Source organism: Watersipora subatra, chromosome 6, assembly GCF_963576615.1.
Source record: "Watersipora subatra chromosome 6, tzWatSuba1.1, whole genome shotgun sequence".
Taxonomy (NCBI): domain Eukaryota; kingdom Metazoa; phylum Bryozoa; class Gymnolaemata; order Cheilostomatida; family Watersiporidae; genus Watersipora; species Watersipora subatra.
This window is the reverse complement of record NC_088713.1, coordinates 56,591,066-56,735,244: the sequence shown is the minus strand read 5'-3', so window position 1 is coordinate 56,735,244 and position 144,179 is coordinate 56,591,066. Positions and strand designations below refer to the sequence as shown.

General features: G+C 36.0%; 2 protein-coding genes and 1 long non-coding RNA gene across 3 annotated transcripts; 2 read left to right on the top strand and 1 right to left on the bottom strand.

Annotated features, from left to right (window-relative positions):
* The first annotated feature begins 44,175 nt into the window (after positions 1-44,175).
* LOC137398385 (serine/threonine-protein phosphatase 6 regulatory ankyrin repeat subunit B-like) lies at positions 44,176-122,369 on the top strand. The gene is made up of 8 exons (XM_068084492.1): positions 44,176-44,232; positions 44,925-45,612; positions 46,636-46,698; positions 47,225-47,329; positions 47,508-47,582; positions 121,711-121,785; positions 121,922-121,996; positions 122,266-122,369. The coding sequence occupies exons 1-8, from the start codon at positions 44,176-44,178 to the stop codon at positions 122,367-122,369; spliced, it is 1,242 nt and encodes a 413-aa protein (XP_067940593.1).
* LOC137398855 (uncharacterized) lies at positions 73,706-82,582 on the bottom strand. The gene is made up of 5 exons (XR_010979025.1): positions 82,476-82,582; positions 76,929-77,003; positions 76,279-76,353; positions 74,500-74,625; positions 73,706-73,795 (listed from the first exon to the last, which is right to left on the bottom strand). It is a non-coding gene; the product is annotated as an uncharacterized lncRNA (long non-coding RNA).
* Positions 97,506-121,626, top strand: LOC137398815 (serine/threonine-protein phosphatase 6 regulatory ankyrin repeat subunit B-like). Its single transcript, XM_068084992.1, has 12 exons — positions 97,506-98,100; positions 99,183-99,245; positions 99,565-99,648; positions 100,009-100,113; positions 100,971-101,088; positions 106,370-106,495; positions 118,272-118,371; positions 119,063-119,750; positions 120,882-120,947; positions 121,092-121,157; positions 121,268-121,351; positions 121,553-121,626. Exons 1-12 carry the CDS (start codon positions 97,506-97,508, stop codon positions 121,624-121,626), a joined length of 2,169 nt encoding a protein of 722 aa, XP_067941093.1.
* Positions 122,370-144,179: the final 21,810 nt, after the last annotated feature.

Here is a 144,179-nt window from a genome sequence, read left to right as displayed (position 1 = left end):
CTCGGTTATTGTTGTAACCTTTGGATCTCACCATGTCCACCGTACCGGTACCACCAGCAACGTTAGCTCTTATTACAGGTTGTGCTTCCTTAGCAGCTTCAAATCGCCTACATATTTCTACAGCAGCAGCTAGAGTTAAGTCTGCTTCCGACTGGAGCTTTTCACTCAGTAGGTCATCACTAACTCCTACGACTAACCTGTCTCTTAATAGTTCTTCTCTCAATGCTCCATACGCACAATTCTCTGCCTGTCTATAAAGTTTATGTATATAACTGTCCATTCCATCTTGACCTTGAGTTAGTTTATTAAATTTAGCACGTTCTACTATGGTATTATTTATGACGCCAAAGTAGTCGTTGAAGGCCGTGATCACGTTATCATGTGCGTCTTCATTTATATTCCTGGCTAGTATAATATCTTCTGCTTGCTCTCCTAAAGTATATACTAATGTATTGATTTGTTCGATTTCTGGCTGTTCGGATAGCCTGCTGGCATCCCTATATCGTAACCACCTTGCCCTCCATCTAGTCCATTGAGCCGGATCTGTGAAATCGAATCTATCTGGAGATGTCAATCTTGGTGCATGAAACTTAGGAATAACAGCCGCTTGAGGGTTCTCCTCTTCTCCCATGATGAACAACTGGTCAGGAAGAGGAGTTTCGCTGCCACCATATAGTATTATCGCTTGTTACATGTTGGATGTCGTTGGATATTCGTAGAGACTAATTAAGTAACAACCGTGAGCATTGAGTAGTGTGCCGGAAGAGAGGGTGAAGTGTATTTGTTCCGAATGCAATCAGCAACATACGAGTAAACAAATAGCATGTGAACCAAAGTAATATGATAATGCTACATATACTCAAGGTGGTACTCCCTGGGAACCGAAAAAACATTCGTAATTTAATATAAAACTGAGTCTTAATGCTTGACCTAAACTTTATACTCAGTCTCGATAAGCTATTAGGGCACATGAACTATATTTCTCTTTTTAAATACTAGGATTAAGTTTGATGTTGCTCAGAATTTCTTTCATTGTCAACAAAAATACATAAACATGTTCATTGAGAACAATTGTCCTTAAACCATAACTGTCACGAACAACTTTTATCGTATTTACTAAGTAAATCGGACACGCTAATTCCGATTTTGTACTCAAAATAAAGATTAGTCCACTAACCTTCAAAGTCATTTAGGCTTTTTTAAAGCGTTTCAATATTCGTTTCGAAAACAACACAGTCGGCATTACAAGCTCCGCCCATGAATATGTGACGAAACCTAGCTTTTTCAGGAACGGAAGTTAAGAATGTTTAGTCCGATTTAGAATAATAGAGATGGGTGTCTTAAAACCAATTATTATCTAAATCCAGCCTGTAAAATAATTTCAGTTTTTTATGAAAGGTATATAAACTATTTAAAATTGCTCGTAGCTTGTTACATGACGTTTAAATGGGCTGGACGCCAAGAAAAATAAGCTCAAAAAGCGCGGTGTTATCACAAGCTAGCGTTGTTATCGCGCTTTTTAAATATGCAATGTTAAATAGCTCATCTACCTTTCAGAAAAGACTGATATTATTTTTAAGCCTGAATTTAGATATTAATGGATTTTAAACCATCCATCTCTATTATTCTAAAGCGGTCTAAACATTTCTATGTAACTTCTGTTCCTAAAAAGCTAGGTTACGTCACATATTTATGGGAGGAGCTTGTTATGCCGATCGTGTTGTTTTCGAGACCGATATTAAAACGCTGTAAAAAAGCCTTCATTACTCTGAAAGTTAGTGGACTAATCTTTATTTTGATTACAAAATTGGAATCAGCGTGTCTGATTTACTTAGCAAATATGATAAAAGTTGTTCAAGACAGTTACGGTTAATTAGGAACTTACACAATACTTTAGTAGATTTCATAAGTGTTCATCTTTAATGTGTTACCGGAATGTATCACTCTTTGCATGCAAATGTGTTACCATCATGGAACATCAAGTATTTGTTATCATCACGGACTATAATTTTTATTATACTAAAGATGGCCGAGTGGTAAAATATCGCACTTTTAATCTGATTGTCGCAGATTCGAGTCTCATGCTGTAAAATGATTGTGAAGTGCTACAATTGCTGTCGTTCAGCAGTTCAACATCAGTGTGAGAAAGTATTTTGTAATTTGTAGATTTCAATAGCCCACTTTAACCTCACATAATCACAATTATTCTAGCAGATTCTATAGTGCAGTATTCCTAGTCATTTCCACATTTAACGGTTACTTTATTCTTAGCACTTTAAGCTAAAGATACAGTTTATCATACAAAAGCTATCGACTCCAGTCATTCAAACAAAGCATTTCAGAGTTCCTCATAATCATAGGGCCGGCCAACTACCCCGCCAACCTGACATCACTCAGAGAGTCACTGCTAAGGATTGCTGAGCTACGTAGCTGATAGGCGCATATAAGACTCGTTCTGTTATTTTAATCAACTCCATAATTAACTAACAAGTCTATCTGTGCCAGTTTGAGAGTTGTCTGCACTTAGTTGCCTGCAGAGTCGTTATCCTCAACTATCTACCAAGTTGTGATTGCTCTCTAGGCATGCATATTGTCATTTTGTTAGATTATGTTAAGTTATGTGATAACATGGAAATATATACCTTATTATATTCTATGCATCGAGTGCTTTTTGGTTTCTCAATACATCGGAAGTATCTGTATGCTATATGGGTTCCAATTGTGAATGTCTCACAATTAAAAAGAATATGTGAAAGATTTTACAATAACGTAGGTGCAAAAATGCTGCAGATTTTACTATAGTAAAGTCTGTGTCTGTCTGTATGTCTGAGGTCAGGGTTAGAGGTCAGATTAAAGGATTCCTTTTCACGGGACTAAATCTCGTAACATCCAGTTTGTTATAACAACACTAACACCTGCGCTAATCGAGAACTTTTTTAGCAGTTCAGATTAATTGTGCAGATTTTGTATTCTCTGTATTTTATGACAGAAAAAGTATGTGGAAATGACGTTTGAAAAATAATGATTTATTGATACTGAACACTGGACTTTTAGAGTTAGAAGTTTTGGATAAAATACAAAATAAAAATTATTAAATATGAAATATATCAGTAATTTGAACTAAAAGTTGATTTTGTGATTAAAAAGTGCATTTTATAAAGAAAGTTTTATTTACTTACTTTTCGTCAGATATATGTATTTTATTATTACATTTACAGGTACTAGTAAAAATTAATTTATGACGTTAGGTTAAGAAACCTAGCTTGAGATCCTGGTCAGTGTTTATGACTTGCAGGCTAATGTGTATATCAAGTGTGTTAGTTGAGGGTTAAACAGTTTTCACTGTATCCATGTACTGGTCGTTGCCTAATCTGTATAGTAATTATCATTTTGTTTACTAACCATGTAAGTCTTTATGGAGAGGATAACTCCTAGTTGTTGTCTATCCATAGCCTGTGCTAAACTTACATTGGATGCTATTTGAAATTTCTGAAGACATTTTTAACCATTGTGTTGTGATTCATAGTAGTTGTTGCCTCACTACTTCATGCTTCTGCTTTTTGACCTCAGTACTTCTTGAATAAAAATATTTATTTTAAAATTAAAATAAGGTAGGGTTGAAAATTAGATTATGCTAGTACGTAGTTACGCTTTTGTAGGCATTACTTTGTGAATAAAAACATTCACTTTCAAATTAAATTGAACTAAATAACTTAAACACATGAATCTCTTTCATACTCTGACCCAGTGGATTCTCTCAATGAGCATCACTATGATAGCAGTTGTCATTGTTCAGTTTTTCATGTCATAATTTGTAAAGTGTAAACCTTTACAAATTTATATACTACAACCTTTTTATATCACACTATCTTATACCACACCATCTCATACCACTCCATCTTATACCACACCATCTCATACCACTCCATCTTATACCACACCATCTCATACCACACCATCTCATACCACTCCATCTTATACCACACCATCTCATACCATGTAGGATAACATATAAAAAACACAAATTTTAAATGTTCGTTTCTATGTATGTTTTTCTAGCTTCAAATTTAATATAGTGCATGAGAGCTCAGGTTCTCTATCTCTATTCATCTTCAGAGGCAGGGATTTTAGCTTGTTTAATTAATTACTTGTCTAATATTGTCTATCAACTGTTTTAGCACTGATCTACAGGAAAAGGTGATTTAGTGGATTTCCTGAAGCTGGTTGGAAGAAAGATTGGGAAGAAACAGAGAAACAGTCAACTTAATTGAAACAGGTTTATATTTTATCTTCTGCTTGTTTCCTCACTTTTATCATATACTGAACACGACATGGGGTGTCTCTAGGCTGCTTTTATTGTCTAAGTCTTGCATGTCTTCATTTTCAGAGAGAAAATTGTTGCATATCACACAAAGTATGCGTTTCACAGGTGTACATAGCCATATCTCAATATGAACATCGATAATGTTTTAGATCCTGAACTGTGATAATTTACTTTAAAACAACCTTCCTAGCTAATATATTTACCACAACTATTCAATGAGTAAATATCCTGATGAGGTGAAGATAGTCAAGAGGTTCCTTTAAAAAAAGCTATTTTTATATGGTGCAAATCCACAGCATGTGTGTGGACCTGCCTGCACAGTGTTCACCCTTCATCATACCTTTTAAATGCACTTGACCCTCAAAATCATCTAACAAACAATGAAAAGAAACGAAATTATTGGGATTCACAGTTCAGTATGATCAGAATCATAATATTCTATATTTCTATGAGTTTGAAATTAGTTTGTTTTTGCAGGTAGAAAGCCTGAGTTTCTTGGCTCTTATATACCTCGGGAGTTGTCAGCCCAACCATAAGAAACACAAGTCCTTCTGAAGTACACTGGCAAGCACACTCTTCTAAACTTCCCCATCAGTGAGTATTGCAAGGAATTCCAATCGCTGAGTTGATCCACCTAACTTGTTCTATCATGTCATGCACTTATCATGTCTTGCACTTGTCCTGTCGTGCACTTGGTCTGTCATGCTCTTGGTCTGTCATGCACTTGGTCTGTCATGCTCTTGGTCTGTCATGCTCTTGGTCTGTCATGCACTTGGTCTGTCATGCTCTTGTCTGTCATGCACTTGGTCTGTCATGCACATGTCATTTCTTGCACTTTTCCTGTTTTGCACTTGTTCTGTCATCCACTTGTCCTGTCATGCACTTGTCTTGTCATGCACTTGTTCTGTCATTCACTTGCCCTGTCATGCACTTGGCCTCTCATGCGCTTGTCCTGTCATGCCCTTGTCCTGTCATGCACTCGTCCTGCCATGCACTCGTTCTGCCATGCACTCGTTCTTCCATGCACTCGTTATGCCATGTACTTGTTCTGCCATGCACTTGTTCTACCATGCACTTGTTCTACCATGCACTTGTCTGGTCATGCATTTGTCTGGTCATGCATTTGTCTGGTCATGCACTTGTCCTGTCATGCACTTGTCCTGTCATGCACTTGTCCTGTCATGCACTTGTCCTGTCATGCACTTGTAATGTCATGCACTTGTTATATCACGCACTTGTTATTTCACGCACTTGTCATTTCATGCACTTTTCACGGGACTTGATCTCAAAACATTCAGTTTGTTATATCGACACTAACACCTGCGCTAATCGAGATCTTCTTTAGCAGTTCAAATTAATTGTGCAGATTTTGGTATTCTCTGCATTTTATGACAGAAAAAACATATGGAAATGAAGTTTGAAAAATGATGATTTATTGATACTTGACACTGGACTTCTAAGGTTAGAAGTTTGGATGAACTACAAATTGAAAATTATTAGATATGAAATATATTAGTAATTTAGACTAAAAGTTGATTTTATGATTGAAGAGTGCATTTTTATAAAGGAAACTTTTATTTACTTACATTTCATCAAATATATGTAGTTTATTATTACATTTATAGGTACAAGTAAATATTAATTCATGACGTTAGGTTAAGAAACCTAGCTTGAGATCCTCGTCAGTTTTTGTGACTCGCAGGCTAATATGTATATCAAGGGTGTTCCATGCAGGTTAAACAGTTTTCACTGTATCCATGTACTGATCATCACCTAATCGGTATAGTAGTTATTGTGTTGTTTACTAACCACAAAAGTCAATATGGAGAGGATAACTCCTAGTTATTGCTTATCAGTATCCCTGTGCTAAATTTATGCTATTTGACAATTTGACACTTCTGAGAACATTTTTAATCACTGTGTCGTGATTCATAGTAGTTGTTCCCTCTCTACTTCATGATTCTGATTTTCGGCCTCAGTACTTCTTGAATTAAAATATTTAATTCAAAATTAAAATAAAGGGAAGGTTTAACAATAGATTATGCTAGTTCCCAATTATGCTTTTGTGGAAATTACTTCGTGAATAAAAATATTCACTTTCAAAATTAAATTGAACTAAATATCTAAAATACATGAATTTCTCTCATACTCTGGCCTAGTGGAATCACTCAATGAACATCACTGTGATAGCAGTAGTCATGGTTTAGTAGTTCCTATTACATTCAGTAAAGCATAAACCTACATATTGCTTGCGCATATCTTTCTTCATGTCTTTAAAATGTCCTTGACCTTCAAAAGCATCTAATGAACATATGAAAAAAGAAACTCTGTCCGTGGCAAAGGAGTGTGGAGTGTTTTTATTAGATTGAAATAAACTCTGTCTGTAGCAAAGGAGTGAATGAACTTACATTTATAGTATCAATAGCATTATAATTTGACTTTTTTATTAGTTAAAACGAGGTTGATAAATATTGACATTATTAAAAATGTCTTAAAAAACACATATAGGGATGAGATTACTTGGCAAATTTTTACCTATCATGAGGTTGCAGGTTTTCATTAACTGTGATGAACTAGGGAGCCCTGTGATCAATACGAAAATCGGGATCTATGAAAATCGGGATCTATGAAAATCAAGATCTCTTTTTAGCAGTACTCATACTGTGTTGGGCAGCCATTGCACATTCGCTTTAGATTTTTGATAAAAATAACTCGTATTGAACACAGCAGTAAATTTTACGACCTCTTAAGGATAAGAGCTTATATATGAGTAATATTTTTGTATCACAATATATGTAAATGCTTTGTATAAGTATGAGAACTGAGCATTAACAAAGTATTGTTTGTTGTTAAGATTGTTAAGATATGGTTAACTAAAACAAACTTTGCACATAAAAATATCACAAGATGGCGTATGATGGCCCACATTTAGGACTGTGATCGTTTTTGTTGCTCGATATGCCATTTCATACCATATCATACTATGCCATCTCATACCATGCCATCTCATATCATACCATCTCATACCATGCCATCTCATACCATGCCATCTCATACCATGCCATCTCATACCATGCCATCTCATACCATGCCATATCATTCCATGCCATATCATACCATACCATCTCATACCATGCCATCTCATACCATGCCATCTCATACCATGCCATATCATACCATGCCATATCATACCATGCCATATCATACCATGCCATACCATACCATCTCACACCATGCCATCTCATACCATATCATCTTATACCACAACATCTTATACCATACCAACTTATGCCATTTCATATCATCTGATACCACTCCATCTCATACCGTGTATGATTACATATAAAAACAGCAAACTTTAAATGTTCGTCTCTATGTATGACTCTCTAGCTTCAAATTTAGTATAGTGCATGAGAGCTCAGGTTCTCTATCTCTATTCATCTTCAGAGGCAGGTATTTTATCTTGTTCACTTAATCACTTGTCTAATATTGTCTATCAAATGTTTTAGCACTGATCTTCAGGAAAATGTGATTTAGTGGATTTCCTAAAGCAGGTTGGAAGGAACAATGGGAAGAAAACAGAGAAACAGTCAACTTAATTGAAACAGGTTTATATTTTTATAATCTGCTTGTTTCCTCACTTTTATCGTGTGGGTCATGATCACAAAAACCATGGTTAAGTTGAGATTGTAAGATTTGGAGTTATCTACATTAGCAAAAGGAGAAAATTCTTACTGTTATTTTGCAAAAAGAATTTTGATTCTAGCTTAATTACAGCAGATTTTATGGTCAATAAACTGAATGCACGTTTACCATCAGTGCGAAAACATCGTTCTGAGGAAACTGGTGTTAGAGTTCAAGAATCGAAAACTAATGCACAATTTTGTTTACGTTTCAAAACGTCATAGCAACCAATATCAAGAAGTTGTGACATTTATCTAGATTTCTGTTTTATATCCAAAAAGTTATGCTGAATTCAAAAATCTAAACAGATTTTAGCTGGTTGTCATAAAAATACTTGTATATTTATAAGGAAATGTATTACTTAATTTTGCAGCTATCAAAAACGGCTTGGCAGCACCGTGATATCGGATGCAGCCAAATTATCAACAAAATCCTTAGAAAAATAACAACAGTACCATATTGCACACCATCGGTATCTATATACAGTGCACCCTCGAGATACGATTACCCTGATATACGATTTTTTCACCTTACGAAGTCAAACATCGTGATATCTTCACCTCGCTATACGAATTTTATTTCACCATACGAATTTGAGAAAAGTTTCGCCCGAGTTAAAATTTGGCCGTCGGTGTGCTCATAACACACGTCGAAATAAAAAAGACACCGAAATATAGTTTGCCGAAAACATTCTTAGAACGTTTAGAAGAGACACGATGATCGACTTCTCTCATATCCGCGTGGAAAATTTCGTGTAAAATGCACAAGCGAGAGCAAATATTCATTTGTAGCGTTATTATAGCTTTTGCTATAAACTTTCAAGTCAGCATACGTATATAACTACAAGTATCTACATTTAATTCGTTATCTATGGAATCTGAGACCGATCCAAACGTTACAAAACGAAGGAAAATTGATTTCTATGTCAACGAAGTTGGATGTCGTAAATAAGAAGGGACCCGTATTATTGACATTGTCAAGGAATATGATCGCAACCAATCAGCATTTGCAATTATTATGCAATTATTATTAAAACAAGAACTCCATTAAAGCAAGCACAAGAAAGAGCTTCCGACAGAAGATTTGAATGAGCTAGGTCATGCACGCGATCAGCATTCAAAAGGAGCAACCATTTAGTAAAGGCAAGGATGTAGAAGATACGGAAAACCCCACATTCGCAGAAATATTTTGAGTGTTTAATTTACTGATGTGGACTGGTACATTAAAACAATGCATGTATAATATATATTATTTATCTCTTGTGTGGCATGTTTTTCATATTTTAGTCATTTTATTTGTTTCCTTTTGGTTTTATGTTTTATTCTCTTGTTTAACCATGTCTTTGCATATGGGCTTGTTATCTTCTACGTGAATACAATTCATCGTATGTATGTATGTGACTCATATAACTAGCTACTCAGGATAGTTGAAGCATCCACATTACTTTCTGAAACTTGCTAAAGCCCTGTCCCCCCTAGGGTATAAATACGTACAAACTTTGTATGTATAGTTACATTGATTCTTTTGCACATTTCATACAAGACAAACTACTGTACCACATTCTCTGGATCCTTTTACAAGCGCTAGCTAGAAATTTTCTGCATTGCACCATCAATTTTTTTAGTAGAAAAGGTAGAAGAATTGGACAGGAATGGACAACTTCTTTTAGCCTACTAAAAAATTCCAATTCATTACGTTTTAAATTTATTTTCAAGTGCACAGCACCATAATTAGCATTGATACGCTTTTGCCTCATCTCTGCTTTACTCGCTACATGTACCAGCTAAAGCCACGTTACTCCAAAGGTATGTACGTCCTGTATAGAAAATAAAATTTTATTTTTCTTTTCGGTAGCCATTAAATGGTCAAGTGTGCGAGGGGCCGCTTTCTATAACTGCATCGCTCGGCCTTATTGATTTAGGTTGAAAAAGGTTTCAAACAGATAGGCTAAAGTTTATAGTGAAAGTGAAGATATGAACTGCTGAAGGATAAAATTTCGTGATAAAAAGTTGATACATACTAAAACTTAGTTTCAAGTGTAGGTTTAGCAAGCTAAACCTACTTGAAGTGAATTCAAAGTTTATGTTATGCGTACCTTTTGAAGGCAAGAACTCCTTACCGTACGTTATGCATTTGGTACACACATTATAATTTTGCGTTTTATTGCAGATCATAACCATTAAAATACACTAAATACAATACAGTTTCTGTAGGTAACTATAATTACTAAAGTTAACATACTATTTTGTTGCTAATTGTCAATATGTACACATTTTTATGAAAAAAATTTGACGATTTTCACCAGGGAGTGTTTGCATTGTTTAATTACAATGGTCTATATACCCCGATATTTGAATTTTTCACCATACGATGCCAACCCTGGAACGAATTAACATCGTATCTCGGGGGTGCACTGTACTTCGATCTTGGAAATTCGAATAATTATTCTTATAATTAAATCTGATAATAATCCTATAAAATCGAATAATTATTCTTATAATTAAATATTGTAATAATCTTGTAAGAATCGTTAAGAAAATATCATCGTAATTCCCTTTACTTTCACTGCTTTTGACATCAGTTAGAATACCATAGTACTCATTACATGTGTCCAAAATGTCAGAGTTATCTTTAAAATAGGCAAAAAAGAAACGATAATATTTATCGGATGCCATTTTTCAGTACTTCCTGTTTAGCATAGCAACGGTTTCAAGGTTGTTTTTTCGATGGTTAAAGACTTTTATTGGCTAAACTGACTTCAGATTCAGAAAGATCACTCTTTGATTAGTCTAGAGGCACGTGTTACAAAAATCGTTACCGATATTATACATTCAGTTGGTGCAACTTCAAAGTCGGATAACTCAACTTCGTGATTTGCGACTTAACCATGGTTTCTGTGACCATGACACATATACTGAACATGACATGGGGTGTTTCTAGGTTGCTGTTATTGTCAAAATCTTGCATGTTTTCATTTCCAGAGACGCAAAATGTAATTTAGCAGCTGATAGATTTCTCATTGTCAGCTAGAATGAACCAGAATGAGTTATGAACAGTTTCAATTGACACCCGTGACCTTCACATATCTGTCACAAGTAAGAATATGTATGTCTATAGTTAAACAGCTGTTGTGAAAAGTGTTTTATCATCGTTATTCAAAAAAATTGCAAAATAATATGCTCACACTGAAGATCATTTAATTTGATTTGCTGTTAGGGTCTTTAAAAATAAACTTTTTCATGCAATCATAGACATTCATTTCTGTGGCAGGTAGATCAACATGTTGGTCCAGAGAGCCTTTAGCCAATGCATTTGTTACACACACGATGCCTATCACTGACATGCGCATACATATCTCAATATGAACATAGATAATGTTTTAGATCCTGAACTGTGATAACTAACCTTCACAGCTGATATATTATACAGAACTGTTCAATGAGTAAATATTCTGATGAGGTTAAGATAGTCAAGAGGTCCCTTTAAATGAATATTATTTTTATACTTGATGTCGGTCCACAGTATGTGCGTAGACCGACCTGCACAGTGTGCACCCTTCATCATGCCTTTTAAACGCCTTTGACCCTCAAAGTCATCTAACAAACAATGAAAATAAAATGAAATTATTGGGATTCACAGTTCAGAATGATCAGAATCATAATACTTTACATTTTGTAGAGCTTTTTACGAGTTGAAATGAGTTTGTTTGTGCAGGTGGAAAGCCTGAGTTTCTTGGTTGTTATATACCTCGGGCAGTTGTCAGCCCGACCACAGGAAACACAAGTCCTTCTGAAGTACACTGGCAAACACACTCTTTGAGACTTCCCCAACAGCCCATCAGTGAGTATTGCAAGGAATTCTGATTGCTGAGTGGATCCCCCTAACTTGTTCGGTCATGTCTTGCACTTATCATGTCTTGCACTTATCCTATCATGCCCTTGTCCAGTCATGTACTTGTCATTTCAAGCACTTGTCATTTCAAGCATTTGTCATTTCATGCACTTGTAATTTCACGCACTTGTCATTTCACGCACTTGTCATTTCACGCACTTGTCATTTCACGCACTTGTCCTTTCACACACTTGTCATGTCATGGTCCTGTCATGCCCTTGTCATGTCATGTACTAGCCCTTTTATGTCATTTATTTGTCCTGTCTTGTGCTTATGATGTCATGCACTTATCATGTCATGTACTTGTCCTGTCATGCCCTTGTCATATCATGCACTAGCCTTTTTATGTAATTTATTTGTCCGGTCATGCACTCGTCCGGTCATGCACTCGTCCGGTCATGCAATCGTCCGGTCATGCACTCGTTCGGTCATGCACTCGTCCGGTCATGCACTCGTCCGGTCATGCATTCGTCCGATCATGCACTCGTCCGGTCATGCACTCGTCCGGTCATGCACTCGTCCGGTCAAGCACTCGTCCCTTCATGTACTCGTCCTTTCATGTACTCGTCCTTTCATGTACTCGTCTTGTCATGTACTCGTCTTGTCATGTACTCGTCTTGTCATGTACTCGTCCTTTCATGTACTCGTCTTGTTGTGTACTCGTCTTGTCTTGTACCCGCCTTGTCATGTACCCGCCTTGTCATGTACCCGCCTTGTCATGTACCCGCCTTGTCATGTACCCGCCTTGTTATGTACCCGCCTTTTCATGTACCCGCCTTTTCATGTACCCGCCTTGTCATGTACCCGCCTTGTCATGTACCCGCCTTGTCATGTATCCGCCTTGTCATGTACCCGCCTTGTCATGTACCCGCCTTGTCATGTACCAGCCTTGCCATGTACCCGCCTTGGCATGTACCCGCCTTGTTGTGTACTCGTCTTGTCGTGTACTCGTCTTGTCGTGTACTCGTTTTGTCATGTACTCGTCTTGTCATGTACTCGTCTTGTCATGTACTCGTCTTGTCATGTACTCGTCTTGTCATGTATTCGTCGTGCCATGTCCTCGTCTTGTCATGTGCTCGTCTTGTCATGTACTCGTATTGTCATGTACTCGTATTGTCATGTTCTTGTCTTGTCATGTACTCGTCTTGTCATGTACTCGTCTTGTCATGTACTCGTCCCGTCATGCACTCGTCCCGTCATGCACTCGTCCCGTCATGCACTCGTCCCGTCATGCACTCGTCTTCTCATGCACTCGTCCCGACATGTCCTCGTCATTTCATGCACTCGTCATTTCGTGCACTTTTCCTGTCGTGCACCTTTCCTGTCATGCACTTTTCCTGTCATGCACTTGTCATTTCATGCACTTGTCATTTCACGCACTTGTCATTTCATGCACTTGTCATTTCATGCACTTGTCATTTCATGCACTTGTCCTGTCATGCACTCGTCCTGTCATGCACTCGTCCTGTCATGCCCTTGTCATTTCATGCACTTGTCATGTCATGCCCTTGTCATTTCATGCACTTGTCCTGTCATGCCCTTTTCCTGTCATGCCCATGTCATTTCATGCACTTGTCCTGTCATGCACTTGTCCTGTCATGCACTTGTCCTGTCATGCACTTGTCCTGTCGTGCACTAGTCCTGTCATGCACTAGTCCTGTCATGCACTTGTCCTGTGATCCCCTTGTCCTGTGATCCCCTTGTCCTGTGATCCCCTTGTCCTGTAATGCACTTGTCCTGTCATGCCCTTGTCCTGTAATGCGCTTGTCCTGTCATGCATTTGTTCTGTCATGCACTTGTCATTTCATGCATTTGTTCTGTCATGCACTTGTCATTTCATGCACTTGTCCTGTCGTGCACTTTTCCTGTCATGCACTTGTCATTTCATGCCCTTGTCCTGTCATGCACTTGTCCTGTCATGCACTTGTCCTATCATGCACTTGTCCTGTCATGCACTTGTCCTGTCAAGCCCTTGTCTTGCCATGGCCTTGTCCTCTCATGACCCTGTCATTTCATGCACTTGTCATTTCATGCACTTGTCCTGTCATGCACTTGTCCTGTCATGCACTTGTCCTGTCATGCACTTGTCCTGTCATGCACTTGTCCTGTCATGCACTTGTCCTGTCATGCACTTATCATGACATGCACTAGTCATGTCATACACTTGTCCTGTGATGCCCTTGCCCTGTCATGCACTTGTTCTGTCATGCACTTGTCATTTCATGCACTTGTTCTGCCATGCACTTGTCATATCAAGCACTTGTCATTTCATGTACTTGTCCTGACATACACTTGTCATTTCATGCACTTGTCCTGTAATGCATGTGTATTCTCATGCACTTGTCCTGTCATGCACTTGCCTTGTTATTTTGTGCACCAATCATATCACGCCCATGTTCTATCATTTTAAACCATCGTGATGATGATTTCTGTCTCATTTTCATACTCAGATGTTTCATGAATTTCATGTTATTGTAATTATTTGTGTGTTTTGTAACTCTGTAGCTCTGTAGCTATAACTCTGGGAGTTATTGCTACAGAGCTGTGGGAGTTATATTTTTAATAAAGTAAGACATCTTAGTTCCTGGGTATACTTACGTGTATATGGCTGATGTCTGTTCGGAGTCAGTGTATTCAATTCTGTCTCTGGCTACATATTTGTTCTGATGGTAATAAGTTCTCATCAGGTAAATAAGTATACAGACTCAGTACCAATAACACACCTTCAATTTCAACATACAGACCCGTCCTTCAACCTGTACATATGCTCATAGGCTATCATTCCTTAAATCGACTCGCTGAGTGATTTGTATCAGTAGGACATTTTTGTTCATGCAATAATGCTTCATCGATGAAGGCTAGAGTTGTTATCCTATGATATGATAAGTTATGTCTGTTTTTTTATTATACACATGCAATACCTGTATGTTGTCCTGCATTAGAAAGTCTCTGTATTCCACTTTTTCTGTCTAACAACTTCATCCAGATTCATTTGAGATTTACCCTAACAGAAGCCCGTAACAGTTGTCTAGACTCTCCATATGAGGGCTCTGGCTGGCTGCAGATCAAGTATACTTGGACTATGGTTCTTGGGCTGTCAGGTGTTTCTAAAGACCATAACATGAGGTGTATAAGATTGGAAAGCGTACCCTATTTTACTTACATGTTGCTGTACTTGCTCTGAACATCAGATAACATACGGTATATTCGTACGCATATAAAGGCTTAGGTAGACACCCCGTAGTCAGACGATAGAAGTCTTTTTAGGCACTGCCAGGGGACTAGAAATGCTTTGTAATGTTTACATTTAAAGTTCCTATTCTATATTCATGTATTTTGAGTGACTGACAGTCATGTTCAAAGTCTATTTGATTGTATCCATTAGCAGGTCTGTTGGACAGGAAGACAAGTAGTAAATGTATCTCTACTCTGTCTCTAGTCTGGGAATTTCATCTCTCTTTATTCATTAGCATCTTTTTCTTCTGTTTATGGACTGGTCATGTGCCACTCCTTCAGTTTTTTATTCTAAACAAAAACACTGGAAAGAAATTTCGGGCTACCCTTAAATCTCTGTTGAACCTCTTTACTCCACACTGACTAAAGACTTAAGCTAGAGACATCCCATACTATGACTATTCATTGGCTCACAGTCTACAGTCATCCCAACTTTTTCTAACTCCTCTGCTTACTCTCTTACTGCTTCAAAGTGTAAGTTTCAACTACCTTTGCTACCTCCTCGTCAGAGCTACTATGTTCATCCTAGTTCCTCCTGTCTTTCCCTCCAGTTCGACTAATGCTCTTTCTCCTTGTATCTTGTGTTCTAGATTGTAGGGAAAGAAACTCGTATAGCGGGGCCAATCGTAACCCAAGGGCGCGCTCCAGAGAGAGGTGTGATTGATAGTCCTTCTTCTTGTTGTATCTCTTTCTCGCCTTTTTCCAATATCAGCCTTTCTCTCTCCTGTCTCTGAATAACCATGAATAATGTGCCTACCTTCTCAAGTAACAGACCGATGTAGAGCTGATTATTCTCCTCTAAGGCATATTCTGGAGTAGTGAGAGTTGTGACATCATGCATCAATAGGTAAGACAACTTGTTTTTTTTCATAATATGTCCCACTGAAACACAATCAACTCCTTTACTGCTAGCCTTTGCTACTAGCATTTGTGGAGCTGGAGTTGTGACATTATATTTGTAAAGGTAGAAGAACTTTTCTTTCTTACAATAAGACTCAGTTATAGGTATTTCCTTCACTACCATGCTGTACTACTAGCATTGGCTTATCGAACACTTCTGATCTGTTAGGACTTTGGTAGCAACACCTTAGAAATAATCAATAACTACATCAGGATAATAGTAGTTCCTTGTTCAACGCAGGCTTTATACTTATATGGATCTGAAAAATGGTTTACATTTACGATGGTATGTGAGCAACTAGTTTTGGGCTAAAAGTTGTGCCTCGCAACCATTAGACTAAAGAATTATCATTATTTATTTATAAAGTTTATTGTTATTTGTGGGAAATTCTATGCGTAAAAGTTATACTCTGCCAAAAAAATAATTCGGATGGTAATATTAACTTGCTTAGCAGTGCCGAAGAAGAGTTGAGGTCAGAAGATATTGTGGAAGGTAATAAACAATCAGAATATGTTTGTTCCATCGAAAGCAACGATCAGACTGGTCGAGCAAACGATGCAGATATTTTTGTTTCAGAAATGTCAATTTTCATTTTTGCTTGTGCTATAAATATGGTTCATTTATGTAACTTGTTCTTGAGTGTATTATATTTGTAGCATTTGATAAATTATTATTACCTGACTTATAAATTTGCAGATTTGTAGGATATTATTCGATAGCGGTTATCTTAACTCGTCTTACAATAGATCGATGCTCACAACTGCTCTTCTATTGCGCATATAAAGCTAGTTTTTGCTGCAAGCTGTAGTAAACATAACAATGAGTGCAAGGGAATTTTGTACGACATTGTTAAATACAATTATAAATTCAAAACATGCCTTCAAATGTACAGTGAAATAAAAAATATAAAGCTGTACTAAAATGCACAGCAGTGCACAGGCCGCAATTCCATCATATCAGCAGATTAATTAAAAGCAATAGGTATGAACTTATAGAGATATTTATTGGGTTCCAAATGCATATTAATTTAGAGATTTTTGACAAGTTCAAGGTAACTTAGCAGATTTATTGCATCCAAAAGAGTTAATGTCGCTCCTCCTGAAGGTGAGTGCAAAATATAGGCGAAATTCGCCTTGTCTGTAAAAAGGTTAAATTTTCTTTCTTTATTGCGACGTTCTATTTGAAAAATACAATGCCAGCCACTATTTGAGCGCCACCTTTATCTAACTGATCGCAAGTATATGGTAAAGGTTGGAAAATAGAGCACCATGGCATTCAAATAGAGGTTTTACAGTAATAGTGATTATTAATACTAGGGCCCTGACAGTTCAACATGCCATGAGAAATCATCAGGGGTGTGAATAAAGCTCAGAGATATATGTACACTACTATTCTAAAATACCGCAAAACCTCTAAATGAACGCCATGGTGCTCTATTTTTTAACACTTCCTCTGTAGTGGCAATCAACTGGAGGCGGCGTTCACATAGAGGCTTGCGGTGTATTTTTCAAATGGCTCATCAAAATTTTCGGAAGATTAATTTAGCCTTTTTCATCTTTATTTAGCCCTTGTCGCCTATATTTTGCGCTATTTTTCCGGTAGAGCGAGATAAAACTTTTTGGATGCAATAAATCTGCTAACTTACCTCCGACTTGTCAAAGATCTTATAATAAATGTACATCCAGAAACACGGAAATATCTCTACCAGTTGACATCTATTGTTTGTTACTGACCTGTGTATTATAGTCTGTGACCTTCTTTGCACTTTGGCATTTTCAATTTTTGTTTTATTCTAAATTTGAAGACAACTTTCGTAAGCAGTGCTACTTTGTTGATGCAATGATTTTGAAAAACAGTGGTTGGAATCACTTAAATTAAATATGCGTTTGAAACCATTTACAAGCTACGAAGATAAAAATTATGACAACAATTCATAACATGTACACTGGTGATAGAGAGCAGATAGATGCTAGGTCGTTACATAATACACACATACTTCCCATTTGATATTCTCCAACAAGAGGAAAATATTCTAAAGCTACCATAATTGCTCCAACTTGCTCAGTTTCTCCATAAGACAGCCTTTCTCTCTAATATCAGATACTGGAGTGTAATTGATTAAGGTATTGTCACCCTGCTGCTGTAGTCTGTGAAGTATTGAGTTTATCATTATCAAGTACCATCACAATTCCTTTAACACCTTGCTAGGCAAGTTTATTTTCAGAGTTTTCCTTCCTGTGGGCAAAATAATTTCAAATGACTATTCGTTACGTTTCACTAATTTGAGCTGACCCTAATTTGACCTTTGATTCTCATGAACTATGCAGAAAAAAGGATCAGTAGAAAGTTCACTACCAAATACTAATACTAGTACTGATGAGTTTGATACTAATGATTATCAGATGATTAGCTAATCCGAGCAGATCATTTTTCTACAAAATTTGTAAATTGTTAGCCCACATTAACTCCATCTTTATGAGCAAGGTTGTGGAATGCACTTTTGCAATTAACGAAAATCTCATTGAACAGTCAAATTCCAGTTTATTCATCTCTAGTGATTGCACTGCTTTGGTAGCTCACTTTAAATTTGTTGTGATTCTTTGACCTTCACTCGTCCCTACCAACTCTGACCATGAGTGAATGTTTGCTTGAAATTTGTCAATCTCTGTCTCCTAAGAACAACTAGATCGTTTCTGCATGCTTGGTTCTCTTCTTTACTATCGGTAATTACCAGAGTCTGGACCAGTTGTGATGTCATACACTTGAATATACGTATATATCTATACATTAAGTGCGCGTTGCAGTGACCTTGCTAGGAGGTACCAGCAAGTAAAAGAGATGCTAAGAAGAATAATTGTAGAACTCTACAAATCAGCCAGAATTGCAGGAACTCGAGTCGATCTTAAATTCTCACTATAAGGTAGGTAGCAGCACTCTCACTCCTTATATCAAGTGTATCAGGTTCAATATACATGTCTTTATCAATGAATGAGTCAACACAAGTCATGGTGTGCATACTATCCATTGTGTATTTAGATACATGTGTCTCTTTGATAGAGGTTACTTTGGTCTTCTGTTCTCTGGCTGCATCCACCTCAAGTTCTGATATCATCTGTCTCCTGACTATATTGTTACTCTAGACAACAAGTTGTTAAGCAGTCAGAGACAATTCAGGACAAGTTTCCATTCACAGATACTACCCAACTTCTTAAGTTTTCTCACAAACTAGCACTCCATTAGGTTCATGTTATCAGACTGAGTCCATTTAATCCTTTTAACCAGTAGCCCATTTATCACAGCCTTGTCCTGGTTCAGCTACCGGGTAGCTAGGAAAGCGAGCAGTGGTAGCTGGGATCTCACGGTCACCGGTGAACTCCCCTACCAACTGAGCTATACTTCCTATATGAATATTCACATAAATAAAATTATATTTGGTATTTTAAGGTCTGTTCTGAATAACATTCTTGTAGCTACCCACTAAGAAAATCTTGACTTGTTGTGCTCTGTAGAAAAGCAGGAAGGCAGGCCACAAATTAATAAAGGAAATAAGGAAAGTAGGAAAAAGGTCAGAAATTAATAAAGCAAAATGCTTAAGGATTGAATTTTATTGCAGGCTTTTGTGTACGATTACTAACTCAGTCTATTTTTATATGAAATAGTGTGAATACATGGACGTTATTTCTGTGTATTGCTATTAGCAATAGAGAAGGCAATTTTATGTTGATTCAACTCAAATCCTTAATATATTTACTTAAGCATAATATAGTGGACAACTCCATCAACTACACCCATCACTCGCTACATCTACAAATGTATCTTGTATCAACTAATCATTTCAAACCTCAACCTGAGTTATTGACTGTAATCAGGTGACCAATCAGAGTTTACAATCATTCTCATCACACGACCATCTACATTCATCTCTCTTTGTTTCTGGTAGGTTACATCTATGTTTATGACTATCTTCATTCATCTTTATTTGTTTCTGATAGGTTACATCTTTCTGATAGGTTACATCTATGTTTATGAATATCTACATTCATCTCTCTTTGTTTCTGAGAGTTACATCTATGTTTACGACTCTCTTCATTTATCTCTATTTGTTTTTGAATGGCTACATCTATATTAGGACTGCCCTGTTACCTGCGTCATTACAGCGTAGCATGGTGCAATTTGGCAGAGCATTACGACTTCCACTTACAATTTTTACTGCACAGTGCCTACTGCCATCTACCATACAATTACTTCCATGACACATGATCTGAAACCAGCTCTTAAGCCTGGTTTCCATATGACAGCGCAAGTCCCGCAACAAGGCGCACGACGTCGTGCGTAGGCCAGCTGTGATATGGAAACGTCAATGTGGGACGATAGCGCGGCGTGCGTACGCTGATCGCAAGGATCCAACAGAATAGATAATTGCGATGGGTGCTGACGGTGATGTATCCCACAATACACCGCTAGACCTTTTCAACCTATCCAACAATTCAAACGGACGGCTGTTTTCCGAAGAAATCAGTCTCCCGTACGAAAGAGTAAGCCTGGTTTTCATATGACAGCGCAATGTCGCAACGGAGGGCTGTTCTTTCCGAAGAAATCTGTCTTTCCTACGAAAAGGTAGGGAAATTATTTAACCGGTCCAATACAAGCATGGCGCCTACGCACAATATGGAGACACTGCATCACTATTTTAATTCACTTGATCACTATTTTAATTCATCTCTTTGTCTCGGATAGGTTACATCTATGTTTACAAATATCTTCATTCACTTCTTTTAGTTTTCGATTGGTTACATCTATGTTTATGACTCTTCATTCATCTCGATTGGTTGATAGGTTACATCTATGTTTACAATTATCTTCATTCATCTCTATTAGTTTTTGATAGGTTACATCTATATTATAACTGCCTGTTACCTGTGTCATTACAGTGTAGCATGCTGTAACTTTGCTGAGCAATACAACTTCTAACGCACAGTAGACATTTACTGTGTCAATATAATCTGCATCAGACTCTTACCTTTGTACATGCGTGTTGCGCAATAGTTAAATTGCTGCCGTAGTATTGCGCAATCCATGGTTGAGTCATACTATTTCTTTATTAACACAGTTCACTTACTCAGTTATTACGCAATATTCTATTTTTAGCAACTGACTAATAATGCTGTTTTTGCTGGAAATTACTGGAATAATGTTTTTAGTATATAAAGACTGACATGCTGCTGGCTAGGGACGTTCATTATTCACTTGCAATAAAGGCAATGATAGACCGCGCACAAGGGGTCGTATATAAGAACTTGGGGTGTCACCACATCTACTGCGTGACATACTGCTACCACACACAATTGAGCATCTACTGCACAGTGCCCACTGCCATCGGCCATGACACATATCCTGAAACCAGCCCTTCATGCATGCAGTGAATACTCATTCTTTCAGCAACCACACATTAGTGTGAAGTTCATACTGCAGATCAACAGCCACTGCTGGCTCTCTAAAGCCTGGTTCCCATACCTGTCGCAAATCACCAACGACAGCACCGCAGGCTATTACCATTGTAATGGAAACCTACGTGGTCCTCGGTTGCCGCCGAGGACCGCTGGTAGTTGTCGGCTGCAACGCAAGTGTTTAGCGCTGTTCAAATTTCGCGAAGAGTCGCAGGAAAACCTTCCCGAAATGCATTGTACAGGTGAAGGTCAACATTATCGAAAGGGCATGGCGAGCGAAGATTTAATTCCGTTATTAGCGATGCAGCTTTATGTGAAAATAAGCCGTCGGGCCTAGCGTCGCTAGCGTTTTGCTGCACAATTTTACTGCCAGAGTCTCGCAATCAATATGGGAACCAGGCCTAAGCATCTGCTCTGTAATTTCATTGTTACTGCACATTGCCCAAAGTTCTCACCACAGTCGATGGTGTTTAAAAGTTGAAAATTGAACTGGATTAAGTACACACCTTCAGCTAGGATTACCTCCAGTAATTAACATCAACTAATCAAACCTATGCTTTAACATTCATATCATTTGAAAATAGGGAGTCAGACATTATCACCTGATTCCTTAATTCATTGTGATGAAATTTGGGTCTTTATGTTGTACTCTGATGGACATTGTATATTAAAAGGATAATATATTCTTTTTCAACTCTACACAATGTGTTCATTGTGATCAATTTGTTTGTCCACTCACACTCAAATTTAACCAGAATTCACATCTAGCAATTGTATTGTGGTTACACCAATGTCAACTCAATACTTGATTTTGTGATGAGTTTTCACGAAAATTTACTGCGCATATATGTACACTGTAACGCCAAAGTTCCTACTACATAGTACACTGCAAAATCTGCACTAGCAACACACCCACTCCATTCAGCACTACATATTGTACTGTAGATAATACCACCACTATAACAATACTGCTTCATGAGCATTAGCAAATAATGTAGTTGTAGTGCATTTATAGTGCATATCATGCAGTAGTAAAACTACGCAAAGCTGTAATACTGCTTGGTTGTGGCACGCTTACCACTGTTCTGCACTGCTAATGTACCTACATAGATATCCATGCAAAGATTTACTGCAAATGTAATGCATTTTACATATAAACATCAGTGAGTACTTATCAATGAACAGTTATAATTTTTATAATCGTCAGATATACTCAGATGCTTCTAAAGATCATAACATGAGGCAGATAAGATTTAAAGTTGTGTCCCTCCTTTCACTTATATATTGCTGTACTTGCTCTGAACATCGACTAAGATGAGGTATATTCTTATATAAAAATAGGGCTTATGTAGGCACCCCATATTCAGATAATAGAAATCTCTCTAAGCACTAATATTTATATAGTAATACTGATAGCACTGTATAAACTACAGTAATTTAATAATTATCAAATATTTAGTAGAGTTTTTCAGTATCTGTTCATGTGCCACACATTAAGATGTTGAATCTCACCATATGAAATTGAGTCCCTGACAAAGTCATATTCAGGGCTCATTTGAATATGTCTTGTTAGCAGGTCAGTTAGAAAGGAATTCAATTAGTATCACGTCTCATCAGCTCATCAGGTTTTTGTCTGTATTCATCTTATCATTCATTTTATTTTGTTAATTGTTGTTCTGCTTTAGTCTGATAATTTAGACTTTCTAGATTCTTTGGTACCTCTTATATTTTATTTATGGGCAGGTCATGCACCACTGTCGCAGTTTTTATGTTGAAGTTCAGAATCAGGAAGATCTCAAGCTACACATTGAGGACCTCTCCACGCCACCCAACCCTAGATCATTTAAGCTATAGACACCTCACACTAATCACTGACTCACCGTCTACAGTCATCCCAACTTCTTTGAATTCCTCTGCTTCCTCTCCTGCAGCTTCAAAGTGTAAGTTTCAACTTCCTTTTTCACCTCCTCACAATACCTACTATGTTCATCCCAGTACCTCCTTCCCCTCAAGTGAGAGGTATGTGACTTATACTCTTCTCCTTGTTGTATCTCTGTCCTGCCTTCTTCCAATGTCAGCCTTTTTCTCTCTCCTGTCTATGAGTAACCATGAATAACATTCTTCTCTTCTCAGGTGATAGGCTGATATAGAACGGGTTATTCTCCTCTAAGGAATGTTTGTATAGTGGGAGTTGTGACACTACTTAAAAAGGTAAGACAACTTTTTCTCAGTAATATACAACCCCAGCAATAGACATATTTTTACTACTACTCTTTGCTGCTTGCATTGTCTTATCAAACACTTCTAATATCAACAAAATATTTTTATTTTACACAATTTTATTTTCTTTCCTACTGCTAATTTTTCTCTCTTCTCACTTTCTTATGACTCACTGTATTTTGACAAACTCAGAGTCGTGTCCACGGGCCATATGATAGTCTATAGATATGTTTCATGTGTATTTGGACCATATGACCCACAAGCCATATGTTTCACTTACCTCGTCTAGCATATGCTGAAACTGAAAGAAGAATGGTTATCCATTCAGTGACTCACCTTTGTCCTACAAGCAATAAAACCATTCAGTATTTGTAGATAAATGAGCTACTCCCAGTAGATCACATTGGAGTTGTGTACTCATTGTTACTTTCTGCAGCCTTCAAGTACAGTGGCTTGTTATACCTGGGTGGTCCGCTTGTGTGTGGTAATTGCTTTACAACCGTTGGTTTAAATTCACACTAGAGGAGAGTGGAGAGAGCTTGAGTTGGATGCAGAGAGCTGGGATCTACTTTAGTTATGGTGAGAATCTATATACAAAATTTCATATGAGCAATTTATATTATGATGTAACTAGAACATATTTGTCACTAGAGATGAGTGGAAAGGGTTTGAGTTGGAAGACTTGAAATTGTCACATAGAAAAATAATCCAGTTTTTAAATTTATCATATAGAGAGTACACTTTGTAACCATAATCGCATCGACTCATAATAGTCCTTGACCTTTTCTATTCTCCAAAGTTTGCTAAATGATGTTCAATTGTGATCTAAAAAAAATGTTCTGCATGTTTGAAATTTGTCTGCTTGAAACCATTTGATGACTTTCATAAGGCGTATGCACTGTGCAGCCATCAAATCTCTTTTAAAAGAGATGAGATACCGTATTAAACTTTTCAAGATTTTATACAGGAGCTAATAACTTCTCCGCGTTTGCACTTTGTGTTAAAACCGAGATTGTTACCATTATAAAGTCACACTGCGCATTGATAAGTACTCACTGATGTCTATATGTAAAATGCATTGCAGTTGCAGTATACTTTATGTATGAGTATTTATTATATTGTACAGTCAAGCGTAGCACATTTTCATAAAATTTTGTACCATAATCAAGTATTGAGTGGAATCTGCTGCAACTAATTCACTAGTGTAAGAAGTAAATGTTGCTCAAACTAGAGTTTGGGTGGGCAAATAACTTTTTAATCTGTATAAGCGCTTTTAAACTTCAAACTTTTTGAAAGTTTTAATTTAATTGAAAGCCTCCGTACCGTTTAAACTCCTTCAATAGCCATTCCAACACTAGTTTTTTTAGCAGTGTCCAGTTCAGGAACTGAGGCTCATCAATCAACAAATGATGATAATATCTGACGCCCTACTTTAAAGTGATATGGGAGTTAGCATATGAGTTCATATGCTTGTTTAATACAGCATCTGACAATTTCATACAATGCAGTGCAGATGCTTAGACATCCAGCTGTTTTAAGTGATTCACCGTATCAACTTCATACCAATGCGCAGTTGCAGTACATATGCAGTTTCAATTTATACAGAATGCGCAGTTGCAGTACACGTGAATTGCTGGTTTGTAGGTAATGCTTCATACAAGTAGATTGGATTCAGCAATTTGCAGGAGTGAATTTGAAGTAGCAGTAATTGTGTACCACACACTAGAAGTTGTAATGTACTGCAAAAATACTGCACTGCAATGACAGGGTGCAGCTCTATTGCGTCACATCCCTGGTTAAAACCAAGTCTAGATTATTTTTGTATGTGATGCGCTGTTGAAACGCCAACAACTCATTTTTAGAAAGTGGAAGTGTTACCAATTGTTCTCTGAAGCAAGTTCTTCTGAATACACAAAAGTTATCCGGTTGCTTTTATCAATGAACAGGAGCAAACAATTGAAACCTAAGTTCTTTCGGAATGCTTAGCTGAATAGTAAGTTGGAATCACAACCCACCCATAATTATATTAGTAATAAGATCTGTTTTTACTCAAATATTAGGTTATTTTGGTCAACAATTTTGGTCAACAGCAAACGGCACAACAATATTGTGTTATCCTGAGCATTGAATTTGAGTGAGTCAAGTAGATAGCTGGCTACATGACTAACAGCTCGACTTCGTGTTGTTCCTTGACCTGTTTTATTGATCACTAGACACTTTTATAGAACTATTTTCTATTAATATAAAGTTTTGTCGTTTGAGTGTTAACTTTGGAGTTGTCACACCTCCTTTAACTACTAGACTATAGATTTGTATTTGTAAATGTCACATTATTGACATTTGTTAGCTAGAAGTTAAGAACTAGCACTTTACATAATAATCGTGCATTTCATTGCAGATCATTACCAGTAGGTAGGTTTTTGTTATTTGGTAAGCATAAGTGGTGAAGTATATGGTAGGGTCGGGTCATGGTAGGGTCATTGTGAACTATCACAAACATGTTCTTGTATCATAATATTCTGCTATGAGGTAGTTTTTATAGGATTGGAAAGAATTAATTTGTAGTAACCAATTTTGTGTAGGATAAATTGATTTGCGACCTGAGAGAATTGACATGACGCGACCTGTCAATCAAACTGAACTATTGACCAATCAGCGTCCAAATACGACAAGGCTTAGCAACCGATGTTGCTATCCGCCATGACCTCCGACAAGGTCCGATAAAGCAATAATAGTGAATGTTGTTTTGAACATTAACTGTGTTTCTATTTTTACCGTTTATTTGACGATTTAAAATGGTGAAATTATGTCAATGGGGTCTTTGTGACTCCGTTGACATCGTTTTCGACTTTGCGACTTTATTTGAATTTCAATAAAGATAATTCTACAAATATTGACTTCATACAATAAACAGAACAAACATTAACATACATACATGTACATAATGCTAAGGGCAGAATTAATCATTATTCCAACAGTCATTTTTTATCCGATTAAGAAAAATTGCTGGTCGCTTGAAACATACATAAATAATTGGACACAAGTACATTAAAGAGAAATAAATATTGCTAATATATTTAGCTCTAGCGTTGAGCCAGCATTCTATTCACCACTGCTGGTGGCCACTGTCTTGTATGGCTTGGATGCTAAGTACCCAAGTAGCGTTGAGCCAGCATTCCGTTCACCACTGCTGGTGGCCACTGTCTTGTATGGCTTGGATGCTAAGTACCCAAGTAGCGTTGAGCCAGCATTCCGTTCACCACTGCTGGTGGCCAATGTCTTGTATGGCTTGGATGCTAAGTACCCAAGTGGTGTACCCCTCATAGCAGCGAGAAGCTCAATGTCCCTGTTCAACAGTTGAACTTTTCTGAAATAAAGTGAAACAGAATGTACAATCACACGTTGCATATATTTTAGAGAGTTAACATTAAAATATTATTATTATAAGGAACACTTTTTTCATTCATACTTGAAGAATTGTTGACTATTTATTCATAGCATTGTAACTAAAACACATGTGTTTTATTTACAAACACAGTGTCTTCAATAAAGTGTTGAAACTCACTACTTTTTTTCTGTTGAAACTGTTGAAACTCACTACCCCTTGGCCTGTCCCATTCCTGCGGTTTTGATGTGCAGACTGGTTCACTGGGAACTTCTTGCAGGCCACTGGTCAGCCAGTCCGTCAACTTGATAACTATAGTCCCAAGACATGGACACATTCTCCTCCAGCTCTGAAATTGAAATGTCTTATTATGAAATAATGGGCCTCAATTAAATTCAATCAAAAATTAAATGTATCAATTATTGCACATCTTGACAGTAATGTGCCTAAAATAATATCAGTAGACATGTTGCACAGAATTCTTCCAATGTCCCATTTGCCATATCAAAAATCATAAAAAAACTGTCAACGTACAAATTATTTGGTCTAATCTTGACAGGTGCTGTACCTGGTATAGATCGGACACATGGAACGAAATTGAGGCAGTCATGGTGAATATTACTAAAACATACACTTATTTTTGGAAGAATTAAAGAGTTAATTTACCCCACTTTACAAGAACAGCGTGCATCAGTGACCTTCAGCGGCTTCTCATTCTTTTGCTGTGACCGGTACGTTGTCGCCTTTACAGTACTTTCTTCATCATTTTTTTCAACAGACACCTTCACTGATGCAAAGAAGCTTTCATTTGCAGACTTTCTTTCTTGAGTTCGTTGCCTAAGAGTTGGAATATACGGTAAAAAGCTTTCGCCAAAATCACTCGGTAAACAATGTAAACTTCGTGTAGCTGCCATTTCGGTTTATGTGTGTCGGAGGGCGACTAGTTGGCTTGGTCACCTGACGACTTGGTGGAGCTACTCTGGGACTCAGCGTCAAGTCAATTGACATCCTCGCTTTGTCCTGGAACCCATTAACCTTGTATGTTTTGGTATGACAGTATATGCCTAAGGTTGTTCTTTGTTACACCAGTTCCATTATAAGCATCGTAACATGTATCCTTCTCACTGATATTATATTGTTGATAGACATGATCGAGGTCACCTGCTCTCATGTGTCAAAAGTCTACCAGGTAATCATTTTGGCTGTGATTAACCATCACTTTAGTAATATTCTCTACTTGACTACAAGCTCTGAGGTGTGAGGGTTGAGGGAATTCACTGTGGTAAGTACAACTATTCTTTGGTCGTCAGTTATAATCAAAGCAAGAATAGTATATACACTATTATTTATATGTGACGTCTCATGTGAAAATCAACCAAAATGAGGGATTTTGAGATTTTGAGTTAGTAACACCGCCAGATGCAGAATTTTGTGAAGAATTTAAAGCATTTTGAATTTTTTAGTTAGCTTGAGTAGATCATGAGATATTGCAAATTTTCGGAAGGCACGTCAGCCAAAACTCTCAAAATCTGAAACGAAGAAAATCGCGAATAAAGACGCGACGCACAGAAATAGGTTGTTTACGTTAGGTTTTCCTTGGATACGGCCATTTGTATTTCACTGACTGAGGTGAAACTTGGTCTATGGGGTAAGTAAGCATGCTGAAACAGCTGGTGTACACCAATTTAAGGTCAGGACAACAGAGGACTGGTAAACCCTGCTCTCAAATTTAACAAAAAACGACATTTTTACGTATCCGTACTTTACACTAATGGCACATTAGGAATAAAAGGAGAAGCTCTTAGGTATATCACTACTAACTGATAGGCTTCAGGATTTAACATCACATCTGCAATCCGTACTGAGGTTTATTGTGCGAAAACAGTGAGTCTAAAAAACACAAGGTGTATCAGACCCAAAACCCCGATTACAATCATACTCACCTCTGCCTCAGAAAAAGGCTAAAATTGATACTATGGTCACGTTTTATGTCTTTTACCATGAGGCTTCGGGCAAACTAAATCCTCAGTGCCAGGACGGCAAAATTCGCGAATGTTATTATACAAGTATTCTTGGCGGTCATAGTCTAAACCTTCAGGTTCGATCAATTTCGGCAGTCCATTGATACCTTCAAGTCTTACATCATACATCATGGCAGGGGAGTCTAAATACGTCTGAACTTTTACGTTTCCTAAACAAAACAAAAGCATGGCTGTGCATCAAAGTGACCCTGGTAGCATGGTTAGCAAACAGTACACAAAACAATCTATGAGAATAACCTGTCATCGGACCGGGTAAGCTTGGCTGAATGAAAACTTGTGAAAGCTCTTAATTCCAGTAATCTTTTTAGCGCCGTGGAAGTATGAGGCCCAGTCATAGACGGGTACAATTTGTTCACCACTCTGTGAGCCGACAAGCTGCGCCAAATTAGGCCGAGCAGACTTCTCTACTACCTATAAGTATCAGCCATGTATCTCCAGACTACAAGTTCTTCTCCCAATATGGTGTGAACAAGAATTAAAAACAGTCCCATAAGTATACTTACCTGTACCAAATCATCCAATGATGAAACCATTGTTTGTCGGTAAGTCTTCTTTACAGCACCGAAAAGAGCATCGCAAGCAAACTTTGTGTGGCCTGCAACTAAGAAGTTCATTTCCACCTCTGCATGCAGATTCTGCTGACATCTCCAAGCCAAGTAAAACATCATAAAGTTGTTTTTATTCTGTCCACTGAAAAGATAAAGGAAGCTGTGATAATTATAGGAGTCTGGCTCAGTTGAGAGTATTGCCCTCCAATGGGGAGGTCTCAGGGGCACACTGAGTGGGATAATAAAAATCATTACTGGAAGTTAGAAAACTTAACAAGAAGCCAAGCTAAAGAAAAAGAGCACTTCTACTAACCAGCAGTTGTCAGCATGAAAAATTGTTGTCACCATATTGCGGCAGTCTGTGAAGTATTGAGTTTATCATTATCAACTACCATCACAATTCCTTTAACACCTTGCTAGGCAAGTTTATTTTCAGAGTTTCCCTTCCTGTGGGCAAAATAAATTCAAATGACTATTTGTTACATTTCACTAATTTCGGATGACCCTAATTTGACCTTTGATTCTCATGAACTATGCAGAAAAAAAATTAGTCGAAAATCCACTACCAAATACTAATACTAGTACTGATGAGTTTGATACTAATGATTATCAGATGATTAGCTAATCCGAGCAGATCATTTTTCTACAAAATTTGTGGATTGTTAGCCCACATCAACTCCATCTTTATGAACAAGGTTTTGGAATGAACTTTTGCAATTAACGAAAATCTCATTGAACAGTCAAATTCCAGTTTATTGATTTCTAGTGATTGCACTGCTTTGGTAGCTCACTTTAAATTTGTTGTGATTCTTTGACCTTCACTCGTCCCTACCAACTCTGACCATGAGTGAATGTTTGCTTGATATTTGTCAATCTCTGTCTCCTAAGAACAATTAGATGGTTCCTGCATGCTTGGTTCTCTTCTCTACTATCGGTAATTACCAGAGTCTGGACCAGTTGTGATGTCATACACTTGAACATACGTATATTTCTATACATTAAGTGCACGTTGCAGTGACCTTGCTAGGAGGTACCAGCGAGTAAAAGGGATGCTAAGAAGAATAATTGTAGAACTCTACGAATCAGCAGAAATTGTAGGAACTCGAGTCGACCTTAAATTCTCACCATAAGGTCAGAAGCAGCTCTCTCACTCCTTATATCAAGGGTGTCAGGTTCAATGTACATGTCTTTATCGATGAGTGAGTCAACACAAGTCATGGTATGCATCCTATTCATGGTGCACTTAGACACACATTCCTCTTTGATAGAGGTTTCTTGGGTCTTCTGTCCTCTGGCTGCGTACCTCAAGTTCTGATATCATCTGTTTCCTGACTATATTGTTACTCTATACAACAAGTTGTTAAGCAGTCAGAGACAATTCAGGACAAGTTTCCATCCACAGATGCTACACAACTTCTTAAGTTTAATTGTGAGCGTCGCTCCAGTAGCTTCATGAAATCAGACCGAGTTCATTTAATCCTTTTAATCAGTAGCCCATTTATTACTGGCTTGTCCTGGTTCAGCTACTGGTTGGCCAGGAAAGGGAGCGGTGGAAGCTGGAATCCCATGATCACCAACAGACACCCTACCAACTGAGCTATATTTTCTATATAAATATTCACAAAAATAAAATTATATTAGATATTTTATGTCCGTCGATAGTGGCATCCTTGCAGTTACTCACTGAGATCAACTTGTACTCTTTGTGCTCTGTAGAAAAGCATAAGGTCACAAATTATTAATCAAAATACTTAAGGGTTGAACTTCGTTGTAGACTTTTGTTTACACTTATTAACTCAGTTTATTTTTGTATAAAATAGTGTGAATACATGAATGTTGTGGCTGTGTATTTTTATTTGCGAAAGAAAACTTAATTTCATGTTGGTTTAACTCAAGTCCTTAATACATGTACTTGAGCACAATTGAGTGGTAAACTCCATAACCTACACCCATCACCCACTACATCAACATATCATTTCAAACCTCAACCTGAGTTATTGACTGTAATCAGTTGACCAATCAGAGTTTAAAATCATTCTCATCAGTTGACTATCTACAATCATCTCTCTTTGTTTCTGATAGGTTACATCTATGTTTACGACTATTTACATTCATCTCTCTTTGTTTCTGAGGGTTACATCTATGTTTACAACTATCTTCATCAATCTCTATTTGGGTCTGATAGGTTACATATATGTTTATGACTATCTTTCTTCATATAAAAATTGGTTTTTGATAGTTTTACATCTATATTTACAACTATATTCATTGATCTCTATTTTTTGATAGGATACATCTATGTTTATAAATATCTTTATTCATATCTATTGGTTTTTGATAGGTTAAATCTATGTTTACAACCCTTTTCATTCATTTCTATTTGTTATTGAATGGCAACATCTATATTATGACTGCCCTGTTACATGTGTCATTACAGTGTAGCACGGTGCAATTTTGAAGAGCATTACAACTTCTACTTACAAATTTTACTGCACAGTGCCCACTGCCATCTGCCATGACACATGATCTGAAACCAGCCATTCATGCATACAGTGAATGCTCATTCTTTCAGCAACCACGCATTAGTGTGAAGCTCATACTGCAGATCAACAGCCACTGCTGGCTTTCTAAAGCCTGGTTCCCTTACCTTTCGCAAAGCACCGGCGACAGCACCGCAGGCTGTTAGCGGTGTAACGGGAACCTACGCATCGGGTACCGCCACGGACCTCCAGTAGTTGCCGGCGGCAACGCAAGAGTTTACCGCTGTTCAAACCTTGCGAAGAGCCACAAGCAAAACCTTCCCGAAATGCATTGTACAGGTGAATGTCCACATTATTGAAACGGGATGGCGAGGGAACATTTTTAAGTTGTTATTAGGGATGCAGCTATATGTGAAAATAAGCCGCCGAGCCTAGCGTCGCTAGCGTTTTGCTGCACAATTTTACCGCCGGAGTCTTGCGATCGATATGGGAGCCAGACTTGAGCATCTCCTCTGTAATTTTATTGTTACTGCACATTTCCCAATGTTCTCACCACAGTTCATCCTGTTTAAAAGTTGAAAAAGCATTCACATATTGCAGTTGTATTGTGGTTACATCAAAGTCAACTCAATACTGGCTTTTGTGATGAGTTTTCACGAACATTTACTGCGCATACATGTACACTATAACGCCAAAGTTCCTACTACATAGTACACTGCAAAATCTGCACTAGCAACACACCCACTCCATTCAGCACTACATATTGTACAGTAGATAATACCACCACTATAACAATACTGCTTCATAAGCATTAGCAAATAATGTAGTTGTAGTGCATTTATAGTGCATACCATGCAGTAGTAAAACTACGCAAAGCTGTAATACTGCTTGGTTGTGGCACGCTTACTACTGTTCTGCACTGCTAATGCACCTACATAGATATCCATGCAAAGATATTCTGCAAATGTAATGCATTTTACATATAAACATCAGTGAGTACTTATCAATGTGCAGTTATAATTTTTATATTAGTCAGATATACTCAGGTGCTTCTAAAGATCATAACATGAGGTAGATAAGATTTAAAGTTGTGTCCCTCCGTCCACTTATATATTGCTGTACTTGCTCTGAACATCGACTAAGATGAGGTATATTCTTATATAAAAATAGGGCTTATGTAGGCACCCCATATTCAGATAATAGAAATCTCACTAAGCACTAATATTTATATAGTAATACTGATTGCACTGTATAAACTACAGTAATTTAATAATTATCAAATATCTAGTAGAGTTTTTCAATATCTGTTCATGTGCCACCCATTAAGATGTTGAATCTCACCATATGAAATTGAGTCACTGATAGAGTCATATTCAGGGCTCATTTGAATATGTCTTGTTAGCAGGTCAGTTAGAAATGAATTCAATAATGAGTATCACGTCTCATCAGCTCATCAGGTTTTGTCTGTATTCATCTTATCATTCATTTTATTTTGTTAGTTGTTGTTCTCCTTTCGTCTGATAATTTAGACTTTCCAAATTCTTTGGTGCCTCTTATATTTTATTTATGGGCAGGTCATGCACCACTGCCACAGTTTTTATGCTGAAGTTAGGAATCAGGAAGAACTCAAGCTACACATTGAGGATCTCTCCACTCCACCCTGCCCTAGATCACTTAAGCTATAGACACCTTACACTATTCACTGACTCACTGTCTACAGTCATCCCAACTTTTTTGAACTCCTCTGATTCCTCTCTTGCAGCTTCAATGTGTAAGTTTCAACTTCCTTTTCCACCTCCTCACAATACCTACTATGTTCATCCCAGTACCTCCTTCCCCTCAAGTGAGAAGTAAGTGACTTATACTCTTCTCCTTGTTGTATCTCTGTCTTGCCTTCTTCCAATGTCAGCCTTTCTCTCTCTCCTGTCTATGAGTAACCATGAATAATATTATTCTCTTCTCAGGTGATAGGCTGATGTAGAACGGGTTATTCTCCTCTAAGGAATGTTTGTATAGTGGGAGTTGTGACACTACTTACAAAGGTAAGACAACTTTTTTCAGTGATATACAACCCCAGCAATAGACATTTTTCACTACTACTCTTTGCTGCTTGCATATTCTTATCAAACACTTTTAATATCAACAAAATATTTTTAATTTACACAATTTTATTTTCTTTCCTTCTGCTAATTTTTCTCTCTTCTCACTTTCTTATGACTCACTGTATTTTGACAAACTCAGAGTCGTGTCCACGGGCCATATGATAGTCTATAGATATGTTTCATGTGTATGTGGACCATATGACCCACAAGCCATAGGTTTCACTTACCTGGTCTAGCATATGCTGAAACTGAAAGAAGAATTGTTATCCATTCAGTGACTCACCTTTGTCCTACAAGCAGTAAAACCATTCAGTATTTGTAAATAAATGAGCTACTCCCAGTAGATCACATTGGAGTTGCGTACTCATTGTTACTGCCTGAAGCCTTCAAGTACAGTGGTTTGTTATACCTGGGTGGTCCGCTTGTGTGTGGTAATAGCTTTATAACTGTCAGCTTACATTATTCACTAGAGGAGAGTTGAGAGAGCTTGAGTTGGATGCAGAGAGCTGGGATCTACTTTAGTTATGGTGAGAATCTATGTACAACATTTCATATAAACAATTTATATTATGATGTAACTAGAACATATTTGTCACTGGAGAAGAGTGGAAAGGGTTTGAGTTGGATGACTTTAAATTGTCACATAGAAAGATAATCCAGTTTTTAAATTTATCATATAAAGAGTACACTTTGTAACCATAATAGCATCGATTCATAATAGTCCTTTACCTTTTCTATGGCTCCAAAGTTTGCTAAATGATGTTCAATTGTGATCTAAAAAAATGTTCTGCATGTTTGAAATTTGTCTGCTTGAAACCATTTGATCACCTTCTTAAGGCGCATGTACTGTGCAGTCATCAAATCTATTTTAAAAGAGATGAGATACCGTATTAAACTTTTCAAGATTTTATACAGGAGCTAATAACTTCTCCACGTTTGCACTTTGGGTTAAAACCGAGATTGTTAAAATTATAAAATCACACTGCGCATTGATAAGTACTCACTGATGTCTATATGTAAAATGCATTGCAGTATACTTTATGTATGAGTATCTATTATTTTGTACATTCATGCGCAGCACATTTTCATAAAATTTTGTACCATAATCAAGTATTGAGTGGATTCTGACGCAACTAATTCACTAGTGTAAGAAGTAAATGTTGCTCAAACTAGAGCTTGGGTGGGCAAAGAACTTTTTAATCTGTATAAGCGCTTTTAAACTTGAAACTTTTTAAAAATTTTAATTTAATTGAAAGCCTCCGTACTGTTAATTTAATTAAAGACCTTCGCATCGATCAGACTGCTACAATAGCCATTCCAGCACTACTTGAGTATGAGTTGACCAAATACTTTATGATATGTATAAACTCTTTTAAACTTTAAAAGTTTTAATATAAAAGCCTTCATACCGTTCAAACTCCTTCAATAGCCATTCCAGCACTAGTTTTTTAGCCGTGTTAAGTTCAGGAACTTAGGCTCATCCATCAACAAATGATGGTAATATCTGACGCTTTATTTTAAAGTGATATGGGAGTTAGCATATGAGTTAATATGCTTGTTTAATACAGCATCTGACAATTTCATACAATGCAGTGCAGATGCTTAGAAGTCCAGCTGTTTTAAGTGATTCACCGTATCAACTTCATACCAATGCGCAGTTGCAGTACATACGCAGTTTAAAGTTATACAGAATGCGCAGTTGCAGTACACGTGAATTGCTGGTTTGTAGGTAATGCTTTATACAAGTAGATTGCAGTCAGTAATTTGCAGGAGTGAATTTGAAGTAGCAGTAATTGTCTACCACGCACTAGAAGTTGTAATGTACTGCAAAATTACTGCACTGCAATGACAGAGTGCAGCTCTGTTGCGCCACAACCCTGGTTAAAACCAAGTCTAGATTATGTTTGTATGTGATGCGCTGTTGAAACGCCACCAACTCGTTTTTAGAAATGGGAAAGATTACCAATTGTTCTCTGAAGCAAGTTCTTCTGATTACACAAAAAAATATCTGGCTGCTTTTATCGATGGACAGGAGCAAACAATAGACCCAAGTTCTTTCGGAATGCTTAGCTGAATAGTAAGTTGGAATCACAACGCACCAATAATTATATTAGTAATAAGATATGTTTTTATTCAAATGTTAGTTTATTTTGGTCAACATTTTTTGTCAACAGCAAATCGCACAACAATATTGTGTTATCCTGAGCATTGAATTTGAGTGAGTCAAGTAGATAGCTGGCTACATGACTGTAACAGCTCTACTTTGTGTTGTTCCTTGACCTGTTTTATTGATCACTAGACTCTTTTATAAAACTGCTTTCTATTAATATAAAGTTTTGTCGTTTGAGTGTTGACTTTGGAGTTGTCACACCTCCTTTAATTACTGGACTAATAGATTTGTATTTGTAAATGTCACCTTATTGGCATTTGCTAGCTAGAGGTTAAAAACTGGTAAGGACTAGTGCTTTACATAATAATCGTGCATTTCATTGCAGATCATTACCAGTAGGTAGGTTTTTGTTATTTGGTGAGCATAAGTGGTGAAGTGTAGGGTCGGGTCATGGTAGGGTCATTGTGAACTATCACAAACATGTTCTTGTATCATAATATTTTGCTATGAGGTAGTTTTTTAGAGGATTGGAACGAATTAATTTGTAGTAAGTAATCTTTTGTAGGAAAAAATGATTTGTGACCTGAGAGAATTGACATGACCCGACCTGCCAATCAAACCAAACTATTGATCAACCAGTGTCCAAATACGACGAGGCTTAGCAACCGATGGTGCTATCCGCCATGACCTCCGACAAGCTCCGACAAAGCAACAATAGTAAATGTTGTTTTGAACATTGTGTTTCTATTTTTACCGTTTATTTGACGATTTAAAATGGTGAAACTATGTCAATGGGGTCTTTGTGACTCCGTTGACATCGTTTTCGACTTTGTGACTTTATTTGAATTTCAATAAAGATAATTCTACAAATATTGACTTCATACAATAAACAGAACAAACACTATCATACATACATGTACATTATGCTAAGGGCAGAATAATCATTATTCCAACAGTCATTTTTTTATCCGATTAAGAAAAATAGCTGGTCGCTTGAAACACACATATAAATAATTGGACACATGTACATTAAAGAAAAATAAATATTGTCAATATATTTCGGCTATATATATATATATATATATATCCAATATATTTAGCTCTAGCGTTGAGCCAGCATTCTGTTCACCACTGCTGGTGGCCACTGTCTTGTATGGCTTGGGTGTTAAGTACCCATGTGGTGTACCCCTCATAGCGGTGAGAAGCTCAATGTCGCTGTTCAACAGCTGAACTTTTCTGAAATAGAGTGAAACAGAATGTATAATCACATGTTGTATATATTTTAGAGAGTTAACATTAAAATTTTATTATTATAAGGAACACTTTTTCAATTCATACTTGAAGAATTGTTGACTATTTATTCATAGCATTGTAACTAAAACACATGTGTTTTATTTACAAACACAGTGTCTTCAATAAAGTGTTGAAACTCACTACTTTTTTCTGTTGAAACTTTTGAAACTCGCTACCCCTTGGCCTGTCCCATTCCTGCGGTTTTGATGTGCAGACTGGTTCACTGGGAACCTCTTGCGGCCACTGGTCAGCCAGTCGGTGAACTTGAGAACTATAGTCCCAAGACATGGACACATTCCCCTCCAGCTCTGAAATTTAAATGTCTTATTATGAAATAATGGGCCTCAATTAAATTCAATCAAAAATTAAATGTATCAATTATTGCGCATCTTGACAGTAACGTGCCTAAAATAATGTCAGTAGACATGTTGCACAGAATTCTTCCAAACTCCCATTTGCCATTTAAAAAATCATAAAAAACTGTCAACGTTCAAATTATTTGGTCTACTTTTGACAGGTGCTGTACCTGGTATAGATCGGACACATGGAACGAAATTGAGGCAGTCATGGTGAATATTACTAAAACATACACTTATTTTTGGAAGAATTAAAGAGTTAATTTACCCCACTTTACAAGAACAGTGTGCGTCAGTGACATTCAGCGGCTTCTCATTCTTTTGCTGTGACCGGTACGTTGTCGCCTTTACACTACTTTCTTCATCATTTTTTTCAACAGACACATTCACTGATGCAAAGAAGCTTTCATTTGCAGACTTTCTTTCTTGAATTCGTTGCCTAAGAGTTGGAATATACGGTAAAAAGCTTTCGCCAAAATCACTCGGTAAACAATGTAAACTTCGTGTAGCTGCCATTTCGGTTTATGCGTGTCGGAGGGCGACTAGTTGCTTGGTCACCTGACGAGTGAGTGGAGCTACTCTGGGACTCAGCGTCAAGTCAATTGACATCCTCGCTTTGTCCTGGAACCCATTAAGCTTGTATGTTTTGGTATGACAGTATATGCCTAAGGTTGTTCTTTGTTACACCAGTTCCATTATAAGCATCGTAACATGTATCCTTCTCACTGATATTATATTGTTGATAGACATGATCGAGGTCACCTGCTCTCATGTGTCAGAAGTCTACCAGGTAATCATCTTGGCTGTGATTAACCATCACTTTAGTAATATTCTCTACTTGACTACAAGCTCTGAGGTGTGAGGGTTGAGAGAATTCTCTGTGGTAAGTACAACTACTCTTTGGTCGTCAGTTATAATCAAAGCAAGAACTAGTATATACACTATTATTTATATGGTTCCAATTCAATACAGTAGACGTTCCTATAACTTATACCTCCTATAACCTTATTTCCAGATAATATAAATAATTTATGTAAATTTTTTGCTTTGTATAACATAAAAAATTCCATATAACTAAAAGCTTCAAGTCAAGCGGGTTCACAATTTCGATTTGAATGTTAATCAAACTCGCTGCATTTGTGAAATAAAAATTGATGAGTTTATATCATTATATCTATTGTATATACAACTTACTTCACATTTTAGTTCGTCGTGATAGACCGTCACATGTGTCGCCAACACAGAGAATAGGATAGCTGTGCAATTATTCATAAATACAAGGCGATCGGTGCAGGTGTTACAGCGTCGGTCCATCAATCTGAATGTCATGAGTTGGTTTTTTGTCGAAAGTTCTTTTTTATTCTAACCTTGACCCCTGAAAGCAGATAGATGACAAACAGGTAATACTGTGCTTTTATAATAAAAATATTTTTAATATTTTTTAGTTTTGCCTGATTGTAAACATAAAATATTGGTTATTACTTTTACTTTGCAGAATACACTTTGCTTTTTATAAGAAAATGAGAAAATAAAAATTGAAGATGTTTGCTCCTTATAAACCTATAATTGAAGTACAATAATAGCCTATGAAGCCAGCGAAATCGATCAGAAACAAGAGAAAAGTTGTCGATGCAAGCCAATCCAATAATACTGCGGTCACAGTACAGCCTATAATTAATAATGTTAATTCTAGTTTTTTTCCTTTTTGTATTGCCAATGGGGCAAGTTTGGCAAGATCTTGGAATAGATTAGACAATTTATTTGTATTTAACTGTTCTTATAATGTAAAATCACAATAATGTAAACGTTCCTAGAACAGATTATTCACGCTGTAAGAGAGCCTACTGTAGTTTTATCTGCATGAGTTACATAATTAGCAGATAGATGATAGGTTATTATATATTACACACAAACTTCCTATGTAGTATTCCCTAGTAGAGGAGACAACTTCAAAGTTACCATAGCTGCTCCAACTTGTACAGTATATCCATAAGACAACCCTTATCTCTAGCATCAGTCACTAGAATGTAATTGATTGAAGTATTGTCAAATTACTGGTATTGCTGGAGTCTCTGAAGCATGGAGTTTACCATTATCAATCAGTCAGTTTTTACACAAATTGCAACGGGGTGATCACAACTTAACAGTTCCATAGCAGTGGGTGGTCTAGAGTTTACCGTTATATGGAACACCCTGTTTGAAGCTCTTCAACTATAGCTTTGTTCCTTTCAAATTAGCATTAGTCCGAGCATCAAGTAGTAAAAACAGCATAGCAATTTGTGTTAAAATCATTTGTGTACTTCAGACTATCTAATTGAAAATAAAACAAAGTCTTGGCATACAACTGAATTACATCTTCATTTTTACTCCTACCAATTTAATACTAAGACAGGACAGGAGGAGACAAAACAGACAGAAGCTGTAAAAAATAGTGTAACCCTTACTGTTATACTGCTTTGAAATAAATAAGAAATATAAAATAATATGCTGAAGCTAAGGATATACTCTAAAATATTAACTGCTTTTGTGTTAAAGCAAAGAAATCTAGTTTTTAATGTTTGTTATTCATGAGTGTAAAAAAGTTTCATATCATCTGCCTCTTTTTTCTCTCGCTCACTACACTCCTGTAGTCTATCTGCTACTGCCTGATTCTTTAACATGGCATCTTATTACCTTCACAAGTGCATCACTATTAGGTGTGATATTTTGAGTAGCAAAACATTTAACAAAGTCATTAATGTGTTTGTCTGTTAATCTTGATCACTACTTTGTTTTATTATCGTTGATCATGAAGACCACCTGTTGACAAATATCAGTAGGTCTCAGTAACATCAGTAGACCGGTTTAAAGCGGTTCGAACTGATTCAGCGAGTCATCAGAATTGAAGATTTTTTTGCACAGCTTCTCTGAACTGCTAGAAACAATGCATTCATTTATTTGTCTGCCACATAGAGAGTGCATCTAAGGAAGGTGACGTGTGATCATGAAGCTAGTACTGTGATTACTGGTGGTAGTGTAAAATGAACACCTAAATCTATTACACAAGTTCTAAAAATGTATGATATATTTTTCTTCTGACCGAATGCTATAACAAGAGTCCGAAAATAATGCATTGTTTTGTGTCCGTATGCGACTTTCATAGTCGATCAGAATATCTGAAGTGTTATAGTTTGCAAATATAAATTTATAAAGTTGCATTCTATAAAACTATAGTTGTATCTATAGTTTTATATGCAACCTTTATAGTGGCTAACTTGTGTCAGTGCATCATGAATCATGCTGGGCATGAAACTTTTAAAATGCTTGAAACATGCTGGGTAAACTTTTATCATCGCTTGGACCCATCGTGTAGTGTTGATTTTATGTGACTAACTCATGTCGGTGCAGCATGCTAAGGATGAATGCTGGGCATGAGCACTTTTACAGATTTAATATCCTCAAGCAGCTGTAGGGAGCATTTGGGTTGTATTTATCTTCAAAAATCACAAATTTTGATAGAAATGAACTGGAGACTTACTTCTTTTCTTACATACTCAGTGTCCTGTCCACATGTCATGTTTCACATTCCTGGTCTAGCATATGCTGAAACTGAAAGAGAAACTGCTATCCATTCAGTGACTCAACTTTGTCCTACAAGCAGTAAAACCATTCTGTATTTGTAGATAAGTGAGCTGATCTGAGCAGATCATATCGGAGTTGTGCTTTCATTGGTACCGCTTCATGCCTTCAAATAAAGCAGCTTTTAACACTTGGGTGGTCCTTTTTGTGCTCTAATAGCTTTATAGCCATCAGTTTACACTCATCACCAGCGGAGAGTGGAAATGGCTTGAGTTGGACGGCCCTAAACCTTCACATTGAATACATAATACAGGTAGTACATCGCGTATATTTTTTCCTTTGCCATATATATTGTACACTATGTAACCGTAGTAACGATGATTCACAGTTGTCCTTGACTTTTGTTACTGCTCAAAAACTATGCTAAATGACCTTCAATCGTGATCTGAAAATCTTTTTTTTTTCTTAAATAAAATTTGTCAGCTTGAAACCATTAGATGAATTTATAAGGTTTGCGGAATGTACAGCTGTTAAATCTCTTTTTCAAAGTGTGGTTGCGTCAAATTTGAGTTGATCTTGAAAGAAAGCATTTTTATCTCTATATCAGTTGAAATGGTGTTTGTTTGTCCTTGTGTTAATTCAAGGAGGGCCTCATTCAGACGCTTATATCTCTGGGCAAGGTTGGTCTACAAAGACAAAAATGGCATCAAGTTGTAGCTGATGTTTTAGCCTTTTATGGGTCTTAATTTCATTAAATCTAATTTTTTGACGCAACCACATCTTTAATAGAGACACAGCACTTTTCAAGATTTCGTACAGCCTAACTTCTCTATATTTAGATTTATACACAAGATTTAATATAGTTTTTCCATGTTTAGATTTTTGTTAACTTGTCTTTACAACAGGCTTGTGTTCATTATAAAAATTTCACTGCACATTGATAAGTACTCGCTGATGTTTATATGTGAAATGCATTACAGTTGGAGTAAATTGTTGCCTGGATATCTATGTAGTTGCATAAGCAGTTCAGAGCAGTAGTAAGTGACTCACTTCTTTTTGACTTACTCAGAAATTGATGCCAGGCCAGATTGAATCATCCAACAGGGCAGGTCCTGCTGACGGGCCATATTTCACAAGCCTGGTCTAGCATATGCTGAAACTGAAAGAGGAATTGTTATCAATTCAGTGATTTATCTTTGTCCTACAAGCAGTGCAACCATTCAGTATTTGTAGATAAATGAGCTACTCCCAGTAGATCACATTGGAGTTGTGTACTCATTGTTACTTCCTGTAGCCTTCAAGTACAGTGGCTTGTTATACCTGGGTGGTCCGCTTGTGTGTGGTGATAGCTTTATAACTGCCAGTTTACATTAATCACTAGAGGAGAGCGGAGACAGCTTGAATTTGATGCAGAGAGCTGGAGATCTACTTTTGTTATGGTGAGTATCTATGTACAACATTTGATATTAACAATCTATAAGTCCTGATGTATTTGCTTTATTTCTTCACAGACATCTGTACAAGGTTCAGCATAGTAGTGTTTGCTCTGAACACCTTTGTACTCTATCATGCTCTTTGTTAACTCACTGAACACTCTATGCTTTTTAAAATATGGCAATAAGCTATATGACCGCAATAACTTCAAAGTTATTGTTCAAAAATTATATTTAACAACAACGATATTACTATAAAAAACCTTTTTGATCTAATAATATGTACTATGACTATGTACATTTCATATGAAAAATTCATGAATCCTGATGCATTTGCTTTATTTTTTCACTGGTATCTGTACAAGGCTCAGCATAGTAGTGTTTTCTCTGCACACCTTTGTACTCTATCATGCTCTTTTTAAACTCACTGAGCACTCTATGCTTTTTTAAATATGACAGAAAGCTAAATTACCGCTATAACTTCAAAGTTATTGTTCAAAAATTATATTTAATGACAACGATATTACTATAAAAACCTTTTTGATGAAGATGAGAGATGGTTCAAAACATCCTAGTCCAGGATTTCGCTTGTGCAGTTAGTATAAAAAATAGAGATCGCATGTAATACATTTACTTGTGGCTTAGGCATATTCAAACTTCTGGAATGTTGGAAAATGGAGAATATTATGCTGTTTTATGAGTTGTGAAGCTGATATAATAATACAGTTGATAGTAATATAGACATTTCAACTAGTCAATAGTTTAAACTATATTGAACATTGTGGATGTTTGAACTACTGTAGTAGGGATATAATATTACTGTATTGTTACTCAGCAGCATGTAAATCATGGTTCCTTTTCCCACTGTGAGACCCGGGAGTAATCTCATGCAGCAAAACACTAGTGCTGCTAGGTTCACCCATATAACTAGCATTAGTCCTGGATTTGCTTTAAATATTCATCAAATGTCTTTTTCATATAATAGACTCACATGATGAATTATTTAAATATTGTTTCCTGTGTACATTACTCAATATTATTACAATGTTAACTGTTCATTGTCATTACTGGCCTGCGAACTATTCTGTAATTGACAAGTTATATTTGCTTCAGCCAATCAAGACCCGGATTGCTGAATGAGGGGCGGAGATATATTCAAGCTATAAAATGCATGAAGCGGCCAGCAAGCATATCATATACCGAGTACCTACAGAGTATCAACAGGTAAGTATAACATCTCTATTATATTAGCATCTGTTGATATTATACTTACTGGGAATAATAGAGTAGATGAGGAGAGACACTGAGTTAGTGTGATTATAATATAACTCTGACCTCCTGAGACTATCACTCTCTACCCTGAGGAGACTCATAGAGTCTATCATCTAGTGAGGTTAAGTTAAGGTCAGGAGTCTCTGGTTTCATTCCTCAGTTATTTTGTACCAGCAAACAATTCCTACTGTAAATATATCATATTCCTCTTATGAATAGAATGAGGAGCTCTGAAACTAGAGTTTTTAGCTGCTTCTCTTGCCTTTATTCTGGTCAGAATCAGCTGCAGGTCACTGATTGTATTTAGTCACCAGTTTTATAGGAAATTAATGTTTAAAGTAGGAGACTGCATGAATCTTATTGCTGTCTTCTGCTTTGTCTTTGTTAAAATTTTACTGAGTTTATTTCCATTAGTTTAACACATGAGAGAGCAAATAGCAGGAATGTTGATGCCTGATTTCCCAGCTCTGAGTATCACATTCCTAGTCTCCTTTTTACACTCTGTGAATATCCAGGGTTCACCTGCAGCAACTCTGTTATGGCTGGCAGCTTTATAAGTCATCAGCTTACCCAGAGTCAGCAGTTGAGTCACAATTTGTCTTCATTTTTCTCTATCATATTTTACTGTGTGGAGTATTTTACAGGATACAATGGAGCAATGGATTAGGGAATATATTAGAGCTAGTGGAGCTCCTGACATTACCTCTCTTAGGGCTGCTCTAACAACCACACCTCCTTATCAGCTACTTCAGCTTATAACGAATATCAGGGATAGCAAGTCGTATACAGCTCTGCTATTGGCTATCTACAGAGGCCACTCTTTATTAGTTCATCTGTTACTCACTCCATTGAGAGGAATAGCAGATGAGTTGCTGTTTGAGAAGGATGTTATTGGGCGTACAACTCTGTACAGGGCTGTATTGAAGGGAGATAGAGAGTTAGTAGAGCTTATACTTCACACTGTATCCTCTGGTAAGAAGTATGAGCTGATAGCTGAGAAGGCTGGACTGGGTTGGACAGCTCTAACACGGGCTGCATTGAGAGGATATACAGAGATAGTAGAGACTCTACTTATCAGCCTGTCAGTAGAGCAACGAGTCTCCCTGCTCAACATACAGACTAACAGACTAGACACAGCACTTCACAAGGCAGCCTACATGGGACACACAGCAGCTCTGCAGTCTATGCTGACCTCCATCCCTCCTGATAAAGTCTCTGCACTCCTCAGTGTAAAGAACTGTGACAGTAGAACTCCTCTGGAGGAGGCAGAGTCTGAGGGAAATAACGAGACCGTAGAGCTGCTTAAGAGCTGGAAGCAGCCAGTATTAGCAGGTAGGATTATTATACAGTGTGATACCAGCGACTCACTTGTACTACTCTATTGCATAACTCTCCGCTTGTCCCCAGGGTATCTTTGTAAACATACCCTGGGGAATTCCATCTACATTTTCCTTGCATAGAGACTGCAGTGAGCTGTAGAAGCAGTTCAGCTCTGTCTCTGTATTAAATGCTGTCAGTTCAGCCTCTTCTCTTCAGCCAACACTCAGACCTTGCTAATCACTCAATACCTCTGCTCTCTCTTGGATAATTATAGTCTGAGTATTTTAATTCCTTATTCAAAACTGATAGGATTAAAGTGATGTTAGCAGCTCAGCACCTTGTGGCAGCTATTAGTCAGCACTTAGCTGAACTCTCCTGATTCATGTATATTCTTATTACTCACTACAGTTTTGAATAGAAACATGAGCTATTTACTAGAATTATAGTAGTAGTAGTTCTGACAGACACAGCTCTTATTATAGTAAAGTTATAGTTGTTGTAAATATTGTTGTAAATTGTTGTAAATATTGTTGTAAATATTTTTTCTATGGAGCAGCTCTTGCTAAAGATAGAATCACAATGTTTGAGGAAGCATAAAATATGGTATAGTTTTACTGAAATTTTTTAACAGTTTAAATGCAGTTTCTCAGTCTATTATTACTCACTGAGTCTGTACACTTGGTTGTAGCCTTAGAGCAGATAAGTGCAACGTACAATAGGAATGTTTTGCGCATAAGGATTTAGGCAAGAATGCAGTAGGAACTTATATAATATTTGTTCCTATCAGCCATACTAGTTGATTCTCATTGCAATAACTCCTAACATAAACTCTTAGCACTAGTTTCTCAGGCTATATTTTAACATTTGCTCAAATAGTTTTAACTAATAGCATTAACATAACACCCGCAGTACCAGTTGCCTCCTTCCACATATACCTGAGGCTATAATAAATAAGGGGAATGGTTCCTATTCATAAGTTGGTTTATCTGTTGATCCTTTTATGATAATGAAGTATTTATCTTCACTTTGTTGTAGCCCATTCAGCCACTTACCAAAAATTTGCTGCCCTGCACAAAGCTGACAATCAAAAATCAAAAGGTAGGATTTACAGTTCTTAAGCTGTTACTGGAACAGCAGTACCTGAGCTCATGAAAATATTCTTTCTACAAAACTTTATTTTTTTCTAGTTTTTAAAAATGTATTAATTCGTAAATTTATACCAAAACTAATTTACTCCTCACCATAAACTCTTTGCACTAGTTCTGAGTCTATACTTTTGTGTTTCTCTATATCTCCTTCTCATGTAGTAACAGTACATGAACCATGATTCTATAGTTGTTAATAAAATATTGTTGTTTTTAAACCTTATCAATACATGAACCATGATTGTTAAATTATTATTGTTATTATATTGTTATTTTAGCATTAGGATGTGTCATCTACCTATATTTTGTCTTTCTTACCAGCTGGTCAGCTGACCTTGTTCAGTGTTGAGTTGGCTAGTGTTAACTCTGGTTCAGTTGCTATTAAAGCTGTCTAATTGTAATGTTACATTTGCTTATTGCTTCTTTTTGTAAGATGTAACAGTACCAGTACATGAGCCTTGATTCTATTGTTGTTTTAGAGTTGGCCAATCAGAGGAAGGAGTTGACCAAACTAAAAGAGGAGTTAGTGGAGTCTAAGCAGCAGATTTCAGATCTTCAGGAAGCAGATAATCGCAAGACAGCAGGTAAATTATATCTGTAGTCTGTTGCTGTGGAGAAATGATAATTGATACCCTGAGGAACTTTGCTGTACAATCACAAGTATTAACTGTAAGTATCAGTTGTGTAACAGTAGAGTCTCATAGTAGCAGTACATGAGCCATGATTTTATTTTATTTATTTTATGTTATTTTATTGTTTTAGAATTAGCCAGTCAGAGGGAGGAGTCTCAGCAGCAGGTCGTAGCCCTTCAAGAAGCAAACAATCAGATGACAGCAGGTAAAGTTTTTACACACAGTTCAACTAGTATTTGAATTTTAATATCCATATATTTACTGTTCATCAGTAACATCACGTATTCATTTACCTTCATGCGTACAGCAGTATATGAGCCATGATTCTATTTTTGTCGTAGCATTGGCCAATCAGAGAGAGGAGTCTCAGCAGCAGGTCGTAGCCCTGCAAGAAGCAAACAATCAGATGACAGCAGGTAAAGTTTTTACACACAGTTCAACTAGTATTTGAATTTTAATATCCATATATTTACTGTTCATCAGTAACAACACGTATTCATTTACCTTCATGTGTACTTTGTCTTGCTAGTTATTAACTTATAAGGTATGGATATGATGAGTATTGTTTCATCATTACTATTGGCTGGTCAGCAATTAGTTCTATTGGTTAATGCTCAAAGGGAGCCAATCGCTCAAATCTGTTTTCATGGTCGTATGAATTCCGTCTAAATTGTATTACTACACTGCAGTTTTTACAACTCCAAACCATCTATTTTAAACATACCCTTAGTCTGAAGGATGGTTTACACAAGGTGGTTGTGAGATGGTGCAATTTTTATAGATAGAGATGAATGATATTGTTGTTTACGATAGATACTGATAAGTATTTGTTCCTTTAGATTTGGCTGCCATGATGGAAAGACTTAACAGACTAGATATTTATCTGCGTACTCCTACTGATACAGATGAGACAGGAGACCAGCTTCATGAGCCTCAGGGCTGATACGTTTATCTTTGTTTAATTGATATCACTTGTAGTTCTTGTTTAAGATTTATAATTAAATACATTTTCATATTTATACTTGATACATTTTCTCCTCTCTACTCATCTAGCAGTGATTTTTATGAACACATCTGTCCATCATTGAACTGCACTCATGCTATATAATGCCACCTGCATAGCTTGGCAAAATTCCAACTTTCTTAGACCACCATAGAGTAACAGATGATATTCCCCACTCATTGTGAACCCTTCAATGCTTTAGAGCTGGTCTCACTGCTGCAGCTGGCCTAAAAAGGCTCTAAAAATGGCTAACAGAAACAGCCATGATTGTATAATGTTAATGTAGAGTCGTAGACCATCTAAGTTGCAGTAAAATTCATCTCCAAAGATAGTGGGCATTATTGGGGAGCAAGTCGTACCAAAGGATCTCTTGTCAAGCCACGCACTGGGCTCTTATGTAAACGTATTACAAAAAGTACCTTTTAAAAAAATAGAAAATGTCCAAATTGCACCAACAAATAGCACACTTGTCTGATGCGGCCAGGAGAAGTGATACTGTATGCCAAAACTAAGGCTGATGACGGATAGCCTTAGTATCGATGTCTGATCGATGACAGATAGCCTTAGTATGCATGTCTTATCTATGACACAGCCAAGTTTCTATGTCTGACTTATGGTAGGTAGCTTGAGTATTTGTTTGATCTATAATAGATATCCTTAGTATTCGTGGCTGATCTATCACAGATATTTAATGAGTCATGCGTGATCTGTAACAGATAGCCTAACTATTCATATCTGCCATCAACATATAATTTTTCAACGATAGATGCAACTGCTGAGAGGAGACAATTCTGATCTCATACTTTCCAATATAAAATACATAACATATAATTTAAAAAATTAAAGTTATAGCAATTGTATGACTTTGTTAAATTAATTATTATATAAATAAGATTTATTTTTGCTGTGAAGGCTATTGACATCAATAAACATGCTGTTAAAATGACTCGAAAAACTTTGCAGTAGTATAAGCTCTCGTTTACAGCAAGTAATCTGGATCTATTATAACCAACAGGTTTACATACACATTCTATGGAAGTTGACCCTTTGAAGAAGGAAATGTTAGTTAAGTGAATATAATTCCTTGAACAGATTGGGACCAACAAGAAAAACCAACAAGTTCACAGATGGTGAACATTTCACCTTCCAGTAGAGTTGCCGCAAACACTAGGAGTAACATTAATTCTAAAGATAATCAGAACAAAATTAAAAAATTTTAAGATATTTTAGATATTTGGGGTGTCTATAAGATAGTTTTATATGACGCTGTGGTGCTGAATCACTATGATGACAGGAATAAAGTCAATGTTTTATTGAAGCTCACATATTGAAAATCACCCCAAAGGGTAGGTCAATAAGTGATAAATATTTAAGGGTATAAAAGTAAAAGTGTATCACTCGAGTGTCTCATGACAAAAGTAAACATACATAATTGGCTTGTATATGTGGGAGCTCAAATACCAGGTGAGTTGCTTCAAGAGTTTCATGATAGCAGGCAGCATTTTGTTTGCAGTGAAACTCTGATAAGATAAACTTTCATGTAAATTGTATACATAAGGAACTTAAAGGTCAGAAGGTGGTCGTTTAAGATGTGATAAAATGTTTGACAAGCTGGAAATAGCAGTGTTATTACAAATGTGATGCCAGCCAGACTCTCACATGACCAAACACCTGTTTAGTTACAAAGTTCACTCTGTCAGCTAGAAAATTCAGTTTAATAGCTCCATATGTATGGCTGACTTGCGATGCAGGGAATCAGTTGATGCTGCTGGAGTTGTGATACCTTTGCAGTCTAAAATGCAAATATTGGTACCAACATTCTTTATTGTATTGATTTAGAATTGATCAATAAAACATATTTCAATCACTGATTCAAAAGGCAACTTAATACCCCACTATGAACACATAGTACCTTTTTGACAAAATGCACAGGTGTCTCCACAGTTATCACATGACATGTCAAAAGCTAAAAAGATCCACTACTGATATCACAAAAATGTATTAAATGGTAGCTAATGTATTTTGAAAAGGTGATTTGTAATTGTGAAGCTGACAAGTTATACAGACTAAGAAGATTAACTCTTTAACAATAGAAGTAATAAGTGTGAGGAGATAAATCTTAAAGAGAGGGAATGTATTGTTATAAAAGCTATGAGTCATGTTAATATATGTTCTCAAAGCCTTACTGGTAAATATTATTGTGTAAGTCATCAATACTTTTGATAAGTATTTGAAGTGTAAGTTTTTTAACATGATGACAACTTACCATGACTCCTGATACTACTTCACTGTTTCAATGGTTCTCAAATAGTAATATTATTCTCTTCATAAAATGAACCATAAAAATTGAGCTATTTATTATACAGACTAAACGTAGCACCTGCTACAACATGACAAGGATAAATCCGCGAATAAATTCATCATGTAGGGTAAAATAAGTATTAAAATAAATCCTTGATCTGAAATATATTCTTCCCAGTGCTTCGTGGCAGCAGTCATCATATTCTTGTTTTAAAATGAATAGTGAAAATATGGAATGGCAACAGCCGGCATGTTGAGCAGATCTCTGATTAGCTAATCATTGATATAAATTGTATGCATTCGAGCTAAGTGCTAGGAGGTGTGTAGTTTGAGTTGGTGATTAAATATCTGTCGCAATGCTTGGTATTAATTTTATCAGAGAGATGACGCCTACCAGACTCTCACATGACTAGAGACTTGTGTAGTTACAAAGTTCACCGTGTTGGATAAAAAAAATACTTTTGGAGACCTAAAAATACCAACAGAGATCTACAAAGATCTGTTAAGTATAGTGGGCAGTTGACAAAAAAATTCTAAAGATATAGAAAAATTGGTAGAAAATCTGTAAAAAGCATGAGTTGGTTACAAAAAGAACAGAGATAATAAAAGCATAGAAGGAATTTGAATATTCATAGAGTGTATGAGTATTTCTATTGATAGTTTTATTGCTCAGTCAGTTGAAATATAAAATGTATGGTGTATAGCTAATAAGAGGTAGAGCTAATAAATGTGTAGTGCTTTGAATTACTCATATACTAAAACTAAAAATGTGTTTTACATGTATATACATTAAATTTTTTAATGTACATATACATGTACATTAAAACATCGTGTGCTACAAGGTGACAGCTCATAGAACAGCGTATTAAGGGCCAACATGGAGTTTCTGATTATTTATATGGATCACATGAAATACTAGGAAGTTGAGGCTTTCTCTTAGTCGTAAAATATGATAACCTTCCATTAGGTTGCAGGTAATATTTATGCCAGTTGAAATACCCCAATAGACCACATGAGAACACAATGTAGAAATATATTATTGAGTGTTAGTCAGCTGTTTATATTTTACAATTTCACTGGAAAGCTAGCTCAGTAATATAGAATCTATTTCATGTAGAGATTGAAAGGCCATGACTCTTGCATTTATGTTATTCAGTACTACAGGCTGTGCCTAAAACATCACTAAACAGTTAATATGGAAGCTATGGTTGATATGTGAGCGGCACAAGCAGTGCTCACGAGGTACAAAATTGAGAATACAAAGTGTATTTTGAGTCGTCTTCTATAACCTCTAGTGCCAACAACTCCAAAGATCGAAGTGTGTGTAAACACGAGTATTATTGAACTGCAGAACACCTGCTGTGGTTGCTAGAACAGCTGCAATTTTATTGATTTTGGTATCAGTCAGTTGAAATCCTCTAATTTTAATAAATTCTCACTCAGTTTCTTGATATTGCCTCTGACTTATCAAGCAACATCTTTCAGCATCAGCCTCACACTGACACACTGTAAGTTTTTAATAAATTTACATTCGACACAAAGTACTGCCGTTTCTACACTGTATCATTTTAATTCATAGTAGAACTGTGGCTCCCTCTACAGTAACCACTACTCCTAGTACAGCTATAGTAAGTCGGACCTATTCATTGATTCCTTGCCCATAGTACTAAAACAACTCCTCATGCGCTCGTAGTATAGCTGTTATTATCCACTCAATCAGTTACAGCGATTTATTGCTAATTTTAAGAATATTGGTACAGATATATTTCCTGGCAAAGCTAGTGTAAAAACTTATAACAGATCAGCAAAAAGTTAATTGGCTAAAAAAAGAAGCACCAGTAGACAAAATTCTACATACAAGAAAATGGCATGTATGCTAGCACAAAATTTGCAAGAAAAAACATAAAGATTTTGGTGACATAGCTTTCTATTTGGTTAGTAAATTGGTTTGTTATAGTCAAGGTTTGACTCCGCTCGTGGGGGACACTTTCTGGAACGCAGTCTAAGTCTTCTCTTGATGACAACAAAATAGAACAAACCGACAATTACAACAGCAGATGTGATATACAATAAATAGCACATGGACATCTCTGCACGACCTATGGCTGTTTTGGTATCCCAATCATGCAGTGAGTCCACGCCTGGCAAGCGTTTCCACTCCGGAGCCTGAGAGAGGAGTTTAGGAAAGTTGAAGGGTCTAACATCTGCATAGAGTGAATGTAGAAAATCATAAACCCGTAAGAAACAAAACAATCAAATAAATATGAGCTGATACAAGTAACTGTTGACTGGGTGTACATAACTAACAGATAGTCACTGTACTCACCAACTACACTCATAATAAATGGTCTTGACAATTCATTACCACTACAAATAATCCTATAAGGTAAAGGTTCCTGGAATAGATCGTTTACGGTGTAGGAGGGTCTACTGTATACTAACTTTACCCATCGCACCTGATACTTGCACCTGATACTTGCACCTGATACTTGCACCTGCTATCGGATAATACACAACCTGCTTCGAGTGTTGTATTGCTGGAGACTAAACTGGCACTACTAGCTCCAAACTGGGGTGTATTTGGGCATTCTGTTAGAATGAAGTAAAATACCCAACATAAAGTTTAACTTTTCGGGCCAGATTATTCCTTCAAAAATTTAATAAATTTTTATTAAAATATTTTAGAAATATTTTCTTAAACTTATATCACAGAGTTAAATGAAATTTATCGATTCTACTCAGTTCTGTGCCAGCTGATTGTACTCATTAAAGTTTTTTTGCAATGGTACTAGAACAGTCGAGGGAATTCTTTTGGAATTAAACATCTATGCTACTAAGAAAAGTTGACGTTAATGGCAGAGTTTTCAATAAAGACTTGAGTAGCAAATATTTTGTTGTTGAGGACAACAAAGGTGTTATACGTGTAATCTGCCAAGCTACAATTGCTGTATTGAAGGAATACAACATCAAATGACATTACACATCAATACATTCAGCCACGCATGATACCTTGTTAGGCCAAGCTAGATTAGACAAACTGGAACAGATGACCCCGGCAATTAAGAAGCAACAAGGGGTGTTTACTTCAAATAAGAAAGACTCTGAGCTTGTAACCGACCTTAGCTTCAAAGTCTGTGTGTTACTTGCAGAAAAAGGGAAGCCATTTAGGGATGGAGAATTAGTAAAAAGTTGCTTGAGGAGATTTACTGATTTCGCTTGTCCTGAAAAGAGGCAGCTATTGCAACAAACCAGTTTGTCTCGTTTTACTGTGGCACGCATGATTAACCGGCTTTCGGCAACTTTTTTCTTCTTAACCAATCAGATTTTATTCTATAATTGGAACAGGTCAGCCGAGTCAAGTTATCACATTACAGAACAGTAAGCATGATGATATTCATCTGTGTTGTTTGTCTGTGATGGCTCGTGTGGCTCACTTTGAAGGCAACAAAGGTGCCTTAATTAATTTAACTGACTATTCATCCTCAGTGCTACAGAATACTGTCCAACAATGGATTGAACTTAACAAAGAACCTGAGAAGACTGTGCATGCTAAAGTAAAAGGAGATTCATTGGTAGTTGGAGCAACTATCCACAATAATTGCTACTCTAGACTAGTTAATAAAAGCAAGCTTGAGAAAGCAAAGAGAAACTACTCAGAGGTAATTTTAATTAGCACTATCCAATCCTGCCGAGATCCTGTCATATTATGTAGTGTATCAGGTTCTCAGTGTAGCACTTTAATTCACTTTCGCACAGAGTACAGACAAACTCACTGCAGTTAAGTCCTTGAAAAGTTAGATTAAAAAAGATAAAAAATGATATCCACTTTTCCAGCACTAATTGGGTTACCCTCACAGTAAGGTTGATTTGGCTTGTGAATGCATGTTATGTCCCAGTTTTGTCACGTGGTTTGAAAAATTATCTTTCTTTTTTACCACAGTTGTCAGTGGCACATGACCCAGGAGACATTTCAGTATCCCCTCCACCAAAGAAAACATTAAGATCTGCAAGTAACGTGAAGCTGTCCACAAGTAAGCCTGTACTGGAGAGAGTATGTTCGATCTGCGAGAAACACACCGGATACTTGTTTGTAAAATCGAAGACAGTACTTGACAAACTCACGGGAGCTGAAACTGTTCATGCAGGTGAGTTATTTGCACTAACTTGTATTTTTATTGCTATTTGGCCCATAAAATCACATATGTTCATATATTAGGTGTAGATAACTACCGACTTACACGCAAATTCGGTTTTACAATGAAATGGGAATCAAATCCAGAGTCACTCATCAGATTTGAAATCTACATACTTGAGTTAGTATAAATTGAAGGGATCTTCCATCTGAAAGGAGGTGGCCACGAAATTAAAAAACTAAGCACTTTTTATATCTCGGCTGATAGCCTGTGAAAAGTGTTATTAAATGTGTGAATTACATTCGTGCTCGAGAACTCAATCATCGCCAATTCAAGGCAATTTTAGAAGAACTTGATTCAGATTACCCAGATGTTGTGTACTTCTCTGCAGTGCGTTGGTTGAGCCGAGCTAGTACGCTGAAAAGATTTGGGAATCTGAAAAAGGAGATTGTGACTTTCATTGTTAATAAGCAGCAGGATGTTGCTTGTTTATCTAATGATGACTCAATGAATGACCTTGCCTTTCTAACTGACATCGCACAACGTATTTCAAATTTAGATGTTAAACTACCCAATAAATGCCAGTTAGTAAACAAGATGTTTGAACACATATGTTCCTTTGAAAAGAAGCTTCAACTGTTTCGGAATCAACTGAGTAAAACACAACTTACTCATTTTCCTTGTTTAGCAGTCCGAAAAGCAGAACTGCCAGGAAGAGATTGCTCTAAATATACTAAACAACTTGACAAGTTGCATTCTGAATTTCCAACGAAGTTTACTGATTTTAGAAAATGTGAATTAAAGTTCAAACTACTTTCTCAGCCCTTTGACATGGTACCTGAAGACAGTCCTGACCGCTATCAAATGGATATGATAGAATTAAAATCACATGCTGATTGAGGAGAACATATACTAATAATGATTTAGTAACTTTTATGACAAATATGTATTTGGAAAGTATCCAAATCTAGAGCTGCATGCTAGAAACATGTTATTACTTTTTGACAGTACATTTTGTTGCGAAGTTTTTTTCAAAAATGAAATTTACTAAGGACAGGTACCGAAGTCAACTCACCGATGAACACCAGACCAGTCAACTTCGAGTTGCAACTACATCAGTAAAAGCGGACAGCAAAAAGTTGTGTGAAAGTGTAAAGTACCAAGTTTCACCCTAATTATCCGATTTGCGCTTTTTTTTGTCTCAACTTCTTGTTCCAATATTACAGATTCATGCTAATAATAATTTGTTTTTATTGTTTGCATGAAATGTACTTTCTTATATTGCAACATTTTCTCAGTCTCCTCAACTCGACACACAATTTTCCATTAGATTGCATCATTTTACACAGAGAGAAAAAAATGATTGTAATTTGATTTAGCCAGGCTTAAGATTTAATATTATGTTGATAATGATCTAAAAATCACTGTTACCCATAACACATACCCATACTGATTGAAAAATGATTTGATAATGATAATTAATGGCAAATTAATCAAGAGCTGGAGTAAATAGTGAGTCTATGCTACATTCAACTGACAACTCAAACTTCAATCACAACTGATCATTCTTAAATCAGTGAAGCAAAATGAAAAAATCAATCATATGACACTGATGATTGATTTATTAATGATCACTAATTAATTGTTGACAGCCAGGACTATCAAAATTCAATCACATACTTCCTCATGAATCTGTTTTAAATCATTGTTAAAATAAATCAAATTTGAGATAGTTGCCATTTAATATTGATTCCACAATCCACAGCCGTTTAGACCAAGAGTTGTTCCCACTTTAATCTGGTTACACATATCCCTACCACTACTTCTATTACTACTACTACTACTACAAGTACTACAATGGTGCTGCCACTACTAGTACACAAAGAAATTTTATACCCCTATAATAAATGAATCAATCATTCTCTGGTGCACCTCTTGTCGGTACTAATTTTGTTATGTGTCAGAGTTAGCCAGGGTCTTTGAGTGAGTGAGCCAGATCCTGGCCATGTCACAGAGATCCCGCACCACAGCTATGCTTCTGAATCTTTTGATTTGAATGCCAAATAGTCTGGTAGCCAAGTCCCAGCCAAGCTACAGAAAGCTACAGCCTTTGCATGTTACATGCATATCTCAAACATAAATTTATTTCTATGAACAAAATATTTTGTACATAGCATTAATTTATCTATATACTACTACAAAAAATACAACCATGTTCAATTGTCTCTGTAGGAAATGCTTAGAAGCATTCAATTTGCTAGAGTCCAACGCTAAAAGTTGCCGTGTGAGCTACAATAACAATTGTTTTTCTCTGTATATTCCAAGAATAATAAAAGTTCAAAAAGTTTACATCATTTCTATCATCTGAATTATTTTTTATTCTGATCTGACAAAGATCACTAACGATCGCAGGATCAAATAACTTTTATTTTACCATTTTAAAATTCGAGCCTATGTTGAATAGGTTTTTCAATTTTTATTCTTTTCCAAGAAGGCACGATTTTTTAGCTTTTAGCACAAAGCAACGTCTCTCAGATAATCGTTTTTTATTGTGATTCATCGAGTAATATCTTGTTGATGATATTTAAAACTTACTAGCTTTCACATCCTTTGTTTACCGCTACTAGACGACAGCTTTATAAACGTCTACCGAAAGCGACATAAAGTTCGTTTCTCCGCGCAACCGATAAACGACATTATAACGATAAACGACACCCTTTCCCCAGCCCAAGGGTTGAAGTCAAACAAAAATGACGTGAATTCCAGGATTTGTGCTTCAAAAAAAGGTACCGCCATGGCAGAAACCGCAGTATAGAAGGATACGGCCCTGCATGGCAGTTTAGTGAACTGAGCTAAGAAATGTAATGCATTGTATTTTGAACCGCATCAAGCTGGGGTTAGTTCATGAAATTATCTGTTCCGTAATTGGAACTAGACAGAAGCGTTGGATTTGAGCTTGGTAGTGGAAACTAACAGTCAATAAATAAAAAGTACTGGACATCCTTCCTTGCTGAGATCCGGGCACTGCCCCCTTGATTGATTCAAATGAACAATTTATACATTTGGAGTATTATAAATATATTCATTCGTCAGTTTGTTCAAACCTAGCTAGATATTCTTTCAAAAAAGGTTTTCAACATGGCATTGTTGAGTTCACTGAACTAAGGTTTCTTTGCACAACTTTGCGGAAATGGTGTGTAGCCAAACACTGTTTTTGGCCCAAGACTGCTTTTGTCTGATCGCTGGGGTAATGAAATGCTGGAATAAGACTACACAACAGAGTAAGTTATTGAGAATTGGGTAATTGCATTAACCTGTTGCCTAAAAAATGTAAAATGGTAAAATACGAAATTTCCTCGAGCAACTTATTTCATCATAATATGTTTAGCTTGGATGTCAACAGTCTAGTAATATAAGGGCCAAGACTAAGATCTCATTAATAAATCCAGACCACCATATCATCGACTTAGCTGCACAGACTGCAGCAAGTCATATCTCACATTCTGCCAGCAACACAAAATTGAGCTGTCACTTACAAAGCTGTTTATTAACGAGCTTATGCAGAAGCAATGAAAGCTCTTTAGGCATGCTCTCTATCTAATGAATCCAATAAAATAGCTGACCAAGGACTGACATAATCAACTTGCAATAGTTGTTTTAAATTTTTTATTAAACCTTGGACTGTTGTAGTAAGGAAATAGCTATGATCAGAATGTTGTTGAGTTTCAATTCTGGAATAATTGAAAAATTGCCTTATTGCATATTATTGGTCTACTCTGGAATGTCAACAGTATAGTTATTATAAACTTTTTTGATATTGAAAAAATTCATTTTGAAGCAATTGAAAATTCACAAGCATGACTAAATTGTGTACATATTAATAATTAGAGCTTTGTATATATTCTTCTTGATAAACATAGAATTGTGTTGTGAAGCTTTTGACTAAATAGTTGTACATGTAAAACCAAGTAAAATTATAGTATCACACCTTTTCACACTTGCAGAAAATTGGAATGAGCTACAATAAAGGAATGTTGAAAACGGGGCAATCAACCAAACATTGCTTTTGTAGACAGTTTTAGATATAATTGATATCAATGGTAAAAACCCTCTATCTAATATTATTGGTTTTATTGTTTTATTTATTATTTTGTTTTATGGTAGCCTAAGTTCAGCCTGTCTCAGGTTAGTTGCAGTTGATATATTTTTATATACATGCTAGATGGTAAAATCATTGGCTGTTATGCTACATCCTTCCTAATTCAGCGAGCCCAATAATATCTACTAGCCAATGCCCTAAAACCTCTGTTGGATTGTGCATAAAATGCTATCTTCCACAATCTTCTACTACAATTATCTAATACTATATGATTGCTTATTTATAGCGTGGTTATACCATGTCTTATTATTAACAGATGCTATGAGTTACATAACTTTATTCAATGATGGGATTTACATGTATGTTGTATATGAAACAATGACGCTGTGAGTTATTGGGAGTGCTTGCTTTCAGTATGGGCCAGCGCAACAATTAGAGCGACCTGGTAATATTACAACCACAGCTAAGAAGAACATTTTTATAGACAAGCATTTAGTTATTATTATTGGTCACTTTGTTCTTTTAGCTATCAGGATTTTTTGCTGAGCACTGTACACTATGATACCAAGCAGTCTTAATACTAATATTTTGTTATGTGCTTTTGCAGTAGAAACAGGTAGTTGAAACCACCCCTTGACCGACAGCGAAACTCATGATGCCTTGAAATGAGTATGATTTAAATGTTAATTTCTATATAGTTTGGCACTTCAATTATGGTGGCCTTTTGAAGAAAGTGGTTTTTGGTAGAGCTTATTGTATGTCAGGTTTTGAGGCAACTGAAGCCATTCTCCCATTATCAATGAAAACAAAAATAAAGTTTCAGCTAATCATACAAAATTATTGTGCAATGCAGTCACAGTTGTTTAACCAATGCTTCATGGATATAATTAATGCCCAATTGATGTTTGTCACTAGTATGACTGTATTTCACCAGAGATACAATAGCTAAGAAAACTTACCATCTTGTTAAAATTCAAGGATAAACATGACTCTGAATTCCTCTAATTGTAGCATGTAGCTAATGTATCCAAACTGCTGCAATCTAAGCTTGAGGCTGTACTATTGACAAAATTTCATCACCTTACTATTTGAATGATGGCCTCAAACAACTCATTCGATGGCCATTGTCTGACTCAAATCTCCTAATTCCACTTTCCTAATTCAACAAACAAAATGTAGTTTGTGGAGTCAAATATAAGTGAATAGTATAGCATTAGTTGAGCCATCTGTAAGCTTTCTACTAGAGCTAAAAGAATGAAATACTAGATTAAATTACTACATTACACTTATTTAGGATGTTTTGCCTTGCCTGATATCGATAAAATACACTTATTACCGGAGAAACATTTGGTTGGAAGCAATGATCTGGTAATTGTTTTCACTTAATCTGATACATAGAAACCTTTAGTGTATTTTATTTTACTAAGTGAAGATTGATTTCTCCTATTAAGTTGCATTGTCATTTGTAGTGCACAGAAGATCTGTAATCTGTATGTTTATTTGACTTTTGTAAGTGTTGCTTAAAACATGGAGTTAAGGTGGTTATATGTGAGCCAAGGGGGTGGCCATGGTTTTCCATGAGCGAACATTTATACACAGTATCATACAGATGTCGATTTCGCTGTTTATTGGTGCTATACAGTATATACACAAAATTTGATTTACGTGGTAATAAGGAAAAACCATGATAGTAATGCATTCCTAACACAGCACATCTTCGCCACTGTTGCAACATCTATGTGATACTCAACCCAACTGAAATGATTAAGGTATCCATAATACAATATTCAGTATAAGATAAGCTATTTGTTTTCAAGTCAAATCAAGTAGCTACACTACACATATTGCGTGGTGGGGTAGAGGCACGGCTCTTTCCCTCTCCAAGAGAGCCTATCCAGACTAACTCATATTAATTATGTCTTTTTTTACTTATGTTGCCATCTTGGGGTTTTTAAAATTCTCTGTATTCCTAGCTTAAAAATACAAACTAAAATCATTGCATTCCTTGGGTTAACTATTATTCACAGTATTTTTGCTCAATACATGTACAACAAATTGGCCATGTTTTGCTTTAAAGCTATAAATGCCGATATCTATGATGATGATAGGCAGCTCAGGGGCTGGGCAGCCTATTCATCGCATTGACAAATGAAAACAAGGGAGGCATTTTCAAATCATCCTTGTAGAATTAAAGCTGGCAATGGTCATTTTGCACTTGATACTGTTAAAGCGATCACCTAGTAGGATACACAACACAATAGACAACTATTCAGATAATTAAAAAATATATCGTAGTGACGACATAGACAATATTGAAGCAAGTAACCATGAAGAGCTTGTGTCATCTGTGCCATCACACTTTCTGCAGTTATTTGGATAATCAATTGTGAAAGCCTGCCATGGTGAGTTTGTATAACATACAACATGGCACTATTTAGCCAAAAATTTATAATAAATGTCATACTAATGTTTCTGTCACTAAGCAATGTAAAATTCCTGAAAACTACATCATTGGATATCACAAAAATTCATAGAACACACGCACACCCCTTGGAGCAAGAGTAATGGCGGCTGTATTGGGATTTTTAAGACTATATTCACAATCTCAAATCTTTTATAATTTAATATATATTGTCTGTTGTTTAAAACATATAATAGAATATTTAACCTCACAGAAACAACAGAACAACTATGAAAAAATTGCTCACATATTCAACCAGAATATATCATTTAAATTTTTCTATCAATTTTAGACCAAGGCGTTGATGAAGATATTTTTATAAAATTGATGGAACACCAGCTGGCCAACCTTCAGCCTAACATGATCTCAAGAACTCAAACTCTCCTTATTAGGAAACAGAAGGAGTTAAAACAAGTAAGTTGAAAAACATTAATTCAAATTGTAAGAGTATGTTGAGTAAATCGATATTCCCCATTGAGTTAGATAACTCCGAATCATTAACGCAAAGTTAGATAACTCCTAATCATCTACCCTACCTACCCACATAACTTTATTACTAGTTGTAGCCAGAGCTATTAGTTATGACTTGTATTATTATCATCACCCAGACCTTAACACAGAGTTAGATAGCTCCTAATCATTAACACAGAGCTAGATAACTCCTAATCATTTACCCTACCTACCCACATAACTATATTACTAGTTGTAACCAGAGCTCTTAGTTATGAATTGTATTATAATTATCACTCAATCTTTAACACAGAGTTAGGTAACTCCTAATCATTAATCCTACCTACCCACACCACTATATTGCTAGTTTTAGCACATTTACATGAGCTATTAGTTATGAACTGTGCTATTACCTTTATGATTTTTACCTTTGTACCAATTTTTACCAATTTACCTTTGTGATTTTATAGGTGACAAGCTTGATGATGAAAAGCAATGTGTTTTGAGGGGCAAGTCGACAGCCACCAACCTGTTTATGGAGAGACTTTCGCAAAGTACCTTGGATGAAACCAGCAGAGGAGCCATTGTATTGACAAATGAACAGGAATGCATCTACCTGGTTTTGTCAACAGGAGCAGTGTTCCTGATGGCAACTGAGGTAGATGCATGTCTGGCCTATGTTAAGTGTTTGTTTGTGGTTAACCAGAGGTACCACATCCAAGCCCATTCATCAGTTGGGTTCTGGTGGAATGTCTGTTACGGCTGCTCTCATCATTGATGACAACAACCTCTGCATTGCAGATGAGACTTTTTCAAATGATGGGGATAGTCAAGTAACAGCTTCTCTAGAACTCCAACTGATGGTATCTCGGCTGGTGTCGCTAGTACTCAATTAAAATATTTTCTCTTTTATAATTATTTGTAAACATTTACATGTAAATACATGTACTTCATTGCAAAACAGTTCATTTTTAACCTTTTTATTCATATTATAGCTTTAAAGTTATCATAATATATTTTGCTTATACATATATTTAACCTCAGTATTTCATGAAAATAAAAATAAGAAGTTAATAGTAATCAGTTCACTCAAGTGTGTAATTGTCTTCTCCCGGTATAAAACTACAATTTTATTCTGATTTAAAAATGACAGTACCATGAATGAACAGGGAGCATCCATAGCAGCACAGCACTGAATCACAGAATCATTTAGTTTTGGTTATTTCAACAAAAAGCATCCCTGTACAACAACTCGACTATCAATCATAATATGATTGAAGAAGCCTTAGTATACCTGTACCACGGCTCAACAATCAATCATAATAGGATTGAAGAAACCCTAGCATACCTGTACATTAGCTCAACTATCAATCATAATATGATTGAAAAGGCACTAGCAAAACTGTACAAAAGCTCAACTTTCAATCATTATATGATTGAACAAGCACTAGTATACCCATACAAAAACTCAACCATCAATCATTATATGATTGAAAAGGCACTAGCAAAGCTGTAAAAAAGCTCAGCTATCAATCATAATATGATTTAATAGCCACAGTATGCGTTGGCATAGGTAAATCATTATTAAATGCAAATTAAATCAATTTTGAGTACAGTTTTGTCACCCTGAATTTAGATTTATTAATGATTTAAAATTCAATCAAAATTTCTCTCTGTGTAGGTTTCTGGCCCTAGGTATTGTTCAAATATTGAAAACTGGTCCTCAAAAGAAACATGTTGCACGCTCCTGGTCTAGGCAAATGTAACTCTATCGGTGAACTTCTACTTGCTTTCTGCTCAGAGCATAAATTCATCACATACAAGGGTCAACATAAGACATCACTGATGTGTCAAAAGTCCAAACATTGGCACCTACTAGACTGTGATTACAAAGCAAGTAGACCGGAGACATGTTTAGACACCTGTGTTCATAGAGGTACATAATGATGTGCAGACCAAAACATAGTCTATTCCATGATAACAGTCGCAATACAAACGAAACATGGGGAGACCCATTCAAAACCACCAAAAAACCTAAAAGTTGGAATGCCAAAAGACAGTAAGATTCGAGAAAGCCTAGAGGAGAAAATAAATGAAAGTTACATAAGATAATAAGAGGTCACTGAACGATGTGGGACTTTAAAGACCGTGACATTAAACGCAGCATATGAAGTAGGCTACTGGGCCAACTGTTCGAAAGACACTAAGATTGGTTCAGAGAGGACGATGTGAAGTTAAGCTAGGAACTTGAAGAAAGAAATGTTGCAAGAAGTCAGTATCTGTTGTGTTGCGCCAGAGTGAACCAAGCAAAACTTTTAGGACTGAAGGACAGCCAAGCTAAACTTTTAGGACAGTAAGGACTGAACTCTAGCAATACATCACAGAACCAAAACCACATTTATTAGAAAACGAAGCCTACCAACCACTGCCCATTGCAGAAATACAAAGAAATTATTCTATGGTCTAAGAGAAGTATTTCTTCTCACCCAAAGAAGAAAGGAACACTCCCGCTAAAAACATTTGATGGAGAAACTGACCCATAGAATAAGAACTGCTGTCCAAGACACAGTATGGATTTTGCGAGGGGTCAATAATATTGACATCAGATTGGCCACGGCCATCAGGTGGCGAAGTTTGTTGATCGAGCTCCGTTGAGATTGCACTAACCTGGGTTTTGGGGCTAACACAATTCTCACGGGGTGGTTGCGTTTCCTTGCTAGGTTTTTGGGTCTAGGTTTTTATTGCAGAGATGCGTTGATCGCTGATAACAACACATAAATCAGCAAACGTTGAATTCCTACAGCGTAGGGGTAGTACCTAACCAGAAAAATAAAACAATTCAAATTACCCATTTTCACAAAATTTGAGATTGGTAGAGGTCTTAGTATGAGGTAGAGGTCTTAAAGTTAAATATAATTTACCCGAATTCACCCAAACAACGACCTTTTTTTCCTAGTTTTTGATTAATATTTTGCCACCCCTACCAAAAAATGACAACGTCCTTTATCACTGTCACATTGTTTGACCTGGCCAATAAGATGGGACAGCAGGCAAAGTTATGCAGTGTAATTTTCATACTCAAAATTTAAATCTAAAACCAAATGTGGGCCATTTTACAATGGTGACTATTAATAACATGAATGCTTGTGAATGGCAACTGACTGATCATAACTGTGACAATATTAGACAACTATATTTATTTTCTAACAAAAAGAAACCAACAGATCAGTAAAATAGCCATCATTGTTCATAATATTTGTAAATTTGTAAATATTTGTAAGGTGCCTTATTCGGCGTATTTCTTTGTTCTGGTGCCATGTTCAGGTTAATCCCAAAAGAGCTTGACATGTTCATAACCCAACCCTGACCTTGCCCACATGATGACCGTGACCAATCCTGTAGGAGAGGAGGGTTTTATACCAATGGAGGGATGTAGTACAACATTTAGAGTGTTTGGCCTCAATAGATATAGGAAAAATGTCTAGAACAAGTCATGCCTTTGCATGTATTTTCTATCTGAAGCAAGTTAGAGCTTCAACAAACTTTCAAGGAAGTGAAGTGCAAAAGAAGAGGAGTTATCAGAGGGAATTGCTGCCACGAAACGCTGCGAGGCGTCTGTGCAGTAGAAATAACACACTTGAATGACAGTTCAACCTGATGTTACTGTGCCACCATCAACGTTGTTCAAACAAAAGTTAGAAAAACATTTGGGAGGCAATTTTCAAAAATTGACCCAGCAATGAAACAGATCTGGCTGCTGACCAAAAGCTTTTTATGTCTAGTTTATGACGAGATGAGTGAACAGAGTCAACCCACCAAACAAATCAACCCATGAAAGGAAAACAAGAGATGTGTATCCATACTTACAAGGTTAAGGAAGTTTCTATCATCAGTGCTTATAATCATGATTGAGTGATAAGGTTTATAATAAGCTGACTGTGACAATAACAATAGTTTTAGATAGAAAACACCCTGATGGATACACCAACACAACTGTGATAGTTCACAATGAGAGTAACTCTATGTCTATATCATTCTTATGTATTCGGGTGAATCAAATTATAGAATCTTTTACTGATTGATGGTTTAGACAAAAACATACATGCTTAAGCCTGCTCATACGCTAGAGAGCTCAACCTACTGATGCTTTTAAACCTTACCGTTTCTTCCTTCCACATTCCTTTGGGATTCCTGCATAAAGGACACAACTCTTTAGAAGGAAACTGAATTTTAGGGTACACGGGATCCTCACTGGTCTTTCCAGCCAACCTCTTGTTTGCCTGACAGTATAATAAAATGTAGATGATTAGACACTTTGTGTTGATACACAAAGGGATCAAAGCAAAATCGAAATCGCTACAAACCAAACAACGGAGTATGCAGTTAAGCTAAAGCTAAATCTCTACTTACTTATCTTATCACAAAATCAAAAACGCTACCAACCGAAAGGTAGCAAAACAGAGGGATCTGGGAATTATTAGTTTTACCGTGAAAAAAGGTTTTGGGTCAAGGTTACGAAGCTGGCCACAATGAGTAAACTAAGTTTCGATATTGAGGAGTAAAGAATTATCATATATACTATCATTTTATCTCTGTTATTATAGACATGATTAGCAACGGTTGATATAACATAACTAACTATTGCTATAGAGAATGCAGTTAAGCTATAGTTGAACCTCTACTTATGATTATATTAACATATTCTGATATTAGCAGTCAGCAAATGTAAATACAGTAATCTCTTGCTATTTCACGTCACATATTTCACATCCCCACAGCATCGCAGACTCATTAATAGCAACAGTTCTATCAAAGGTGACACGGAGGGAGGCAAAAGTCAACATGAAATCAGTAATCAGTATCAAATGTTTACGAAATTTAAAGTAATAAATTATAAATAATCATATTGAATTATTGCTACTATGCATACTAAGTGATTTGCACAATAAAAGGCTTTTAGAAGTCAGTTAAATTAAAAGTGCAACTATGTATTTTATAAACCTAGTGTTGCTAATGTAAATTAATACAAGCACTAAATGCCTCGCTCTTCCTTAAATACTCAAAATAAACTCAATGAATCAATATCTAGTACAAATATGATGTTTGAACCAAACGATCCCCGATATGGAAGATAAAAATAAGCAAATCTCACCCTGTTATGAGCGTCCCAGAGCCATAGAGCGCAATCACTGTTGGACTTTCCCTTCAGTTTAGGAATTTCAACAGCCATCTGAGCAAAGTTGATCCTGCAGTCAGCGCAGGTAAAGAAGTGTGCCACATAACCACGTATACGGACTCGAGTGCCTCATAGCAGACATCTTCAGTTTTCCTTATCTTCTCATCTTTTCTAGCAGCTGCTGATGCTACACAAAGTTACATACAGTCAAACCTTGACTTATGAACAAAGCAGCTCAATATACAAGCGTTTCTGATTTATGAGCCATGATTCAAGCCGAGTTTTGTGTTTGTCATTTCGTCAAATTTGAAATGCCAGCCATATTTTAAGAAGCTGTCATGACGTATAAGAAGTGAAAGCCAATTAAGGACTGGTATATGTCACGCGTTTATTCTGCATCAAGTATAAAACACTGCATCCTTCGTACTATCTAAGACAGGATGGAAACTGTTTAAAAGGCAGGAAAAAGCAAATCTCATTAGATAGGTTTTCGTTCAAAAGACCAAAAAGTGAAACAGATGAGAATATAACTAATAATAAGAGTGATGATTAAATAAACAATGTTAAGTTTAAGTTGAAAGTTAACAAAACAGATTATTGTCTTGCAAATACATGATTTCTTGTATTCATTGAAAAACATAGAATTAATCCATATCATTGTTGATTTTGTTACCAAGGAAAATGCCCTTCATGTTTAAAGTTGAGAAAATGCTCTGCTTCAGCCACCTCCACTTCTATTGGCTGTAATAGTCCGTTGCTAAAGTTAGACAGCTAAATAATATCCTTCATTGACGTAGTAACACTTTTTCTTTGCTTTTATCATGCACTGTTAGATGATATTTAAGTATTTATTATTTAGAAAACCTGATTATTTCCCTAAATTACAGATTTCATTTTTTCCAGGTCAGAGATTAACTTGATATCAGTGGTTGGAAATGGGATTTATTTGATTGACATTCAAGTTGATTGATGTACGAGTTTAATCACAGCATGAATTAAATTCACACCTTGAGGTTCAACTGTATTGTTCACAGAGAGAATACTGACCCTTTCACTTTGCATATCTTCAAATATCTTCAAATCTTTGCATATTATCATATAAAATAATAAATATTATTGATTAAATATTTTATCACTATGTTTATTAGGCTAAGAATCATTAATATAGTAAAATAATACAAGAGGAATTGCTTCCTCACAATATTGTGCTGATTACTCCAAAATTAAAGTGGCCAGGTCTAATTAATCACATACCTGCATTTATAGTTAGTGTGTGAAAAAGGGTCCACAAGGTACATGGAAACCCTCTGTATTTAGCTTGACTGCCCCGACATAGCAACAACTTTGCATGAGACTCTGTCGCAATAAGAAGACTACTAGCCTGTAAATATATATTTATATGAGTAAATGTTGGAAAACAGTTTTATTATGAAGTACTGACTAAAGTTATACTACAAGTTCAGTGCAGAAGGACAATAACGGTAGGAATATTTACTATACTAGGAGCCGTATCTGTCCATCCGAAGCTACGCTTACAACTTTAAAAATAAATGCCTCAAATAAGAATTCAACTCAGATATTTGACATTGCATACCGACACTCTAACCACTACACCAATCAGCTACGTCCTCACTTATCAGAATAATTATGCACATAGTTATTACACATGATGATCTCATGGCACACAGAACTCCAGAGTACTAGAAATAATAAAATATACTGGCATTAAATAATAATAGAATAATTATGCACATAGTTACTACATATGAAAATCTCTCACGGCACACAGACATCCAAAGTATTAGCCATAATAAAATATAGGCCCTACTGGCATTAAATAATAATAGAATAGTTGTGCACATAGTTATTACACATGACAATCTCTCAAGTAACACAGAACTCCAGAGTATTAGTAATAATAAAATATACTGGCATTGAATAATAATAGAATAATTGTGTACATAGTTATTACACATGACAATCTCTCATGGCACACAAAACTCCAAAGTACCAGCCATAATAAAATATACTGGCATTAGATAATAATATAATAATTGTGCACATAGTTATTACAAATGAGAATGTCTCATGGCACACAGAACTCTAGAGTACTGACCATAATAAAATATACTGGCATTACAAAATAATAGAATAATTGTGCACATAGTTATTACACATGACAATCTATCATGACACACAGAACTCCAGAGTATTAGCCATAATAAAATATATTGGCATTAAATAATAATAGAATAATTGTGCACATAGTTATTACATATGACATTCTATCATGACACACAGAAATCCAGAGTAATAGCCATAATAAAATATACTGGCATTAAATAATAGAATAATTATGCACATAATTACTACATATGATAATCTATCATGGCACACAGAACTCCAGAGAATTAGCCATAATAAAATATATTGGCATTAAATAATAATAGAATAATTGTGCACATAGTTATTACATATGACATTCTATCATGACACACAGAACTCCAGAGTACTAGCAATAATAAAATATATTGGCATTAAATAATAATAGAATAATAGTGCACTTAGTTATTACATATGACAATCTCTCATGGCACACAGGACTCCAGAGTATTAGCCATAATGAAATATACTGGCACTAAATGATAATAGAATAATTATGCACATAGTTAATACATACGACATTCTATCATGGCACACAGAACTCCAGAGTATTAGCCATAATGAAATATACTGGCACTAAATGATAATAGAATAATTGTGCACATAGTTATTACATATGACATTCTATCATGACACACAGAACTCCAGAGTACTAGCAATAATAAAATATAATGTCATCAAATAATAATAGAATAATAGTGCACTTAGTTATTACATATGACAATCTCTCATGGCACATAGGACTCCAGAGTATTAGCCATAATGAAATATACTGGCAGCAAATGATAATAGAATAATTGTGCACATAGTTATTACATATGACATTCTATCATGACACACAGAACTCCAGAGTACCAGCCATAATGAAATATACTGGCATTAAATAATAATATAATAATTGTGCACATAGTTATTACATATGACAATCTCTCATGGCACACAGAACTCCAGAGTATTAGCCATAATAAAATATATTGGCATTAAATAATAATAGAATAATTGTGCACATGGTTATTACATATGACATTCTATCATGACACACAGAACTCCAGAGTACAAGCAATAATAAAATATGTCATTAAATAATAATAGAATAATAGTGCACTTAGTTATTACATATGACAATCTCTCATGGCACACAGGACTCCAGAGTATTAGCCATAATGAAATATACTGGCACTAAATGATAATAGAATAATTATGCACATAGTTAATACATACGACATTCTATCATGGCACACAGAACTCCAGAGTATTAGCCATAATGAAATATACTGGCACTAAATGATAATAGAATAATTGTGCACATAGTTATTACATATGACATTCTATCATGACACACAGAACTCCAGAGTACTAGCAATAATAAAATATAATGTCATCAAATAATAATAGAATAATAGTGCACTTAGTTATTACATATGACAATCTCTCATGGCACATAGGACTCCAGAGTATTAGCCATAATGAAATATACTGGCACTAAATGATAATAGAATAATTGTGCACATAGTTATTACATATGACATTCTATGATGGCACACAGAACTCCAAAGTACCAGCCATAATAAAATATACTGGCATTAAATAATAATATAATAATTATGCACATAGTTATTACAAATGACAATGTCTCATGGCACACAGAACTCTAGAGTACTAGCCATAATAAAATATGCTGGCATTAAATAATAATAGAATAATTGTGCACATAGTTATTACAAATGACAATGTCTCATGGCACACAGAACTCTAAAGTACTAGCCATAATGAAATATACTGGCACTAAATGATAATAGAATAATTATGCACATAGTTAATACATACGACATTCTATCATGGCACACAGAACTCCAGAGTATTAGCCATAATGGAATATACTGGCACTAAATGATAATAGAATAATTGTGCACATAGTTATTACATATGACATTTTATGATGGCACACAGAACTCCAAAGTACCAGCCATAATAAAATATACTGGCATTAAATAATAGTATAATAACTATGCACATAGTTATTACACATGACAATCTCTCATGGCACACAGAAATCCAGAGTATTAGCACTAATAAAAGATACCGGCATTAAATAATAATAGAATAATTATGCACATAGTTATTACAAATGACAATCTCTCATGGCACACAGAACTCTAGAGTACTAGCCATAATAAAATATACTGACATTAAAATATAATAGAATAATTGTGCACATAGTTATTATACATGACAATCTCTCATGGCACACAGAACTCCAGAGTACTAGCCATAATAAAATATATTGGCATTAAATAATAATAGAATAATTGTGCACATAGTTATTACACATGACAATCTCTCATAGCACACAGAACTCCAGAACACTAGCAATAATAAAATATACTGGAATTAAATAATAATAGAATAATTATGCACACAGTTATTACATATGACAATATTTCATGGCACACAGAACTCTAGAGTACTAGCCATAATAAAATATATTGGCATTAAATGATAATAGAATAATTATGCACATAGTTATTACACATGATAATATATCATGGCACACAGAACTCCAAAGTACTAGCCATAATAAAATATACTGGCATTAAATAATAATAGAATAATTATGCACATAATTATTACACATGATAATATCTCATGGCACGCAGAACTCCAAAGTACTAGCCACAATAAAATATACTGGCATTAAATAATAATAGAATAATTATGCACATAGTTATTACACATGATAATATCTCATGGCACACAGAACTCCAAAGTACTAGCCACAATAAAATATACTGGCATTAAATAATAATAGAATAATTATGCACATAGTTATTACACATGACAATCTCTCATAGCACACATAACTCCAGAGTACTAGCAATAATAAAATATATTGGCATTAAATAATAATAGAATAGTTATGCACATAGTTATTACACATGATAATATCTCATGGCACACAGAACTGCTAGAGTACCAGTCATAATAAAATATACTGTCATTACATAATAATAGAATAATTATACACATAGTTATTACACATGATGACCTCTCATAGCACACAGAACTCCAGAGTACTAGCAATAATAAAATATATTGGTATTAAATAATAATATAATAGTTATGCACATAGTTATTACACATGATAATCTCTCATGGCACACAGAACTGCTAGAGTACCAGTCATAATAAAATATACTGTCATTAAATAATAATAGAATAATTATGCACATAGTTATTACACATGATGACCTCTCATGACACACAGAATTACCTGAGTACTAGTAATAATTATACTCCATAACTGCAGTACTTGAGCATCTTTACGGTTATGATTGTGAGATAATTTCATATTCTATGAAATTTCATTGAGCTTTCATGCGCCTGTTCTGTCCTGTTTCGTTTGCTAGAATATAGCAAACACATGGCAGCTATGATTTGAGCTATGCGGCTAGCAGGAGTAGCCAAGTTTGTTTACTAAGCTATGGTATTTTGCTTTACTATAATCTCCCATTGTTCATGGATGTGTTCTCAGCCTACAGCAAAATATGACAACTCCTGATATAAAATTGGAATATAAACAACTTCATAGACCAGATCTAACCTTTAGAGACACTCCTCAAACACTTTGGAAGTCATGAAAACTACTAGAGCTATAATAGAAGGCTAGGCTGGAGGCATGAAAATAAATCTGCTTTAAGAATTTGAACAAAACTGTTGCCAGATGCAGTCACCTGATAAGATATTGATTGGTCGCAAAATGGAAAGCAAGTGAGCCAGAAGTTGATGATATCATTTTATTAGGAAAGAGAGTTGATGTGAGGACATCAATGACTCTGATCTGGTGTTTTTGTAAAAGCTGATTCAATGATGGTGACTTTTTTAAGCCTTTACATTGAAAGCATCTCAAAGTGTTCCTAAATTAGCTCATTTTTAAAATTGAACACGAATTGAAGAGAGAAAACAGGAATAATACATCAGAAAATTATTATAATTATTATTGTTATTCTCTGTTTTATTATGATAACTCTTTTTTGACATGTTTTTTTATCATGTTTATGCTGTACTACAGAAAGTTGGATTGCGGAACACAGAAAACCTTAGACTTGCTCATCATATGCTAGCAAGTTCAATGTACTGTTGCTTTCAAACCTTACCATTTATTCATCTGACATTCCTTTGCAATTCATGAAGAGAGGACACGACTCTCGAGAAGGAAACTCAATTTTAGAATACACGGAATCATCATTTGTCTTTCCAGACCAGCCCCATATTCACCTGTCAGTATAATAACGTGTATACGAGTAGACCCTGGTAAGTATATTAACAAAAGGTAGCAAATTGAATGAACAGGAAACGACTTTTATGATGTCCGATTATTTATATAGACTTCAAAATAATACTATGTTTCTGTAATTCTCAAAGCAACTTAAAGAGGTTTAGAGTTGTCTACTCTACAACCTCAAATATGTACTACAGAAAGTTCGAGTAGAATACTGAAAGAGTATGATGACTTATAGAGGAGTATCTTTCTTACCTGAAAATGATCATAGAGATAAGTTTATTTAGCATGGCAATGGATAAATATAGTTGTTGTATTTCTTCAGATATTTCCTGATTGCCTTCTGGGAAGAGCTAAAAGAACAGCATTGATTTCATAAAATGTGTTCTATGATAAAGATACCTCAATGAGAGAATGTAAAATATACGAATACATATCATTCTATAGAGGAGTTTATGTGAACACCTGACTGTATACCTATTAAGTGTAAGTCAATAGTCGGATAGAATCTATAGTATTACTTCTGCTCCTAGTAAGATGTTATTATGAAATATATGCACACATGCACATTGGAGTCATAAACAAGCATACAAATACATGCATTGTATTATACGATAATCTATCTATTATTATACAGATCTCAAAGTTTGTGTGCGTGTACTTCAATTTGTCCTGCTATAGCTATTGATATCCTGAAATTAAAAGCTTGCAATCTGCTGGATTTGATCTCGGAACCTTCCATCACCAGGCAAATATCTTACCAATTATTCTATGCAAGATTGGTGGATTCATTGGGCGGTATATATCGCTATGTGGGTGAAAAAAGCTACCGCTCTCCGTTACGGCGCAGCGTCATTTCGTGCTTGCTTTCACGACTCTTATTAGTAAGAGCCGCAGATAACTGGCTTACTCAAATTAGCTATTGGCAATGTGCCAGGCTAACGGCAAACGTCAAGCAACTACATTACTTGTCATTGGTCATGAGCTGAATTTTATTACTCGAAAACGCCGGGCATTCTGCTAGTACAGGCTATAGATTCATGAAACAACAACTCACCGTTACTATGGTATGAAAATACCTAGAAAGGGTATGCCTAGCTTCTTCAGTGATGACCAGCTGATCTCCTTGACCATAGTGTAGCGTAAGGCATGGACTACGTCTTCAGAGAAAGGAGTAGGTGTGCTGAAACAACAGAGAGTCCATATTTTAGTGAAAGAAGATAATTGATTTCTAATCATTCCTAGTTAGAATCATTATACAGTAGGCGCTCCTACAACAAAAATAATCCGTTCAAGGAACGTTTATGTTTTAGGCAATTTATGTTATGTTAAGAACACTAAAATACATGTTAATTGTCTAAGCCATTCCAAGATCTTTCCAAACTCACCCCTTTGGTCATGCAAAAAAGGTAAAACATTACTTAACACTTTTAATTCATGGGCTGTACCGTAACTGCAGAAATATTTGTTTGCATCAACAACTTTTCTCCTTTTTTTGATCAATCTCACTGCTTTAATAGACCATGATTGTGGTAAATTTACACAAGTTGGTAGGGAATGTACATTTTCGACGTTCATTTACAACAATATGCTCATTTTTTTTAAAGGGTAAAGTCTACTTTGCAAAAAAAAGCTAGTAACAAATATTTTGTCTGTCTACAATAAGGCAAAACTACAAAATGTTTTTACTATAAAAAGCATTTTACCTGTTCGTCATCTATTACTATCCAGAGCTCAAGGCTACGATAAAGATAATTTTCGACGATACTCTAGCTCGTGACAATAAAACTGGTAGACCGACACTTTAACACCTACACTTACGTATCGCCTTTGTATTTGAGAACCATTGCGCAGCTATTCTATTCGTCTATTTGTCGATGCATTTAACGATTTATTTCGACGAGCTAGAATGTCGCGAAAGTCATACATAATAAATAGTACGCTAAGCGCACGGCGTTTTTTCTTCCGCGAATGCGGCTAAATAAACTAACACTTTAATCGATTTTGAAAACTTACCCGCCTTGACATTTTACGTTAAATGGAATTTTTTTCGCAGTAGGAAGCAAAAACTTCACATATTTTTTAACGTTATCTGGAATTTACATTATAGGAGCGTCTAGTGTACAGTCATCACCTGTACACTTTATAAATTCATCACCCACACACTTTATACAGACATTACCTGTAAACTTTATACAGCCGTCACCCGTACACTTTATACAGTCATAACCTGTCCACTTTATACAGTCATCACCCGTACACTTTATACAGTCATCACCCATACACTTTATACAGTCATCACCTGTACACTTTATACAGTCATCATCTGTACACTATATACAGTCATCATCTGTACACTATATACAGTCATCACCCGTACACTTTATACAGTCATCACCCGTACACTTTATACAGTCATCACCCATACACTTTATACAGCCATCATCCACACACTTTTTACAGTCATCACCTGTACACTTTAAACAGTCATCACCTGTACACTTTATACAGCCATCACCCGTACACTTTATACAGTCATAACCTGTACACTTTATACAGTCATCACCTGTACACTTTATACAGTCATCACCCGTACACTTTATACAGCTATCACCATAAACTCCAATGACTGGCATTAAATCAACTTTAACCAATGCATCTAACTTTTTTGTATCAAACATTTACAGATAAACGGTATTTATAATGTTTCAATAAAGGTTTTAAACTGAACATTATATAATTTTAATATAATGTTCTAACTATTATACTTAAAATAAAATTCTAGCGGAAATACAGTACATATGAATAAAGCAACAACCAACAAATTGGGACTCACTTCCTGTCAGTGTCTAGGGTGTCTATGAACAGTGTGGTTATGTCTTCATCCCTTTCTGGTATTGGCGTGTACGGTCTGCAAGAATGCATTTCTGATAGAAAATACAGTCAAACGTCAATAACCCAAACCTAAAGTGACTGGAGTGAAAGTGTTTGGGCTATCAGAGTATTTAATTTATCTGTGCACTGTAAATGAGTGGATGTATTTACTGGATGATACATGTATATACACCAACAACATATAGGAGTATACACAGTGTATATTTCAGTGAAAGAATATTCATATCTCAGCATTTCTAGTTAGAATCATTAGACATTCAGCACCCATAAGGTTTATACAGTCAGCACCCATACACTTCATACATTCAGCACCCTTGGGGTTTATACAGTCAGCACCCATAAGGTTTATACAGTCATCACCCGTACACTTTATGCAGTTTTAATCGTAAACTTTAAACAGTCAATTATTCTAGTTTTTTTGTCACAAACCTTTACGAACTTTCGGTTTAATTTTATTTAAATAACGGTTTATCAACTTAACATTATACAATTCGATAATAATGTTCTAACTAAACTTTCATTGAAATATACCTACCAACAGAAATACAATATGTATTTATGATAAACAACTATGAATAAATCAGGACTAACTTCCTGTTAGTAATTAGAGTGTCCATGAGCAGTGTGGTTATGTCTCCATCTTTTTCTAGTACTGGAGTGTAAAGCCTGCAAGAATACACAAATAACTATAATTCAACTATTTAACCATGATATATAGAAGTTCAGCTGTAGTTAATACAGTTAAATCTGAATTAGAATGAGTTCATCTTTGTAAAACTTGAGAAAGATGAGTCAAGGGTAAACAGTACTAAAGATGAAGTCTCCTAAGACAAACTCTACAAAATACACCAACTAACATTATGAGCTTTATTTTTCATTGTGAACTGATCAATCTAAACATTCTCTTGTCGTGAAAAACTTGTCAATCCAAAAATATCATGACAAATAGTATTGTAAGAAGGAATGAATAGAGAATGATAGGACTGGGTGATCCTTAAAATATTTTGCATTGCGCAACCAACCAGAGTTTAGTATAATAGACTGGAACTCTGAGGCGACTACAAAGTTACACTGCGTGAAAATACACAAGCTACTCAACTACATCATTCAAGGACTGCTGATGGTAGAAACATCATGAGGCTCCAGCGAAAAAGCACAGGTTAGCTAATCATAAATCATTGGTTATTGATTGGGAGCATTGTAAAAATGAGTTGAGAATAAAAGATGGTAATCATAATAAAACATAACACGTTGGGTTGAGAATTCAAAGATTATTTTTAGATTTTGCAAATAACTAGTCATCATACATTAAGTGAATGCTTTTTGAAATTCTAATGCGGTGTTGTCAGAGTTGAAAACATCGAAAGTAGAGTCGGCCGCAAACAGCGTAACAAAAAGCAGCAATCAAGCTAAGATTGGCATCACAAGAATTGTAGTGCTAAAATGAAAGCGTGAAAAACTGCTAAGCTAGAAATGCCTCAGCGTCGAAAGCATGAGAAACCGAGAAACTAGGAATGCAAAGCATTGTACATGACAACTAGGAATGCATCAGCGTTGGAAGCATTGCTACGACAGACCATGTAGGAAACATTGGAAACTAAAAAGCTGAGAGAAATGGCAGTCCCACCCACTGCTATAAACGGTGTAGAAAATGGTGTAATATGGTGTTATAGCAAAATCCATTTTTACAAATCAGTGGTTGATCATGGTTTGCAGGTTATGGCCAATCTTGTACAAATTATTGACTTAGTATAATTACCCTGGCGCACCACATCGTCATGAAATCTCATAAGATGGCAGATGTCAAGATATATCACATGTCAGAAAAGAATGCTGACTGACATCAAAGACACTTTAAATAGGCGTTACAAGAATAGTGTAATACTCCCAAGAATGAACTTAGGCAATCAATGACACTTGGCAATCATCTGAGAATGAGTATATAAGGAGAAGCTGGCAGCGAGCAAAAGAGCAATAAGTTGGCAGCGAGCCAAGTAGCAAAAGAGGGTGCAGCAAGAAAGGAGCCAAGACATAGAGAGGCTAACATAATCCAAAGGAGCCTGCAGCGAATGGCATGCAGAGGATCAACACATCAAGAAGAAAACACACAGCTGACACAATTTACTCAAAAAGGTGGAAAACCGGGAAACTATAAGGCCCCGAGAAAAGAGAGTTTATTAAGCCTCCCTGCCAACAGAAAGAGTCATCATCACATGCCTAATAAACATGTACTTATTAAAAGGTCATAACTAATAGAGCTAAGTATAAAGGCATACTGTTCTTTTTGTTTTGACTAGGGGGTATTGACAGAATAATTGTCATTTTTGACCATTTGAAGAAAATAGAGTTCCCATATACTTGGAAACAAACCACTGGCGTGTTATTGTTGATTATAAGATAATAGCTTACAGAAAGTCCTGCCGCCTCGAAATCTCAATACTAATTGTTGAAACATCGATACTTATGTTCATTATTGCAACAGCGCGTTACTGTCAAACCAAAGTTCAGAAAAACACTATAGTAGTGCCCATCTCCATTGATTGAGTTGTTGTTTCAATTTTGTTTTATAGCAACAGTCAGGTTTTTTGGGGTAGAAGTGCCACTTTGTTTGCAGTAAAAATTTGTCTTGGATGAAATTGAATTCAATGTCCATAGGCTAACCATTACACATAGAATAATTGTAGTATTTCACTCAAAAGAGACACAAAAAACAATACATTTCACATCAATATCATAACTACAAATTAAAAAATCAAAAGTATGATCATTAATACCTAATTCGATATCTAAGTAATAGTATATTCTTAGTTAGATATCAATTTAGAAAATCCTGTCATACAGCCCATGACCAAAGTGATAATGGAAAAAGAAAGAGTACTGTTGGTTGTTAATAAAGTAGTTCTCAGCAGGAATTGACAGAGTATAGTGTAAATGAGACTTGTTTGAAATATAAATGTTCTAGAAATAGCATGAAAAGCTTGGTTTAATACAATAATAAATCGCACCTAATCACACAAACAATCACACCTAATCTACTACTATCTCAAATCTGTTTTACAACGATAAAAACAATATTAATTTAAGCTGTAGGCCTAATCTACCGTAATGTATGTAATTCAACAACAATAAGCAAATATGTTTATTATAACTCTGAAATGCAAAATTAGAAGTAAAATGGCAAGCTGATGTGTACTATACACAGTTTGAAAGTTGGTTGCGTTGAATGTAGAATGGTTTTGATAGCGATCTTTAACAGAAAGCAAGTATGAGCATTCACGCGTCTGAAACTGCAGCAAAATAAGAAAATGTTTTCGTCATAAAGGGGCATTGTAGTTCCGCCCTAGCTTGTACATAAGTTGTAAAGTATTTTGGCAAACATTTTAAATAATGCAACCTTCGGTGATTGGACAAAAAACATAGGCTGATAAACTGTGTACCACAATTTCGTACCTGTAGTTCGGTCTACGCCTCAAACGGTCTACATTTATTACAGAAACCTTCGAATAAATTCGATTACAAGTAAACAATGTCATAGACTGGTGAAATGGGACGAGTACAACTGGAGTGGCTCAGAACCTGGTCACTTGACGGGGAATTTTCTGTTTTTGTCACTTTTTCTGTTCTTGCACATGCCCAGTTGCATTTAATCATGATTAATATTAGACACTGGCCACAATGCTATATTCTATCACAACAATATTGCAATAACCCACTACTAATAACCCAATACTGTTAAGAAATATAAGATAAGATATTATGCAAAAATGTGCATAAATATTTGCAGAATCTTGCATAAGATTATTGTACACAGAGAGGTATTTGAAAAATGTATAGAAAATTAGAGAAATGTATCAAAAATATAAATCTCGAAAAAATTGGTAAGATTTGCCATCAGATATTAAATATTAGAGAAAAACAGAAAATTTACCCGTCACATGACCAGGTTCTGAGCCACTCCAGTTATACTCGTTCGGCAAAATGAGCACGGTTTTCTCGTGAAATGCGCGCTGCTAAACAGTTCTACCATCTGTCGCACGGCTTTATTGGCATATCATAGGCCGGTCTTACCTTTTATTAACCAGGCTTTTCAAGCATTTTGTGGCGATTTTCGTCCACACTAATCTGTCTATTTGTGTATAATTCGATCAGATGGGTAAGTTTTAAGATAATGCCGACGGTTTACAAAGACTTGGTAAAATATTTAAATAGGCTTAAATGTGTTTTGTATCGTTATTATACGACTCTTTAACGACTCTACAAAACGATGCTTAAATTTCTTGATGAAATTTCTAGCCAAGGGTTCGTCTCATTGTTGATGAATAAGTTTCGTAAGTTAAGTGTGTGTGATGCAGAAAACAAGATGTCCGGTTTGCGACAGGAGAGAGGAATGCGGCATCTTAACTGCGAGAACGAGAGAGGTAGGAGGCAAGAACTAGGAACTTAAACCAGGTACGTTAGAGTGTGCACATGCATTTATCATAAAAAAATCTCAAACTTCGCTCCGCTCGTTTGGTCGTGGGACAATATAAAATAGTTATAACAAAATATTTCTCCCTTGCCTAGGTATGACTAAAGTGTTATTATTATTATTATTATATTTTCCCACTGAGACCGCACAGCAGGTGCGTAAGGGGCGTGGAAACACGGTGTGTTTACACTAATAAGTGGTTTCAAAATAAGATTTTTTTTAAAAATTATATTGTGTTTTTCTATTTATTTATATATACATATATATATATATATATTTTTACATCATCTTATCAGGATCTTAATTCTCTTAGTGTACGGGGCCAAAAGTACTGATAGAATACATAAGTTCTTATATATGGAGTATAGGTGTTTGATTTTTGGCGGGTATTGTATCCTATGTTTTCGCATTTGAATGGTGGTTCTATGCCCTCGGCAACACATCTTACAAAGAGTTTATGCCTACCCTCTCTTCTTCTCTCCTGTAAGGACTCAACACTTGTATCTTTCGTAATTTTGTAAAACTTATCTGGCCCTTAATGTTAAAAATAAATCGTAGTGCTTTATTTTGCAACTTTTCAAGATGTTTGACATGTTTATTTTGATAGAAATCCCAGATTTGTGAGGCATATTCTAGTGTTGGCCTTACTAAAGAAAAATAGACATTCTTTTTTGTAGGAGTAACTTGTCAACATTAAATTTCATTTGCCACTTGGAAGCCCAAGCCTCTAATGCAGAAAGGTCTTGTTTTAAAAGCGTTAATTTGTCACTCGTGTTATACAGTATTGCATCATCGGCAAAAAGACGACACTGTGATTGAAGACAAGATGGTAAATCATTGATATATATCAGAAAAAGCAAAGGGCCCAAAACTGAGCCCTGTGGCACACCTGAACTGACTAGTTTTGTGTTAAACCTCTGACCCTCGATTTCAACAAATTGATGTCGATCGCTAAGAAAGTCATTTATCCAGGAAAACAAGACATTGTTAATACCAATATGTGATAGTTTAAAGATCAGTTTTCGATGATTAACGGTGTCAAATGCTTTAGAAAAGTCTAATATTAAACATCAGTGGTTTGTTTTTGATCATATAGGTGTGAAAGGTGTCCAACAGTATGAGCTAATTGAGTCTCGCAAGACCTATGAGGTCGAAAACCATGTTGACTGTCTACAAAAATGTTACCTTCCTTAAAACTCTTATAGAAATATGAGGAAACTATGTGTTCTAAAAGCTTGCACACTATGCTAGTGAGGGAAATAGGTCTATAATTGTTTGGTATTTGTTTGTTTCCCTTTTTGTGTATAGGTTGGACTCTACCAAGTTTCCAAATCGAAGGTAGCTTTGCTATTGCCAGAGAGTATGCAAAGATTGAAGAAAGGCTATTATACACCACCGAAGCAAATGTTTTTAGCATGATGCCTGTCACATTGTCAGGTCCACAGGACTTGGTGGTGTCCAAGTTATTGAGCAACTGTAGGACTCCTAAGCTATCAATGTGAATAAATGTTTTATCAGAGATATTTTTAGTATTGAAGCTAAGACATTGGGTTCCATCATCAACTGTGTTAACGACACTAATTCTATAAACAAGATTGGCAAGCATGATAAACGTCTATCAATGATTAGCTGTGTAATTAAAACTTCAAGTGGGCTACATGAACTCTTACCTTTACTTTTGATTTTCGTTATACACGTGTAGTAAGCATTAGGCTACAGTATTCACTAATTAAATATCCGATACGCAGTCACCACTAGCGCGCGACGCTCATTTCAGTTTCACAATGACATAGCGCAAGTTTCAACAATGCAATATTTAGCTGCTCTGTCTTTTGAGATTCCTCAAACTTCAGAAAGACGTCAACATGTTAGGTCGTGGGTTACGGTTGGCCGAGCACAATTTTGTCTTGTCACTGCATATTTCCGCCTTATTTAAATCAGTCCTTGCACCGGCAACCTGCTTTCACATTTGTTACTTACAAGTAAATATTGCTATGATAATGTTGGTTATCTACTTTAACCAGTTTTATTAATTGTTAGTTTTAATTAAATTGAAAACGTTGTACTGAACAGGATTGTAGACTAATTACATTACTATTTCAAGTTATAGGCCAACGGCTGCACTCGTTCAGTGAGAGTAGGCTAGATTGCATTTCAAGCAGTGAGTTGTTCTAGAGTATTATAATTTAAAAGACTTATAAATTTTTAATCTATTCATAAAATGTGCAAGGCTTACAAAACACAGTTCAAGAGTAGAATTGTGCAAGTGTGATTGTTGATTGCAAGAGGTTCAGTAGGCCTGACATCAGATGCTGAATAATATTTGTTCAATGTTCATTAGTTGCTGTAAAGTTATTTTAATGCTGTAATCTATACCATGGATTAGGCAGCCCTAATTGATCACAGCAAACAAATATACATAATCTATTTCTACGTGTGTTTTCAATTCACATTTATCTAGTTTTGACCCGGGATAGGTTACCAAGTGAGTTAATATCACCAGGTTGACTATATTGCAAATTGTTTCATTGCCATTTACAATGCACCTCATAAGAAAGATATACCCTGATTTGTAACCGAACTATCATAAAAGAAGGCCATGCAGAGGTAAGCTAGGGTGCTTTTGGATTTGCTTGGCATAGTTGATATGCTTTTATGGTAATCACCTACTTGATAATTGTATAAGAGTTAAGATAGTTTCTGTGAGGATGAAGATGAAACAAGATGGTATGTTAAAAAACAATGGTAAAAGCTTCTCAAGGGTGCATTTGTGTGCCTCATCATATTATTTACAAACCTTGACCTGAGGTCGTTGTCATAATCTATTATAAATAGATTAAAGTGGCCGACCACCTGTTGTATAGCAAGTGTGTTAGGTGAATATTGTCAATATTGTCTTTTGTTAACTCACTAACTATCCTTCAACTGATAGAGTGGTTTAATTACCTCGTTGATTGCTAATCATTGGATGTGGTGTGTAGAGAATAACTCCAAGTTTACAAGTTTGCATGAAGATTTATGATATATTTGACTTATACACAAGGTGGTACTTCTTTGGAACCTAAAATCATTCTTAATTTAATATAAAACTGAGTCGTAATGCTTGACCTAAACTTTATACTCAGTCTTGATAAGCTATTAGGGCACATGAACTATATTTCTCTTTTTAAATACTAGGATTAAGTTTGATGTTGCTCAGAATTTCTTTCATTGTCAACACAAATACATAAACATGTTCATTGAGAACAATTGTCCTTAAATATGAACTTACACAATACTTTAGTAGATTTCATAAGTGTTCATCTTTAATGTGTTACCGGAATGTAACATTCTTTGCATGAAAATGTGTTACCATCATGGAACATCAAGTATTTGTTATCGTCACAGACTATGATTTTTATTATACTAAAGATGGCCGAGTGGTATAATATCGCACTTCTAAACTGAGTGTCGCAGATTCGAGTAGCATGCTGCGAAACAATTGTGAAGTGCTACAATTGCTGTCGTTCAACAGTTTATCATCAGTGTGAGATAGTATTTTGTAATTTGTAGAATTCAATAGCCCACTTTGACATCACATAATCACAATTATTCTAGTGGCACGACTAATATGTGCCAGTTTGAGAGTTGTCTGCACTTAGTCGCCTGTAGAGTTGTTAGCCTCAACTGTACTGCCAAGTTGTGGTTGCTCTTTAGGCATGCATATTGTCATTCTGTTAGATTATGTTGAGTTATGTGATCACATGGAAATATGCACCTTATTATATTCTATGCATTGAGTGCTTTTGGGTTTCTCAATACATCGGAAGTATCTGTATGTCGCATGGGTTCCAATTATGAATGTCTCACAGTTGAAAGGAATTTGTGAAAGATTTTACAATGAAGTAGGTGCAAAAATGCTGCAGTTTTTACTATATTAAAGTCTGTGTCTGTCTGTATGTCTGAGGTCAGGGTTAAAGGTCAGGGTTAGAGGTCAGGGTAAATGATTGCTTTTCAATGGACTCAATCTCGTAAGATTCAGTTTGTTATATCAGCACTAACACCAGTGCTAATCGAGAACTTCTTTAGCAGTTCAGATAAATTGTGCAGATTTTGTATTCTCTGCATTTTATGACAGAAAAAGTATGTGGAAATGGCATTTGAAAAATGATGATTTATTGATACTGTACACTGGACTTTTAGAGTTAAGAAGTTTGAATGAAACACAAAATAAAAATTATTAAATATGAAATATATCAGTAATTTGAACTAAAAGTTGATTTTGTGATTAAAAAGTGCATTTTATAAAGGAAGTTTTATTTACTTACTTTTCGTCAGATATATGTATTTTATTATTACATTTACGGATGCTAGTAAATATTGATTTATGATTTTAGGTTAAGAAACCTAGCTTGAGATCCTGGTCAGTGTTTATGACTTGCAGGCTAATATGTATATCAAGGGTGTTCCATGCAGGTTAAACAGTTTTCACTGTATCCATGTACTGATCATCACCTAATCGGTATAGTAGTTATTGTGTTGTTTACTAACCACAAAAGTCAATATGGAGAGGATAACTCCTAGTTATTGGTTATCAGTTACTCTGTGCTAAATTAAATAAATTTACACTTATAAAGTATCAATAGCATTATAATTTGACTTTTTTATTAGTTAAAACCGGGTTAAAAAATATTGATATATTATTAAAATTAGAGATGCCCCGATTCTAAATTCACCAGCCGATTCAGATACCGATCCGATATACCGATCCTAATTGAAAAATAATCCGATTCAGATACCGATTCAGATCTTTTGTGTTGCATAGATAGTAGCTCATTTTATTATGCAAATACAAACATAATGCAAAGAAAACATGAATATTATTGTATTTATTTGTTTGCATTTATGGAAAAAAATATATAACTATTCACATACTGACATACCGTGCATGTAGTAACAAAACAGTCCATGTTTCTTGTAATTTGTAAATAAAGGTAATTACTGTTAGTGGTACAGTTCTATCTGCGATAACGAAGTCCCTCTTCTATTGTTAGATGAACTGCTGTGCCTGTACAAGTTTATAGCAAATCAATGTTTCCTTTAAAAATCGTTAGTGATTCAATTATCTCAGTAAGACGTCTCTTTTCTTCCATCATTATCAATGTAGCCAAGCGTCCTAAAGGGGGATTCCCTTGCAACAGATGTTGGAGGACAGGCTACATACCGATACGCCACTGGGGTTACCGTTTTTTGTACAATACAAACGATCCATTGTATCGTCAGGATCAAGAGAGTGATAGATAACTTTATGCGTCGACTGTTTAAATTACTTTCGTAATGCTAGTAAATAGAAATATTACACTGTGTTCTTGTTTCCCATTTTTGTTATCTTGTTCGTGATTGCTTGCAATAAAACCTATCGCTGTAATTGGGAAATACCACACTTTTTGTTTACGTTCTGGCTAAAAAGTTTCCTTCGCTGTGTTGATCAGGCTATAGACATGAAATAAATTGTGTGGCAGGCCTGAAATTCATTAAGTAAAAGTAAGAAGCTTACAGCTGATAAATTTTTATTAGTATAGCAGGTTAAAATACAGTTTTCTGCTAAATGGTTGATCTGTAAAAAGTATCGGCAGGTTCAGATGTTTTAAGAAAAGATCGGCCGATACCGATTCAGATACTTGACACTCATATCGGCACCGATACCGATTCCGATACCAAAATCGGGGCAACTCTAATTAAAATGTCTTCAAAAGTACATATATGAGTGAGATTACTTGGCAGGTTTTTCCCTATAGTGAGGGTGCAGGTTCCTATTAACTGTGATGACCGAGGGAATCCTGTGATTAATACGACAATTATGATCTCTTTTTAGCTGTACTCATACTGTGTTGTTGGGCAGCCATTGCACATTCGCTTTTGGCTTTTGATGAAAATAACTCGTAGTAAACACAGCAGTAAATTTTACAACCTCCTAGAAATAAGAGCTTATATATGAGTAATATGTTTCTATCACAATATCTGTAAAGGCTTTGTATAAGTATGAGAACTGAGCATTAACAAAGTAGCTAGCCAATTATATCCTTGCTTGCAGAAGCTGGACCAATCACCATTGGGATTTGCCTGAGCAGTCTCCGATCAATAGACAAGGTGATTGAAGCTCTCATAATTGTTGTTGGAGATCATTGTCCGAGATATGCTGAGTTTCCTACCTCTTTCTCAAACCAGCCACAAGGTGAGCAAATGTTTACCAATTGTTACACATTTTAATTTCATCTCTAGTATCACCCATCAGTTCAATAATAGAATGATTATAGATTCTTTACTATATTGTAGCGCTTTATATTTAGCCTGTGCCTTCTTGACTTCAGTGAAATAATTTTGTAGTAATTGTCCAGGCTAAATTCTTACTAGAATAAATCAAGATTGTATTTTGTCTCCTACTTCAACAAACAGTTCATGTCTATTAGTCCAGATGTTAGACTATATTTCATACTTAAACAGATCCAGTAGATGATACACTGGTTGGCTTGCAGCCTTCTAAAAGCCAGATATCATAGCTTATGGAGGTTGAATTGTTTCGAAAGATTCGCGTATTGTTAAAATTTTTATTTAGGAAAATGGTATTCACTTGTCGATTTGATAACTGTCAAGACCCTCATAGTTAAGATATGATTAACTAAAACAAACTTTGCGCATAAATATTTCACAAGATGGCGTATGATGGTCCACAATTAGGACTGTGCTCGTTCTTGTCGCTCAACAATTCATACCACATGCCATCTCATACCATACCATCTCATACCATGCCATCTCATACTATGCCATATCATACCATGCCATATCATACCATACCATCTCATACCATACCATGCCATATCATACCATCTCATACCATGCCATATCATACCATCCCGTCTCATATCATGTCATATCATACCATACCATCTCATACCATGTCATCTCATACCATGCCATATCATACCATATCCTACCATGCCATCTCATACCATCTTATACCACACCACCTTATACCATACCAACTTATGTCATGCCATTTCATATCATCTCATACCAATCCATCTCATATCGTGTATCATTACATTTGAAAACTGGAAACTTTACATTTTCGTCTCTATGTATGTCTTTCTGGCTTCAAATTTAGTACAGTGCATGAGAGCTCAGATTCTCCATCTCTATTCATCTTCAGAGGCAGGGATTTTAGCTTGTTTAATTAATCACTTAGTATTGTCTTTCAACTGATTTAGCACTGACTTACAGGAGAAGGTGATTATGTGGATTTTCCTAAAGTGGGTTTACAGGAAAAATTGGAAGAAAATAGAGAAACTTTATTGAAGCAGGTTCTATCTTCTGCTTGTTTCCTCACTTTTATCATATACTGAACATGACATGGAGTGTTTCTAGGTTGCTCTTATTGTGTAAATCTTGCATGTTTTTAATTTCAGAGACGCATCATGTAATTTGGCTGCTGATTGATTTCTTATCATCAGCTAAACTGGTCTAGAATAAGTTATGAACAGTTTCAATTGACAGCGGGGACCTTCACAAATTTGTCACAAGCAAGATTATCTATGTCTAGTTATGCAGCTGTTGAGGAAAGTGTTTTATCATCGAGTACTGATATGGGAGTTAGCATGTGAGTATATATGCTTGTAATTATATGGAAGTTAGCATGTGAATCAGTATGCTTGTAACGATATGGAAGTTAGCATGTGAGTTCATATGCTTGTAATGATATGGAAGTTAGCATGCGAGTCCATATGCTTGTGAGGATATGGAAGTTAGTATGTGAGTCAGTATGCTTATAATGATATGGAAGTTAGCATGTTAGTCTATATGCTTGTAAATATATGGAAGTTAGCATGTGAGTCCATATGATTGTAATGAAATGGAAGTTAGCATGTGAGTCCATATGCTTGTAATGATATGGAAGTTAGCATGTGAGTTCATATGCTTGTAATGATATGGAAGTTAGCATGTGAGTCCATATGATTGTAATGATATGGAAGTTAGTATGGCAGTCTATATGCTTGTAATGATATGGAAGTTAGTGTGTGAGTCCATATGCTTGTAATGATATGAGAGTTAGCATGTGAGTCCATATGCTTGTAATGATATGGAAGTTAGCATGTGAGTCCATATGCTTGTAATGATATGGGAGTTAGCATGTGAGTCCATATGCTTGTAATGATATAGGTGTTAGCATGTGAGTCCATATGCTTGTAATGATATGGGAGTTAGCATGTGAGTTCATATGCTTGTCTTGATATGGGAGTTAGCATGTGAGTCCATATGCTTGTAATGAAATGGAAGTTAGCATGTGAGTCCATATGCTTGTAATGATATGGAAGTTAGTATGTGAGTCAGTATGCTTGTAATGATATGGAAGATAGTATGTGAGTCAATATGCTTGTAATGATATGGAAGTTAGTATGTGGGTCCATATGCTTGTAATGATATGGAAGTTAGTATGTGAGTCAGTATGCTTGTAATGATATGGAAGATAGTATGTGAGTCAATATGCTTGTATTGAAATGGAAGTTAGCATGTGAGTCTATATGCTTGTAATGATATGGAAGTTAGTATGTGAGTCAGTATGCTTGTAACGATATGGAAGTTAGTATGTGAGTCAATATGCTTGTAATGATATGGAAGTTAGCATGTGAGTCAATATGCTTGTAACGATATGGAAGTTAGTATGTCAGTCAGTATGCTTGCAATGATATGGAAGTTAGCATGTGAGTCAATATGCTTGTAATGATATGGAAGTTAGTATGTGATTCAGTATGCTTGCAATGATATGGAAGTTAGTATGTGAGTCCATATGCTTATAATGATATGGAAGTTAGTATGTGAGTCAATTCACTTGTAATGATATGGGAGTTAGCATATGAGTCCGTATGCTTGTAATGATATGGGAGTTAGCATGTGAGTCTATATGCCTATAATGATATGGGAGTTAGCATATGAGTCCATATGCTTGCAATGATATGGAAGTTAGCATGTGAGTCTATATGGTTGTAATGATATGGGAGTTGGCGTGTGAGTCCATTTGCTTGTAATGATATAGAAGTTAGCACCTGAGTCCATATACTTGTAATGATATCAGAGTTAGCGTATGAGTCCCTATGATTGTAATGATATGGGAGTTAGCATGTGAGTCCATATGCTTGTAATGATATGGGAGTCTAGCATGTGAGTCCATATGCTTGTAATGATATGGGAGTCAGCTCATGAGTCCATATTCTTGTAATGATAGGGAAGTGAGCATGTGAGTCCATATCAATATTAATATAAAGTTGTTTACAAACTGTTGACTTTGGAGTTGTCACACCTCCTTAACTACAGGTCTAGAATATTATTTATGTAAGCATTTGTCATTTGGTGAGCACAGGTGGTGAATTGTATGGTTGGTTCAGTGTAGGGTGATTGTGAACATTTACAAACATGTTTTCTGTTAAGTTTAGGTTTTTAGTTTGTAAGTGGTTTTTCTGAGGATAGGAACAAATTAATTTGTACATAGTATTTTTGTGTAGGAAAAATTGATTTGACACAAGAGAAAATTGGCATATTCGTTTTATTCTGGAACAAATTATGCTTGTATGTTGAGGTATGACAGTATATGCCTATGGTTGCTGGTTGTTACACCAGTTCCATTATGATCACCATAACATGTATCCTTCTCACTGATATTATATTGTTGATAGACATGATCGACGTCACCTGCTCCTACGTGTCAGAAGACTACCAAGTCATCATCTTTTCTGTGATTGAACATCACTCTAGTAATATTCTGTACTTGACTACTAGCTCTGAAGTGTAAGGGTTGAGAGAATTCACTGCGGTAAGTACAACTTTTCTTTGGTATTCAGTTATAATCAAAGCAAGAAATAGTATAGATACTATTGTTTATTATGTTCAAATTCAATACAGTAGACGCTCCTATAATCTATACCTCTTATAACCTTAATTCCAGAAAACGTAAATAATTAATGTAATGTTTTTGCTTCGTATTACGTAAAAAATTCCATATAACTGAAAATTTTTAAATTCTATATAACTAAAAGCGTCAAGTCAAGCGGGTTCACAATTTCGATTTGAATGTTAATCTAACTCGCTGCATTTGTGAAATAAAAAATGACCAGTTAATAGCATTATATCGCTTATATATACAACTTACATTACATTTTAGTTTGTCATAATAGACCGTCACGTCACTGTCACGTAGTTCGTCATAATAAATCGTCACATGTTTCGCCAACACAGATAATAAGATAGCTGTGCAATCATTCATGAATACAAAGGTGATCGGTGCAGGTGTCACAGCGTCGGTCCATCAATACTAATGGCACAAGTTGGTTTTTCGTCAAAAGTTCTTTTTTATCCTAACCTTGACCCCTGAAAGCAAATAGACGACAAACAGGTAATACTGTGCTTTTATAATAAAAATATTTTGAATATTTTGTTGTTTTGCCTAATTGTAAACATAAAATATTGGTTATTACTTTTACTTTGCCGAATACACTTTTCTGTTTATAAGAAAATGAGAAAATAAACATTGAAGATGTTTGCTCCTTACAAACTTATAATTGAAGTACAATAATAGCCTATGAAACCAGTGAGATCGATCAGAAACAAGAGAAAAGTTGTCGATGCAAACCAATCCAATAATACTGCAGTCACAATACAGCCTATAATTAATGTTAATTCTAGTTTTTTCCTTTTTGTATGGCCAAAGGGGCAAGTTTGGCAAGATCTTGGAATGGATTAGACAATTTATTTGTATTTTACTGTTCTTATAATGTAAAATCCCCAATAACGTAAACGTTCCTGGAACAGAATATTCACGCTGTAGGAGTGCTTATTGTAGTTTTATCTGCATGAGTTACATAATTAGCAGATATATGATAGGTTATTTTATATTACACACAAACTTCCTATGTAGTATTTTCTAGCAGAGGAGACAACTTCAAAGTTACCATAGCTGCTCCAACATGGACAGCACCCTAGGACACTTATATTTCCCTAGTATTTAGTTTCGTGAGAAGCATACAGAGTAAAATCTTGCTGCAACCTAATTTCGCAGCTCTGATGAGTGCGAAAATATAGTGGTGTGAAAATAAATGCAGTAGAACAAACATAATTAGATCCCTCAGGTTCAGTTCACCGATAAAAAAAAATTTCCATTTGCGACTAGTTTCTAATTGTAAACCGCAGGTAGAATGGTGTGGCCAAGGTCGATAATGCAATTTGATCACTTGCTGCCATTTGATTTTTGGACTATCAACATACCCGCATTTCCTTGGCCGGCTGAGCTGCCCCAACTTTTTGGGAAATTTTCACGGCTAAGTACAGTAACCAAACAAGTACCAAAACAGTAAAAACAAGTACCAAAAAGTAGCTAAGTACCAAACACCCGCTTGGCCATGTTCCCTCAAAAGCGTAAAAACTTCTGAATAAACTTGAAATAAAATCCACAAAATTGTTCTTTGTTAAAACGCTCAAAAGAAAAAGACGTCTTTTTTTTCTGAGCGTTTTAAATGCGGTCAGGTTTTGCCCATTTTAATTTAAAAACCGTCTCGTCAGTCACATCACCTAAAACAAATCTCAAAAAATAGAAAAATGTTGATACTTTCCAACAAAATTTTTTAAAACTTCACATGAGAGGCCCGGGGCTGAGGCCCTACATGAGAGAAACCTGTTGGGGGTTTTACACCGCCCCTTCCACACCCCTAGGTGTTCATATCTAGTCGCCTAACATTAGCCACCCCAACGAGCAACCAATTAATACAGGCCTGACTACCAATGAACAAAGCTATTTAATTTCGCGTTTTCGCTCGTTCGTTATGATAGTTTAGTTTCAAGCATGAAATTTTCGCAAGAGGATGACTCCGCGAAAGTACGATGAGGCAAATACATAGGTTTCTTAGGGTATCTCCATAAGACAACCCTTATCTCTAGCATCAGTCACTAGAATTTAATTGATTGGAGTATTGTCAAATTACTGGTATTGCTGGAGTCTCTGAAGCATGGAGTTTACCATTATCAATCAGTCAGTTTTTACACAAATTGCAATGTGGTGATCATAACTTAACTTAACAGTTCCGTAGCAGAGGGTGGTCTAGAGTTTACTGCTATATGGAACACCCTGTTTGTAGCTCTTCAACTATAGCTCTGTTCTTTTCAAATTAGCATTATTCCGAACATCAAGTAGTGAAACAGAATAGCAATTTCTGTTAAACTCTATTTGTGTACTTAACCCTTTTGCAGGTATAGCATCAAGTATCAGCATCAAGTAGTGAAAACAGCATTTCTGTTACAATCTATTTGTGTACTTCAGACTATCTATTTGAAAATAAACGAAGTCTTGGCCTACAACTGAATTACATCTTCATTTTTACTCCTACCTATTTAATACTAAGGCAGGACAAGAGGATACAAGACAGACAGGTGCTGTAAAAAATAGCGTAACCCTTACTGTCATACTGCTTTGAAATAAATAAAAAATACAAAATAATTTGCTGAAGCTAAGGATATACTCTAAAATATTAACTGCCTTTTGTGTTAAAGCAACTCAATCTGGTTTTTAATGTTTGCTATTCATGAGTGTAAACAGTTTCATATAATCTGCCCCTTTTTTCTCTCGCTCACTACACTCCTGTAGTCTATCTGCTACTGCCTGTTTCTTTGTTTCATGGCATCTTATTACCTTCACAAGTGCATCACTATTAGGTGTGATATCTTAAGTAGCTGAACAAAACAATGTCATTCATGTGTGTATTTGTTAATCTTGATCACTAATTTGTTATATTATTGTTGATTATGAAGACCACCTGTTGAGAAATATCAGTAGGTCTCAGTAACATCAGTAGACCGGTTCAAACCGGTTCGAACCAACGAGTCATTAGAAGGGAAGTTTTTTGCACAGCTTCTCTGAACTGCTAGAAACAATGCATGCATTTATTTGTCTGCCACATACAGAATGCATCTACGGAAGGTGACCCGCGATTATGAAGCTAGTACTGTACTTACTGGTGGTAGTGTAAAATGAACACATAAACCTATTACACAAATTCTAAAAATGTGTGATATATTTTTCTTCTGACCAAATGGTATAACAAGAGTCCAAACATAATGTATTGTTTTGTGTCCGTATGTCACTTTCATAGCTGATCAGAATATCTTAAGTGTTATAGTTTGCAAATATAAAATTATATAGATGCATACTATAAAACTGTAGTTGTATCTCTAGTTCTATATGCAATTTTTATGGTGGGTAACTCGTGTCAGTGCTTCAGGCTGGGCATGAATGCTGGACATGAACGCTTGTACAGATTTAATGTTCTCAAGCAGATGTACGAAGCATTTAGAATTTATTTAACTTCAAAAAGCACAAATTTTGATGGAAATACCTGGATACTAACTTCCTTTTTTACATAATCAGAGTCCTGCCCTCAGGCAATGTTTCACATGCCTGGTCTGGCATATGCTGTAACTGAAAGAGAAACTGCTATCCATTCAGGGATTCAATTTTGTCCTACAAGCAGTAAAACCATTCTGTATTTGTAGATAAGCGAGCTGATCTGAGCAGATCACATCGGAGTTGTGCTTTCATTGGTACCGCTTCATGCCTTCAAATAAAGCAGCTTTTAACACTTGGGTGGTCCTTTTTGTGTGCTAATAGCTTTATAGCAATCAGTTTACACTCATCACCAGCGGAGAGTGGAAATGGCTTGAGTTGGACGGTCCTAAACCTTCACATTAAAGAAATAATACAGGTAGTACATCGAGTATATTTTTTCCTTTGCCATATATATTGTAACCGTAGTAACGGTGATTCGCAGTTATCCTTGATTTTTGCTACTGCTTAAAAACTATCCTAAATGACCTTCAATCGTGATCTGAAAATCTCTTTCTTGCTTAAAAAAAACTCGTCAGCTTGAAACCATTAGATGAATTTATAAGGCTCGTGTACTGTGCAGCTGTTAAATCTTTTTTTTAAAAAACACAACATTTTTCAAGATTTCGTACAGCCTAACTTCTCTATAATTAGATTTGTACACAAGATTTAATTTAGTTTTTCCATGTTTAGATTTATGTTAACTTGTCTTAACAAGAAGCTTGTGTTCATTATACAAATTGCACTGCATATTGATAAGTACTCGCTGATGTTTGTATGTGAAATGCATTACAGTTGGAGTAAATTGTTGCTTGGATACCTACGTAGTTGCATTAGCAGTTCAGAGCAGTGGTAAGTGACTCACTTCTTTTTTGACATACTCAGAAATTGTTGTCAAGCCAGATTGAATCATCAAACAGGGCAGGTCCTGCCCGACGGCCATATTTCACTAGCCTGGTCTAGCATATGCTGAAACTGAAAGAGGAATTGTTATCCATTAAGTGATTTATCTTTGTCCTACAAGCAGTGCAACCATTCAATATTTGTAGATAGATGAGCTACTCCCAGTAGATCACATTGGAGTTGTGTACTCATTGTTACTTCCTGTAGCCTTCAAGTACAGGGGCCTGTTATACATGGGTGGTCTGCTTGTGTGGTAATAGCTTTGCAACTGTCAGTTTACATTAACCACAAGAGGAGAGCGGAGACAGCTTGAGTTTGATGCAGAGAGCTGGAGATCTACTTTTGTTATGGTGAGAATCTATGTACAACATTTCATATGAACAATTCATAAATACCGATGTAATTGCTTCATTTTTTCTTGAAATCTGTACAAGGCTCAGCATAGAAGTGTTTTCTCTGAACACCTTTGCACTCTATCATGCTCTTTTTGAACTCACTGAACACTCTATAATTTTTAAAATATGACAGGAAGCTATATGACCACAATAACTTCAAAAGTTGTTAAATATAATTTTTGAACAATAACTTGAAAGTTATTGTTCAAAAATTATATTTAACAACAACAATATTACTATAAAAAAATTTTTGAGCTTATGATAAAGATGGAAGACAGTTCAAATCTTTCTAGTCCAGGATTTCACTAGTGCAGTTAGAATGAAAAATAGAGATCACATGTAAAACATTTACTTGTAGCTTAGGCATATTCAAACTTCTGAAATGCTGGAAAATGGAGAATATTATGCTGTTTTATGAGTTGTGAAGCTGATATAATAATACATTTGATAGCAATATAGACAGTTCAACTAGTCAATAGTTTAAACTATATTGAACATTGTGGATGTTTGAACTACTGAAGTAGGGATATAATATTCCTGTGTTCTTAGACACCAGCATGTAAATCCTGGTTCCCATATTGGCAGTGAGACCCGGCAGTAATCTCATGCAGCAAAACAACTTGTGCTGCATGGTACAGCGGGTGGTTTGAGCTTTTTGTGTGGCAATAGCTTCACAACTGTCAGTTTACATTCATCACTAGAGGAGAGCGGAGACAGCTTGAGTTGGATGCAGAGTGCTGGAGATCTACTTTCGTTATGGTGAGAATTTATGTACAACATTTCATATGAACAATTCATAAATCCTGATGTAAATTCCTGGTTGATAGTAATATAAACATTTCAACTAGTCAATAGTTCAAATTATATTGAACATGATGGATGTTTGAACTACTGAAGTAGGGATATAATATTGCTGTGTTCTCAGACACCAGCATGTAAATCTTGGTTCCCATATTGGCAGTGAGACCCGGCAGTAATCTCATGCAACAAAACACTAGTGACGCTAGGCTCACACATATAACTAGCATTAGTCCTGGATTTGCTTTAAACATTCATCAAATGTTTTTTCATATAATAGACTCGCGTGATGAATTATTTAAATATTGTTTCCTGTGTACATTATTCAATATTATTACAATATTAACTGTTCATTGACATTACTGGCCTGCGAACTATTGTGTAATTGGACAAGTTGTTTTTGCTTCAGCCAATCAAGAGGCAGATTGTTGAATAAGGGGTGGAGACATTTTCAAGCTATAAAACACATTGAGCAGCCAGCAAGCATATCGCATACAGAGCACCTACAGGTAAGTATAACTTTTCTGTTATATTAGCATCTGTTGATATTATACTTACTGGGAATACTAGAGTAGATGAGGAGAGACACTGAGTCAGTGTGATTATAATATAACTCTGACCTGAGACTATCACTCTCTACCCTGACGAAACTCATAGAGTCTATCATCTAGTGAGGTTAAGTTAAGGTCAGGAGGCTCTGGTTTCATTCCTCCGTCATTTTTGTACCTGCAAACATTTCCTACTGTAAATATGTCATATTCCTCTTATGAATAGAATGAGGAGCTCTAAAACTGGAGTTTTTAGCTGCTTCTCTTGTCTTTATTCTGGTCAGAATCAGCTGCAGGCCACTGATTGTATTTAGTCACCAGTTTTATAGGAAATTAGTGTTTAAAGTAGGAGACTGTATGAATCTTATTGCTGTCTCCTGCTTTGTCTTTGTTAAAATTTTACTGAGTTTATTTCCATTAGTTTAACACATGAGAGAGCAAATATCAGGAGTGTTGATGCTTGATTTCCCAGCTCTGAGTATCACATTCCTAGTCTCCTTTTTATACTCTGTGAATATCCAGGGTTCACCTGCAGTAACTCTGTTATGGTTGGCAGCTTTATAAGTCATCAGCTCACCCAGAGTCAGCAGTTGAGTCACAATTTGACTTCATTTTTCTCTATCATATTTTACTGTGTGGATTATTTTACAGGATACAATGGAGCAATGGATGAGGGAATATATTAGAGCTAGTGGAGCTCCTGACATTACCTCTCTTAGGGCTGCTCTAACAACCACCCCTCCTGATCAGCTACTTCAGCTTATAACAACTATCAGAGATAGCGAGTCGTATACAGCTCTGCTATTGGCTATCTCCCGTGACCACCCTGTGGTAGCTCAGCTGTTACTCACTCCATTGAGAGGAATAGCAGATGAGTTGCTGTTTGAGAAGGGTGAGGGTGGAGATACAGCTCTGCACTGGGCTGTAGAGAAGGGAGATAGAGAGTTAGTAGAGCTTATACTTCATACTGTATCCTCTAGTAAGAAGTATGAGCTGATAGCTGAGAAGGATGGATGGGGTTGGACAGCTCTAACAGAGGCTGCACTGAGTGGATATACAGAGATAGTAGAGTCTCTACTGATCAGTCTGTCAGTAGAGCAACGAGTCTCCCTGCTCAACATACATGATATCAACCGAGACACAGCACTGCACATGGCAGCTTACATGGGACAAACAACAGCTCTACAGTCTATGCTGACCTCCATTCCTCCTAATAAAGTCTCTGCACTCCTCAGTATAAAGAATGATGACAGTAGAACTCCTCTGAAGGATGCATAGTCTGGGGGAAGGAAAGAGACAGTAGAGCTGCTTAAGAGCTGGAAGCAGCCATCATTAGCAGGTAGGATTATTATACAGTGTGATACCAGCTACTCACTTGTACTACTCTATTGCATAACTTTCTGCTTGTCCCCAGGGTATCTATATAAACATACCCTGGGGAATTCCATCTACATTCTCCTTTCATAGAGACTGCAGTGGGCTGTAGAAGCAGTTCAGCTCTGTCTCTATATTAAATGCTGTCAGTTTAGCCTCTTCTCTTCAGCCACCACTCAGCCCTTGCTAATCACTCATCACCTCTGCTCTCTCTTGGATAATTATAGTCTGAGTATTTCAATTCCTTATTCAAAACTGATAGGATTAAAGTGATGTTAGCAGCTCAACACCTTGTGGCAGCTATTAGTCAGCACTTAGCTGAACTCTCCTGATTCATGAATATTCTTACTACTCACTACAGTTTTGAATAGAAACATGAACTATTTACTAGAATTATAGTAGTAGTAATTCTGACAGACGGACACGGCTCTTATTATAGTAAAGATTTTTCCTATAGAGCAGCTCTTGCTCTTGCTAAAGATAGAATCACAATGTTTGAGGAGGCAGATAAGCAGAAAATAGGGGATGTTTTTAACAGTTTAAATGCAGGTTCTCAGTCTATTATTACTCACTGATGCTGTACACCTGGTTGTAGCCTTAGAGCAGATAAGTACAACAAGCAATAGAAAAAACAACATACAATAGGAATGTTTTGCGCATTAGGAATTAGGTAGGAATGCAGTAGGAACTTATATAATATTTGTTCCTATCAGCCATACTAGTTGATTCTCATTTTTAATACCTCCTAACATACTCTTAGCACTGGTTTCTCAGGCTATATTTTAACATTTGCTCAAATAGTTTTAACTGATAGTATTAATATTAGACCCGCAGCACCAGTTGCCTCCTTCCACCTGTACCTGAGGCTATAATAAATAAGGGGAAGGGTTCCTATTCATAAGATGGTTTGTCTGTTGATCCTTTTATTATAATGAAGTCTTCATTATTACTTTGTTGTAGCCCATTCAGCCACTTACCAAAAATTCGCTGCCCTGCACAAAGCTGACAAACAAAAATCAAAAGGTAGGATTTACAGTTCTTAAGCTGTTACTGGAACAACAGTACATGAGCTCATGAAAATATTATTTCTACAAAACTTTATTTCTTTTTAGTTTTTAAAAATGTGTTAATTGGTAAATTTATACCAAAACTAATTTACTCCTCACCATAAACTTTTTGCACTAGTTCTGAGCCTATACTCTTGTGTTTCTCTATATCTCCTTCTCATGTAGTAACAGTATATGAGCCATGATTCTATAGTTAACAGAATATTGATGTTTCTACATATCTTCAATATATGAGCCATTATTGTTATATTATTATTATCATATGATTGTTTAAGCATTGACCAATCAGGGAGCAGAGTTAGCAGAGTCTAAGCAGCAGATTGGAGCCTTGCAGGAAGAGGATAATCGCAAGACGGCAGGTGACTTTTTAATTTCAGTAGAACTGGACTTTCTTCTTGTTTTAAAATATGGATGGCATCTATACACTTCCTTTGTAAGTAGTACCTGATATGTATGCACTATCACTAGAGTTCAGTTTAGTTCCTGCCCAGACATGTGCAACTAGTGCTATATAAATAGTTTAGGATGAGTTATCCTCCTATCTTTTGTCTTACTTACCAGCTGGTCGGTTGACCTTGTTCAGTGTTGAGTTGGCTGGTGTTAACTCTGGTTCAGTTGCTAATAAAGCTGTCTAATTGTAATGTTACATTTGCTTATTGCTTCTTATTGTAAGATGTAACAGTACCAGTACATGAGCCTTGATTATATTGTTGTTGTAGCATTGACCAATCAGAGGGAGGAGTTGACCAAACTAAAAGAGGAGTTAGTGGAGTCTAAGCAGCAGATTGTAGATCTTCAGGAAGCAGATAATCGCAAGACAGCAGGTAAATTATATATTTAGTCTGTTGCTATAGAGAAATGATAATTGATACCCTGAGGAACTTTGCTGTACAATCACAAGTATTAACTGTAAGTAACAGTTGTGTAACAGTAGAGTCTTATAGTAGTACATAAGCCATGATTCATGTGTACTTCGTCTTGCTAGTTATTAACTTATAAGGAATGGATATGATGAGTATTGTTTTATCACTGCTATTGGCTGGTCAGTAATTAATTCTATTGGTTAATGCTCCAATGGAGCAAATCACTCAAAATTGGTAGCTATGAACAGGTGAATCGCAGGCTAAATTGTATCGCTGTACAGTAACTGAGCAGATTAGACTAGAGTAGTTACAGCTCCAAACCATCTTCTGTAAACATTCCCTTAGTCTGAATGTTGGTTTACACAAGGTGGTTGTGAGATGGTACAATTCTCATAAAAAGAGAAACGTTATATTATTGCTTATAATAAACACTGATAAATATATGTTTATTTAGATATGGCTGCTATGATGGAGAGACTTAACAGACTAGATATTTATCTGCATACTCCCACTGATACAGACGAGACAGGAGACCAGCTGCATGAGCCTATGGGCTGATATACCTTTCTCTTTTTTTAATTGAAAGCACTTGTAGTTCTTGTTTAAGATTTATAAGTAAATACAATTTTATATTTATACTTGATACATTTTCTCCTCTCTACTCATCTAGCAGGGATTTTTATGAACACACATGTCCATTTTTGAACCGGACACTTGCTATATAATGACACCTGCATAGCTTGGCAAAACTCCAAATCTTGTATACTGGATTAACAGATGCTATCCCGCTACTCAATGTGGACCTTTCAATGCTTTAGAGCTGGTCTTAGTGCTTACTGCTGCAGCTGGCCAAATTTCTAATATTAAATATGAACAGTTCCTTAGCATTGATAAGAAAGTAGCTAACAGGAACATCAATGATTGTCTAATGATAAGGTAGACCATCTAAATTGCAGCAAAATTCATCTCTAATAGCCAAAGATAATAGGTATTATTGGAGAAACAAGTTACACCAAATGATCTTTTGCAAAGCTCTTGGCTCTTGTGTAAACATGCGTAAAAAAATGCTTCGTTAAAACAAAAAGAAAATGTCTAACACATACCAACAAATAGCATGCTTGTCTGCTGCTACCAGGAGACGTGATACTTTAGGGTCAATGCAAAGGCTGATGACAGATAGCTTTAGCAATCATGACTGATAGCCTTGGTATTCATGTCAAATCTATGACAGAGAGCCTTTCTATTCATGTCAGATCTATGACACAGCCTTAGTATTCATGTCTGGTATGAACATATAATTCTTCAACAATAGATCCAGTTGTTGTGAGGAGACAATTCTGATACTATACTTTCAAATGTAATATACATAATATATGGGTCATGATCTCGGAAAGTGTTCTTAAATTTGAAACTATTATAATTTAAATAGTTGCTAAGCAGAAAAAAATTGACAACTTTTCTTGCAAATAGGTTTTTGAAGCTAATTCAAGATTTAGCTACATCACACACTAGAGTATACGGGCAAACAGTCAAGTACTTACTGGTAGATAATGGTGTCGTTCCGCTGACAAGTCCGGCGTAAATCTGGCATGGGTTTACAGCGGTGCACTCCACGAAACAGCAACTTTGACAGTCAATTAAAACTAGAGCTGCCGACGTTCAAAGATTCAGCATTTAAACTTGTCTCACAGTATTGGCTGTACACATATTTTAGTCATGTGTGAAGCCAACACCTCTGTAGCTTCTCTGGATATACCATTCAGTCTACCAGGTAGCACTAAACTGGGCTGCTGTAGCATATTCTTCATGGATGTTTGAGAGCATACGGACTGTTCAAATGTGATATTAATTTTGCTTTTTTTCGATGATTCAGCTTCTTTGGAATGATTGACTGAACTGACTTGTAGGGATTAACAACCTTGTTCAACACATTGACGCATATAGCGTACACATATACAAACATAAGTCTATATACTGGCTTACCATGATGATTATACTGACTTTTAGCCTTTTGTCTAAGTAGATTACTAGTCCTTTTAGTAGAAACAGTGTGCCTATTAGCATGAACCCCACATTTCTTCTTGGCTAAGATGGCAATAGGCAACTAAGCGTTGGCTGTTTCAGAGCAAGAATATCTGCAGAGACTGGTTTCATTGTTTTTTGAATTTAGTAATACACTTAGAGACTCCTGGACCATATTTACAACAAAGTATACCCAGCAGAAAGTGGTTAGGAAGGTCAACCTTTTTGTCATCATTGTGAAGTCCATATAGTCCAGAGATATATTCCTACAGACTGAGATCTTTTCCTCCAAGTAGCTTGCAAGTCTTTTCATTTCGAAATCTTTTTATTCGCAGTTATGATTTTCTGCAGTCAGATGTATATGTATTTATTGAAACTATAGATATATGTAACAATAACAATTTTGCATATAAACTCATTGCACAGATTCATGTGTGCTGCAGAAAAAGATTAGCTGTTTGTGTGCAAGAAAAATTGAGTGGGGAGCCTGTATTCACACATTTGGTGAAGCAACAAAAGACAGGAAGCAACATTTATTATAAGCAGAAACAGCAAATCATGGACTGCTACATTGCAAACAATATAATAACTGAACTCTCTGATTAGGTGAGTGCCCTGAGGAGAGCAACAAACCACAAATACAACATACTAATGCACAACAAATACAATAGATTATGACATTTCAGCGAATGCAACGATGTACAAGCTAGCAATACGAAGCAATGAAGCATTTGTAGAAACTAAACAATACACAATTTGTAAATAAATCTAGTTAGCATGACAAAGATCAAAACATGACTCGCACAAAGATACTCCACAAGTGACTCCACTGCGCCTTCAGCTTGCTCCCGCTCCTCACCGATGTATACAGACAACTTGTGCACATAGCGAGAGACAGCATCGCAGAGTGCAATTAACTTTACTCCAAATCTAGATCTGTTAGATGGAATTTACTGCCTGAAGCTGAGCCATCCTTTCCATATGCCAGCTGCCATCTATAGATATAAATTTGCCAGACAGCAAAACAGAATATAACCGGTGGTATATCATGGCAAAACATCTTCCAACTTGAACAATTTATTGCCAGCAGGCTGTTCAAAATAGTCAGCAAAAAGAAAACCTGTTTCTATTTTGTTGCTATTTTTAATTTCTATTAAAAATCAGCGTAGATAATAAAGGATTGTGGAGCAGTAAGACAACAGAGTAGGTTTTCGAGAATATATATGCATAGCTAAACCAACAACTCGCCAGATGTATTTACCATCAACAGGCTCCGAAGCATCGCAATGTTTTTGAAAGCCATATTTATTCGTTTCGTTAATTATAACGTTTACAATGGCCGATGTTATAAAAAGCTTTAAATGATAAAAAAACTTACCTGTTCATAAATTCAAACTTTTACTCCGGCCAAGCTGTCAGCAAAACGTAATTATGTTGGTTTTAAGTCAGCTCCTCTTGGAAATCCGTAAATACTCCCGGTTTCATCGCCGGCCGTTTCACTGTCACTTTCGCAATCCAATTCACCCTGTTGATCTTCTTTTTTAATTCCATCATCTTCTCCACATTTTTCTGACCTAGTATCTTCTTCTTCACTTCCAACCCAGCCGATGTCTTCCTCTAAACAAACTTTTTAGCAGAGCTTGAACAATCGCGTGCGTACATGATGAATAACTTTTCAAAAAGGAAGATCAAAACTTTTACAACGTGTTTTGTTTGCACATGCGTATTAGTGATTATTTATAGCCTTAAACAAGCAGTATAAAGCCTACCGAATTTGATGGAACTATTAATTTTAATTTTTAACAATTTTTTTTTAAAGAATAAAATATTTTTATAAAGGCCTATCGTAGACTGAATTTTAACGTGATTTCACGGGATTCGGCCTCTGAGACATAGCCCGTTTGACGGGCTTTCACGGGCCTCGTCCTTAAAGAGTTAACACCTTGCTAGGCAAGTTCATTTTTAGAGTTTCCTTTCCTGTGGGCAAAATAATTTCAAAAGACTATTTGTTATGTTTTACTAATTTAGGCTGACCCTAATTTGACCTTTGATTCTCATAAATTATGCAGAAAAAAGGATCAGTAGAAAATGCACTACCAAATACTAATACTAGTACTGATGAGTTTGATACTAATGATTATCAGATGCTTAGCTAATCCGAGCAGATCATTTATCTACAAAATTTGTGGATTGTTAGCCCACATCAACTCCATCTTTATGAACAAGGTTGTGGAATGCACTTTTGCAATTAACGAAAATCTCATTGAACAGTCAAATTCCAGTTTATTCATTTCTAGTGATTGCACTGCTTTGGTAGCTCACTTTAAATTTGTTGTGATTCTTTGACCTTCACTCGTCCCTACCAACTCTGACCATGAGTGAATGTTTACTTGATATTTGTCAATATCTGTCTCCTAAGAACAATTAGATGGTTCCTGCATGCTTGGTTCTCTTCTCTACTATCGGTAATTACCAGAGTCTAGACCAGTTGTGATGTCATACATTTGAACATATGTATATAACTATACATTAAGTGCACATTGCAGTGACCTTGCTAGGAGGTACCAGCAAGTAAAAGGGATGATAAGAAGAATAATTGTAGAACTCTACGAATCAGCAGAAACTGCAGGAACTCGAGTCGATCTTAAATTCTTACCATAAGGTCAGTAGCAGCACTCATCACCCCTTATATCCAAGGTGTCAGGTTCAATGTACATGTCTTTATCGATGAGTGAGTCAACACAAGTCATGGTATGCATCCTATTCATGGTGCACTTAGACACACATTCCTCTTTGATAGAGGTTTCTTGGGTCTTCTGTTCTCTGGCTGCGTACCTCAAGTTCTGATATCATCTGTCTCCTGACTATATTGTTACTCTATACAACAAGTTGTTAAGCAGTCAGAGACAATTCAGGACAAGTTTCCATCCACAGATGCTACCCAACTTCTTAAGTTTGATTATGAGCGTCGCTCCAGTAGCTTCATGAAATCAGACCGAGTCCATTTAATCCTTTTAACCAGTAGCCAATTTATTACTGCCTTGTCCTGGTTCAGCTACTGGTTGGCCAGGAAAGGGAGCGGTGGTAGCTGGGATCCCATGGTCACCAACAGACACCCTACCAACTGAGCTATACTTTCTATATAAATATTCACAAAAATAAAATTATATTAGATATTTTATGTCTGTCGATAGTGGCATCCTTGCAGTTACTCACTGAGATCAACTTGTACTCTTTGTGCTCTGTAGAAAAGCATAAGGTCGCAAATTATTAATCAAAATACTTAAGGGTTGAACTTCGTTGTAGACTTTTGTTTACACTTATCAACTCAGTTTATTTTTGTATAAAATAGTGTGAATACATGAATGTTGTGGCTGTGTATTTTTATTTGCGAAAGAAAACTTAATTTCATGTTGGTTTAACTCAAGTCCTTAATACATGTACTTGAGCACAATAGAGTGGACAACTCCATAACCTACACCCATCACCCGCTACATCAACATATCATTTCAAACCTCAACCTGAGTTATTGACTGTAATCAGTTGACTAATCAGAGTTTACAATCATTCTCATCAGTTGACTATCTACATTCATCTCTCTTTGTTTCTGATAGGTTACATATATGTTTGCGACGCTCTTCATTCATCTCTATTTGTTTCTGATAGGTTATATCTAAGTTTACGATTATCTACATTCATCTCTCTTTGTTTCTGAGGGTTACATCTACATGTATGTTTACAACTATCTTCATCAATCTCTATTTGGGTCTGATAGGTTACATCTATGTTTATGACTATCTTTGTTCATATAAAAATTGGTGTTTGATATTTTTACATCTATATTTACAACAATATTCATTGATCTCTATTTTTTGATAGGATACATCTATGTTCATGAATATCTTTATTCATATCTATTGGTTTTTGATATGTTAAATCTATGTTTACAACCCTTTTCATTCATTTATATTTGTTATTGAATGGCAACATCTATACTATGACTGCCCTGTTACATGTGTCATTACAGTGTAGCATGGTGCAATTTTGCAGAGCATTACAACTTCTACTTACAACTTTTACTGCACAGTGCCCACTGCCATCTGCCGTGACACATGACCTGAAGCCAGCCCTTCATGCATACAGTGAATGCTCATTCTTTCAGCAACCACACATTAGTGTGAAGTTCATACTGCAGATCAACAGCCACTGCTGGCTATCTAAAGCCTGGTTCCCTTACCTGTCGCAAATCACCGGCGACAGCACCGCAGGCTGTTAGCGGTGTAACGGGAACCTACGCATCGAGTACCGTCGAGGACCTCCGGTAGTTGCCGGCGGCAACGCAAGAGTTTACCGCTGTTCAAACCTTGCGAAGAGCCACAAGAAAAACCTTCCCGAAATGCATTGTACATGTGAAGGTCCACATTATTGAAACGGGATGGCGAGCGAACATTTTTATGTCGTTATTAGGGATGCAGCTATATGTGAAAATAAGCCGCCGAGCCTAGCGTTGCTAGCGTTTTGCTGCACAATTTTACCGCCAGAGTCTCGCAGTCGATATGGGAACCAGGCATAAGCATCTGCTCTGTAATTTTATTGTTACGGCACATTTCCCAATGTTCTCACCACAGTTGACCCTGTTTAAAAGTTGAAAAAGCAACTGGATTAGGTAGACACCTTCAGGTAGGATTGCCTCCAGTAATTATCATCAACCAATCAAATTTATGCTTTAACATTCATATCATCGGAAAATAGAGATTCATGCATTATCGGCCTACTCCTTAAATTATTGTGATGAAATTTAGGTCTTTGCGTTACACTCCCATTGACATCATATATTAAAACGATAATAGATTTTTATTCAACTCTATACAATGTGCTCATTGTAATCAATTTGTTTGTCCACTCACGCTCAAATTTAACCGGAATTCACATATTGCAGTTGTATTGTGGTTACACCAATGTCAACTCAATACTTGATTTTGTGATGAGTTTTCACAAACATTTACTGCGCATATATGTACACTTTAACGCCAAAGTTCCTACTACATAGTACACTGCAAAATCTGCACTAGCAACACACCCACTCCATCCAGCACTACATACTGTACTGTAGATAATACGACCACTATAACAATACTGCTTCATAAGCATTAGCAAATAATGTAGTTGTAGTGCATTTATAGTGCATACCATGCAGTAGTAAAACTACGCAAAGCTGTAATACTGCTTGGTTGTGGCACGCTTACTACTGTCCTGCACTGCTAATGCACCTACATAGACATCCATGCAAAGATTTACTGCAAATGTAATGCATTTTACATATAAACATCAGTGAGTACTTATCATGCGCAGTTATGATTTTTATAATCGTCAGATATACTCAGGTGCTTCTAAAGATCATAACATGAGGTAGATAAGATTTAAAGTTGTGTCCCTCCTTCCACTTATATATTGCTGTATTTGCTCTGAACATCGACTAAGATGAGGTATATTCTTATATAAAAATAGGGCTTATGTAGGCACCCCATATTCAGATAATAGAAATCTCTCTAAGCACTAATATTTATATAGTAATACTGATAGCACTGTATAAACTACAGTAGTTTAATAATTATCAAATATCTAGAAGAGTTTTTCAATATCTGTTCATGTGCTACCCATTAAGATGTTGAATCTCACCGTATGAAATTGAGTCATTGATAGAGTCATATTCAGGGCTCATTTGAATATGTCTTGTTAGCAGGTCAGTTAGAAAGGAATTCAATAATTAGTATCACGTCTCATCAGCTCATCAGGTTTTGTCTGTATTCATCTTATCATTCATTTTATTTTGTTAATTGTTGTTTTCTTTTAGTCTGATAATTTAGACTTTCTAGATTCTTTGGTACCTCTTATATTTTATTTATGGGCAGGTCATGCACCACTGTCACAGTTTTTATGTTGAAGTTAGGAATCAGGACGATCTCAAGCTACACATTGAGGATCTCTCCACTCCACCCTGCCCTAGATCACTTAAGCTATAGACACCTCACACTAATCACTGACTCACAGTCTACAGTCATCTCAACCTTTTTGAACTCCTCTGATTCCTCTCCTGCAGCTTTAAAGTGTAAGTTTCCACTTCCTTTTCTACCTCCTCACAATACCTACTATGTTCATCCTAGTACCTCCTTCCCCTCAAGTGAAAGGTATGTGACTTATACTCTTCTCCTTGTTGTATCTCTGTCTTGCCTTCTTCCAATGTCAGCCTTTCTCTCTCTCCTGTCTATGAGTAACCATGAATAATATTATTCTCTTCTCAGGTGATAGGTTGAGGTAGAACGGGTTATTCTCCTCTGAGGAATGTTTGTATAGTGGGAGTTGTGACACTACTTAAAAAGGTAAGACAACTTTTTCTCAGTAATATACAACCCCAGCAATAGACATTTTTCACTACTACTCTTTGCTGCTTGCATTGTCTTATCAAACACTTCTAATATCAACCAAATATTTTTAATTTACACAATTTTATTTTCTTTCCTACTGCTAATTTTTCTCTCTTCTCACTTTCTTATGACTCACTGTTTTTTGACAAACTCAGAGTCGTGTCCACGGGCCATATGATAGTCTATAGATATGTTTCATGTGTATGTGGACCATATGACCCACAAGCCATATGTTTCACTTACCTCGTCTAGCATATGCTGAAACTGAAAGAAGAATTGTTATCCATTCAGTGACTCCCCTTTGTCCTACAAGCAGTAAAACCATTCAGTATTTGTAAATAAATGAGCTCCTCCCAGTAGATCACATTGGAGTTGCGTACTCATTGTTACTGCCTGAAGCCTTCAAGTACATTGGCTTGTTATACCTGGGTGGTCCGCTTGTGTGGTAATAGCTGTATAACTGTCAGCTTACATTAATCACTAGAGGAGAGTTGAGACAGCTTGAGTTGGATGCAGAAAGCTGGGATCTACTTTTGTTATGGTGAGAATCTATATACAACATTTCATACAAAAAATTTATATTATCAAGTAACTAGAGCATATTTGTCACTGGAGAAGAGTGGAAAGGGTTTGAGTTGGACGACTTGAAGTTGTCACATAGAAAAATAATCCAGTTTTTAAGTTTATCATATAGATAGTACACTTTGTAACCATAATAGCATTGATTCATAATAGTCCTTGACCTTTTCTATGGCTCTAAAGTTTGCTAAAGGATGTTCAATTGTGATCTAAAAAAAATTCTGCATGCTTGAAATTTGTTTGCTTGAAACCATTTGATGACTTTCATAAGGCATATGCACTGTGCAGCCATCAAATCTCTTTTAAAAGAGATGAGATATTAAACTTTTCAAGATTTTATACAGGAGCTAATAACTTCTCCACGTTTGCACTTTGTGTTAAAACCGAGATTGTTTCCATTATAAAATCACACTGCGCATTGATAAGTACTCACTGATGTCTATATGTAAAATGCATTGCAGTTGCAGTATACTTTATGTATGAGTATTTATTATACTGTACATTCATGCGCAGCACATTTTCATAAAATTTTGTAACATACTCAAGTATTGAGTGGAATCTGCTGCAACTAATTCACTAGTATAAGAAGTAAATGCTGCTCAAACTAGAGTTTGGGTGGGCAAACAACTTCTTAATCTGTATAAGCGCTTTTAAACTTCAAACTTTTTAAAAGTTTTAATTTAATTAAAGGCCTCCGTACCGTTCAAATTCCTAGAAAGGTAGTGCTGCAATAGCCATTCCAGCACTAGCTTTTTAGTAGTGCCAAGCTCAGGAACTTGTGCTCATAGATCTTTACAAACGATAACAATATCTGACGCCCTATTTTAAAGTGATATGGGAGTTAGCATGTGAGTCCATATGCTTGTTTAATACAGCATCTGACAATTTCATAAGATGCAGTACAGATGCTTAGAAATCCAGCTGTTTTAGGTGATTCACCGTATCAACTTCATACCAATGCACGGTTGCAGTACACGTGAATTGCTGGTTTGTAGGTAATGCTTCATACAAGTAGATTGCAGTCAGCAATTTGCGGGAGTGAATTTGAAGTAGCAGTAATTCTGTACCACGCACTAGAAGTTGTAATGTACTGCAAAATTACTGCACTGCAATGACAGGGTGCAGCTCTATTGCGTCACATCCCTGGTTAAAACCAAGTCTAGATTATTTTTGTATGTGATGCGCTGTTGAAACGCCAACAACTCATTTTTAGGAAGTGGAAATATTACCAATTGTTCTCTGAAGCAAGTTCTTCTGAATACACAAAAGTTATCCGGTTGCTTTTATCAATGAACAGGAGCAAACAATAGACCTAAGTTCATTCGGAATGCTTAGCTGAATAGTAAGTTGGAATCACAACCCACCCATAATTATATTAGTAATAAGATCTGTTTTTATTCAAATATTAGGTTATTTTGGTCAACATTTTTGGTCAACAGCAAATGGCACAACAATATTGTGTTACCCTGAGCATTGAATTTGAGTGAGTCAAGTAGATAGCTGGCTACATGACTAACAGCTCGACTTCGTGTTGTTCCTTGACCTGTGTTATCGATCACTAGACACTTTTATAGAACTATTTTCTATTAATATAAAGTTTTGTCGTTTGAGTGTTGACTTTAGAGTTGTCACACCTCCTTTAACTACTGGACTATAATAGATTTGTATTTGTAAATGTCACATTATTGACATTTGCTAGCTAGAAGTTAAGAACTAGGTAAGAACTAGCACTTTACATAATAATCGTGCATTTCATTGCAGATCATTACCAGTAGGTAGATTTTTGTTACTTGGTGAGCATAAGTGGTGAAGTGTAGGGTCGGTCATTGTAGGGTCATTGTGAACTATCACAAACATGTTCTTGTATCTTAATATTCTGCTATGAGGTAGTTTTTAGGGGATTGGGACGAATTAATTTGTAGTAACCAATTTTGTGTAGGATAAATTGATTTGCGACCTGAGAGAATTGACATGACGCGACTGTCAATCAAACTGAACTATTGACCAATCAGCGTCCAAATACGACAAGGCTTAGCAACCGATGTTGCTATCCGCCGTGACCTCCGACAAGCTCCGATAAAGCAACAATAGTGAATGTTGTTTTGAACATTAATTGTGTTTCTATTTTTACCGTTTATTTGACGATTTAAAATGGTGAAATTATGTCAATGGGGTCTTTGTGACTCCGTTGACATCGTTTTCGACTTTGCGACTTTATTTGAATTTCAATAAAGATAATTCTACAAATATTGACTTCATACAATAAACAGAATAAACATTAACATACATGTACATACATGTACATAATGCTAAGGGCAGAATTAATCATTATTCCAACAGTCATTTTTTTATCCGATTCAGAAAAATTGCTGGTCGCTTGAAACATACATAAATAATTGGACACAAGTACATTAAAGAGAAATAAATATTGCCAATATATTTAGCTCTAGTGTTGAGCCAGCATTCTGCTCACCACTGTTGGTGGCCACTGTCTTGTATGGCTTGGATGCTAAGTACCAAGTAGTGTTGAGCCAGCATTCTGTTCACCACTGCTGGTGGCCACTGTCTTGTATGGCTTGGATGCTAAGTACCCAAGTAGCGTTGAGCCAGCATTCCGTTCACCACTGCTGGCGGCCACTGTCTTGTATGGCTTGGATGCTAAGTACCCAAGTGGTGTACCCCTCATAGCGGCGAGAAGCTTAATGTCCCTGTTCAACAGCTGAACTTTTCTGAAATAAAGTGAAGCAGAATGTACAATCACACGTTGTATATATTTTAGAGAGTTGACATTAAAATTTTATTATTATAAGGAACACTTTTTCAATTTGTACCTAAAGAATTGTTGACTATTTATTCATAGCATTGTAACTAAAACACATGTGTTTTATTTACAAACACGTTGTCTTCAATAAAGTGTTGAAACTCACTACTTTTTTTCTGTTGAAACTGTTGAAACTCACTACCCCTTGGCCTGTCCCATTCCTGCGGTTTTGATGTGCAGACTGGTTCACTGGGAACTTCTTGCAGGCCACTGGTCAGCCAGTCGGTCAACTTGAGAACTATAGTCCCAAGACATGGACACATTCTCCTCCAGCTCTGAAATTTAAATGTCTTATTATGAAATAATGGGCCCCAATTAAATTCAATCAAAAATTAAATGTATCAATTATTGCGCATCTTGACAGTAACGTGCCTAAAATAATATCAATAGACATGTTGCACAGAATTCTTCTAATCTCCCATTTGCCATATCAAAAATCATAAAAAACTGTCAACGTACAAATTATTTGGTCTAATCTTGACAGGTGCTGTACCTGGTATAGATCGGACACATGGAACGAACTTGAGGCAGTCATGGTGAATATTACTAAAACATACACGTATTTTTGTAAGAATTAAAGAGTTAATTTACCCCACTTTACAAGAACAGTGTGCATCAGTGGCCTTCAGCGGCTTCTCATTATTTCGCTGTGACCGGTACGTTGTCGCCTTTACAGTACTTTCTTCATCATTTTTTTCAACAGACACATTCACTGATGCAAAGAAGCTTTCAGTTGCAGATCTTCTTTCTTGAATTCGTTGCCTAAGAGTTGGAATATACGGTAAAAAGCTTTCGCCAAAATCACTCGGTAAACAATGTAAACTTCATGTAGCCGCCATTTCGGTTTATGCGTGTCGGAGGGCGACTAGTTGCTTGGTCACCTGACAAGTGGGTGGAGCTACTCTGGGACTCAGCGTCAAGTCAATTGACATCCTCGCTTTGTCCTGGAACCCATTAAGCTTGTATGTTTTGGTATGACAGTATATGCCTAAGGTTGTTCTTTGTTACACCAGTTCCATTATAAGCATCGTAACATGTATCCTTCTCACAGATATTATATTGTTGATAGACATGATCGAGGTCACCTGCTCTCATGTGTCAGAAGTCTACCAGGTAATCATCTTGGCTGTGATTAACCATCACTTTAGTAATATTCTCTACTTGACTACAAGCTCTGAGGTGTGAGGGTTGAGACAATTTACTGTGGTAAGTACAACTAATCTTTGGTCATCAGTTATAATCAAAGCAAGAAATAGTATATACACTATTATTTATATGGTTCAAATTCAATACAGTAGACGTTCCTATAACTCATACCTCCTATAAACTTAACTCCAGATAATATAAATTATTTATGTGAAATTTTTGCTTTGTATTGCATAAAAAATTCCATATAACTAAAAGCTTCAAGTCAAGCGGGTTCACAATTTCGATTTGAATGTTAATCAAACTCGCTGCATTTGTGAAATAAAAAATGATGAGTTTATATCATTATATCTATTATATATACAACTTACTTCACATTTTAGTTCGTCGTGATAGACCGTCACATGTGTCGCCAACACAGAGAATAGGATTGCTGTGCAATTATTCATAAATACAAAGGCGATCGGTGCAGGTGTTACAGCGTCGGTCCATCAATATTAATGGCACGAGTTGGTTTTTTGTCGAAAGTTCTTTTTTATCCTAACCTTGACCCCCTGAAAGCAGATAGGCGACAAACAGGTAATACTGTGCTTCTATAATAAAAATATTTTGAATATTTTGTTGTTTTGCCTAATTGTAAACATAAAATATAGGTTACTACTTTTACTTTGCAGAATACACTTTTCTGTTTATAAGAAAATGAGAAAATAAACATTGAAGATGTTTGCTCCTTACAAACCTATAATTGAAGTACAATAATAGCCTATGAAACCAGTGAGATCGATCAGAAACAAGAGAAAAGTTGTCGATGCAAACCAATCCAATAATACCGCAGTCACAGTACAGCCTATAATTAATAATGTTAATTCTAGTTTTTCCTTTTTGTATGGCCAATGGGGCAAGTTTGGCAAGATCTTGGAATTGATTAGACAATTTATTTGTATTTAACTGTTCTTATAATGTAAAATCCCAATAACGTAAAGGTTCCTAAAGCAGATTATTCACGCTGTAGGAGTGCCTACTGTAGTTTTATCTGCATGAGTTACATAATTAGCAGATCGATGATAGGTTATTATATATTACACACAAACTTCCTATGTAGTTTTCTCTAGTAGAGGAGACAACTTCAAAGCTACCATAGCTGCTCTAACTTGTACAGTATATCCATAAGACAACCCTTATCTCTAGCATCAGTCACTAGAATGTAATTGATTGAAGTACTGTCAAATTACTGGTAATGCTGGAGTATCTGAAGCATGGAGTTTACCATTATCAATCAGTCAGTTTTTACACAAATTGCAACGTGGTGATCATAACTTAACAAAACAGTTCCATAGCAGTGGGTGGTCTAGAGTTTGCTTCTATATGGAACACCCTGTTTGTAGCTCTTCAACTATAGCTTTGTTCCTTTCCGATTAGCATTAGTTCAAGCATCAAGTAGTAAAGCAGCATAGCCATTTGTGTTAAAATCTGTTTGTGTACTTTAGGCTATCTAATTTAAAATGAACAAAGTTTTTGCATACAACTGAGCTACATCTTCATTCTTAAACAGCATAGCAATTTGTGTTAAAATCTATTTGTGTACTTCAGACTATCTAATTGAAAATAAAACAAAGTCTTGGCATACAACTGAATTACATCTTCATTTTTACTCCTACCAATTTAATACTAAGACAGGACATGAGGAGACAAAACATACAGAAGCTGTAAGAAATAGTGTAACCCTTACTGTTATACTGCTTTGAAATAAATAAAAAATATAAAATAATATGCTGAAGCTAAGGATATACTCTAAAATATTAACTGCTTTTATGTTAAAGCAAAGCAATCTGGTTTTTAATGTTTGCTATTCATGAGTGTAAACAGGTTTCATATCATCTGCCCTTTTTTCTCTCGCTCACTACACTCCTGTAGTCTATCTGCTACTGCCTGTTTCTTTAACACGGCATCTTATTACCTTCACAAGTGCATCACTATTAGGTGTGATATTTTGAGTAGCAGCACATTTAACATTGTCATTAATGTGTTTGTTTGTTAATCTTGATCACTACTTTGTTTTATTATTGTTGATCATGAAGACCACCTGTTGACAAATATCAGTAGGTCTCAGTAACATCAGTAGACCGGTTTAAACCGGTTCGAACTGATTCAGCGAGTCATTAGAATTGAAGATTTTTTGCACAGCTTCTCTGAACTGCTAGAAACAATGCATGCATTTATTTGTCTGACACATAGAGAATGCATCTAAGGAAGGTGGCGCGTGGTCATGAAGCTAGTACTGTGATTACTGGTGTCAGTGTAAAATGAACAACTAAATCTATTACACAAGTTCTAAAAATGTATGATATATTTTTCTTCTGACCGAATGCTATAACAAGAGTCCGAAAATAATGCATTGTTTTGTGTCCGTATGCGACTTTCATAGCGGATCAGAATATCTTAAGTGTTATAGTTTGCAAATATAAATTTATAAAGTTGCATACTTTAAAACTATAGTTGTATCTATAGTTTTATATGCAACCTTTATAGTGGCTAACTTGTGCCAGTGCATCATGAATCATGCTGGGCATAAAACTTTTAAAATGCTTGAAACATGCTGGGTAAACTTTTATCATCGCTTGGACCCATCGTGTAGTGTTGATTTTATGTGACTAACTCATGTCAGTGCAGCATGCTAGGGATGAATGCTGGGCATGAGCACTTTTACAGATGTAATATCCTCAAGCAGCTGTAGGGAGCATTTGGGTTGTATTTATCTTCAAAAATCACAAATTTTGATAGAAATGAACTGGAGACTTACTTCCTTTTTGACATACTCATAGTCCTGCCCTCAGGCCATGTTTCACATGCCTGGTCTAGCAAATGCTGAAACTGAAAGAGAAAGTGCTATCCATTCAGTGACTCAACTTTGTCCCACAAGCAGTAAAACCATTCTGTATTTGTAGATAAGCTGATCTGAGCAGATCATATCGGAGTTGTGCACTTAATGGTACCGCTTCATGCCTTCAAATAAAGCAGCTTTTAACACTTGGGTGGTCCTTTTTGTGCGCTAATAGCTTTATAGCGATCAGTTTACACTCATCACCAGCGGAGAGTGGAAATGGCTTGAGTTGGACGGCCCTAAACCTTCACATTGAATACATAATACAGGTAGTACATCGAGTATATTTTTTTCTTTGCCATATATATTGTACACTACGTAACCGTAGTAACAATGATTCACAGTGGTCCTTGACTTTTGTTACTGCTCAAAAACTATGCTAAATGACCTTCAACCGTGATCTGAAAAACTTTTTTTTTCTTAAATAAAATTTGTCAGCTTGAAACCATTATATGAATTTATAAGGTTTGTGGAATGTACAGCTGTTAAATCTCTTTTTCAAAATGTGGTTGCGTCAAATTTGAGTTGATCTTGAAAGAAAGCATTTTTATCTCTATATCAGTTGATATGGTGTTTGTTTGTCCTTGTGTTAATTCAAGGAGGGCCTCATTCAAAGCATATATCTCTGGGCAAGGTTGGTCTACAAAGACAAAAATGGCATCAAATTGTAGCTGATGTTTTAGCCTTTTATGGGTCTTAATTTCATTAAATCTAATTTTTTGACGCAACCACATCTTTAATAGAGACACAGCACTTTTCAAGATTTCGTACAGCCTAACTTCTCTATATTTAGACTTATACACAAGATTTAATATAGTTTTTCCATGTTTAGATTTTTGTTAACTTGTCTTTACAACAGGCTTGTGTTCATTATAAAAAATTCACTGCACATTGATAAGTACTCGCTGATGTTTATATGTGAAATGCATTACAGTTGGAGTAAATTGTTGCTTGGATATCTATGTAGTTGCATAAGCAGTTCAGAGCAGTAGTAAGTGACTCATTTCTTTTTGACTTACTCAGAAATTGATGCCAGGCCAGATTGAATCATCCAACAGGGCAGGTCCTGCTGACGGGCCATATTTCACAAGCCTGGTCTAGCATATGCTGAAACTGAAAGAGGAATTGTTATCAATTCAGTGATTTATCTTTGTCCTACAAGCAGTGCAACCATTCAATCTTTGTAGATAGATGAGCTACTCCCAGTAGATCACATTGGAGTTGTGTACTCATTGTTACTTCTTGTAGCCTTCAAGTACAGTGGCTTGTTATACCTGGGTGGTCTGCTTGTGTGTGGTAATAGCTTTGCAACTGTCAGTTTACATTAATCACTAGAGGAGAGCAGAGACAGCTTGAATTTGATGCAGAGAGCTGAGATCTACTCTTGTTATGGTGAGTATCTATGTACAACATTTAATATGAACAATTTATAAATCCTGATGTATTTGCTTTATTTCTTCACAGACATCTGTACAAGTCTCAGCATAGTAGTGTTTGCTCTGAACACATTTGTAGTCGATCATGGCGGTCTATGATGCTCTTTTTGAACTCACTGAACACTCTATGCTTTTTAAAATATGACAGGAAGCTATATGACCGCAATAACTTCAAAGTTATTGTTCAAAAATTATATTTAATGACAACGATATTACATGTACTATAAAAACCTTTTTGATAAAGATGAGAGATTGTTCAAAACTTCCTAGTCCAGGATTTCGCTTGTGCAGTTAGTATAAAAAATAGAGATCACATGTAAAACATTTACTTGTGGCTTAGGCATATTCAAACATCTGAAATGCTGGAAAATGGAGAATATTATGCTGTTTTATGAGTTGTGAAGCTGATATAATAATATAGTTGATAGTAATATAGACATTTCCACTAGTCAATAGTTTAAACTATATTGAGCATGGTGGATATTTGAACTACTGTAGTAAGGATATAATATTACTGTATTGTTACTCAGCAGCATGTAAACCTTGGTTCCTTTTTCCACAGAGAGACCCGGCGGTAATCTTGCACCCCAAAACACTAGTGCTGCTAGGCTCAAACATATAACTAGCATTAGTCCTGGATTTGCTTTAAGTGTTCATCAATTGTCTTTTTCATATAATAGACTCACATGATGAATTATTTGAATATTGTTTCCTGTGTACATTATTCAATATTAATAGAAGTTTCACTGTTCACTGTCACTGCTGGCTGGCAAACTATTTTGTAATTGGATAAGTTATATTTGCTTCAGCCAATCAAGAGGCAGATTGTTGAATGAGGGGCGGAGATATACTCAAGCTATAAAAGACATGAAGCAGCCAGCAAGCATTTCACCTACAGAGTACCTACAGGTAAGTATAATGTCTCTGTTATATTGGCATCTGTTGATATTATACTTACTGGGAATAATAGAGTAGATGAGGGGAGACACTGAGTCAGTGTTATTATAATATAACTCTGACCACCTGAGACTATCACTCTCTACCCTGAGGAGACTCGCAGAGTCTGTCCTTTAGTGAGGTTAAGTTAAGGTCAAGAGTCTCTGGTTTCATTCTTCAGTCATTTTCGTACCTGCAAACATTTCCTACTGTAGATATGTCATATTCCTCTTATGAATAGAATGAGGAGCTCTGAAACTGGAGTTTTTAACTGCTTCTCTTTTCTTTATTCTGATCAGAATCAGCTGCAGGTCACTGATTGTATTTAGTCACCAGTTTTATAGGAAATTAGTGTTTAAAGTAGGAGACTATGAATCTTATTGCTGTCTTCTGCTTTGTCTTTGTTAAAATTTTACTGAGTTTATTTCCATTAGTTTAACACATGAGAGAGCAAATAGCAGGAATGTTGATACTTGATTTCCCAGCTCTGAGTACCTCATTCCTAGTCTCCTTTTTATACTCTGTGAATATCCAGGGTTCACCTGCAGCAACTCTGTTATGGTTGGCAGCTTTATAAGTCATCAGTTCACCCAGAGTCAGCAGTTGAGTCACAATTTGTCTTCATTTTTCTCTATCATATTTTACTGTGTGGATTATTTTACAGGATACAATGGAGCAATGGATTAGGGAATATATTAGAGCTAGTGGAGCTCCTGACATTACCTCTCTTAGGGCTGCTCTAACAACCACCCCTCCTGATCAGCTACTTCAGCTTATAACAACTATCAGATATAGTGAGTCGTATACAGCTCTGCTATTGGCTATCTCCCGTGGCCACCCTGTGGTAACTCATATGTTACTCACTCCATTGAGAGGAATAGCAGATGAGTTGCTGTTTGTGAAGGATGTGGGTGGATGTACAGCTCTGTACTGGGCTGTATGGAACGGAGATAGAGAGTTAGTAGAGCTTATACTTCATACAGTATCCTCTGGTAGGAAGTATGAGCTGATAGCTGAGAAGGGTGGAGATGGTTGGACAGCTCTAACACGGGCTGCATATAGTGGATATACAGAGATAGTAGATACTCTACTGATCAGCCTGTCAGTAGAGCAACGAGTCTCCCTGCTCAACATACAGAATATCAGCCGAGACACAGCACTGCACTGGGCTGCCTACAAGGGACACACAGCAGTTATACAGACTATGCTGACCTCCATCCCTCCTGATAAAGTCTCTGCTCTCCTCAGTATAAAGAACCGAGACAGTAGAACTCCTCTGGAGGAGGCAGAGTCTGGGGGAATAAAAGAGACAGTAGAGCTGCTTAAGAGCTGGAAGCGGCCAGCATTAGCAGGTAGGATTATTATACAGTGTGATACCAGCTACTCACCTGTACTACTCTATTGCATGACTCTCCGCTTGTCCCCAGGGTATCTTTGTAAACATACCCTGGGGAATTCCATCTACATTTTCCTTGCATAGAGACTGCAGTGGGCTGTAGAAGCAGTTCAGCTCTGTCTCTGTATTAAATGCTGTCAGTTCAGCCTCTTCTCTTCAGCCAACACTCAGCCCTTGCTAATCACTCATCACCTCTGCTCTCTCTTGGATAATTATAGTATGAGTATTTTAATTCCTTGTTCAAAACTGATAGGATTAAAGTGATGTTAGCAGCTCAGCACCTTGTGGCAGCTATTAGTCAGCACTTAGCTAAACTCTCCTGATTCATGAATATTCTTATTACTCACTACAGTTTTGAATAGAAACATGAGCTATTTACTAGAATTATAGTAGTAGTAATTCTTACAGACTCGGCTCGAATTATAGTAAATATTTTTCCTATAGAGCAGCTGTTGCTAAATATAGAATCACAATGTTTGAGTAAGAATAAAATATGGTATAGTTTTACTGAAATTTTTTAACAGTTTAAATGCAGGTTCTCAGTCTATTATTACTCACTGAGTCTGTACATCTGGTTGTAGCCTTAAAGAAGATAAGTACAACATGCAGTTGTAGATTTTAGAATATTTGTAGCCAGTAGCAACACTAGTTGATTCTCATTCACTAGTAATTCCTACCATCAACTTTTAGCTGTGGATACTGAAGCTATGTTTTAACTATTAACATATTCAAAGGCTATGTTTTGAGAAATTATCCAATAGCTCTGATTAATAGTATCAGTACTCTAACAGTCCAATGCAGTCAAGCGTGACTTTTTGGTTAATTACTCCTGAATGTTGAAAGGCAGTCACTTAGTGTAGGTGGTACTGTCAGCCTACATAGCTGAAAGTCAAAAGTTTTACTCCTGATGACAGCAATCTTTTTCCCAGACATACCATTACTATCACCATGTGTTACTTTTTTATTGCAATAATGTTTTTGTTTTTTAATTTGGTTCTATAATGTAGTGAGGTGGAGGACTTCCTATTTATAAGATGATCTGTTCGTTTATTAGATTGAAGTATTATTTATTTTTACTTTGTTGTAGCCCACGCTGCTCCCACTTTCTGGAGGTTTGCTTCCCTTCATGAAGCTGACAGACACAAAACAAAAGGTAAACTTGGGATAAGATTGCTTTGAAGACTAAAGTCTACAGATCTTGAAACGTAAACTTTTTCCCAGAAATTGGATTAAATCAAAGTAACTTTTAATTTTTGTTTTTTAGCGTTTACCGAAGCTTCACTTTTCCTTTTTGTAGCACACGCCGCTGCCACTGATGAGGAAATTGCTGTTCTTCATGAAGCTGACAGACACAAAACAAAAGGTGAGCATAGAATAAGATTAGTTTTATTTTGTAGTTGATGCTGCCGCTGATAAAACAATTCATCAACTTGTAATAGCAGAATATGAACCCTGATTATATTGTTATTTTAGAATTGACTAAAATAAAGGAGGAGTTAGTAGAGTCTCAACGACAGATTGTAGCTCTGAAAGAAGCGGATAATCGTAAGACGGCAGGTGAGTTTTTAATTTCAGTAGAAATTGATTTATTTCTTGTCATAACATAATGATGACATCTTTACACCTCATTTGTATGTAGTACCTGATATGTATGCACTATCACTAGAGTTCAGTTTAGCTCCTGCCCAGACATGTACAGCTAGTGCTCTATAAATAGCTTAGGATGAGTCATCCCCTATATTTTGTCTTACTTACCAGGTTGTCAGCTGACCTTGTTCAGTGTTGAGTTGGCTAGTGTTAACTCTGGTCCAGTTGCTAATAAAGCTGTCTAATTGTAGTGTTACATTTGGTTATTGCTTCTTATTGTAAGATGTAACAGTACCAGTACATGAGCCTTGATTCTATTATTGTTTTAGAGTTGGCCAATCAGAGGGAGGAGTCTGAGCAGCAGATTGTAGCCCTTCAAGAAGCAAACAATCAGATGACAGCAGGTAAAGTTTTTACTCACAGTTCAACTCGTGTTTTAATTTTAATATCTACATATTTACTGTTTATCAGTAACAACACGTATTCATTTACCTTCATGCGTACAGCAGTATATGAGCCATGATTCTATTTTTGTTGTAGCATTGGCCAATCAGAGGGAGGAGTCTCAGCAGCAGGTCGTAGCCCTGCAAGAAGCAAACAATCAGATGATAGCAGGTCAGCAGTTATTGGTTAATGCTCAAAGGGAGCGCATCGCTCATGACTCGCTGTTGTGAATACGTGAATCACAGGCTAAGTTGTATTGCTGTACAGTAACTGAGCAGCTTAGACTAGAGTAGTTACAGCTCTAAACCATCTCCTGTAAACATACCCTTAGTCTGAAGGATGGTTTACACAAGGTGATTGTGAGATGGTGCAATTTTTATAGATAGAGATGAATGATATTGTTGCTTACAATAGATACTGATAAATATATGTTTATTTAGATATGGCTGCCATGATGGAGAGACTTAACAGACTTGATATTTATCTGCGTACTCCTACTGATACAGACGAGACAGGAGACCAGCTTCATGAGCCTCTGGGCTGATACCTTTCTCTTTGTTTAATTGAAATCACATGCAATTCTTGTTTAAGATTTATAATTAAATACAATTTCATATTTATACTTGATACATTTTCTCCTCTCTACTCATCTAGCAGTGATTCTTATGAACACACATGTCCATCAATGAACTGCACTTGTGCTATATAATGCCACCTGCATAGCTTGGCAAAATTCCAAATCGTGTAGACTGGATTAACAGATGCTATCCCTACTCAATGTGGACCTTTCAATGCTTTAGAGCTGCTCTCACTGCTGCAGGCCACCTTTCTAATATTAAATATGAACAGTTCCTTAGCATTTATAAGAAAGTGGCTAACAGGAACAGCAATGATTGTATAATGTTAAGGTAGACCATCTTAATTGCAATAAAATTCATCTCTAGTAGCCAAAGATAGTGGGCATTATTGAAGAAACAAGTTGCACCAAATGATCTCTTGTCAAGCCGAGTGTTTGGCTTTGATGTAAAAACTCAGTGCAAAAAGTGCCCTTTTAATACTAAGCTAAATTGTGCAAAATGCACAAACATATAGCACACTTTTCTGCTGCTGCCAGGAGATCTGCTACTGTTGGTCTGATAGTCCACTGATAACAGTAAACCTTAGTATTCATGTCTGATCTGTGACAGATAGCCTTGGTATTCATATCTAATCTGACAAATAGTCTTAGCATTAACAAAAAGGTTCAACATAAACAGCTATGATTGGCTAATATTGAAATGAACTGGTTACAACCAGGTCAAACATCTTCCTCAACCAGACACACTGGTAATGAGTATTGTCCAACATAACCAAGTCGCCTATTGACCTAGTGTATAAACAAGCAGGTGATTCAAGTAAATAACATCTTGTGACTAGGATTGAGAAGACAACTACTTATTTCCAATAACGTGCTAGTTTAATGTTACCAGGACACACAGTGCTGTATGGCACAATCTTTTATAAAGCTATGAGATTTTTTGATAATAATACTCTCCGGTTGAGAGGAGACAAGTCTTCAGAATGGACTCAATTTGTAAAGATGAAATTAATGTCAATGAAAATGTCACCAAAGCTGTCTCAATTGTGTCACTGAATGACAAAAGTTTTTTATTGTATCTCAACTGTAGAGCCTGGAACATATTTTAAAGGATTTGATTTTTAAACACCAAAGTATCCTCCTAGAAGTAAATGGTTTATAGCCATTCTGTACAGCCATATCTTATATGGGTGCTATATTACCATAGGACTGGTATGGAGATTATAGTTAAATTATGAACCATACAGAGAGTGCTTGCAAATGTCTAACACTAACACTAGTTATTATGTGAACTGGGCAAACCGGGTCTCTATATATACATAAGAGAAAGAACAAACATAACTGCACTGTGCATATTGTCCTTACAGTAGCTGCACGCAAAACACATCAAAGGTATTATTATAATCTAGACAGCGCTATGTTATTTTAGTAGCAATCCATAGAATGCTCACAGTAAGCTATTCATAGATCTGACTCTATCCATTATGTGAAAAGGACAAAGGAATATGATTAACATCTCATACCAATTTATTAAAATAATCCTGCTATTGTGTGAACTTGGTCTAGTATAAATACCATTCTGTGTGATGTAAGTATCCATTTACTTAGCGCCTAGCAACCAACAAACAGACAAGCAAACATTGTTTATCCTCATCATGAAAGAAAGTTAAATCTTTGTAACCTCCATTACTAGTCCTCTCACACCCGAGAGCCAGTCATCATATAGTAGAGTAATTAGTAGGTAGTCTTGAAAGGATGTAAAAACTTGTGTAGGCAGACATGACAGGATGTGATGTCATAAAGACTGTCATTTTGATAACAGCTATCAGATTTCACATTTGCTCAGCCTTTCTGTCAGATTCTGCAATCATGAGTAATAACTATGTTGATAGAACTACTGAAAGGTTCTATCAATATAATTATTACTGTGTTTAATTATTAAAGTGACTGCTTTTCTCATGTTGCTATAATAATTGAATCAGATGCTGTTGGTGAAATATCGTCCTCCCATGATTGTCCTATTATCAGATTGTCCTCCCATTACTAGTGATTAGGTGGACAGTGCAAAATAGTTGGTAAACTTGCTACAGGTGTCCATGACAACCTTTGTAAGAAACACTCAACAAAATGTACGTCTTGACGTGCTAAAAATATATCAGGTAAAGTTGACTGACCCGGCAAATACAAATGGCAAAATCGTGCACTCTTGGTTTAAACGCATCCTGAAGTGAACAAAAAATCAGGCTGATAACTCCCATAAAATCATTTAGAGATCGGCCATGAACACATGTTTACAAACTTGCTAGTGTGAAGGCAGCTTGACACAGCACCTTAATCGTACTAGCCAATATAAATAATGAGAAACACCAGCAGCCGTGTCGTTTAGTGCGTATTTTCTTTCAAGCTTTTTAACCGCAATCAAGTTTTAGCATTTTTAATTTAGACGCATCCTGACAGTTAAATCATCTCAAAATTCCGAAACAATCGCAAATAGTATAAAAACACTTGTGTGATAAAAAATTTGGGAAAGTTCTTCTTCAACATATCATTTGATGGATTCACAATATATGATACAGCTGCAATACTGGCTAGCCTGGCAGTAAACTGGAAACTGGTTAACTAGTGCAAGTCATGGAGTGTCATGCATCTACAAGGGGAACTGTCATGAATTTGACTCCTGTAAAAATTGATCATTTATGAAACATACTAATTATTGTATATGTATTATTTTCTTTGACAGTTTCAAGACTGCAACATAAGAGTTACACAACTTTAGTGATCTAATCTCTTTTGGCATTGCTTAGTAATATTTACTATAATAAGAACCGTGCTGAGCAAAAAAATTTAAAACTTAAAAACTTTCTCATGGGAAAAGATTTATAAGACCCTCAGAACTCACAGTGTTACCTACAGCTTATTTATTGTGAGAAACAGACCAACTCTAAGTGATATCTGGCTCAGTTGGCAATCTTAGTAATAACTTTTGTTTTCATTGCATGATCTACCACAATAGCAACTCATGAATGCACAGTAACATACATGTACAAGAAGGATAACTCCCCTCAATGAAAACATTCATGCATTGTTGCCATAAAAGTAGTGTAAAAATGTGGGATGAAAATATACCTGCAGGCTGCCTGATTGAAATGTTGTTATTTATAAATAACAGTGACTTGAAAGCACGGATCGAAGGATCTAACATGAACAGCAATGATTGGCTAATATTGATGTGAACTGGTTACAACTAGGTCAAACATCTCCCTTTTGACCAGACATAGTGCAAATTAGGTATTTTCCATCATACCAAGGACACCTAATAACCTCGTGTCAAGACATGGAGGTGACTCAGGTGTAGAATATGCCTGTTGAGACTAGGACGAGAAAAAATCTACTGTCAGTAAGTAACCTAAATAATGTGCTTGTCAAACATACCAGGTCACATGCTGCTGCAAGGTTACAAGATTTCATATAATTATGAGATAAATCTATGATTTATCTCAGTTTAAGAGAGGACAAGTCTTCCAAAATGAAATGTGTAGCATACTATTGAAAACACGAAAAGTACATATTTCATTGTTTCAAAAAGATGAATGTCTGTAAAAATTTCAACAGTTTAAAAGGCGGTGTCAATGGCTGCCACAAGCTTGCAGTGTCACAAGGCTGCCTCAATCATCTGACTGATTAGCTAAAAAATTTTGTTGTACCATAACCTCAGAACTTATTCTTTAAAGATGTGATTGTGTCAAATTTTTGTTGATTTCAATGGAACATATTGATTTTTTTCAGCTGGTGAAATGTTGTTTGTTGTTTTAGGCGATCTCATTGTCAAGATATTTGAAGATTAAAATCGACGCAAACCGATCGCGGTCATTGCCTAGCAACCAACTAACAAACTAATAATTACTATTAACACTTTATATAGTTGATGTGTACAGCTTGAACTACACTGGGTCACTAGTCTAACTGGTAGTATATTGAAATACCAGAGTAGGAATGTAACCACGTGTAGTGAAGCACAATGGTACTCTGCCATGAGCAGGTATATTTATACATATCATTGAGATATTCTGGTAACAGTATTCCAATAATGATCTACCTAGTTCCACAGGCTATATACCAGAAGTTAAGCTATCCATAGAAACAGAATGGACGCCTACATCGTGAGATATCAAAAGAGACATTAAGCAAGCTGATAAATATCTCTACATAACAGTATAGAGAGAACTGGAACAAGATAGAGACTAGAGGCAATACAAAGGGGAAACAACTTCTTAAACATTGGTTAGACTTATGGGAGGTACTCAGCAATCCATTCAGCAGAGGAATAAACATTATACACATTACACATAAACATTATATACTGGTCTCATTTAGGTCATGAACTATACCTATATATCAATATGCCAATATACTAATATATAAATTTACCAATAATCAATATACCTATATATCAATATGCCAATATACTGATATATAAATTTACCAATATATCAATATACCTATATATTAATATAGCAAAGTTACATGTTCGAGTTTAAAAATATTTTAAAGTATAAATAACCACCTTTCAGTATCGTCTACATTAACAGATACAAGCTTTTGTTTAACAATTTTAATATTTACCAAAGAAAGGAATTAAAAGGTTTTAGAATATGTATTTTCAAGTACAAAAACAATGATGCTTCTGATGCTACCTTCAGACAAGTATTAGGGTGCCTAGTGATTACAGTTACTCAGACCTTGCAATGTTGTATAAAGGCAAATATAGACAGACTTACAACATACACTTATTCACCCCTTACCATGATGTTCATATCAATATAATATAATATCACAGTTAATGAAAAAGGGGCGGAGTTAATATATAACACTTATAATAAACACTTGTTCAACCCTTGCCATGGTGTTCATAGAGACCCATCGAGAGTTATCCTGCCATCTCTGAAGGTAAAGGTTAAATTAATCTATTTATAGATAGAGAGAGACAACCTGTCTTATCATTACAATTGATGTTGCATTCCGCTGTTTCACCGAATCTCCATATTGGGCTATATAAATATAAGCATATAATATAGCGATATCTATTCTCATTGAGAACAAAACACTTGTTTTATTAAAAAAACTGCTTTTGATAAAATTTTAGACGTCTTACTATTACAAAAAAAAACTGCATTGTACATGATTCAAACTCACTACTTTCAGCATTGCAGATCTGCTCTCTAACAGCTGCATCAATCAACTGTCTATTGACATTACAGAATAATTATATGTTCATGTCTAGCTATTACACATGACAGTCTCTCACAACACACCAGACTGTCAGGTTATTAGTTAGCAGTATTTACTATAATAAGAGTTGTGTATGTCTGTCTGAAGCCATGCTAAAAGTGTTAGGAATAAAGATTATATCATACAGGAGTCAATATTAGATATTCAAACTCTCAACCAAGCCCTAGTATCAGCACCACTTCCATATCTAAGAATGAGAGAGTTAAAAAGAAAAGAGAGGAAGTTGATGATTTCTCCACCTTAAAACTGACTCAAAGCATATCTAATCAAGACATCTAAGAAACATAGTAAATTTACAAGTATTAACTAGCAGTAACTGTTATTATGATAAGAAAGATGGTTGCCGGCACAGATTAGTACTGTAAAAGACTGATTAATATTAGCACAAATTTAAAAGAAAAGGGCAAGTGTATTCCTGAATATGTTAAGTGCACCCCAATTGGCTCCCACCAAGGGTGCACTATTTCTAATTATTGGCCATGCCAGCCATGTCAGTAGTCAGGTGATCAGAGGATCAGTGAGTCAGATGATCACCAGGTCATGGATCAATAGTTTTGGAATATATCATTTGCTTTAAAATATTTTTTCCTTACAAGATAAGGTCAGCTGAATAGTTTAGAAAAGTTGGACTCTTTCTAGAAAATACGCAAAAAGCTGCTCTCTGAAAAATAACCTTTCCTCGTGTCTATCTAGTCATGCAGTGTGAACTTACTTGAATATGTTTCAGTTGATTAAGGAAATACATGTACGACCACAACATATGGAGTTTATATTTTTAAAATGTTTGTAATTTCATATTATATAAACCTTAACAGACATTATGAGAATACTCTTCAGTTAAGAACTCACAACAAGGTGCAGCACCTTTTAATAGGAAAATTAGAAAACAAACTATGAACAATGCGAGCAAGTGGGAAATGCAAAAGCCAAGAGTAGATATATGCTTGTTAGAATTGGCTGGTGGAAGCATCCAGCTCAAACATTTCAAGTACCTGACAAAGATTATAAGTCAAGATATGCTATGGCTGGGGTCATGACCTTGGGTTAGAGTTGTCGGGACCTTCTTATGAACAGGATGTTAGTATATGGAACATAAACATAACCATGGCAACCAGTCACCCTACATAGAGAATTCACAGAGCTAGGAACAGCAGTAACTAAATATATTTGTTATATATAAATTACTACTAGTCTAAAACAGAGGAATGAACTAGTTACTATCTGATTAGATCCCTTGTTAAATGTCTATCTTCTATGAGTATAGCTTACACTTTGAATTGTAGTATACCTATTTACCATCCATATCGTAGAGATTGAATGAAGAGAAAGTAGACCACAAGAGAAAAAGTTGTCTTACCTTTTTAAATAGAATGCACAACTCCTACTACATGTATATAAACATTACTTAGAGGTGATGGTCAGTTCTATATCAGTCTGTAACCTGGGAAGGGAGGAACATTACTCATGGTTATTCATAGACATGAGAGAGAGAAAGGCTGATATTGTAAGAAGGCAGGTGAGAGGAACAACAAAGAGAAAGCGTAAAAGTCACACCTCTGTCTGAAAAGGAGAGTGATACTAGGATGAACATAGTAGGTCTGACGAGGAGGTAGAAAAGGAAGTTGAAACTTACAAGAAAAAAAGCAGAGGAGTTCAAATAAGTCAGGATGACTGTAGACTGTGAGCCAATGAATAGTCATAACATGGAGTTGCTGGTATTCAAGTCAACCAGAGCACTGTTAAGGCCTCCTGTTAAAATCAAATAACAAATGCCTCTTAATGACGTTGTTAAAAACAGCAAAGACTTTGCTAAAACATTCCAACAACCAATGACTGCATGTGAAAGATGAAAAATGGAAGTTATCTTATCAAAAGTAGATAACTCCAGCTTTTATCAATACAATGTTATAAGGTGAGCAAAAATGTTAGTCTGGTATAATTGACTCAGCAACTCCAAAAATGTCGAAATAGCCTCAGAGTCTCTTAGAAGGTGTCGGTAACCTCTGTATGTTGAGATTGAAGATGTGTTAGTGGTACTGAGTCTGTATACTTATTTACCTGATGAGAACTTATTACCATCAGAACAAATATGTAGCCAGAGACAGAATTGCAAGTACTGACTTCTAACAGACATCTGCCATGTTAGTATACCCGGGTACTAAGACGACCTACTTTATTAAAAATGTAGATTACATGTAGGTGTTGAATTAAAAATGTAAATTAGGTGCTGCAATTATGAAAAATATACAAAAAAATCTTTTTAGAAATTTATGAAAAACTAGCCAAATACTGGGCATGGCATCGGTATTAAAAACAGCTTATAAACAGCGACAGGTAATGTAGTTGCCTACCACTGCCATTAGCCTGGCACATTGCCAATGACTAATTTGAGTAAGCTACTATCCGTATTGCTAAACATCCTACTTAAAGCCATGAAAGCAAGCTTTAGTGACATTGCATAACGCAGAGTGCAAGGCTTATTTTAACCAATAAAATAATGAATTCATTACATCTGGCTTAGCTTAATCGGTTAGACTATCACTTAGCTTAATTGGTTAAGCTAAGCCAGATGCGATGAATGGGTGAATGGGAGGTTCTGAGATCAAATCCCACACCAAGCAGATCTGTCATTCTCAGATTTCAATAGCTATAGCTAGACACGATGCAGTTTTAAATTTATATATAATATGGATTATGTAGGCTAACCGACTATTAGAAAAGAATCCCAACTGTGTATTGATACTTACTGATGCCCGTATGTAAAACGCATTGCAGTTGCAAAATTGTTTCCCATGAATATCTATTTAGCTGTATTAGTTGTGCAATTTTTATTTAATTGATTTAATTTTTCATTATCCTTAAATCAAAACATAATTAATTGAATATATGAAATAATACAACTCATGTGATTGATTTATTATGCAACCATCATTTCATACTTACTAACCAGCGTTTGTTTGAGGACAATTCAGATTAAAAATAATACATAATACTCGCGTAGATCATAAATAAGACCGTCACATGATACTCTTTTGGAAATAACGATTGCGATATTAGTGACTGCAAAAGTCGACTTTTGGAGTTGTCTTCCCCGCGTGTTGCTAGGTGTCCCAGACTCCCTCTCCCAATCCCCCACGAGAGCCATGCCCAGGCTAATCCGTTACTAGCTTGACTAGCGCTAAGCTTCGCAGCTTGGAACTTTTATCAAGTACTATCAGTAACAGCATACCTGATTGGCTGAGTGGTGAAGGAGGGAGCATATGCATTGCCTGTTGTGTATGTCTAGGAATCATGGCAGACGAAGCAGGTATTTGCAGATAGTAACCTGAATGCATGTATCCCAGCTGTAGTTACATGACCAGTTAAGCAGGTGGCACTAACCAGCAGGTCCCGCAGGTGGATAATAAATCATCAGCTGAAATTTAGTGTAAAGAAAACTTGAGATAATATGAAATACTATAATTTAATTTTAGCTCAGTATGTGTCAATTTGTGTTCTGAATGTTTTAATAAGCTCCAGATATCCTTCAGATTGTACTTAATAAGGTTTCCATAAGCATTTCCAGCAACAGTATTTTATAACTATGGTATTCATCCTCCACAATTAATTCCCAGAGTTATAGCTGCAGAGTTATACACTATGTTTCCATGACTCACATAATTCACATAATTCGCATGATTCCCAAGTTGAGTTACTTTGCAAGAGAGCGTTTCAATGAACACCTGCACTGTTGTAGAGGATTTAACGCCAGCGCTTGACCAGCGCTTGAATAGCGCTTAGTGAAGTATTAGCTTTAGAGTAGCTGGTCAAGTATTAGCTTTAGGACTAAGAATATCTACGCAGACTTGTTACGCCAAGCTTAGCACATCATTTAGAACATCGCCGGAGACTGCATTTGAAGACTGCGCAAATTTATCGAAATAAGAAACGACTGAAGCGTGAAAATGTTTATAATGTAATAGCCCTCAAGCTAATGCGTATTATTCGCAAGTGCCGTTTCCATGATTCGCCAGCGCAATGGATTCGATAACGTTTTTGCGGATCACAAAACTCGCTTAGCTTGCGCATTCAAGCCATTTCCATGAAGCGGATAGCTTGCGGATTGGCTCAAATTTGTGAATTACACACATCATGGAAACACAGTGATAGAGTCAGAACACATACCAATAATTACAATAACATCACACATCATGAAATTCATAAAATATCTAAGAATTAGGTAACAAAGAGACGATCGACTGATAATAACTAACATTACATAAATTAAAATGCCAGAATAATAAAATAAAATGACAGGCCAAGTACATTAAGCCTGATATCGATTGGGAGACTCCGACCCTAATATTGCGAAGCGAACGCTTGTGATGCTCGGCTTAGCAACTTCTGTTCACATAAAGCTGAATTGCTAATAACGGCATAAAAATGTTCGCTTGCCATGCCATTTTAATAATGTTGACCTTCACCTCTACAGTGCATTTTGGGAAGGTTTTTTCTGGGCCTCTTCACAAAGTTTGAACAGAGCTAAACTTTAACGTTGCCGCTGGCAACTACCGGAGGTCCACGGCGGTGCCCGGCCCGTATGTTCCCATTTTACCGCTAATAGCCTGCGGCGCTGTCGCCGGTGCTTTACTACGTATATGGGAACCAGGCGTTCCAAAGCAGAGCAAGTACATGGTATGACAAGTGCAAAGTGCAGGAAGTGCCCAAACAAAAACCTTACATGACCAAAAAGCACATGACAGGGTTAGTGTGTGACATGACCGATCAGATACCTTAATAAAAAAGTTATGACACTTCACTTAGTGCATAGATTTCATTTCTATACTCACTGATGGGTTGTCGGGGAAGTCTAAAAGGGTGTGTTTACCATGGTAATTCAGAAGGAGCTGTGTTTCTTGTGGTTGGGCTGACCACTGCCCGAGGTATATAACAGCCAAGAAACTCAGGCTTTCTACCTGCACAAATAAAGCTAATTTCAATCTAGTGGTAAAATTTGACAAAATATGAATTATTAGGATTTTAATCAATCTGAAATGTAAATACTGACATTAAGTATATATCTAGATGTTTTTATTTCAAGGACTTTTGCTTCATCTTATCATTATATTTACCACTTGAATAGTTCTAGTAAATATGTTAGTTATGAAGGTTATTTTTAAAGTTGTTTATCACAGTTTAAGATTTCAAACATCACCGATCTTCATATCAAGCCACGGCTATGTACATCTGTGAAACACATAACTTGTGTGTAAAATGCATTGGCAAAAAGCAGTCTAGACCAACATGTTGGTCTACTAGCCGTGGAAACCGTTGAGTCTATGATAGTAACGAGTTCCCTTCATCATTTGAAAAGACATGATGAAGGGGTGGACAAGCAGTTTGTCAGTTTATACTTTAAGAAAGGTAACAAGGAGAAACTGAATCACGACAACTGCTATCATAGTGATGCTCATTGAGAGATTTCAATGGGTCTGAGTATGATAGAGATTTATGTATTTTAGTTATTTTAAATCAATTTAATTGTGGAATAAATATTTTTATTCATGAAGTACTGAGTCCCGAATAGAGCAGAACAGAGAAGTATTGGAGCAACAGCTACTATAAATCACAACACAGTGATTAAAATGTCCTCAAAAAGTCAAAAATGAATTTAGCACGGGACTACGGATAGACAACAACTTGGAGTTATCCTCCCCATATTGACTTTGGTAGTTGGTAAACAACATGATAACTACTATACAGATTAGGTGATGACCAGTACATGGATACAGTGTAAAACTGTTTAACCCTCACTGAACACACGTGATACACATATGCCTAATAGCCTGCAAAGATCAAATACTGATCTAAGACCAAGTTTCTTAACTCTTCTTGCTATGGTAAGCCGATGTATCGGTTTTCACGGTTATATAAGTACAGACCGTGAGCCGATGTACCGGCTTATCAATAGGGTTTCACTTTTCTTTTTATTGCGAAGCCCACACAATGGTTAGGCCAATCAAGTTTTGTCTCCCATAAAACAGCTTTGTTGGCAATCGCATGCAGCCAATAACAATCTTTTGGCTCAACAATTCCATTTCTAAGCGTTTTTCAAAACAGGAAACCAGATTGTTATCGTCATGGCATCAATAAACACACTCTATGATGCTTAAATAGTTAATAGACAATATTAGACAAATGATTAATTAAACAAGCTAAAATCCCTGCCTCTAAAGATGAATAGAGATGGAGAACATGAGCTCTCATGCATTATACTAAATTTGAACCTTGAAAGACATACATAGACACGAAAACTTAAAGTTTGCTTTATATGCAATCATACACGGTATGAGATGGCATGGTATGAAATGGAGTGGTATAAGATGGCATGGTATGAGATGGCATGATATGAGATGACATGGTATGAAATGGAGTGGTATGAAATGGAGTGGTATGATATATAATGGTATGAAATAGAGTGGTATGAGACAGAGTGGTATGAAATAGAGCGGTATGAAATAGAGTGGTATGATATGGCAAAGTATGAGATGTAATGGTATAAGATGTAATGGTGTAAGATGTAACGGTATGATATGGCATGGTAAAAGATAGAGTGGTATGAGAGGGAATGGTATGATATGAGATGGAATAAGATGAAGTGGTATGAGATGATATGATAAGAGATGGCATGGTATGCAATGGAGAGGTGTAAGAGGGCATGGTATGAGATGGCATGGTAAGAGATGGCACAGTAAAAGATAGCATGAAATAAGGTGGAACTGTATGAGATAGCATGGTACTGGATTGTATGATAAGATATGGCATGGTATGAGAAGGCTTGGTATGAAATGACATTGTAAGAGAAGGCTTGGCATGAAATGTAGTGGTATGAGATAGTATGAAATGAAATGGCATATCGAGCAACAACAATGTCCACAGGCCTAAGCGTAGGTCATCATATGACATCTTGTGAGACTTTTAGGTGAAAAGTTTGTTTTAGTTAAACATATCGTCACCCTGAAGGTCTTAAAACTTATCAAATCAGCAAGTGGATACCATTTTCTGAAAGAGAAAATTCTAATATTCGACCAACCTTTGGAAGCATTTAAACCTCCCTAAGCTATAATACCTGGCTTTTAGAAAGGTGCAAGCCATCCTGCATATCAACTACTGGGTCTGTTTCACTGTGAACTAGTCCAACACCTGGACAAATAAACATGAGTGATTCATTGAAGTGGCAGACGAAACACAATCTTGATTTATTCTCGGAAGAATTTCATTTTGACAATCTATGCAAAATATATCCTCTGAAGTCAAGAAGGCGCAGACTAGCATAAACATAGAGCGCCACAATATAATATAGTAAAATATCTACAATCATTCTAGTATTGAACTAATGGGTGAAACGTTGAATGAAATAGAACAATGTGACAATTGTTAAACATCTGCTCACCATGTGGCTGGTATGAGAAGGCTGTACAAAACTCAGCTATCTCCACAATGATCTCCAACAACCGTATAAGAACTTCAATCACCTAGCCTATTGACTGGTGACTGTTCAGGCAAATCTCAATGGTGATTGGCCCAGCTTCTGCAAGCAAGGATATAATTGGCTAGCTACTTTGTTAATGCTCAGTTCTCCTACTTATACAAAGCCTTTACAGATATTGTGACACAAACATACTACTTATATATAATCTCTTATTCTTAGGAGGTTGTAACTGCTGTGTTTACTACGAGGTATTGTCAACAAAAACCTAAATAGGATGTATAATGGCTGCCCAACACAGTATAAGTACAACTAAAAAGACATCTATCATGATTTCCATATTGATTAGGCCTACAGGGTTCCCTCATTCATCACAGTTAATGGGAACCTGTACCCTCATGATAGGTGAATGTCTGCAAAGTAATCTCAACCCCATATGTATTTTTCAAGGCTTTTTTAATGATTTAACAGTAATAATTCTTATCAACCTGGTTTTATAAGATAAAAAGCATAATTATAATGTTATTAATACTGTATGTGTAGATTCATTCAGCCCATATTCCCTCACTACAGATATTATTGTCTGATTTTCCGTCTAATAAAATTAGAATAACTTTTTAATATTTGTAAACGATTTTCTTTTTTACTTATGTTCTTTAGATGTCTTTAGGAAGTAGTGAGGGAACAACTACTAAATGTCTTCAGAAATGTCCAATAGCATAAATTTAGCACATGACTGAATAAACATCAACTAGGAGTTATCCTCTCCATATCGACTTTTGGGTTTAGTAAACAACATGATAATTACTATACAGATTAAGCAATGACCAGTACAAGGATACAGTGAAAACTGTTTAACGCTCACCTAACACACTTGATATACATAGTAACCTACAAGTCATAAATAGTGACCAAGATCTCAGGCTAGGTTTCTTAACTTAACACCTCAAATTAATATTTACTAGCACCTGTAAATGTAATAATAAATTAATTTATATCTGACGAAAGGCAAGTAAATAAAACCTCCTCCATAAAAATGCCTTCATTCATTCACAAATTCAGACTTAAGTTCAAATTACTAATATATTTCATATTTGAATTATTTTCCTGTTTCATCCAAACCTGTAACTCTAGAGAAATCCAGTGTATCATGGGAGTTTATCAGGTTGAAATATAAATCATCATATTTCAAACTTCATCGATATTATCTCCACTTACTTTTTCTGTCATAAAACACAGAGAATATGTATGTGCACAATTAATCTGAAACACTGAAAAGGAGGTTGATTAGTGCAGGTGTTAGTGTCGATATAACAAACTGAATGTCATGAGATCAAGTCCCGTGAGAAGCAATCATTTACCCTGACCTCTGACCCTGACTTCAGACATACAGACAGACATGGATTTTACTATAGTAAAAGTTGCAGCATTTTTGCACCTTCGTAAATGCAAAATCTTTCAGAAATTCTTTTTAATTGTGAGACATTCACAACTAGAAACCAGACAGTGTACAAATACTACTTCCGACATATAGAGAAACCCAAAAGTACTCAATACATAGGATATATGAAGGCACTCTCACTAAACATTGTTCGTTATTAGCAAATGATCTTTATTGACAGACCAAGTTTTTATTTACACATTATTTAGTAAAATAAGACTGATGTGATAATTTCATTGCTATGGTAATTTATTTAGTTAGAACAGAAGTTATACCTGAAAATATATATTATTATTCAATGACACGCGTAAATGTTATAAAAATCAAATAAGAGAAATTACAATTTCAAATTGCAGAAGCTATATTGTCAGATCCTTTAAAACACATAATATGGATAGCCTTAGTGTCTAATTATGTAAGGGCTAGCCAAAAATGACATTGTAATGCTAGCTCGGACTAGAGTTATGCTGCATCTATTTATTAAAGTTATAAAATATCGTGTGCTACAAGCCCTCTATTATCATGAAGCTGCAGTACGATGAACAAACCTGATTATTAAGTATTTTCTTCCAGATCTGTAATGGTGAACATTTCAATTGTATCAACACAAGGAAAAGAACTAAACAATTGTTTTTTCTCAATATTACATAATCCAACATAATCTAACAGTTTGTTACAATATGCAAGCCTTGAACGCAAATACAACGTGTCACATAGTTGGCTAATGGCAACAAGTGCAGACAACCCCCAAAAGGCACAAGAACACGCCTTAATTAATTATAGAGTTGCCCCGATTTTAATATCGGAATCGGTATCGGTGCCGATATGGGTATTAAGTATCTGAATCGGTATCGGCCGATCTTTATTTTAAAAATTGGCAAACTCCTAAACAGGCACAAAAACCCTCGCTAATTAATTATGTGATTAATTAAAATAACAGAGACAGTCTGATATGTGCCTACCAGCAAGGTCAGCGATCCTTAGTCGTGACTCTTTGATTGAGGTCAGGTTGGTTGGGTGGTTGGTCCGCCCTATGATTATGAGGAACTCTGAAATGCTCTGAATGACTCGAGTCTGTAGCTTTTGTATGACTAACTGTATCTTTGGCTTATGGTGCTATGAATAAAGTAACAATTAAATGTGAAAATGACTAAAAATGGCGTGCTATAGAAACTTCTGGAATAATTGTGATTTTGTGAAGTCATAATTCTAGTAACTCTATAATTGTAATCATAAAGCGAGTCACACTGATGATCAGTGGTACTTCACTCCAAAACTGAACAAAATGAAACACTTCAAAACTGATGTGCAGCAAGAGGATCAAATCATCAACAGCCAGTTTAGTACTTCAACATAACCATCTTTTATCCATATAAAATTTCATAAAAACCATGTTTTTCCGAGTGGTATTTACCGTCATTGGAAAAATGACGTACAACACTTTACTGCTCTAGTATTATAATAAGAATGATGTTCCGCGATGATAACAATTTCTCGTGTGAAAAAGCATTATAAAAACAGACCCACCCAGTTTATTGAAAGTGAAAAAGCTACGCCAATATAAATTGACCAAACATGATAAAAATGTGTTGTCTGTCTGATTAAAAACTCAAAAACCTATATTCACATGCTTTCAAGATGAACTTTCACAAAATCTTATTATATTCTATCAGAAAGTATCAGTAATTCTCTATCAATTGAGATTGTTTCTTAACTTTGAAGTCATCTGAATACCAGGTGTTTCAAAATTAAAATAGACAGAACTAGATTGTGATTAAAATCTTCCAGAGAAAAAAACATACAAAATGACATCACTATTTGCTATGGTGAATATAAAACTAGCAAAATGCTGATAACTTCAGATGAAATCTACTAAAATTATATGTAAGTTCATATTAAAGGACAAGTGTTCTCAATGAACATGTTTATGGATTTGTGTTGAATATGAAAGAAATTATATTGCTATTTAAAGAAATACTATTGCTTTTTTAAAATACCACCTTGTTTCCTCATCATCACAGAAACTATTGTAACCGTATGAGTTATTAGGCGGGCGATTACCATATATGCATATACCAACTACACCAAGGAAATCTAAAATTACCGTAGCATATCTCGGCATAGCCTTCTGTTATGATAGTTCATCTACAAATCTTGATATATCACTCTTTTGAGATGCATTGTAAAAGTCAATGTTATATAATCAACTTCTTCATATTAACTTAGATGGTTACCTCCCCTGGGTCAAAACAATGATATACAGCCCAAAAGGATAGCCGACGGCTATCATATGGGCGGGGTTTAATGATGGAGCTCTATTAGGATTGTGCTAGCCTGGGTTTCAAAGCAAACACAACTCTCGCGGGGCGGTCGCGTTGCCTTGTTAGGTTTTAGAAAACACGAATCGCTGTTATCGTTTCATTAGCTTATTCAGCCAGTAGACCCCGCGGGTCACAATAGCAAACATTGAATTTCTGCAATGTAGGGGTAATACCTAACCAAAATAATGTATCTATTCAAAATAAAACATTTCAAATTACCTACTTTTAGTAATTTTAAAATTAGTAAAGGTCGTAGTATATGCCTAAAGTTGAATATAATTACCCGAACAACGACATTTTTTTTCTAGTTTTTGATTAATAATTTGCCACCCCTAATATAAAATGACAAAGTATTTCATCGGTTTCACATTGTTTTACCTTGCCAATAAGATGGGACAGCAGGCAAAGCTGTGCAGTGTAGTTTTCATACTCAAAATCTAAATGCAAAACCGAATTTGAGCTATTTTACGATTGTGACTATTAATATCACGAATGCTTGTGAATGGCAACTGACTGATCATAACGGTGACAATATTGGAATACTATATTTATTTGACAACAAAATGAATGCAACAGATAAGTAAAATAACCACTATAGTTCATAATATTCGTAAATTTACAAGGTGCTTTATTCAGCATACTTGTTTGTTCGGGTGCCGTGTAATCCCAACAGAGCTTCATCATTAAACCCCGCCCATATGAGCGCCGTCGGCTATCCTTGGGGGCTGTATATCATTGGTCAAAACTAAATGAATGCAAATTGAAAACATACATAGAAATCTATTATGTATTGGAGTTTGCTGTAAGCAATTAAGCTTGCTTGATCAATGGCATTAATTACAGCATCACAGTATCTATACAGCAAAAAAGAAATAATTAACAAATATTAACTGATTGATAAACAATTAATATTAATGGTATCAGGCCTACAGCTGAACTTCTTGCAATCAACAGTCAGACGTGCACAAAATTTTGCACTCTTGAAGTGTTCTTTAAGCCATGCATATTCTAATAAAATGAATAAACTATTATAGGCTATTTAAATCAAAACACCCTAGAACAATTCACTGCTTGAAATACAATCTACTCTTAGTGTATGAGTGAATCCGTTGGCCTATAACTTAAAGTATTGATGTAATTAGTCTACACACCTGCTTAATACAGCATTCTCTGATTAGTTAAAATTTAGCAATTAATATTGTTCGTTTGGGTAGACAACCAATATTATCATTGCAATTTTTACTTGTGAGTAACAGATGTAAAAGCGAGCGAACTGGTGTCCGAGATTATTTAAATAAGCCGGAAATAGGCAGTGACAAGACGCAACTTTGCTCGGTCAGTCGTAATCCACGACATAACACCTCGCATTCTCTCATACGTTTATGCATGACGCCCCGTAAAGGATTATAAAGCTCAAACTTGAGCGCTTGACTAAGACATAGGCTACTAATTTCGCCTGATACAGCTAATATAATATATTTACCAGGTCTATGGAAAACGAGCGCTCAGCGCGTCTTTACTTTATTAAGTTTGATCTCATTCAAACGCTTAAATCTCTGAAGAGGGCTGGTCTACCAAGACACAAATTACATCAAATTGTAGCTGATGATTTAACCTTATATCGGTCCTAATTTCCTGTGAATGACTTCATTGGTGCAATTACATCTTTAATAATGTAAAATTATGCTGAGACCGCTACGCTATACTATGACATAGTGCCAGTTATATCATATTAATAATTAACTTTTAATGATTTCACGGGGGATCCCCATAAACTCATAAAAGAAAGGGACGTGTTAGATTGTGGGTTACGATTGACTGAGCACAGTTTTGTCTTGTCACGGCATATTTCCGTCTTATTTAAATCAGTCCTTGCACCGGTAACCCGCCTTCACATTTGTTACTTACAAGTAAATATTGCTACGATAAATTGGTTATCTACTTGAACAAACTTTATTAACTGTTAAATTTTAATTAAATAGAGAGTGTTGTACTAAACAGGTTTGTAGACCAATTACATTAATACTTCAGGTTATAGGCCAACGGCTGCACTCATTCAGTAAGAGTGAATAATGAAGTGCTGCACTTTTGTATTGTATGAAGTTAGGTTTATAGGCTACAGAGTCAACATCAGGCCGTACTGCTCATGTGCAGCAGTAGTGTCAGGTAATATACAAGGTAGTAAATTGGGTAGTCGAATATTGGCTACTGTATGCCAAGTTCTATAGAGCATCATAGACTGAGCTTGGCCCACAGCCAACAGTGCAAAGAATGACAACAAAACAAATGTCACCCATGGCATTCCAGTCCTATTTCTAGCTCTTTTGTTTAAACTTGGTGGTCTAGACGGGTGGTAACAAGCTCTGCTATTATCCCTCGCTTGTGCACTCAAGCCTTTCAAATTCCTATCAACTTGGCTTACACAAGCTTCGCTATTGCTTGTTGACTGCTTATTGCTAACTGTCTCATCTAATGAAACAAAATCATATGTTGGTTTCAGGCTTGAGTGATATGTTCAACAGCTGAAACCATTTTTACATTGCCAGCTATTCCAACATTCTCAAAGGCAATGCTGACTTGCTTGTCTTCACACTTAGCTGAGAACTTATGGCTACCTCAAAAGTTACAGCTGGCACTATAGTGGCTACCCTAAGAGGTACACTTTCTACAAGTTCAGTTGAAGTCCTTTCAACAGGTGTTTCAACTGTTTCCATAGCCATGCTATCATAATCACTGTATTATTATTTTTCACCTGGCTGGGTACTACCCCTGCCATGGTTGACTGCTTTTCAGTAGCGGCTGTAGGCACTGCAGCTGAAGCATAATATGCTACTGGTGGCTGATAATCCTCCAGTCCCTAAACCAGCGTGGCATCTCATTTTGCCCATTGGTCACTCTACGCTGACCTTCATTTCTGCCACTGCTATAGTTAGGTCTATACTAGTGCTGGGCACGAGTACTTCTTGGTCAACGGGTTTAGACCCGCCCCCTTCTGTTCGGGTTTTTCGAGTATCGGGTAGCTAGTAGTGCTAGGCTCTGGTATTTCTTTGCCTACGGGTTTTTCGGGTATCGGGTTTGTTGATATGGGTTTTATGTTTAAATTTTCTAAACAGATATATCTTCAAATTTACAAAGCAATTATATTTCTTTTTAATTAATTTATCATTTTTCAGTTTTTATTGACTGACATTCGTACTCGCAGCGTTAACAGGTGGATTGTTAAACAGTCAAGATAGTCTGGGGCTACAGGGCATTTTCGTGTCAACAGGTGGCAAAAGATAGGGTCTATGGTAGCTTAATAATTAAGCATGTTCTATGAACCTCTCTGACTTTTTGTAGATGGTGCTCCAAATATCATAAAAAAACTTTACATTATCGGCTTTTTCCGTTAGTAAGGCTTGTTGGCTTAGTAAAACTTGGTTATAATGAATTATGTAATCCATAATAGCTAGCTGTGGTAATCAATTTAAACAGAGTTATTAAATGTTCACTGCTACTATCAACGCTGATAGCTGTTTCTAACAAGGCGATAGCGGAAACAGACTAAGGACCTATGTGTTATCGGTGATAGCGAACACGCGCCGTATTAAAAATGGCATAGATTTGTTTACGAGGCCGATTTGGCTAATTGCGCAAATAAAATTTGATGTAAGTATTTCTTCTCACCTTTTAATGACAAGTAATCACTGCTTGACTGCATTATTTCTAGTAGGCATAGTAAATAAGGTATGCTATATTTTATTCTATCTATTAAATTAAAGACTTGTTAAACCCCATTGTCATGCCTCCTTAGCAAAAATGACACAGAAATGCCCTGTGGTCCCAGACTAAGAGCGCAGGGTGCAATAGACCGAGTTTTTGTTAACACTACCCGACAGATCCGTGTACCAAAACCCGAACTTGAAAGTCAAAACCCGAACCCGAAGGACCGGAATACCCGAAATCTCTATTACCCGACACTCGAGAGAAGATAAACCCTCGAGTTCAATGAGTATTACTACCCGTGCCCAGCACTAGTCTATACGCAGGCTGTTGGTAAGCCGAAGTCCTACCTTTATTAGCTAGATTAGGCTGACGCTTTCGGCTAGCCGCCCGCTTATCACAAAAACGAGCCAAATGTTTCTCGGACAAGCATATAAAGCATTTTCTTACTGGTTTTTCAAATCTTCTTTTTTGACTTGGGTGAAGTCTGGCATTTTGAAAATTCACACTTACATCAGAAATATTTTTATCTGCAAGGAGTGCAGTTTCTACTCCCATAGCAGAGCGCAAAATATCTGAGAGATTTTGTGATGAAACTCCCATAATCTTTTCTTTTATTTCCTGGCGTAGGCCAGTTCTGAAATGCAATAGGATATGCGGGCTATCTTCCCCCGCACTTCCGCAGGCCACAATTTTTCTAAAGAGTTTGTAATACTTTCGAACAGTTCCAGTACTCCCCTGTCTCACTGCGGAGACTTCCATCGCTATCGGTTCCTCTCCCTTTACAGCATGCAATTTTTCTCTCATGAGTTTTTTCACTTTTTCATAGCTCACTGAGCTAGCTTCAGATCTAATAATCTTTCTTAGACAGGCTGCTGCCGAATCTTTGAGGTAAAGTTGTAGTATTAACACAAAAGAAGATTTTGGAACTTCGTTTAATAAGCAACAAGTTTCAAAATGCATTAAAAATGCGTCAAAATCGTCTTCACTTTTACCTGTAAAGCTGAGGCCAAACTTCACCCAGTCATTCTTATGGCACTTACGCACTTCATAGCTTTCTCTTTCTAGCGTGTGCCCAGAATAACTTACCTCGTGATTTTGTTGTGATAGGAAACGGCTCTCTCCTCTCATTTCTGCTTCTCGGTCAGTTAACTGCGATACTTTCTGCGTTAATGTTCGTATCATCTGTTCATTGTTTTCTGCCTTACGGTCAACTGAGTTGAAAACGTTTTGCTGCTCATTTACTATATTTCCCATAGGGGCAAATCTATCTCATAACAAGGTGAGATTTACTTCTTTCTATCTTACATATCAGGGATCGTTTGGTTCAAACATCATATTTGTACTAGATATTGATTCATTGAGTTTATGTTGAGTATTTAAGGAATAGCGAGGCAATTAGTGCTTGTATTAATTTACATTAGCAACAGTAAGTTTATATAATACATAGCTGCACTTTTAATTTAACTAACTTATATAAGCCTCTTATAGTTCTTTATTATGTGAATCGTGTGGTATATATAGTAACAATAATTCAATATGATTATTTGTGAAGG

Bases quoted from the DNA above. Each gene is read 5' to 3' on its own strand.
- LOC137398385 (XM_068084492.1), top strand. From the start codon at position 44,176: ATGCATGAAGCGGCCAGCAAGCATATCATATACCGAGTACCTACAGAG. The intron at 46,699-47,224 runs GTAGGATTTACA...TTGTTGTTTTAG, and splicing joins TGACAATCAAAAATCAAAAG to AGTTGGCCAATCAGAGGAAG. The intron at 47,330-47,507 runs GTAAATTATATC...TTATTGTTTTAG, and splicing joins AGATAATCGCAAGACAGCAG to AATTAGCCAGTCAGAGGGAG.
- LOC137398815 (XM_068084992.1), top strand. From the start codon at position 97,506: ATGGAGCAATGGATGAGGGAATATATTAGAGCTAGTGGAGCTCCTGAC. The intron at 99,649-100,008 runs GTGACTTTTTAA...TTGTTGTTGTAG, and splicing joins GGATAATCGCAAGACGGCAG to CATTGACCAATCAGAGGGAG. The intron at 119,751-120,881 runs GTAGGATTATTA...ACTTTGTTGTAG, and splicing joins GAAGCGGCCAGCATTAGCAG to CCCACGCTGCTCCCACTTTC.